General features: G+C 41.3%; 3 protein-coding genes across 10 annotated transcripts in view; 1 reads left to right on the top strand and 2 right to left on the bottom strand.

Annotated features, from left to right (window-relative positions):
- The first annotated feature begins 32,364 nt into the window (after positions 1 to 32,364).
- HMGCS1 (3-hydroxy-3-methylglutaryl-CoA synthase 1) lies at positions 32,365 to 48,708 on the top strand. Of its 3 annotated transcripts, XM_063454014.1 has the most exons (11): positions 32,369 to 32,468; positions 34,650 to 34,765; positions 39,352 to 39,809; positions 40,911 to 41,036; positions 41,628 to 41,792; positions 42,842 to 43,010; positions 43,147 to 43,317; positions 44,188 to 44,294; positions 46,028 to 46,153; positions 46,515 to 46,678; positions 47,449 to 48,708. In XM_063454014.1, the coding sequence occupies exons 2-11, from the start codon at positions 34,707 to 34,709 to the stop codon at positions 47,533 to 47,535; spliced, it is 1,632 nt and encodes a 543-aa protein (XP_063310084.1). In that variant the 5' UTR covers positions 32,369 to 32,468; positions 34,650 to 34,706; the 3' UTR covers positions 47,536 to 48,708. The 3 variants fall into 3 exon arrangements, with proteins under 3 accessions (XP_063310085.1, XP_063310084.1, XP_063310086.1); XM_063454015.1 differs by lacking the exon at positions 34,650 to 34,765 and having other exon boundaries at positions 32,365 to 32,468; XM_063454016.1 differs by lacking the exons at positions 32,369 to 32,468; positions 34,650 to 34,765 and adding an exon at positions 37,746 to 37,849.
- A 1,918-nt stretch (positions 48,709 to 50,626) lies between these two features.
- Positions 50,627 to 113,311, bottom strand: NIM1K (NIM1 serine/threonine protein kinase). Of its 2 annotated transcripts, XM_063454018.1 has the most exons (5): positions 113,097 to 113,311; positions 59,569 to 60,441; positions 57,887 to 58,155; positions 56,870 to 57,588; positions 50,627 to 50,850 (listed from the first exon to the last, which is right to left on the bottom strand). In XM_063454018.1, the coding sequence occupies exons 2-5, from the start codon at positions 59,867 to 59,869 to the stop codon at positions 50,835 to 50,837; spliced, it is 1,305 nt and encodes a 434-aa protein (XP_063310088.1). In that variant the 5' UTR covers positions 59,870 to 60,441; positions 113,097 to 113,311; the 3' UTR covers positions 50,627 to 50,834. The 2 variants fall into 2 exon arrangements, with proteins under 2 accessions (XP_063310088.1, XP_063310087.1); XM_063454017.1 differs by lacking the exon at positions 50,627 to 50,850 and having other exon boundaries at positions 55,932 to 57,588.
- A 27,664-nt stretch (positions 113,312 to 140,975) lies between these two features.
- ZNF131 (zinc finger protein 131) overlaps positions 140,976 to 144,179 on the bottom strand; it is a 14,755-nt gene continuing 11,551 nt past the window's right edge. For all 5 annotated transcript variants that reach the window (XM_063456866.1, XM_063456865.1, XM_063456869.1 and 2 more), the window contains 2 exons: positions 143,262 to 143,392; positions 140,976 to 141,893 (listed from right to left, as the gene is read on the bottom strand). In XM_063456866.1, coding sequence (XP_063312936.1) covers positions 141,252 to 141,893; positions 143,262 to 143,392 — 773 coding nt within the window. In that variant the 3' untranslated portion in view covers positions 140,976 to 141,251. The remainder of the gene's footprint in view (positions 141,894 to 143,261; positions 143,393 to 144,179) is intronic.

Below are 144,179 nucleotides of genomic sequence, written 5' to 3'. Positions count from 1 at the left end.
CTAAACAGAGTGAAAGCGAAAAGATGGGATTTTTTTTTTTTTTTTTAAATTCTTTATTTTTGTAGTGCATATAGATAAAACATACTCGCGTGAGGTACCCCAACGGCAATCCTCAGGTTCATTGTCAGCTTTTGTTACATGAAAGGCTTCAAGGATACTTACACAGGTTAACAATGAGGGAAGGGGTAATGAACACATGCACATTTTTATGTTTTGAAACAGGCTAATAACAGGTATGATCTTGTATCTATAGTTTAGTGGCAGCAGTGAGTGAATAGTGAGTCGATTAATATGCAAAGGTAGATTAAACTTTCCAGCCTAAAGCGAGATAGGTAGATGCTGTATGGTGCTTATAATAAGCTGGGTGGTTGCTTTAAATGGGGATAGGATTCACCCCTTAGGCCCCTTATAGCCACACTTAGGTGGGTTTAGTTTAGTAATGGTAAGGTTGGCTCATCATGACAGACTAACTTACGGTTGCGCCATATACTTATTATGCAGGTTAGTCAGTGGAGCACATTAGCAGAGTGTCCTTGTGAGCCCCTGTGTAGCTGATGCCCCCTGTGGGCTGTGTGTGTTCTCTCTGCATCTCGGCTCTCTGTACGTGTCGCGGTTCCTTCTGCTTTGGTCCGGAGATGCTGTTTGGAAATCCAGGAGTGGTTTGTGTGGAGAGTAGGGTGTCGCAGGCTGACTTTTGATGGTGTTCGCCGCTTGGCTGTGTCTCCGTCTCTTCCGCCCGGCTCCAGTGTCCTGTGGTGAATTCCATAGGATGATTGTCGTGCTGGGGCACCGAGACACGTGGCTGCTGCACCTCCGGTAGCTGGGTCGGTTGGGGTCTGTGAGCTGCGCTGGTTACGAGTGGTGCAGGGAGATAGTTTTCAGTCTCTCCTGCACCGAACTGGCGCACGTGTCCTCCGCCATCTTTGATGCAGGCAGCAGGTCGAGGTGGTAGTGTTGTTTGGTCCTGGGTGCTTTGTAGCGGTCAGGGCCCCAGGGTGAGGACCGGGATCACCCCCACCGGTCCAGAGGGGGGGGGACAGGGCCAGTTCCTCGCTGGCCTGGGTCCCTGGTTGGGCACTGTTAGGCAGGGCAGCGGAGCAGCGGCCGTCTGCTCCACTCACCACCAGAGTAGGCCTCCACCGGGATCATGAAGGTCTCTCCTCCAAGGGACTGAAGCTCAGGGAGCCAGCCTCTCCTCGGATCCAGTGCCCCCTGTGCACTGAGGGCCGCCGTTGCTGGTCGGTATAGCCTTTAAAAATCTTAGTTTCAGGGCTTAAATGCAGATAGATTGCCAGAGCTGATCTTTCTTGCTGCCATCCAGCTCGGCGGTCCGGCCCCGCCCCCCCGAAAAGATGGGATTGACACTTTTCTTGCCTCCTGGAGAATCCTCCATACCAAACCCCCCTGTAGCACATCCTCATGCTGCTGGAGTCTCTGATGTTTCAGATGCTGTATTTCGTGAAGTTGTTAATAATGTAAATGTCCGCTATAAAAAAAAAAAAATGCTGAATTGTTGTTGAGTAGAATGTCTCAATTTAAGCACATTACCGCTTGGAATGATAAGGGTGAATTTGTTTATAAAAACACTGTTGTACCGGGAACAAATATACAAATATACTTTGGCACATAGTGTTACCCAGAGTCACAATGCTATGGTACGTAAATTACCTCTGGGCTGGGATACTTTTCTTCAGGCTATGGCTGACCTGAACATACCGTCTACAGTTGTGGGCAACACATCAAATAGAGACTATTTGGAACAATTGAAATTGCAGAGCCTTCCAAGTGAGACTCGGGACATAACACCCCATTTTCAAAAGAGACAATCGTTACCAAATATTTATTTTAGCACCCTGGGATTAACTACATCTCACGGCTATTTGCTACCTAAGAAGCGCCCACGTATACTAAAGCATCCTGCTGATTGGTTGAATTTGTGATGTTTATTCATTGCTTTTCTGACTAAAACATTTGATGATTATTGCTTTTCCTACATATATTGTATTATAGCTTTTCCTGCGGATATTGTATTATTGTTTTTCCTGTGAATATTGCATTGACTTTTTTTTTTGTCTAATAAACATTGCTATATGAGTTAATTTGGCATTTATTTATTTCACCAATTTATATAAATCTGTCCTCTGTGTTTGTTCTATGCTTTCAAAAAAGGTCCCAGACACATCTTTCAAAAACATGCCCAGACACAATCCCTTTACTCAGTAATATCCCTCCTGTAAATAAAATGAATAATAAATGTAAAAAATCCAATCAAAGAATGTAATACCTCATACAGCCATATGTGGCACACTCTATGAACATTGTATCGTGTCTATAACACACCATGATGTGGTTTCATTAAAATGTTCGCTTATATGTAATAAAGATCATGGGTGTGGTCATAACACGCCGTGTGTGTGGATAAAAATGGCCGTTACTACGTCAAATATAGCACTGGGGCCGTAATGTGCTATGGTTGTGGTTTAGTGCCATGGTTTAGTAAAGAAGGGGTGGTACACACATCGTCGCGCAATGGGGTGGGGTCATATTGCGCAACAGGCGTGGTTTAATAAATAGGGCTGGGGCACCTGACAAAATAAAAATGTGTCCTTTGTGTCCTTTGAAATAAACTCAAAAAAACAAAAGCACATGGGGTATACTAAAACATATAATTTTAAAAAGGCCAATTTCAATAAGATAAGGGAAGCTTTACAATATATTGACTGGCATAAACTCTTTAGTGAAAAGAACACTGAGGATAAATGGATCATCTTCCAACAAATATTAGAAAGGTACATTTCTCAGTATGTACCATTGGGAAATAAGTATAAAAGAAACAAATTAAAACCAATGTGGCTTAGTAGAGAAGTAAAACAAGAGATTAAAAATAAGAAAAGGGCATTTAAAGCATTTAAATCAGACAAATCAGATGCATCTTATAAAAGATATAAGAAAGCAAATAATGCGTGCAAAAAGGCAATTAAACTTGCTAAACTTCAAAATGAAAAAATGATAGCTAAAGAGAGCAAAACCAACCCCAAAGCATTTTTTAAGTACATAAATTCCAAAAAACCCAAAAATGAAAGTATAGGTACACTTAAAACTGAAACGGGGGTGTTGGTTAATGAAGACCAAGAAAAGGCAGGAATTCTAAATAACTATTTCTCCTCCGTATATATTAAAGAAGAACCCATGGCAATAGATGTGCAAATGATTGCTACTAAAAACTTGCAGAATAATTGTAATTGGTTAACTCAAGACAATGTGCTGCAGCAACTAAAGAAAGTTAATATAAACAAAGCTCCAGGGCCTGACGGTATCCATCCACGTGTACTTAAGGAACTAAGTGTAGAAATAAGTGAACCTCTGTTTTTAATCTTTCAAGATTCTTTTCTTTCAGGAAGTGTTCCGGAGGATTGGAGGAAGGCAGATGTGGTTCCTATATTCAAAAAGGGTTCAAAATCCTTGCCTGGAAATTATAGACCTGTGAGCTTAACTTCTGTGGCTGGTAAAATATTTGAAAGGTTATTAAGGGATAATATTCAAGAATTCCTTGAGAAGAATATGGTTATCAGCAAAAATCAGCACGGTTTTATGAAGCACAGGTCATGTCAAACTAACTTGATTGCTTTCTACGAAGAAGTAAGTAGAAGTATAGATCAGGGTGTTGCAGTGGATGTGATCTATTTGGATTTTGCCAAGGCATTTGATACAGTTCCACACAAAAGATTAGTGTTCAAACTCAAGGAAATCGGTCTCGATGAAAATGCTTGTTCTTGGGTAGAACATTGGCTTAAAAACAGAATACAAAGAGTTGTCGTTAATGGTAAATTTTCAAGCTGGACAGAGGTGGCAAGTGGTGTCCCTCAGGGGTCTGTTCTGGGACCCCTTCTATTTAACATTTTTATAAATGATCTTGAAGACAGCATTGAAAGTCATGTTTCAGTGTTTGCAGATGACACAAAACTTTGTAAAATAATACAATGTGAGCAAGATATTACTTTGCTGCAGAAGGATTTAGATAGACTGGGGGACTGGGCACGCAAATGGCAGATGAAATTTAATGTTGAAAAATGCAAAGTTATGCACTTCGGCGTAAAGAATACACAAGCAACGTATACCCTTAATGGAAGCGAATTAGGGATAACAACACACGAAAAGGACTTGGGAATTGTTATAGACAACAAACTATGCAACAATGTGCAATGTCAATCAGCAGTGGCCAAGGCCAGTAAGGTATTGTCATGCATGAAAAAGGGCATTCATTCTCGGGACGAGAATATCATTTTGCCTCTCTATAAATCACTGGTAAGACCACATATTGAATATGCTGTGCAATTTTGGGCACCTGTTCTAAAGAAGGATATCATGGCACTAGAAAAAGTGCAGAGGCGGGCTACAAAATTAATAAAAGGAATGGAACATATTGTTATGGTACTTTTTGAAAGTAAACCAAAATGTTCAAATGTCTATCTGTTCCTGTCCAAATCAATAAAATTAAATTGCGTATATACGCTGAAGTAATTAAGTCTGACACACGAGGTTCAGGTTAAAATAACTTCGAGAAAGTTTATTGGCAAGTGAAGAAAAAGCGGGCGCGCAGGCCCTTTTAAGAGGCATTTTGCGTCATCATTGATTATTAGAATATCAGCAAATAAACATCATCAATTGGATTAATTGTTAAGTGACGGGGTTAGTGTCTTACCTATTGGTTCGTAAAATTAAGAGGTTAGTCCCGTGCCCACCCATCAGAGGTGGGATTGTTCTGGACACGGGTGGGGGACAAGGGGGTCCTAAGCGTCATTTTACACGGTCAATGATATCAGGCTTTATGTCCAGGTGCAAGGTCTCTTATGAATAGAACATTTCATTACTACTGTGTTCTGTGGCCTTCAAACTATACTATCTTACAAGTTCTTAAGGAGTAGCCAGCAAGTCTTAAGGAGTACCCAGCACCTCCTGGCATTTGTCCTTGTAGGAAAACACAGTCTTTGTCTACTATATTAATTGGGTTGAGAAGTTCAGTCACGTAATGTAGTTTTAAAATGAACAAGTTAAGTCATGAGGACAAAATGGAGGATTTGAAGAAGTCAGGTTAGGAGGACAAAATGGAGGATTGTCACAATATAAGGTTAAAATGGAGTTAGTACAATAATTCCATACAAGTACAATAATAATTTTTAATAATTCCACATCAGTCCCCCCTATGAAATGTTAGATTCTAAGAGATAAAACTTTATTATGTTAGTATCAGAAGACGTGTTAACCCAAAGGCACAGAAACCCCGTGGCCGCTAGCTAGGTGTTAATGCAAAGTGCAAGTCTGTCCCTAGAACTGACCCTAATAGGCTAACTCATCCATCAGTATGGCTCTCGAACACTTCACACCCATGGGTATCCCATGGCAGCTAACCCACCACTTCTCCGCACGGGGCCTTTACCATTCACTGACAGATGCTGTCCCTGAGCTAGTCCCTTCCTAGAATTCCTGCACTTTATCAACAAAAGGGAATGTTTGCAGCGGCAGACAGGGTGAGTTGATGTCTTGGAATTCTTGGTCATCAACTTCGAGATGGGTCAAAGTGGGTGCTGCTTGGTCAACAGTCTTCATGAGGGATTTTCTCAGACATGGGAGGACACAACAAAAGAGAAGAGCAAAAATAAAAAGAAAAATTAGTATAGCCATACCAATCTGCATTAAAGCCTTTTGCCATCCTGTCATCCAACCAAACCATCTTTCCCAGGGATCTTTTATCCCAGAATTCCTTTTTAACTCTTCAGACAGGTCATTTAATTTTTCTATAGCTAGTGTGACTTTACCATTAGGGCCTGTGTTTTCTGGGATGTAGGTACAACATGTCATAGTGTCGGGCAAAATCTTACAAACCCCTCCTTTTTCGGCTAAGATCATATCTAGGGCCATTCTATTCTGGAAAGTCATTTGGGATGTGGCCTGCAACTGTTCGGCCAACCCCTGGAGGGCGTCTCTGGTGTAATTGACAAAACGCTGTTGATTATAATAAATGTAATTTATCCAATTTAGATTCTTGTTTGCGGTAACTATGGTAAAAATTGATTCAAATCCTGCAGCAACTTCATCCCTAGCTTTAAACTCATTGGGCACCCCCCTGGGCACTCCAATGGCATCAATATATACATGAGGATCAAAACTTCCTTTCACTGGGGCGTCACGTTTAACCTTAGTGTGGCTGAACTCATGGGTGTTGAGGTGTGTGTCAGAAATAATATGTATAGGCATAATGGCCTTAGTCAAAGTACACTCTCCCCACCATTCTGTGTCCATTCTGGATCTTAGCTGTAAATCCCCACACAACCAATAAATGTCTCCTAGTGACCTAGTGTGATGTTGCAGCAAGCGTACAGGGACAGTTCTGTATGTAGCACAATAGCCTTTGGAAAAGTTACCTACAAATTTACCAATACCATCGTACATGGCATAGCAAGTGTAATTACCTTTATATACGGTAATACCATCAGGGGGTTTGACGTCTTTGGCTAGAAGAGGATACTCCTTTGTCCATGCAATACATATGGACCTGTTAAAATTATAGTGATAGGCAAAAAGGCTTAAAACACATTCTTCTATATCTACGGGTAGGATTAAAGGTACGGTACCCAGGTGAGGCCGGGCACCGCCACACACATAACATGCGGTTCTATTATGCTTATTAGCATTATATTTCATCCATTCTAACCATAAATTTACATCATTAAAACCTGTTTCAGCGGCCATGGTATCTTCAAAAGTGGGGTTAGCAATGGCCATCATGTCCTGAAAGGTCTGGATATGGGGTTTTAATGGGTTAGGGACCATATGGGTGGCCCCTTGCCACTCAGAAGAGTTGCACATATCTTTGAGGTAGAAATGCCCTAATTTCTGGTAGGAACCCCTTTTCCAGTACATTCCCATCACATACTGGTCTGCATCTGTTGGGCTTGGGTGCTCAATGTTAAGGATTAATTTCATTGGTGTGCTCCCCCCAGGCTTTCTTAAAGTCATTCTCTGGAGAAGCGATCTACCACGATCATCTACTTTAGCTACGGCACTTTTTGGTTTGTAACCCCAGGCAGGCCCGGCATTCCACCCCGCCGCCCCCCAATGGTCACAATTGTGCCCCCATTGCTTGTCAACTACACAAACATATGGGTCTTTCGAATGAGGGATATCTCTATAGATGCTCTGGATTTGTGGTGTGGGAAATGGGCATTCTACAATATCACAGTAGTCAAAGGTATAAGTAGCCACCTGGGTGCATGATGAATTATACCAGAAGGTGTACCCACTAATGTCTTTGGTAATGGCTACTTGCTGGGCCTTCATAAGGCTAATTAAGGATAAGATGTACCAGAGATACATGTTTGTGCGATATTCGCCTCCTCTGGGGCAGGAGATTTCTTGCAGTGGGAAGCGTGGATCCAATTTGGCCTACCGGCCAATTTGACGGAGGTTGCGGTAATCAGGAGAACTTGGAATGGACCGTCAAATCTCGGTTCTAGGGTATTTTTCCGCACAAACTTCTTAACCAGGACCCAATCTCCGGGGAGTAGGTTATGGGAACCTGTATCCAATTCGGGATCTGGAATTGAAGAGAAAACTTGGGCATGTATTTTGTTTAGGACATTTGCAAGTTCAGTTACATAGTCTACTAAAACATCTGATTGGAGTTGCAACTGCTGCGGATAATAACAACCTAGTCTGGGTGCTGTCCCAAATAGAACCTCATATGGGGACAGTGAATGCTTCCCTCTAGGTGTGTGCCTAACACTAAATAGAGCTATTGGTAGGCTTTCTGGCCAGGGCATCTTTGTTTCTTGTGACATTTTTAACATTCTGGTTTTTAGAGTGCCATTCATGCGCTCCACTTTACCACTACTTTGTGGGTGGTAAGGGGTATGGAAGGCTAGAGTCACCCCTAGAGCAGTCCAAATTTCTTTAGTCACAGTTGCTGTAAAGGCTGGGCCTTGATCACTCTCAATGACTTCTGGGAGTCCGAATCTGCATACAATATCTGTAATTAGGCGCTTTGCGGTTGTCTTTGCAGTGATATTGGCCACTGGGTAGGCTTCTGGCCAGCCTGAGAACATGTCCACTATTACTAGTGCATATTCATGGGGCCCACTCTTGGGCATTTGGATGTGGTCAATTTGAATTCGTTGGAAGGGGTACATGGGCTTTGCCAGGTTCTTTGCAGGCACCTTGACTGGTCTTCCCGGATTGCATTTTGCACAAATAACACAGGCTTTGCAGAAGTTGCTTATCAATGTTGTGATTCCGGGTGCTTCATAATACTTCTGTATGAGGGCGGCCATCAGTTCTTTTGACAGGTGTGCAGGCCCATGTGCCCATTGGACCACTGCTGGGTATAAATTTCTGGGAAGACAAAATTTGAAGTTGTTGTAATATATTCCGTCCTTTTGGACAGCTCCTTTCTTTTTCCATTTCTGGATTTCCTCAGGAGTGACTGCAGCTTGTTGTTCTTGTAAAATTCGCAAATCAGTAGGAAGAGTTTGCAAAGCAAAAATAGGGACTTCTTCTTCTTCTTGTTCTTGTCCGGACACTTCTTCATCCACTTCCTGCAGATCCCTGGCCGCTAACTTAGCAGCTTGATCAGCCAAATGGTTGCCCCTTGCTTCATCTGTATCCAATTTCCCGTGGGCCTTAATTTTCAAAACGGCCACTTCTTTGGGGAGTAGGAGGGCATCCATTAGCTCCTTGATTGCAGTGCTGTGTTTGACTGGTGTACCGGCGGTGGTAAGAAATCCTCTAGTCTTCCAAATTAGGCCGAAGTCATGTGCCACACCCAGAGCATATCTTGAATCTGTATAGATGTTGGCACGTTTTCCTTCGGAAATTTTGCATGCTGAAGTCAGAGCCTGTAATTCAGCTTCTTGCGCAGACATTGCTGGCGGTAAGGATGATGATTTAATGACTTCATCTGTTGTGGTTACGGCATATCCTGTGTGATATGTTCCTCCTTCATCGGCATATCTCGATCCGTCCACAAACAGGGTAAAATCCGGATCTGGTAATGGGTTCTCATGCACAGTTGGTAAGTGCACTGTTTCCATTTTCATCTGTTCAACACAGTCATGAGGTGTTTCTGGGTCATAATCATTCTTTATGACCAGATCTTGAAATTCCTTTTCCAGGAAATGGCGTGGCCATGCTTCTAGAAGGTCAGTTGTTGGGTATTTGACAATACCATTTTCCTGTAGCTGTTCTTCATTCATGGTGGCCCATAGTTTTGCCATGGGCCCAAGATCATTCCATGACCTTGTCTTCAACTTGGTAACAGGAATATGTGGGATAGCAGTATCCCAATGACGGTAAAGGTAGTTAAGTTGTTGAGGTAGCTGGATCAAGACCATGCTATTGCCTTCAGAGTCACAATAGAAGTCTTGTGCAGTAAGCTTTACATCGGTCCGGTGGTAAAGCTCATCTTCATAGCAAGGTTCAGGAGTAATGTTCGGTTTGTACCACGTGGTGCAGAAGGCGTGATCTGGGCCTTCACAGAGAGGTTTTTCGCCTTCATAAAATGTCAAATGTGGATGCATGACTTTCTTGATACATCCACAGAGCAGGTGAATGTAGGTTTCATCCGTGATAAATCCATAATAGATACCCCCCTCAGGGAGTGGAAGAAGAGTGGACGGATTAAGCACTTGACATCTTTGGATGGAAATGTTGTCAGGCAAAAGAAGATGACACTGTAAGCGCAGATGTCTGGCTGGAGACACGTGCTTAAGCTGGACTTGGTTGATGATGGCAGAAATGTCATGAGGGGCCAAAACAACCAGAGGGTGGCCAAGGACCAGGTCTGAGGTTCTTTCTATGAGTTCTCTCGCAGCAAAAACAGCCCTGAGACAGGAAGGAGTCCCTCTGGCCACAATGTCCAGTTGACATGAGAAATATCCAATAGGCCTCTGGCGGCCTCTTGAGTCATTAGTTTGGGTGAGGACTCCTGTTGCATGGCCTTGTCTTTCAGAGACGAATAATTTGAAAGGTTTGGAGTAGTCAGGTAGGCCCAAGGCAGGAGCTGAAGCAATGGCACGTTTTAAAACAACGAAATTGTCCAGGACGTCATTGGTCAGACAAAACGGGTCAGACTTAAGAGCGTCATAGAGAGGTTGCATAAGCAGAGAGGCTTCTGGGATCCATGCTCTGCAGTAGGAAATGAGGCCTAGGAAGGCATGAAGAGACTTTGAAGTCCTTGGAGGTGGAATGTCCAGAACAGCTCTTACCCGGTCCCGAGTAAGATGTCTGGTACCTTGAGATAGGCAATGTCCAAGGAAGATCACTGAAGATTGACAGAATTGTAGCTTGACGAGTGAAGCTTTGCATCCCTGTTCTGCCAAATAGGAAAGAAGACTGATTGAACACCTTTCAGTAGTGGGAATATCATCTCCACACAGCAGTAGATCATCCACATACTGAAGCAGGACAACTTCTGGGTGCTCAGCTTGCCATGGGTCAAGGATGGTGCCCATGGCCTTAGCAAATTGACTTGGAGAATTTTGTGCCCCTTGGGGCATGACAGTCCAGGTATACTGTTGCATTTCATGAGTGAAAGCAAACAGGTATTGACAGGATGGGTCCAGTGGGACACTGAAAAAGGCATTGGCCAGGTCAATAACTGTGAAGAATTTTGCAGATGGTGGGACTCCAGAGAGCAGAGTATGAGGATTTGGTACAAGAGGGGTGTCCAGGACGGTAGCTTCATTAACAGCACGGAGATCCTGAACCATCCTGTACTTCTCTGGCTCACCCTTTGGAGTTTTCTTTTTCACAGGAAATAACGGGGTGTTGCATTCAGATTTACATTTGACAAGGGCACCCTTCTCCAAGAGTGCCTTGATGTGGACAGAAATTGCAGCAGACTGTGCTGGTTTTAATGGATATTGTGGTTTTCTTGGTAACTTAGCTCCTGAAATAAGCTTTACCACCACAGGGGGAACATTTAGGTGACCTATGTCCTCTGGGCCTGAGGACCATAACTTAGCGGGCACCTGTGTTTTTAATTCCTCTGGGAAATTGGACCTTAATTCTGCTGCCTCCTCACGGGGCTTTTCTAAATGCAGCATCAGAGGCAAAGAGCATCGGGCTGAAGTGTCTGATACAGACAGAGGTGTAAACATTTCTACCTGCCCATCCGGGGTAAAGGTGATGGATGCTTGCAGGCGTGAGAGAACATCAGCACCTAACAGGTTAATGGGGCATGTGGAGGATACTACAAAGCGAGCAAGCAGGCTAGAGCCAACTCGTAGTGGAGTTGTTAAAGGGCTACGTCTTGGCTGGCCATCCACTCCAACACAAGAGACATCAATACTGGACAGGAAGGATGGGTCTGGCAGGTCTTGTTCTCGTAGAACACTACGGGCTGCACCTGTGTCAACTAGAAATGTAGTAGGATGGTCTTCAATGGGCAAAGTCACTGTGGCAAGTGGCCCTCCCTTATCCCCTGTAGACGCTGCCATTACAGGGGTTACAGACACAGGCTTGCCAGTTTCCTAATCATCTGGTTCTTCAATAATTGGAATCTTTTTCTCGGTCTTGGGGCCTGGGGCAGGCTTAGAGAACTTTCTGGGTGCCCCAGGTTCCTTTTTAGGTTCCGGACAATCACTTCTGTAGTGTCCCTGAGCCCCACAATTAAAACAAGTTACATCCTCTAACTTGACACCCTTGGTGCCAGAGGTGATGGGGGTAGCGCGGGCCACCATGAGTGGAGCTGGATTGGGTCTTCTTGGGGTCTGAACAGATTCCAGACCTCTAGCAACTAAAAGCAGGGTATCCAAGGGAACAACCTTGCATTCAGGACGTGCAGCAATGATTCCCTTGCGTATAGAGTCTTTAACACCTTGGACAAACGCACCTGACAGCATTTGTGAATGAATCTTATCTGTAAGATCAAACCCCAAATCTGTGAACATTTGATACAGTCTTGCATGAAACCTTTCCACTGATTCTCCTTTATCTTGAATAACATCAGTAAGGCCAGCAGCCTGATCCGCAAGTTTGTCCTTAGCCCATTCTCTTAATTGGGTGCAAAAAGTTACTCCAGAGGGGTAATCAACATCACTGCTGAGCAGATCTGTACTGAGGTGTCGGGCCATACTTGGCCAATATGCATCCCCTGCTTTGATAGCACAAATGCTCAGCAAATCACGCCACGCGGCGGAATAAGTCTTTTGAATTTGAACTATCCCTCGGTAGAAGGGCATAGGCTGTTTTTCTGGGTCAGGGAGTGATTTCATTAGAGCACTAGCTTGAGTGGGATTGAAAGCAACATATTTAGGAGGGGCCTGTTCTCCCCGACCCTTGTGGCCAAAGGGGTCATCGATAGAACGATGAGTTGGGGCTCCCGCGGCAAGCTCCGATGAGACATGGGACACCCTGTCCATCTCGTCATCATCGAATTCTATGATGTTGGCTCTTTTGCGCGGTGCAGGGCCCGCATGAGGTGAAAGGATCGGTGGTTGGGAGCGGGCCCCAGATGCAGGGGTGGCTAGCGAGTCATAACCTGGGGATAGGTAGTCGCCGGGAATTACCGGCATCAGGGCCGAACTGGGGGCCGCCATATTGGTGGCCGGAAAAGGTACTACATTAGGGTTAAGGGAAGGAGTGGCGGCCATGTTAGATGTGGGCACACCCGGAGTAACCTGTGCCGGACTGGGCATGACCGGAACCTGGGGAGTGGCTTGGGGAAGGGGTAGTGGATATCCGGGATAGGGCAGGGCCATGGGATATGGGAAGGGGCAGGGCCAGGCTGGGGAAGGAAAGGAGGTGGGGTATTGGACTGGGGCGGAGATGGGAGGGGACGGAGGGGGATTGGTAGGGGTGGGTGTAGAGGGAGGAGCCGGGGTGAGGGTGGAAGAGGTGGTTAGCTGGGCGGATGAAGAGGGGAGGGGATCATTAATGGAGAGGGAGTGTAGGGAAGGAATGGCAGATGAGATGTTAGGGGGAGGTATAGCAGGTAGCGTAGGGATGGATGAGGATGATGGGAATGTTAAAGATGGGGCAGGGGAAAAGAAAGATCCATCAGAATTCAGGACCGGGCAGACAGGGGAGGTAATGGGATGGGTATTGGGAGTGGGGAACATAGTCAGCTGGCTATCACTTGTTGCTGACTGAATCTTGGGGATAGACATTCCCTGGGCGCCGGTTTTGGGCGCTGGCTGAGGGTAGACCCCAGCAACACAATTATTATGATACACAAACAATTTCACACCTTTGTGATTTATCTCTTCCTCAACCCAACCTTCTAGCTGAATAGCCTTCGCTACTCTATACCATGCTTCAGCAGTCTTTAATAAACCATTATCTGTAAGCTTGCCTTTCTTTTCTGTCAGTAACCTACGCCAACTTTCTGGTTGCAATCTTCCACATGTCGGTACAGCAATTTTACATACTTTTGCAATCTTTTCAACACCTTTAACCATTTCCTCACCCTCTCTGTCTTCGACTAAATCACATGCTAACCAGCCCTTACTGGGCTTGCTTAAATCCTGTCCCATAATCCCTTTACCCCTATACCAGCGTCCTAGATATAGGGAGAGAGAAGGAAAACTGAACAAGAACGTCTACAATGCTCGACTGCCACCCGAGAATCGTGGGATTTTCTCAGGTGCGTCTTCCCAAAACGTAGACTAGTCACTGAATCCGCCTACCCGGGGTGGTAGACACGGATTGGAGCGAGGTGAGAAGTGTGTGACCAATCACTTCTCTTTCAAGAGAAATGGGAGTGGATAGTATAATAATATAGGAAGTTTAGAAAAGATGAAAGGCAAGGAAAAAATCCTTAGAGACAGACACAGGAGTTCATGAGACTCCTAATAAAACAGACAAGACAACAATACAATTGAAATACAGTGCATGCATTATAGTTCAAATAAAATCAACAATAATCCCTTTCCTTCTACATGTGCTTACTCCAAAGTCACCTTTCTCAACCTCGTAGTGTCCCCGCTCGGAGAACGACTTTCATAAGTCTCACTACCAGCGGCCAAGGATAACAGCTAACACCGGTCCGAAATCCTTTCCAGCCTCCCTCTACTCTGCAGTCCACAAGAATGTGGCCACGTCTATCCTCACTCCCGTAGTGCCCCTATAAAACCCACTTATAAGTCTCACTACCACGTGATGCGAAAAACAAGCAATACCTGCCTGAATTCCCCCAGGAAACAAAGTCCCCTGCCACAAGGCTAAGTCTCCTACCACGATTAAATAATCAGTGGACCTTCAGCTCAACTAGAGCCGAAGGGTCCGGGTCAGGACGTCCCCAACTCAACTAGAGCTGGATGGTCCGGGTCAGGACGTCCCCAACTCAACTAGAGCTGGATAGTCCGAACGCGCACAGTGAAGCTAGCTAGGCTATCAAAGTGACACAAACTTGGATCACAGGAAACTATGATTCTACACAGATCCCACAGTTCCACAAACTTCTTTTTCCTTACAGCCACAGCCACGAGGCTCCTAAAAGAAGTAAACAGGCAAAGAAGACCCCCCAGGAACACATCCACGGGTCAACCCCTCTTTTTCCTTACAACCACAGCACCGTGGTTCCTAAAAGAGGTAAAACAGGCAACAGAAGACCCCCCAGGAACACATCCACGGGTCAACCCCCCTTTATCCCAAAAGGGGTAAAATACAAACAGATAGACAGACACACTGAAGACCCAGGCAAGTCCCCTCAGGTCCACCCCCCTTTATCCCAAAAAGGGGAAAACAAGCAAGACAGAACCCCAGGCAAATCCCCTGCAGGTCCACCCCCCCTTTATCTCAAAATGGGGAAACAGGCAAACAATTCAAACACAATTCAAACACACCCAGGCAACAGATAGACTAAAATGCAGGTAAACAAGTGAGTAACGAGACACCGGGCAAGATATTACCTGTCTTTGATGTCCTCCCGGGAAGCAGTCACAGACACGTGGACGGGTCAATCAAAGGGGCCGGAACGTACCGGTGGCTCTGCAGAAGTCTCTACCGTGTATCTGGAGGTGATCAATCTCCCTTCCTTCCCCCTGGATTCCTCCGTCCACCCTTGTCTTCCTTAGGACGGCTCACCGGCCGGACATAGCCCGATGCCCCACGTTGGGCGCCAAGTTGTTATGGTACTTTTTGAAAGTAAACCAAAATGTTCAAATGTCTATCTGTTCCTGTCCAAATCAATAAAATTAAATTGCGTATATACGCTGAAGTAATTAAGTCTGACACACGAGGTTCAGGTTAAAATAACTTCGAGAAAGTTTATTGGCAAGTGAAGAAAAAGCAGGCGCGCAGGCCCTTTTAAGAGGCATTTTGCGTCATCATTGATTATTAGAATATCAGCAAATAAACATCATCAATTGGATTAATTGTTAAGTGACGGGGTTAGTGTCTTACCTATTGGTTCGTAAAATTAAGAGGTTAGTCCCGTGCCCACCCATCAGAGGTGGGATTGTTCTGGACACGGGTGGGGGACAAGGGGGTCCTAAGCGTCATTTTACACGGTCAATGATATCAGGCTTTATGTCCAGGTGCAAGGTCTCTTATGAATAGAACATTTCATTACTACTGTGTTCTGTGGCCTTCAAACTATACTATCTTACAAGTTCTTAAGGAGTAGCCAGCAAGTCTTAAGGAGTACCCAGCACCTCCTGGCATTTGTCCTTGTAGGAAAACACAGTCTTTGTCTACTATATTAATTGGGTTGAGAAGTTCAGTCACGTAATGTAGTTTTAAAATGAACAAGTTAAGTCATGAGGACAAAATGGAGGATTTGAAGAAGTCAGGTTAGGAGGACAAAATGGAGGATTGTCACAATATAAGGTTAAAATGGAGTTAGTACAATAATTCCATACAAGTACAATAATAATTTTTAATAATTCCACATCAATATCAGCTATGAAGAAAGGTTAACAAATTTAAACCTATTTAGTTTAGAAAAACGTCGCCTGAGAGGGGATATGATAACATTATACAAATATATTCGGGGCCAATACAAACCATTGTGTGGAAATCTATTCACAAACCGGACTTTACATAGGACACGAGGCCATGCGTTTAGACTGGAAGAAAGAAGATTTCGTCTAAGGCAAAGGAAAGGTTTTTTTACTGTAAGAACAATCAGGATGTGGAATTCTCTGCCTGAAGAAGTGGTTTTATCAGAGTCCATACAGATGTTCAAACAGCTACTAGATGCATACTTGCAAAGACAGAATATTCAAGGATATAATCTTTCAATGTAGGGTAATAACTGCTTGATTCAAGGATAAATCTGACTGCCATTCTGGGGTCAAGAAGGAATTTTTTGTCCTAGCTTGTTGCAAAATTGTGCTTCAAACTGGGTTTTTTTCTTTTTTTTTTTTTTTTTTTTTTTTTCTTTTCTTTTGGATCAACAGCAAAAAACAGGTGTGAGGAAGGCTGAACTTGATGGACGCAAGTCTCTTTTCAGCTATCTAACTATGTAACTATGTAACTATGTATTAGGGGCGGGTCCCATAAGGTGTCATGGGCGTTCTTTAGTAAAAAAAAGGGCAGGGCACACGTCACTGCGCAATGGGTGGAGTCATTGTGCGCTGTGGACGTGGCTTAATAAGAAGGGTGGGGTCATAAGGTGCCATGGGCATGGTTTAGTCAAAATAGGGGGCGGATCACACAACACTGTGCAATGGGAGGGGATATATTGTGCAGTGGGCGTGGTTTACTAAAAAGGGGCGGTGCACCTTTTAAAAGTTAGTTTGATGACTTGTGTAGCTGTATACTACTTCTGGGAGCTTGGGGTGGCATTTTTTGGCGCCCCCCGCCCTGAAAGTGCCGCCCTAGGCAAATGCCTAGGGGCCTTTAACTGGGCTCTAAGTATGCAGACTTTTATGTCAAATTAGGGTGACATAGCCCTTCTTTCCAGCAGCATTAATGGTCAACCAGACTTGAAATTAAGTAAAATTTAACATTTATTCTTACAAAAATAAAAACAATATAAATTTATAATTAAGTGCATCAGGAAAAGACATACCTTACCATCAAGACCTGCAATATCACTAATAAAAATATTAAAGAGAATGGGTCCAAGTACAGATCCCTGAGGTACATCACTGGTAACTAGACCTTGCTTCGAAAATACTCCATTGACTATCATCTTCTGTTGCCTGTCACTCAGCCACTGCCTAACCTATTCAACAATATTGGAATCCAAACTTAAAGATTGCGGTTTATTGATTAGCCCTCTATGTGGAACAGTGTAGAAAAAGCCTTACTGAAATCTAGGTAAGCAATGTCTACTGCACCACCATGATCTATTATTTTAGTTACCCAATTAAGAAAAAAACAAGATTAGTTTGGCATGATCTCCCTGAAGTAAACCCATGTTTTTTCTGATCTTGAAATCCATGTGATTTTAGATGTTCAACAATCCTATCCTTTAACATGGTTTCCATCACTTTCCCCAGTACTGAAGTAAGGATTACTGGCCTATAGTTGTCCGACTCCTCCCTACTACCTTTCTTGTGAATGGGCACAACATTTGCTAATTTAAAATCTTCTGGAACTACTCCTGTTAACAATGATTGGTTAAATAAATCCGGTAATGGTTTTGCTAGTACACCACTATGGTTCTTCAATAACGCTTGGTGAACAAAGGACTACCCCTGTACCCCATTAGAACGTTAACACCAACCACCTAAATGTGAAACCGCAAGGGAAACAATTAATGAATGCACCATTCGTATAACCGAACACGTGGTGGGAGAATGGCGGCCATCTTGTCTCCCGAACGAGGGCAGCGGTACTTAGTCGTCGATTGTCTGGAACTATTTTCGACTTGGCACTAGCGTGAACACCGGTAAACTGTCGACCGCTGCCCGTTCCTGTTCCCGACCACCTACACGAACGGCGTTCGGGAGATATAAAGTACCAAACAGGGGGGAGCATTTGTATCATGAAAGCAAGAAATTACCTTTTAAGGAACCTCACGAACAGAGACCGGCCAGGGCGCCTATTCTCCTGGAACTATTTTCAGCTACCAAATGGTATCTGGCTGGTCAAAACTTCCACACGATGCCATTCCCGTTCTAACAAACCAATCTGAGTGATTTTTGGATATTTTGGTCACTCGGGTGCATTGATTCAAACACGCTTTGTGTGATTACGAAATTCTAACGTAACCCAAACAGACTCTATGTTCGCCTCACTATCTTTTATTACGTTGGATTTGCTATCCTTCACATACAGGGCCACCCTCTCCTTTTTTGCCTTCTCTGTATTGCTATATCCCAGTAATTGTTCTCATTATTGCACAATGTATCAGTAACAGCCACTAAATCTACATTCTCAGTTGCCATTATTGCCACAAGTTCATGGATCTTATTCTCTAAACTGCGAGCATTTGTATACATGACTCTAAGCTTATCATTTTTTAACACACTTGCTACAGTTATTTTCTGTACTTGTTTTTGGGGGCAATTGGATTTATGTTTTATGACTCTTTTGTCCCCCCTCCCCCTCCTTATTTTAATACTTATTAGCAAAATCTCTGAACTGCTCGCTGAGAACATTTGCTCCCTTTTGAGAAAAATGTAAACCATATTTTTTGAACAGTTGCAGTTGCAAGAAAAAGTATGTGAACCCTTTGGAATGATATGGATTTCTGCACAAATTGGTCATAAAATGTGATCTGATCATCATCTAAGTCACAACAATAGACAATCACAGTCTGCTTAAACTAATAACACACAAAGAATTAAATGTTGCCATGTTTTTATTGAACACACCATGTAAACATTCACAGTGCAGGTTGAAAAAGTATGTGAACCCTTGGATTTAATAACTGGTTGAACCTCCTTTGGCAGCAATAACTTCAACCAAAGGTTTCCTGTAGTTGCAGATCAGACGTGCACAACGGTCAGGAGTAATTCTTGACCATTCCTCTTTACAGAACTGTTTCAGTTCAGCAATATTCTTGGGATGTCTGGTGTGAATCGCTTTCTTGAGGTCATGCCACAGCATCTCAATCGGGTTGAGGTCAGGACTCTGACAGGGCCACTTCAGAAGGCGTATTTTCTTCTGTTTATTTGTTTCTGTTTAAACATTCACAGTGCAGGTGGAAAAAAGTATGTGAACCCATAGACTAATGGCATCTCCAAGAGCTAATTGGAGTGAGATGTCAGCCAACTGGAGTGCAATCAATGAGATGAGATTGGAGGTGTTGGTTACAGCTGCCCTGCCCCATAAAAAACACACACCAGTTCTGGGTTTGCTTTTCACAAGAAGCATTGCCTGATGTGAATGATGCCTCGCACACAAGAGCTCTCAGAAGACCTACAATTAAGAATTGTTGACTTGCATAAAGCTGGAAAGGGTTATAAAAGTATCTCCAAAAGCCTTGCTGTTCATCAGTCCACGGTAAGACAAATTGTATATAAATGGAGAAAGTTCAGCACTGCTGCTACTCTCCCTAGGAGTGGCCGTCCTGTAAAGATGACTGCAAGAGCACCGCGCAGACTGCTCAATGAGGTGAAGAAGAACCCTAGAGGGGGGCGGGGCCTGACAGCCAAGATGGCCGGTCGTGCTTTCTGAGAGCTCCTGCAATAGAAGGCACAAAAACACCAATCTTGCACGAACTACTGGTGCCAACACCAAACGGAGCCCAGAGAACGACACAGGACCACAAGGGGCACACAATGATCCCTGACCCACGTCGAAATCACCTGAACTTGCCCGAACCGTCCACGAGGCCTACTTCAGAGCGGAGCCTGCAACTTGGGGGAGACGGACGATCCCCTGACACAGGCCACGCTCGCAAGCAAACACTCAGCCCGGCCCTGCAACCACCCCCCCCCTGGACCAGTGGGGGACATCCCGGTCCTCGCTGGGGGGCGACTACCCCCGCACTACAGCCTGACACACAACGGCTTCGGAAAGCACCTGGGATTGAGGCGAGGATGACGCCCAAGCAACCCGGAGAGAGCACAAGAGAGCCAAACACGATCCTCACTGATCAAGCTGACTACACAGCAAGGCTAAATAAAATCTTTGCGGCATTCTGGCGCAGGCTGGCACGGCGCCTACACATCCCAGCCGAAATCAAGCGTGACAATCACTCCTCACCGCACAAAATGGCCGGCGCAAAGCGAGCACAACAGAGCATACGTTCCTGTCCACCCCTACAAGCCCGACCGCAATCTCGCTTAACCACTCGGAGTAACAAGTCTCCTTCTGGGCAGGGGAGCATACCGGAACGAAATCCGACCCACCGTCCACATACCCACAGGAGCATCGAGAGAGCGAGGCTCTGGAGGGCCCACGGTCCCCCCACGTATGGGAAAGGGGACCCGAGGACACAGGGAAGTGCTCTCCGCCACAACCAGGGCTGGAGGATCCGAGCAGGTACAGCCCCTTCATGACAGCCGGTCGGGACGGAACCGACCGAGGAGTCCCCGCAATACACCCACAGCACCCTGGAGAACACTCACCAAGAGACTGTACTACTCTGCAAGCAGTCGACCATAACAGCTCCCAGCCAGACACCTGCATCACCTGCAACACCCACGCACAAGCGGGGCATCGGCTGAACGGGCCACACTGGTGAGGCTCCAACCCTCCAACGCGAGGAGAGGGCAGGTCGGAGGACTGACTCGCGAGCCATACAGACACCGCTGACCAGGTCTTGCCTAGTATGCACCCCTCAGAAGCACCTGAACTAATGCTACCTTACGTTAGTTTATATTTTAGGTTTGCATACATTACATGTTTAGTTGATGACAATATGTCGATGATTTAATGCCATGCCTACAAGGAACCGTGTTCACACTTTCAGCCAGCTAGGCAGGGTAATGACCGACCTAATTGCACATTAGAATTAAAGCTTGTTGATAGACCGAAGCAGGGTGACTATAGCGTAACCCGACTCAGTGGATGGGCGGTGCTAGCCTGCACTCAGAATGTTTATGTACCTATAGTATGTTGTTAGCCTATGTTTTCCATGCCTAATAGCCTAAACACCTACAGTAAAAAGCGTCTAGACATAGCTATGTAATCTTAAGGATATAACTGTTCAAACCTGTTTATAGCTTAAATACACTACTGATAATAATGCTTAAAGAACATATCTCCTAAGGCTGATACTTGTATGTCGAATCACTAGACTGACTTACCACGTTTTAAAAAATGCTAAAAAATGTGCTTACACTCCATTGCCACATATGTAGAAACCTGTGATATTGCTGTGATTATGCTTGCTGTTGTGGCAACGTATATCATCTTGTCAAACCATGCACAACAAAAATAAAAAATAAAAAATAAATAAAAAAGAAGAACCCTAGAGTGTCAGCTAAAGACTTACAAAAGTCACTGGCAAATGCTAACATCCCTGTTAGCGAATCTACAATACGTAAAACACTAAACAAGAATGGATTTCATGGGAGGATACCACAGAGGAAGCCACTGCTGTCCAAACAAAACATTGCGGCACGTTTACAGTTTGCACAAGAGCACCTGGATGTTCCACAGCAGTACTGGCAAAATATTCTGTGGACAAATGAAACCAAAGTTGAGTTGTTTGGAAGAAACACACAACACTATGTGTGGCGAAAAAGAGGCACAGCACACCAACATCGAAACCTCATCCCAACTGTGAAGTGTGGTGAGGGCATCATGGTTTGGGGCTGCTTTGCTGCGTCAGGGCCAGGACGGATTGCTATCATCGAAGGAAAAATTAATTCCCAAATTTATCAAGACATTTTGCAGGAGAACTTAAGGCCATCTGTCTACCAGCTGAAGCTCAACAGAAGATGGGTGTTGCAACAGGACAATGACCCAAAGCATAGAAGTAAATCAACAACAGAATGGCTTAAACAGAAGAAAATACGCCTTCTGAAGTGGCCCAGTGAGAGTTCTGACCTCAACCCGATTGAAATGCTGTGGCATGACCTCAAGAAAGCGATTCACACCAGACATCCCAAGAATATTGCTGAACTGAAACAGTTCTGTAAAGAGGAATGTTCAAGAATTACTCCTGACCGTTGTGCACGTCTGATCTGCAACTACAGGAAACATTTGGTTGAAGTTATTGCTGCCAAAGGAGGTTCAACCAGTTATTAAATACAAGGGTTCACATACTTTTTCCACCTGCACTGTGAATGTTTACATGGTGTGTTCAGTAAAAACATGGCAACATTTCATTCTTTGTATGTTATTAGTTTAAGCAGACTGTGATTGTCTATTGTTGTGACTTAGATGATGATCAGATCACATTTTATGACCAATTTGTGCAGAAATCCATATCATTCCAAAGGGTTCACATACTTTTTCTTGCAACTGTACATTGCAGCCTAGTTAAAATCTAGTGGCACTCAGATGGTCTCTAGAGGTGCATTCTGGGTCTGTGCTGTACAGTATGCAGCACCTCTATTCAGCGTCTCCAAGTTCTGCACCGAAACGATTAATGCTCACCAAGCGTGGTTTTCTGCGCAATAGTCTCTACATGCTTTCCTATGGGAAAGCATTGGATTGGCTGAGATCATCAAGTGAGATTACACGGCGTTGGGAAAAAAAGTCAGTAAAAGCACCATTCCCATGTGATCAGAGGGCCAGTAACCTAAACAGACGCACTCACTGACAGACACACCGACTCACAGACAGAAACACACACACATTCACAAACACACACAGACAGCAGAAACACACACTCACAGACAGACCAGACAGCAGACACACACACTCACAGACTGGCACACACACTGACACACTGACAAACACACACAATTACTGACAGTCAGACACACTTACTGACAGACATACACACACTTTTTCACATAGACTCACAAATTATTAGTTATATTTAAATTTGCCCGCCCAGGCTCCCTACCTTTCCCAGGGGTCCAGCTCATCTTCCTGCTCCCTCACGCACTGTTTAGTGAGCCGGGGCTGGAGTTATATCATTCATATTCCGGCTCCCGGCATCACTGGACGGCTTTCAGAATGATCACAGCTCCCTCTACGATAGTCAGCCACCTGCCTCAACTAATCTTGCGTCATAAGCCGCCTGCCTGTCGGCCGCCCAGATCCACTCACTATGAGTCACCTGCCCAGCTCAGCTCACTATGAGCCGCCTGCCTGTCTGCCCGCCTCCGCACTCTATGAGCCGACTGCCACCTCGGGGGCAGAAGGGGCTCATTCATCCCAGGATTTGTCGAGCCCTGGCCTAGGTAATAACATTTCCATCATCATGGCATACCATTTTCAAAATAGGCAACCCAGAGTATAACAAATTGCGTGTTTTGAGAAGTTTGGTCATGCCCCACTTAGTGATTATACTTTTATTGGTGTTTTTTCACACACATAAATTTAATTTTGACAGGATATTTCAGAATCCTGATATGAGTTAGTTTAACCCCTTAGTGACCAGACCACTTTTCACTTTTCTTACCGTTTGGGACCAGCGCTGTTTTTACAATTCTGCTGTGTTTGTATTTAGCTGTAATTTTCCTCTTACTCATTTACTGTACCCACACATATTATATACCGTTTTTCTCGCCATTAAATGGTCTTTCTAAAGATAACTTTATTTTCATCATATCATATATTTTACTATAAAAATGTTTATTAAAAAACACTTTTTTGAACTTTGACCCCCCAAAATCTATTATGCATCTACAACCGCCAAAGAACACTCGTGCTAAATAGTTTCTAAATTTTGTCCTGAGTTTAAAAATACCCAATGTTAACATGTTCTTAGCTTTTTTTTTGGAAAGTTATAGGGTAATAAGTACAAGTAGTACTTTGCTATTTCTAAACCATTTTTTTTTTTTTAAATGAACGCAGGTCACATTGTAACACTGATATCTGTCAGGAATCCCTGAATAACCCTTCACATGTATATAATTTTTAAAGAAGACAACCTAAGGTATTAACCCCTTAAGGACACATGACATGTGTGACATGTCATGATTCCCTTTTATTCCAGAAGTTTGGTCCTTAAGGTATTAAACGTGGGGTATTTTGACTCTTTCATGTAACCATTTTACCACCAATCTATGCCAAATTAAAAAAATAATAATAATTTGTGATTTTTTTGACACACATAGCAATTTAAGAATACATGTACAGAGAACTTTAAGGGTTACTGCCAAAGAACACTCCAATATGTGTTCAGCAACATGTCCTGAATACAGTGATACCCCTTATGTATAGGTGTGTCAGGTTCTCTGGGGGCTAAAAGACATTATTTAGAGCGTGTGCATTCCAGTTTTTCAACTTGGAATTTTCACAGCTGGTCATCATGCACCCATGTCCTATTTGGAACATTTTTTAAGCCGGCCAATATAATTTATCCCCATCAAACCATATATTTTTGAAAAGTAGACACCCTAGGGTATTTCAAATGGTGGTATTTTAACACTTTCCATGCACTAATTCTACCACCAGTCTTTGCCAACCTTTTGGGTAGTCATTTTTTTGAGTTATTTTTCACACACATTGTACTTTAGGCATGGATTCTCAGCTCCTGTTATGTATTACTGCCAAAGAAAACCCCAATATGTCTTCAGCAACATCTCCTGAGTACATAAGTGCCCCCAATGTACAGGTTTTATGGGTTTTTGCAAACTTACAGGAGTCAAATGTAGGGCTTTCCCATTTTCCATGTTTGCACATTGAAATTTGCCAGATTAGTTTGCTATGTTGCCTTTGAGATGATCGTTTCCAGCACTTATTTTGGCCGCGGACGTACAGGGTACGTCAGCAGTCGTTCACTATAGTTTTTTGGCTGACGTACCCTGTACGTCCGCAGTCACTAAGGGGTTAATAAAGCATCAATATTTTAATTTAACATTGTCTCATGACTATAACCGTACCCCCGTGTGTCAGTTTCCAGGTGTTTTGGGGAAGTCAAGGGCCAAATATCTTAGATGCCCATTTCAAAGTTGGAAATTTAACAAAGTGATTTCCTGAGTCTATGTCACCTTTGAGAGAGTATGGTAGATTGGGTAATATTACCACCATTATGATATACCATTTTGAAAAGCAGGCAACACAGAGTATTCCAAATGGCATATTTTGAGATGTTTGGTCTAGCGACTTTATCCCACTTTATATTTTCTTTTGTGTTTTTTCACACACATATATATTCAATTTTCACAGGCAATGTCAAAATCCTGATATGAGTTAGCGCAATAAAGCCACAGCATTTCTATTTCACATTGTCTCACAAATATAACAGTACTTCAACGTACCGTTTTTTCAGGTTTTCTGGTAAGCCACAGGGCAAAATATATTGGATGCCCTTTTCAAAGTGTAAATTGGACAAAGTGATTTTCTAGGCCTTTTTCACCTTTGAGGCAGTATGGCAGTCCAGGAAAGGAAACTAACCCCATGATGACATGCAGGGCCGGCCTTAGGGGTGTGCGAGCTGTGCGGCCGCACAGGGCGCCGTGGAGCAGGGGGCGCCCTGTGGCCGACACAGCTCACACATTGCCGGCTACCCAGGTGGAGGATTTCATTATTCTCCACCCGGGAGTAGAAACAAAACCTCCCAGCATTGCGGCTGGGGCGGGGCTTACCTTGCAGCAGGGTAAAATGACGGCTGCATGGGAAGCAGGAATGAGTACCTGCTTCAGCAACAACCAGAACCCAGGAGCTGCCTGCTGCCTTCACTCCTCCGAGACCATAAAGGACAGAGGTAACCATGTATGACTGCCTGTTTGTGAGTGTGTGAGTATGTGCAACTGTCTGCCTCTGTGTGTGTGAGTATCTGTGTGTGTGGCTGTATGCCTGTGTGTGTGTGTGTTTAACTATGTGTGTGTGTGTTTGACTGTCTGCCTGTGTGTGTGTGTGTGTGTTTAACTGTCTACCTGTGTGTGTTTGCCTGTGTGTGTGCTTGACTGTCTGCCTGTGTGTGTGTGTGTGGCTGTCTGCCTGTGTTTGTGTGTGTGACTGTCTGCCTGTGTGTGTGTAACAGTCTACGTGTGTGTGTGTGTGTGTGTGTGTGTGTGTTTGACTGTCTGCCTGTGTGTGTGTGTGTGTGTGGCTGTCTGCCTGGGTTTGTGTGTGTGACTGTCTGCCTGTGTGTGTGTAATAGTCTACCTGTGTGTGTGTGTGTGTGTGTGTGTCTGTCTGCCTGTGTGTGTGCTTGACTGTCTGCCTGTGTGTGTGTCTGTGTGGCTGTCTGCCTCTGTGTGTGTGAGTACCTCTGTGTGTGGCTGTCTGCCTGTGTGTGTGTGTTTAACTGTCTGCCTGTGTGTGTGTGTGTGTGTGTGTGGCTGTCTGCCTGTGTGTGTGTGTTTGACTGTCTGCCTGTGTGTGTGTGTGTGTGTGTGTTTAACTGTCTGCCTATGTGTTTGCTTGACTGTCTGCCTGTGTGTGTGTGTGTGTGTGACTGTCTGCCTGTGTGTGTGTGACTGTCTGTCTGTGTGTGTGTGTAACAGTCTACCTGTGTGTGTGTGGCTGTCTGCCTGTGTGTGTGTGTGTGTGTGTGTCTGTCTGCCTGTGTGTGACTGTCTGCCTCTTTGTGTGTGGCTGACTGTGTGTGTGAGTGACTGTCTGCCTCTGTGTGTGTTTGACTATGTGCCTGTGTGACTGTCTGCCTCTGTGTGTGTGTGTGTGTGTGTATGTGTGTGTGGCTGTCTGCCTCTGTGTGTGTGTGTGTGTGTTTGACTATGTGCCTGTGTGACTGTCTGCCTCTGTGTGTGTGACTGTCTGCATGTAACTGTGTGTGTGAGAGAGACTGTATGTTTGGCTGTATGTATGTGACGGTCTGTCTGTACCTGTGTATGTGGGAGGGCGAGGGGGGGGGGCACTGCAAAGATTTTTCGCACAGGGCACCTGAAATATTTTTAATTTCACGGCTTGACAAATCTCAGGCGCCAGGTCGCCATGACGACTAGGGAGTTTGTCCTGGCATGTGGGTGCTTGTCAGCATGTTCAGCGGCTGCGGAATCAGCCCCCCAGCTTGCAGGCTCAGGCAGAATGGAGGCAGGCAGCCTCTGTTCGCTTGCACACCCCAGCCAGTATAAGACATCACTTCAGCCTTGGTGTCACTGGTGCACAGGGGAGCAGAGCAAGAAAAGCAGAAAGATTTTAGCAGCCACATTGGAAAGTATTCACTCCAGCTCTCCCAAAGGTAGGGAGGCTGGATGAACTTAAATTAAAAAACAAATAATAATATTTTGTGAGTGAATGTGTGTGTGTTTGTCAGTGAGTGTGTGTCTGTATGTCAAATCAGTGAGTGTGTCACTGTGTATGTCTCTGTTTAGGTTACCGCCCCCCCCCCCCCCCTCCGATCACATGGGACAGGTGTTTTTACTCACCCTTTTCCCCAAGCCATGACAGTCTTGCTGTGGCTGGAGCGCCATTTTTGGCTGAGATAATCAATGCATTGGGAGGTGATTGGGCATCGCCCTGCTGCGCCAATCAGCATCTTCTTATAAAGATGCATTCAATTAATGCATTTCTACAGAGAACCTTCAGTGACCATGCAGTGCATGGAGATGTTGAACACAGGTGTAGCACAACTAGACTAAGAAGCACCTTTAGTGGCCATCTGAGTGACTGTCACTAGCGGTGTTACTAGGCAGCAATATAAACACTGTATTTTCTCTGAAATTGCAGTGTTGCATTACAAAGCCTGCTTAGACAGGCTATAGACACCAGAACCACTACATTAAGCTGTAGTGGTTCTGGTGACTATAGTATCCCGTTAAGAATTGTATTTTTGCCATTAAAAATAAACCTTTGTTTTAGCTGGCTCCTAGATTCCAAGCAAATTTGTCAAGACATCTTTTATTTAACATTGTCTCACGAGTAGAACAGTGCCCCCATGTACTGTTTTTTTCAGGGGAATTTCATTATGTCACATGGCGAAATATATCAAGTGGCCTTTACAACTTGCAAAATTAACAACGTTTTTCTAACACTTGTGCTGGCTGGGGCCTCGCAACCACTTAAAACCTTCCCTTGATAAATCTAAAACTCCCATGTATAGTAGGGATCGACCGATTATCGGTTTTACCAATATAATCGGACGATATTCGGTATTTTCGGCAATATCGGTGCCGGCCAATTCACATACGGATATTGCCGATAATATATAACAGTACCGCCAGGCTCATTACAAGCCCGGCGGTCCTGGGGGGGCGGGCAGCAAGCGTATACTCACCTCCCAGCAGCTCCTCCAGCTCCCCTGTGTAAGTCTCGCGAGACCCGCGGCCGTCAGAGCGGCACGTGGGACTTACACAGGGGAGATGGAGTAGCTGCTGGGAGGTGAGTAAACGCTTGCTGCCCGCCCCCCCCCCCCCACCACAGCTCAGCCAATGCCACTGGACCACCAGGGATTGCTGTATCCCCTCTCCCTAGCCAGATAACAAGCAGGGAGGGGGGACAACAAAAATAAATAATGATAATTAAATATAAAAAAATAATAATAATAATTTAATAAAAAATGCCCCCTCACACACACACTCCATTATATACACATACACTACACAAACACACTGTGTATATAATGCAGTGTGTTTGTGTAGTGTGTTTATATAATGCAGTGTGTGTATATAATGCAGTGTTTATATAATGCAGACTACACAAACACACTGCCTTATATACACACACTATACAAACACACACACTCTGCATTATATAAACACACTACATTCACTATACACACACTACACAAACACACGCACTTTGCATTTAGTATATACAGCATTCACTTTACGCACACTACCCACACACTACACAAACACTCTGCTTTCACTATATACACACTACACACTGCATCCACTACACACACTAGACAAATACACACTGCATCCACAACACACACACTACACACACACTGCATCCACAACACACACACTACACACACTGCATCCACAACACACACACACTGCATAAACACACACTGCATCCACTACACACACACACACTACACAAACACACACAGCTCCCGTCTAAACACACTGCATCCACTACACGTTGCATGTTTATTTTGTGCATTTACCTTTAGAAATAGTTTTTATTTTTCAAAATGGTAAATGTACAGAATATCGGCAAATTGGGGGGCGGAGCCTGACCGGGGAGCTGAACAGACACGATATCTGTGAGCTCCCGAGCCTGGACCCGATTTTCGGCAAAAAACGAGGGAACCCCGCTCAATCCTGAACCCTTACTTACCTCACCTTGCAACCCAAATGCTGAGGAACGGGTGGATACCTCACACACTCGGAAAGCCCGCTGGGCTACCGGTTCAGAGACTCGGGGCCTACACCACGCAGGGTAGAGGAGAGACGGCCGCTCTCCCATCCCACCAAAGCATGCAGCACCCGAAGTATTGGGCTTACCCTCCCCCCTTTGGACCGGTGGGGGTTATCCCGGTCCCACTAATCGACACCAGCGAGCCTACACGGAAAGCAACAGATAGCTACAGCCTAAACCGCACACTGATCCAGCAGACTGATAGCTGCACTAAAATGGCGAACGCACAGCCTGATGAGAGCCACGCGGCACCAGAGTCCCAGCTCTCCACCTGCGCACCACTAGATACTCGCCTGAACAAACTTCTGGGCAAAGGTGGAAGAGCGCCAAGCTGCTGTAAGGACACGAATGCAGGCAAGTGACAGCACACAGGGACATCAAGGGAGCGACAGCGGGAGAGGTACAGGGAAGCCTCTGGGCAAGAACCCGAAAACACAGACCACTACTCCTTTCACAACCCCGTCCGGGCCGCGGGCCCTGAAGGGCGAAGTCCCAACGCAACTCCCAAACAGGCGGAGGCCAGGGTGCCGCAACGCAGCCTTCAAATCTACCCCACCAGGGAGAGACCCGGCCAATACCTGCCCTCGGGTCAGTGGTAATATGATGCTGACCCCACAAAAAGCCCGGAGCGAGAGGGTCGGCCCAGTATACCCCTGGCCGTCTGCCGGCACCCAGCGAAGAGGCTCTACTGAGCACCATACTGCTATGCCGCCAGCTGCCCCTCCGGTTCCTGCTAAATCTACAAAGGGACACACACCGCTGCAACGGCCGCGACACAAGCGAACAGCACGGCACCGGAGACGCAGTCCCAACCAGACACCCAAACCCGCTTGCTCTCTCCCGAACAGGAAGATTGAAGCGCCTAGAGCTCTGCCAACAAGCGGCAACATGAGACCTACAGTCCCCCAGCAACGCTCCGATGTCCGCTGCCTTTCTACTCCTGGAGACTTGCCACGAACCGGCATGGGTTAAAAGGGACTGGTCTGTGGACTCATAACTGACTTTCTTTTTTATTTTTCCCACTGTACTATTATTTGAATCTGTCTTCATTGTTGGAACGTATGCTTTTACTTATCTCTAAGCAGCTCACACTAGCAACTGTCGATCACTATTGCCCCCACTGTATGTGAGACTTAAAGTTTGACTAGTTTCTATACCCATACCACTGCTACAAGCTTACACGCACAAGCCAGAACTCTTGCCTAACATTATATACCTATATAACTCATGTTGACACTAGACTATCATAAGCACTGTTCCCTTGTAACCAGAATCGAGGTCTGCATGTTGAATTAGGACACTAGTGTAGCCAGGTGATTTTTAAAATCAGTTCTTTTACTTTAAGGTTCACACAGTTACTAGCCAGAACTGTATTTACTTAGCGTGCACACCTATCTTAAAAAGCGCAGATTACGCTATTAAATCTTACCGTAACATTTGCCAAGCGCAGCCGAGCCAGGAAAATACAGCACACTGCTACCAAACGTATGGTTTTCGCTTTTAAAGCTCTAGCATGTTGTTATAACTACTGATACGTAGGAGTTAAGCGCAATTTTTGCCTAGCATTTTATACACTAATGCGACACTTATCAGCTTGTTATCTATGTAACATCTATGTCATATAAAAAAAAAAAAGTGCTCTGTCCATCTACTACCCACTGTAACTTATGTTTCGAATTCAACGTATGGAATGCCGTTGGGGTACCATATGTATGCCTGTAACCATCAAAAGCACTGCAAAAATAAAGAATTAAAAAAAAAAAAAAAAGAATATCGGCAAATTATATCGGCTATCGGCCTGAAAGTTCACAGAATATCGGTATCGGCTCTAAAAAATCAATATTAGCCAGTAGCGCATTCACATAATTTATAGAATTTGATGTCATATCGTGACCGCTTTGATGGGATATATTGTTTGAAAAACCTTTAAATTTCATAAGGGATTCATTAATACAAATACATGATTTTAGAAAAATTTGGTCAGGCTGGAATTGGATAAGGGGATGAATTTTGTACAGCCTGTTAAACAATGGGCCATTTTGAGGGGGACAAAGTGCGTTATCGTTAAAATGGAGGAATCGCAGCATTTGCTCATAGCGATCCCTCTTCACAAAAACTTGGAAAAGAGGGATAGACCGGATGGGGTGCTAGTGTCAGTAGGAATATCAGGCCTTCACAATATCCATTAATAGATTTAGTGCCCAAAATGTTTTCATTTCGGTGACATCAGTGCCACGTTTTTTTCGACTGTAGTGTGTCCCTGGATTCGCAGACAGATACTGGCTGGCGTATAGATTGCATTGCTCTGCCACCAGCTCGGATATGTTGTCCGACATAAAAAGCCTAAAATAGCTCACTGTCTCACAAAAATCTACCACTGTTGTGATGCCAGATGTAGCAGTGAATTTCTATGGCTGTAAAGTTTGGGGTTCTCAGCTTTGGTCTGGCACAGCGAGGCGTCCTAAGTGCCTTCTTGGAGATGGTGTCAGAGGCTGTCATAGTGTCACTGTCTGAGCCTGCCAGACTGGTGCAAGCCTGCTGTGCTGTATAATAGCCTATGGTTGACATGCTGATCAGGCAGCCATTCCACCTATGATAATGAGCTAGCATAATGAGAAATCCAGTCCACGCCACCTGAAGGCTATTTGACTCCCCTGCTTTACTCCCTGGAACGTTCCCTTCCCTCCATGCCATTTATTCTTCCATGACTGTTCTATATAATGGCAATTCGAATCCTCGTTCAGCATTGCATAATTCCCACGCATAGCACTTAGCCAGCATTACACTCAGGACTCATCTCACCGTTGCCAGGCAACCTCCTCCTTGCTTTTCCATTTGATAGGCCGCCGCTCTCGCACAGACCTCGCCAGGAATCGGACGCGGGCTCCTATTGGCTGCATGGTCTCCGGTTCTGCTACCCATTGGCTGTCACTCTCTGGCCATCCCACGTCACGTTCTCACACCATTCCGAAGTATGCAGCCTTCAGGTGAGAACCAGAGATTGGACGCGTGAGGGCTCTGGTGGGCGTGGCTTGAGGGCCGTTCGGTTCCCTTGGCGCTGTTTGATTGGATATCGGAGTTGTCAGTCAGGGCGGCAGGCAGTAGTGGCGCGGCAGGGCAGTGCCGGGGATGTTGTAGTTATAAACCTATGCCATCCCTCCTTCATCCTACTCAGCCAGCCAGGAGCTTATAGCAGCACGGAGACAGGAGCAGCACCAGCACACACACAGGTCAGTGTCTAATATAATAATAATAATAATATACAAAACAGGTCAGTGTCTAATATAATAATAATATACAAAACAGGTCAGTGTCTAATATAATAATATACAAAACAGGTCAGTGTCTAATATAATAATATACAAAACAGGTCAGTGTCTAATATAATAATATACAAAACAGGTCAGTGTCTAATATAATAATATACAAAACAGGTCAGTGTCTAATATAATAATAATATACAAAACAGGTCAGTGTATAATATAATATACAAAACAGGTCAGTGTATAATAATAATATACAAAACAGGTCAGTGTATAATAATATACAAAACAGGTCAGTGTATAATAATAATATACAAAACAGGTCAGTGTATAATATAATAATAATAATAATAATAATATATACAAAACCGGTTAGTGTCTAATATTATATTAATAATATCCACACAGGTCAGTGTCTAATATAATAATAATAATAATATATACACACTGGTCAATGTCTAATATTATAATAATAATATATACAGGTCAGTGTCTAATATTATAATAATATATATACAAAACATGTTAGTGTTTAATATTCTAATAATATATACACAGGTCAGTGTCTAATATAATATATACAGAGGTTAGTGTCTAATATTATAATATATACAGAGGTTAGTGTCTAATATTATAATATATACAGAGGTCAGTGTCTAATATTATAATATACACAGAGGTCAGTGTCTAATATTATAATAATCTATACACAGGTCCGTGTCTTCTATTATCATAATATACACACACAGGTCAGTGTCTAATATTATAATAATATACACACACAGGCCAGTGTCTTCTGTTATAATATACACACAGGTCAGTGTCTTTTGTTAGAATAATAATAATACACACGGGTCAGTGTCTTCTGTTATAAAATACACAGGTCAGTGTCTTCTATTATTATTATTTATATAGCACCAGCAAATTCTGTAGCACTGTACAATAATAATAATATACACACAGGTCAGTGTCTTCTTCTGTTCTACTATACACACAGGTCAGTGTCTGCTATATACAGAGCATCACACTATAACTACCATGTGTCACAGTGTCTGTGATATACTTTAATTACCATGTGACCCAGTGTCTCCTATATACAGAGCATGGGGCTACTGTAATTACCATGTGGCAGTGCACAGCTACTGCCTGTCAGCCACAGAATAGGATGTGGAGAAATGTATAGAGCGACCTACCAAAGAACCTTGTAAATACCTACCCAGGGGCACCTCCATGACATTGAGCACAGAACACATCCCATGGTTATCAATATTTACATATTTTATCCATATCATACAAACTCAGAGATACCAATAAATGCATATCATTCCCACCCAGGTATCAATCAATAAATACCATACTCTCCCACACCCAGGGCTATCAATAAATACATATCCTACCCATCCAGGGATATCCATGAATACATACCATATACATACAGGGATATCAAAATATACATATCATACCCATGCAAAGGTATCAGTAAGGTCCATATTATATGCATCCAGTGGTATCAATAAGATGAATAGCATGCCTGCTAAGGGGTAACACTAAGGTACACATATTGTTTAATATGATGTACGTTGTACGTACCAATGGGGATCACTTGATAAGGTGTGAATTATACCTATTCAGAGATAGCTTTTAGTAATGTGCTCAGTATACTTAGCTGTATCAATAACGTGTATGTCATATGCATCTAAGGGAATTATGCCTTTCAGGAATTATACTCTAATCAAGATATCGCTTACTAAGATGTACAGTTTACCAACCCAAGGGTATCGCTAAATAACATCACAACTACCTGGATGTATAACTTATTTCATTGCATCACATTCCTTCCTAACACTAGTTCTTGTACAATTCACAATATACCCGCCTAGTTTTATCTACTTTTAACTTGGAAAGTGGGTTATTGTACTGCATCTCCTAGCAATGTACATGTTTTAACCCTCCTAAACAGTTGCATCACTAAATAAACATTTTTTCAAATTACTGGGATCCGTGACTCCTAATCATTTTATTGTATTTTTATTATTTGAATATTAAGTATAAAATTGTAATAATGCACATAATCTCTGGTTCCTTAAAATTTTGTTTACAAAAATCAGATCGGCTTTTAAAACTATCTAACTGGCTTCTAAATCCTAGACATGTGTGTCAAGTCTTACTAAATGAGGGTAACCAGCTTCTGCCTAAGTACTTGTTATGAACATTGACATGGACATTGGACATGAAGTGGCACTCCAGCCCTCCAAAAACACAGAGTAAGCCATGATTCTATAGGATTGGCATGCTCATTATTAAAATAGTTTTTGTAAAAATAAAAAAAGTTTAAAAAAAAAAAAAACAGCTGAATTTTAATCTTTGCATGCGTTCTAATTATTCTGTATTCTTACTTAAGGTGCTGTTAGTAAATATGTAGAAAGTTACGTAGATTGTGACCCCATCTTAGATAGGTGCCTTCTGTGTATTTTTGTTTTGATACAGAAAGATATCCTAAAATCTCACTCCTGTTTCTATAGTAAATATCCATGTACGTTATGGCATATACACTTGATTCCATTGTCTATTGAGTTTTTTTCTCTAAACAGTGAATTGAAACCTCAAATTGTAAAATTCATGTTAATATGGCTTAGTTGCAGAAGTTGCCCATTTCCACTAAATTTACAGTTTGGTTACTTTAGTTTGAATTGTGCAATTCACTTTCCATTTCATCAGAATTCGTTGTTTAGTAGAATAAACCTTAGATCAAAGCTAACCTCCGAAATTTTCTTATGAATTTAAAATGTGGTCGTCAGCCAGTATTTGGTTAGAAATATGTATATTGCTTAGAACAGGGGTTCTCAACCCAGTCCTCAGGACCCCCTACCAGTCCAGAATTTGGGGATTACCTGGGTGTGTCTGAGGTGTTTAGAAAAAAACACCTTAGACTCTAAGGTGGTTTTATTTTATTTTTTCTAAACACCTTAGACACACCCAGGTAATCCCTAAACCCTGGACTGGTAGGGGATCCTTGAGGACAAGGTTGAGAACCCCTGGCTTAGAATGATATGAGTTGAACTTGAGAAAAAAACTATGGGGAAACTGCAGCTCAGCAAGCTATACTGGAGCAGAATAAACAATACCTTATGCCCAGATCTTTGTCTTGATCCTATAGATTTGTCTTGTACTCCTATAGTGTACATTTTGGTTATTCGGGCAGAATAAATACTTTTCTAATTGAATTTGGGATAAAGTGATTTCTGGCACAACAGATGTGACTGCTTTTTCCAGTTTACTGAATCTGCTGTTTCCAAAATTGTTAGATTTGAATTTGACCTGACCTCTTGCTATGGTTTTTATATATTGCATTCGTCAATACGTATTGTCAGACTTTGCCAGTTCCTTATTAGGGAGAATAAATGTCACGATAGTGATCAAGTGCTTTTGAGTAGGCCAATACAAAAATACATTGGGGACAAAATGTAAACCAGTAGCCAAGAATACATAAGCCACTTAGAATTCCTTTTTTATATATATATATTGCATGGTACCATAAAGCTACAAGTTGTCTGATAAGGAGACCTAAATAGGCTTGAAAGCTTGCACTTTGTGTGTATCCAGTTAACTTTTCAGCTAGACTCTACTTTCATATTACAGGTACAGAGATGGTATGTACTAGGGTAGTGGTGGCTGACTGTTGTCTCTTTTGCTGCATGCTATGTTTCTAATTATTACTCAGTAAGCCATTAATATGATTGAATTCAGCCAATCAAGTCTTGACAAATGCACTATTGGTGTGAAAATGTTGTCATGATATGTTAGTCCATTAATGTAGATGCTAATTAATAAAGTATTGTATTTTCTTGTAATGCCTTTTTTATTGCACCAACGTAACTTTGTAGTGATCAGCTTCCAGGGTTTCTCCCTTTATCAAGTCGAAAGCTTTTTGACCACAGTGAAACAAACTAAGAAAGCTGCAATGCAGAGGTTAAAGCACCAATACGAAATCATCTCATAATGTTGTGTTCGGAGTAATTTAATTAACTAAATAAGTGTTGCTAAGCTTTTTATTTTAGTACAAAAACCTTTTTGTGCATATTCACAAAATAATTTTCAAAAACCTAGTAAGCAACAGGTGGCACACTAATGCCCCATTTCCACTGAGCGGTTCGGTACGGTCTGGTACGAATATTTTGAGTGTTTCCATTATGAAAGTGGCCCATACAACCGAACCAAACCGCACCATTCCTGGGCCCCCTTCAGATGTAGGTCCATAGGAAATGGTACGGTATGGTTTGGGCGGAGCTACTGACGTCACACTATACAATCCATTGATTGGCGGACAGGAAAACTTCAATGCTCACGACAAATGACACTCTAGGCATTTGGTGTAAACCCCGCATGCTCCCTGGCAGTCCGACTTGCAGTGGAAACGCTGGACCATTCTAACCCTTCCAAACCGTACCGACCCGAACCATACCACTCAGTGGAAACAAGGCATATGTAGTCCTCCATTGTAATATGATATGGAGAAACGTGTCGTGTGGTGGTGGGTGTTGGGATTGCAGTCTAACAAAACCTTTGCATGGTGTTTTTTAGATATTTTTTTTTTCTGCATGTATCCTGCATCCCTAGGTTGCTGCAAACATAATTTGGGCTAATGCATTGAAAACTGATTTGTAGTGACTTGATAACTGATATACAAAATTAAAGCTAAATAAACTATCTGTAAAAAAATACCAGAGTTTGGTTAAAAAAATAATTCCAGATCTTCCATTTTTACTTATTCTTTATACTACAAATCACTTTTAGTGGGAAAAAAAAAGTTGTGCAATTCACTGTTTAGTAAACAGGTTAGAGATGGATTGCTGAGAACATGAATATAGCACATATTAGACCTAAATAGCTCTGCTGTAAACTGTATGTATCTTAGCATAACTATCCCTTTCTACCAGGTCTGCATTCGTGGTTCACTTGTACATGAAGGTCCCTTAGTGATTTGCGCATGCGTGTGTTTGCCATTCACAATATGGCCGCTCGAAAAGCCCCTTGTGTCAATCACGTCATTCGGATTTGTGCGTTGGTTGGCCTATTACAGGAAACACCCCACTTGGTTGAGCGCAGTAAATGGAACCTTGCTGGTGCAGTGTAGAGTACGCATCTGTTTGCCCTAATCAAACATGGCTGCCGTGGATGCTTGCCTATCCCAGCGTGGTTTTGCTGCAGGAACTCACAGTGCGCATGCGCAGCAGTGTGGGCGTAGTTGTTGTGGGACACCGGTGTTCTGTATGTGATCCATGTGTGGGGTGACCTCTTAGCAAAGTGGACATCTGGGACACGAGAGAGCTGGCTGAGCATCAGCTGCGGTAGGAGGCTCCATGTATTATGCGTTTTTGACTGATGTTAAAATAGTTTTTCATAAATATTCTGTTACAGGGAAATCAAGTCTGGCTACAGTAATTAAGCAATGTTAGTACCCATGGAGGGCAGAGACTGGGTTTATATGCCAGGCCTCACAGGACATTCATTTCATTACTCATTTGTATTTCTTTCTGTAGTTTAAATATTTCTATGCTAGCTTTATCTGTCATTCTGTCCTAAGGTGAACCCACTTCTTGTAGGTCAAGGCATCTTCTTGACTTCACATTAGTAGGAAGTGTTGCAATATAAAACCAAATTATTATTTTGCTTAGTAACAGTATAAATCTCTCTATACAGTATGTGTAATACTGTCCATACATACAGTCTGTGTATGGCAACATACATATTTACATACAGTATGTGTAATGGCATCATCCATTGAATGTGGTTGTGTATTGAAGTATACTAACCAGTAGCCACCACAACAATATCTTTGAATTCATAAAGGTAAATTTGTGTGTCATAAAGATATTTGTCTAATGCTGGTTTGGGTTAAATAGTTAATTTCCATTTTCATTAAATATGCATGGGAAAGAGGTCATTTTAGCTGTGTGTATCTTGCTTGAGCACTGCTAAGAGTGATGCTGCGAAGTATTGAAAACTGCATTTTCAACATATGTTGTAATATTGTCAATATTTTATGCTTTTAAAATACAGATTGTATCAATACAGTGGCCTGGTAGTCTGATTTGCAGGTATATTACTTTAATCCTACTAATGGTTATGCTTTGACTCATAACCTAAAATGTCACACCTAGTTGCCTGTTTACTATTGTATGTTCCAGGGCAAGATAATACTAGTAATTATTCAAAATAACAAATGTGATAATAGACTTGGTAGTTATTATTTTAACATGTTTATATTAAAATGATCCTGTGTGTATTACGGCACTTCTATTTATTTTTAGCTCTACAGTTTAAATTGTTATGAGCAAGTCAGAAACTTTTTTTTTGGGGGGGGGGGGGGGGGGGTGGAGTGAAGGGGGGTTTCTGCTCGGTGTGTAAATAAATACAATTATTTACCCTAACACAAAGTTATAGGAGTCTCCTGGAATAGTCCACAGAGTATCCTTCATGGCATTGTCCTCAGTTTGGAAGAGGATTTATGGGATTATGGTTGCTTTGGTAATTGTGTGGCTCTATACGCTTTTGATGTTTGTTTTTGTTTTGACTCTGTGTTCCTAGAGCATTGACGTTTATTTTACATATATCCTATATGCAAACACCTTTTTTGTCGTGTAGACTCTAATTTGGACGTTTGGAATCTACAAGAAAATATTCTGAATATAGAGTGCATGTTTCACCACTCGTGCTTAGAGATTAGTTTGAAAGCTATTACAACTGTATCAGCAAATGTATCATCATTAGTTGTTGCTGCCTTTTGCTAACCTGTCTTGTATAATAGTTACGTGTATAGTGACATTCTTCCCCTTTTCCATTTATTTAGGATAGTCACCATGCCTGGATCCCTACCTGCCGCGGGTGAAGCCTCATGGCCTAAAGATGTTGGAATTGTTGCCTTAGAGATCTACTTCCCAGCACAGTATGTCAACCAGGAGGAGCTTGAGAAATTTGATGGCGCCAGTGCAGGAAAATACACCATTGGTCTTGGCCAATCTAAAATGGGCTTCTGTTCAGATAGAGAGGATATCAACTCTCTGTGTCTAACTGTTGTCCAGAGGCTAATGGAGAGGAACAATCTGTCATATGACAGCATTGGCAGGTTAGAAGTGGGAACAGAAACAATCATTGACAAGTCCAAGTCGGTAAAGACTGTTCTGATGCAACTTTTTGAAGACTCTGGAAACACAGACGTTGAAGGCATTGACACAACAAATGCATGCTATGGAGGCACTGCCGCTCTCTTTAATGCTGTTAATTGGGTGGAATCAAGCTCCTGGGATGGTATGTGATACATATATTGATATAAAAACATGGTTATTCACTAAAGTGAGAATTCAGGGTGAATTAAAAATTAGTTTTAAGTCAAAACAGCTGAAATGTTACATTTCTCCCGTTCAGCTACTTTAAAAACTCACTTTGAATTCCCACTTTAGTAAACGACCCTAAAAAATGTATCCATTTTTTTTTTCACAGCCTGCTCATTTGTAAATCATGTCAAGTGATTCTGTGAGAGATGTTCTTTGCTTTGTAAATAGGAAAAAAAAAATAACATGTTTTAACCCCTTAAGGACACATGACCTGTATGACATGTCATGATTCCCTTTTATTCCAGAAGTTTGGTCCTTAGGGGGTTAATCAGGGCTAGCCAAAGGCTACAAAATCTAAAACTAAGGATCTGCAATTCTCAGTATCTGTCAAACTATATTTCTACAGAGAGGGCCTTAAAACAGTAAAATGGGTATGACTATGCAAATCCTTTCCTGTCTAGCATGTGATTTATAATTCAGCACTTCAATCATCTGATGCTGTGCCAGTAGAGAGAGTGTATACATCCTGAAAGAACAACGTGTACCAGTTCTAGAAGGTGAATAGGATTTTTTAATTTATTTTTTTGGTTCATTTTCCAGTTGCTTGTACATATTTCTTAACCAGAATATGGCATATGCAGAAACCAGCGTTTATTTTTTTTAACAGCATTGGTGTTTTTAAATCATTGACTCAGTGTATGCCTCCCTCAAGGAGGAAACCCCAATGCTGACCTTTCTTTTCTGCTGTTTTCATAATTGTTGTGTTGTCGTGTGAAGAGATATATGTATTGCTTTTACCACAGACTATTAAAACAAATATGCTTGAGTCTGTCCATTCTATTCATTTCAATACACGCAAACGTTGTCATACATTTCCTCTCTGCGTTTGATGTGACTGGATGATTAATTTGAATGTCATGTGACATTGTAGTATTTATTTCCAACATGTGTCAAAATATTACGCAACATTAAACTTGTCTGGGTAATTCCGATACATTTATTCCTCACTTACAGATCACTGTGAAATTGAAGGAATGAGTGGTTTGTGTAATACAAATATTTTTGTTTTCTGCAGGACGCTATGCCTTGGTCGTTGCTGGAGACATCGCTGTGTATGCCACTGGTAGTGCCAGGCCAACTGGAGGTGCAGGAGCTGTTGCCATGCTTGTGGGACCAAATGCATGTCTTGTTTTAGAAAGAGGTATGTTGCCCTTTCTTCTTTTTAAAGGAATTTGTTCAAGATAACCCCCGTAATTGTGAAAATTTCTCTTTAGAGTTTCCTGTGGTTAGCTGAGACCAAAAACCTTATCGGTTTGTTTTACTGAGTAACCCTGTAAGTAAAAATGATCAATAAGAAGTATTGACAAGGGAAGTACAAATCCAGGCTAAAATGGCCTAACTGATGAAAACAAATTTGTCAGTCCGCCACAGTTCCAAGCTAGTTATAGCCCCACTGGTGGCGTTCGGATGGTTTACCATCTCAGAAAGTGAGATGTTAAATTGTCTTGTGGTTTTTATGTCATACTGAATACATGTTAGAATGTTGTCACTTTTTTATGGAGTGTCCATATATTTTGTGACTATGTAAGGTGGAGATTTGAACCATTGTAAACCAATGTTAATTGTGCATTTTAGTATGGTAATAGTTAGAATCTGAACCTGTGACTGTTGCGAATTACATTTCCGTTGACACGCAACTAGTCGTGTGTCTGGTTTAGCTTCATGGACAGTGTAGTCTATATAAAACCTTTTTATTAACCCTTCATAACTATAGATGTACGTTATTTTTCAGGGCTACGTGGGACACACATGCAACATGCATATGATTTCTACAAACCTGACATGGTGTCTGAATACCCTGTTGTGGATGGGAAGCTATCTATTGAGTGCTATCTCAGTGCACTGGATCGCTGCTACACTACCTATCGCAAGAAAATCCATGCTCAATGGCAGAAAGGTTGGCCTTCTACTTTGTTTGGATCACTCAATACTTTACTTTTACACAGATGTTAAATGTGAAGATTAGAGCATTCAACAGCTGTCCTTCACTGGTGTCCTGCTATGCTATCAATATACAGTCCCAAATTAGTCACTACTACACCCTGTTTACAGGAAACAAACTCGTCCTCTTGCATGAAATTTGCATCTTTCATGAAACCACTGCAAATAGCTACTATTGCCTGTCTGCTGATATCTTTATTTTAAGATTCTGACCATTTGATGTATCATAGGACACCTGCTGGTGAATGATGCAAAATTTCAATATATGGTGGCTGGCTATAACTTATAGAGCAGTCCTGTTGTGCTTTGTTATTGCTGGTCTTTTTCTTTCTAGTAGCACATTCTCAATTTAGACTAATTGAGACAGGTACATTCAAATGTGATGGACCTATATGTCTGTCTCTTTGCATTTAAAAAATTATCATGGCTTGCAGCAGACGATGCAAAATACAAAAATCAAGAATAACTAACAAATACAGGAGACCATATTTAATTTATTTTAATTGGTGAGTTCCACCCAAACATGGGTGGAATTGATCTCACTAGTGCAAAAGAGTAACTTCCACTAAAGCGATCTCTCTGAGAGTCCAGACTGCAGATGCCAGGGGTCCTACGGTTGGTGTCAAACCAGTTAAAAACAGTTTGACAGACGAATGTAGGAAGGTGCTTGTAGTTTCTTTAACTACATGGATACCCACATTAAAATATTATCGAGGCATTTTCCATGGTAGATAAACGCAGGCTATAAAAAGTAACTTGGCTAACTACAAAACTCTGGTTAATGATAATGGACGTATACGTTTGTCAAATAATCGAGAGATGCAGTTCAGGTAAAACAAGTTTATTATTCTCTCCATTATAGTTATTTGGATTTGAGGATAATTGTAACCAATTGTAAATTTGAAATGTATTTGCTAATTTTATAAAAGTTGTTCTTAGCATGCAAATATAAGAAGGAATAGTATAATGTATTGTGTGTAGTTTACTGTGAATTTTTATTTTTAGAGGGAAATGACAGACCCTTCACTCTGAATGACTTTGGTTACATGGTTTTCCACTCTCCATACTGCAAGCTTGTCCAGAAATCATTTGCACGCTTATTATTAAATGACTTTATTAGCGACCCGAATCCAAACACAGAGAGTGGGGTGTACGTCGGCCTGGATTCCTTCCGGTAAGAATTATGAGATATATATATATAATACTAGTTGTATGATAAAAGCAATTAAGGAATAAAAAGTCATTGACTGTAACCTCTGGAATACTATAATTACATGTCGGTGAATATTGACATTTTTTTTGTTCTGCAGGGGTGTAAAGCTGGAAGACACGTACTTTGACAGAGATGTTGAAAAGGGCTTCTTAAAGGCAAGCACAGAACTATTCAATGACAAAACAAAAGCATCTCTTCTTGTGTCCAGGGAAAACGGCAATATGTACACCCCTTCTGTGTATGGATGCCTTGCCTCTGTGCTCGCACAGTAAGTTTGGCTTTGCACTTTAACAATGTGTGATCATACAGGTCTAGTATGGTCCATTAGTGTTTTCTACTCCATTATAAATTATGTTAATTCATAGAGCATCTTTGCTCTGCTAACACTTTCTATAAATATCCATCTGTTTTTGCTATTCTCAGAGGTGAGAAAGGGGGAATTGGTGGGATAGACTAAGGTGTTCCCTTGAGTTACATATCTGGACTTCATAAGAGAAGTTCTCAAAAGGCCAATGATGTGCTGTGTGCTGAAGTCAGCTGAAAAATGCTGATTATAATTGGAGAAGTTAGGAGCTGCCCCCATGCAAGTATTTCCACAGGATAGCATGCCTCAGAAAGCATGTTATGGACTAACAAACTTGTGTGCTCAAAGCTTTCCTCTCCTTAACCACAGCTTAGAAAGTGAGGGATCACTCAGTCTCTCCCTCCTATGCCCCCCTGTTTCTTTAAGGCTTGCTTCACTCACTGATATGAAAAAGGCTTGGGTTATACTGACTGAAAACATAGAATCTCCTGATGATTATATTTGAAGAACAGCCGATGTATATAATATGAAAGTCATGTCTTCAAAAATAGCTTGTAGTATGTGCATTAATGAAGTAGAGCTTATTCTGCTCTTAGCAGTATAGAGATCCATTTTGCATAAACAACCGCAAAAATCATCCTGCATTAAAATAAAATAAAATTGAACATTGGTCCCTTATGGGTTAAGTGCCATTTGTTTAAAAGGCACATAGACTATAGTGCAGCACCGATATGAGCAGGGAATCTATTTTGCTAAGACTGAATCATGAGCGGTGTAATGATCTCAACAATGGGTAAGTGTTTCTCTTTTTAATACTAATGTGTTTGACCTCAGGTACTCTTCCCAGCAATTGGCAGGACAGAGGATTGGAGTATTTTCCTATGGATCTGGCTTTGCTGCTACATTGTACTCCATTAAAGTTAGCCAAGATGCTATGCCTGGTAAGTTTTGACTCCTTAACAAGTCTGTTATAACCAGCTGGGCTGCATGTTTTTATTTGGGGAGTTTCATGATGCATGCAAATACAATTGATGTTTAAGGGACACTGTAGGCACCCAGACCCCTTCAGCCCATTGAAGTGGTCTGGGTGCCAACTCCCATCACCCTTAACTCTGAGCATGTAATTATTGCAGTTTGTATAAACTGCAATAATTACCTTGCAGGGTTAAGTCCTCTAGTTGCTGTGTACCAGAAAGCCACTAGAGGGACTTCTGGGGCTCTTAGACGATTTTTCTAAACGACACTGGACGTCCTCACGCTATGTATGAGGACTTCCGGTGTCGCCGGAATCTCCATAGGAAAGCATTGAATAGTGCTTTTTCTATGGGGAGATGCAAGTTCGGCCATTGCTGCACATGCGCATTAGGTCTACGGAGGGGCGGAGCTAAGCCAGCGCAGAGGAGGACATTGAGTGGTTTGTGTAAAACAAGGACATTGGCGATGGACCTAGGTAAGTGACTGAAGAGGTTATTCACCCCCTTCAGCTCCGCAGGAGGGGGGCTTGACAGAAGGGGAAGCTACAGTGCCAGGAAAACGAGTTTGTATATATATCATATATTGTGTATATATATATTTTATTCTAGAAATTGTGTAAAATCAAGCAGAATAGGGTACAATAGGGGCTCATTTCCAGTAATGTGTCACAATAGGTGCATGTAGATAATCCCAAATTATTCACAGAAAAATTATGTATACAAAAAGAGTGCTCATTTATTAAAGTATGCATATCGAAAAATCACGGTGTCCTACAGTCACAGCAGCCTTTATAGATGCTAAAGGTAGTACAGGCATATCATGCCAAACTCATTTCTGGTGTTATTTGCACGTTTTGCTCTGTTTTTTTTGTGTTTTTTTTTTGTTTTTTTGTTGTTTTGTTTTTACACACAGCTCTTTCCTTATTTATTTTATTTTTTTGTAATTGTCCGTTTATACTGAAATAATCCACTTGATTCCCTTTGAAATACACACCTGTTTAGTCTTCTGCAAATTCAACTTCCTACATTGAGACTGCAGCAACAACCATGCATGTTAAATACGTGCAAGCCAACAGAAAAATCCATATGTGTCATAATAGAACATATGTTTCAAAGCAATTCTGCTCTTACAATAAGAAACATTCACTTTATGTATACCCTTTAATTGTTCAATGTTTCAGAATGTTATTTATTCTACCAGTGGAGTGTTTTAAATATGTAGAGTACTATTTTGAAGTTTTTGTTTTTTTAATCTTTTCTTTTCTAGTAACACTATATAACTATTGCTCAGACATTTTAAACGCACTTTGTCATGCAGACCATGAGTGCTGTTTTCTTCTTTTAATAATTTGCTCTATGTTGAATGACTAATGTATAGTTTAGCATGTCTTGTGAAAACTACGACAGATACTAGGTGAGATACAAGTGATGTAACTACGCTGCATCCACTGTCTGAATTAGATAGTGGTGCTAATAACTATTCATGGGGCTAGTTCAGTTCCATCAATGGTAATTGTAATGCTGCAACAGTACTCTGTTACTTTATGCGTATAATTTTACCAAAATTGGTCCACACACCTTAATAATACACTAGTAGGCATGGCTGTCCCAACAGTTCATACATCGCAATCTCCTGTGTATGTGTTGCCATGTGAAGTGCTGACAAGTATGTCATTTTTGTTTTTTCAATCTGTTACTAGGTTCATCTCTGGATAAGCTAACTGCAAGTCTGGCGGACCTAAAGGCACGGCTTGACTCCAGAAAAAGTGTTACACCCAGTATTTTTGCAGAAAACATGAAGCTAAGGGAAGACACACATCATTTAGGTATTACGGGGTTTTCTAAAAATTAGAAGGGTGAAAGGGTTCATAGATCATGCTATCTGCTCAAAGTCACATCTTATCGATGGAGTCAACTTTATTAATGATTACTGTCTAAATTAAAAGGACAATGTCTGCTGGCACTGGTCTGCTTGGGATGAAGAAAGCTTTACAAACATGTAAAAATATAGTTTGAAAAGCACTCGGGTATATTCTTGCTAGGGTAGCCTTTGTATGCTCCAGAAGAGTCAAAACTATGCAGTAACATGCCAGCAATTAAAACCTGCCTGACTATTAAAGTAATGGGTTTGGTTTTGCAATACATGACAAATCCGTGTTAACGTCTTGTTTGGCTTTTCTCTTGCAGCCAGTTATATTCCTCAGGGATCAGTGGATGACCTGTTTGCAGGCACATGGTACCTGATCCGTGTGGATGAGAAGCACAGAAGGTACTATGCTCGGACTTCCTTGATGAATGATGGGCCTATGGCTGCAGTCCTGGAATCCGTCCATTCAACCAATACTAATGAGGTATACATCTAATACCTTAACATACATCACACAGATTTGTCCTACTGTATTAAACTTTTTAATATCTGCTTCAGATTTCTTTTTATTTTTTTTGGTGTAAATTCCTCTATTTCATCACAATACAAATCTACTTATGGCTGAAGAAATGTTTTTTGTTTTTTTTTTGTGTGTGTTTTTTTTAAAGCTAAGCCCCATAACTACTACAACGCATTATAGTAGCTATGGTGCTGTAAGTCCATGGGCTCTATCTCCCAGTTTTCAGTTTTGGAGTTTCTGTAGCCTTCTGTCTTGGCTGCACTGATTACGTGACAATTACACTTCCATATTGTCAAGTGGAAGTCCATCCAGTATGGAAGGCATGGTTACGATACTTAGAGCTCCACTTTAATCACGTGGGATTTTTCTAATGATGCAGTGATGTCAGTACGACACAAACTCCTATTTAAGCCATTCTTTGGCAACCATACCTTAAAATAATTATGGAAATTTGTTAAACAACATCAGGGTGAAGGGGTGGGCTGTGACTTTAACTCCCCTCACTCCCATAAAGTAAAGTCTATCCATGTACTTCCCTAAATTAGAACAAAATAGATTCTTCTATTTATACTACTAAAGTCAAACCCTCTATCTAAATGTACAGGTATATTTTGATCAACAGTTTGTAACCGTTTTTATGCATCTTCATAGCTATGTGTGTTGTAGTCTGTTACTTGTCTATTCCAAATGTATATTGCAGCTAAATTAATTGATAATTTTTTTTGTCCCCTCAGCACTTTCCAAGTCCGGCCAAGAAAGTTCCAAGAATCCCGACATCTTCAGAAGCTGAACCTATCTCTATAAGCAATGGAGAACACTGACCTACCTCTAGAAGTGCGAAACACTGCTCATTGACATCCACTCGTTCAGTACAGCATTTCAACTATAAGAATTTTTATTTAAATAAGTGCAGCACTAAGTAATCTGTAACTGTTATAGAACAGGATTGACATGTAAATATAAATGGCTATAGGGTCCCAGTTGCATCTGTCTGCATTTGTTCTGAAAAGGGACAGTGAGGTATATTAGCTTGTTTTAATTGCAAGGACTCACTGTTTACATTATTTTCTTGTGTCAGTAAAGATGTTTGGTAGTCCGTTACCAACATTTACTTTGCTGTGCTTAAATAACTCTGTAAGTTGGATTGTATCTTGTCAGCATTCCACCGCAGAGGCGGCCGCATGAATGCCTCTGACTTGTACTTGTGAAAGCACCTTATGGTCTGAGGTGAGGGGGGCTGGAGATCTGTTTGTTTTTTTACAAACCAGAAAGTGTACAGGATTTTGTAGATCATCAACCGGATACAAACCTTGTAACTCGCACTGTATTTATTTCTTTTTGACATGGTTGCCTTGATCCGTGTGCAAATCTGATGGATTGGTGTGTACAGAGTTATTGGAATTCACCATCCTAAAGCTTTTAAGATCACATTGGTGCTATGTTTATGGGCATAGGCCCAAATTGCTTGTAAAAATGTAGAGTCCTGTAGATTTTCTATATAATTTTGTTTTTGTAATCTGATCTGTGTAAAATGCATATTATAAATATTAAAAAAATGTAATTAAGTGAATTTTAGACAACCGTTTAATTTGCTATGGGCTGATAACTTAAAACAACCCATATTGCATACATAAGTCTGTCATTAGAAGTACCTGTATAATTGGGTACAACATTGTTACTTTAACCTCTTAAGGAAACGAGTTAGAATGCTTTTATGTCATGACATGCCTGGCATATCAGTGGTCATTAAGGGGTTAACTTGCAATTTAATTGTACTTCAGTTGTGTACTTTACCTGTTTTTGTATAATATATGAGCTGTCTTCTTCCCGTATTGAAAAAAATTTAATGTGCAGTACACAAGTGTAATGTTATAAAGGCAATTGATGGTCACATGAGAGGTGAATGAACATAGAACAAAACTGTCATGTTATGTGACTTCTTCTCATGTGACGAAATAAAGATCGTTGCAAATGATATAACAACTTTAAAAATGTTTGGCTTTTTTTTTTTAACAGAATTAAAAAAATTGTTTCCTTGAGGAACGTTGAGGAAATTTTTCTTCAAGGTTTTGTTTCGAGGGAATTTTGTATTTACTTTTTTTTTTTTTTTTTTTTTACTAGACTTCAAATGCAGCAAATTGAAATCTGACATGCAAATCATAGACTAAAGCATAGTTGGGGAATTTCAAGAATTGCATTCGTTTGTGAAACAGTAACATCCGCTGAACACAAAACACATTACATTTCATGTGACCAAATAATCAGACTATTATTTAGCCTGAGATTGCCCCATGCAGCTACTGTTAACCATGTGTGATTGAGAAAATAATGCAATAGTCACAGGCTGTATAATAAAATAATTTATGCAACATTACCATTCGAGAAAAAACTTATCACAAGGCGTTCAATACAAATCCCATAGAAATACGGCACACCTCATTACTGTGGGCATTTTCCAAGCAGTGCAGAAAACTTTGTGAATATAGGTGAAATGCAAAAATAACACAATACACCATTTTAAATATTAAACATTGTATAATAACCACAAGCGATCATGATCATGCAAAAACATTAAAAACAACAGTACTAAAATTGGAAGTTTAAATTCATGTGTTAATAGATATATGCACACTTTATATACATTAGTGTCCATAAAAGTATGAATCTGATCCACAGTGCAAAACATACATTTATTAACCTTCGAAATCCAGACTGTGATGATCATCAATGAGAGAACTTGTATATTATTATTATTTTTTAGATATCCTTAAATTCCTTTGCACTTTCAACCTACCCTCCCTGCTGTTGAGGTCATAATGAAGAGGTTTCACTTCCTCGTCATCTCTCCATATTTTCTAAAGTGAGGAAACTGTGAGCACTGGAGAATAGGTTTCACAACAGTGAATCTCTGCTGTCCTCTATGTACACCGAATTGGCACAGCAAATGCATGCTTGTCTAATATAATTTATCTGGACAGGTAGTGAAGTGAAACTCCAGCAGAGTTTGATGAAGAATTATCCAGGTTTTGTCAACCCACTTGAAAAATGTTCGATCGTAAAACCAAGGGACTGCAGTGATTCCACGGCCATCTAGCACCATAGCCAGTACAATATACTGTAGTGGTATATGTTAATATACCTACACAGTATGTTTATTTGGCCTTCCTCCTTTAGAAATCAACAATGTGTTCTGGGTACAAAATTAAAGATGGTAATAAAGGTAAATTAATACACAACTGTTATTTCCATCTGCACACGTTTAAATTATTGATTACTGCCAGATGTAACTGTCCTAAAAGGGGGGTGAGTGTAACTGCTGTATTCCACAAGGTATATAAATTCATTCTCAAACTTTGGACTTGTTTGACCCCTTCATTGCACAAGATTATCAAACAGCCTTACCCTTGGCATTATATATATAATATACAAGAAAAATCACATTGTGAAAGTAAAGTTACAGTTGTGCTTTTTATGTGTATAAAGCCTATTTAAAACTCTTTATAAACACACTTTTTACAAATAGAACCAAAATAAGATTCTCTCTGTTTGTAATAGCATCCCCGGTTAAAGTGTACTGTGTACCTAAAATAATTTCCCCATGCAAAAGTTTAATGATTAATAAAAAAAATTGAAAACTAAAAATGTTTACAATTATTTTTAACAGTATTTTAACCTTCAAAGTGATCTTCCCATCTCAGTCTCCTTCAGTCTATTATTGAATAGGCATGTAAAACTTTTTGCACAAGATGTCCAATCTGCCATAAGCCTATTATAAGAATGTCCATTCGAGGCAAAGGACTCTGTATGACCTCCCAAGCCTTCATTGCGTTGCTCTGTTTTTAAATAGACTACAGCCTGCCAGTTACAGATTTAGAGCCAAAACAAAAACCTACAGCAACCAGTGTCCTTGGGCCATTTCACGGAGCATATAGATATAGTGTGTGTGTGTGTGTGTGTGTGTGTGTATATAAATTTCAATCAAACAGTACTTTTCACTGCTGAAAAACAAAATCTGTATTGCTAAACAAAAGGGCAGTGTCTAAAATTCTTGCATCACAGGACAGATGGACTTCAGGTTTCCCCTATCACGCTCAGCTTCTCCACTTGAGCTTTAACCTCTTCAGTACCGAAAGTGCCTGCAATGCATTGCAAAGCATAGTCATTAATATTATGCAATGTTAGCACAAATCAATTCTAATGCAGCCAGCTAGCTACTACTCTAGCATATGAATGCTTATACGTAGCCCAGCTTCTACACTACAATGTTAACAGGTTTCACCAAGTCATACAAATCCATGTTACTGAGACAGTTTATGTTAAAGGAAAATTAAAAGTTCAAACCCAGCTTGTACTTGCAACATATACATGCTAAAAAAACATAAATTTGGTTCCTTAACTGCACATCACGCAAATCGCTACTGAACTCATCAATGTCACATTTGTCACATCTGCGGGAAAAATCAATTCTCTAAATTATCTCGCCTTCACTTTAACTGATTCAGTAACTGAACTCAGACGAACACATGGGCAGCTTGGGTCCTGTGCAAATCCATGCCAAGTATATTTAGAATGCTGCAGGTTTAAATTTAAAACAATAGCAGTAAATTATAGGTAGATTTACAGAGAGATATATAATTAGAAATACAAAAAAATCACTCTGTGGGTTTTCAATCATTATTTTTAAACAATTTAAAATTCAGCCCTGGAGAGTATAAATTCTCTGTATGTGTCATGGACCCTCCAGGCTTGCACCGGTGAGTTACTTTTAAGGCCTGGCTAGTGGTGTTTTGAAATTACAAGCCCTGCTATAAAGCATACACAACTATTTATTGGGAAAAATAATGGCATCCTTGGTTTCTGGCAACATTTGTAAAACACTAGACTAGATCTTTGGTTTTGTGGTTTATCATGATGTGCAGAATCCCTCAAATTAATTTATTTCCCATGATACATGCATCACCATTATTTATCCTCTGTATTATAAAACACCATTTGCAAGGTACTCAGTGATGTCAAATATGGTAATCACCACCATTGTGAAGGCAAAGTAAAATCCTAAAAGAGTACCGATCCAATATTTTCAGGACATTTGAAAATAAGAGATCTCAATGTATCCTTCCTGGTAAAACTATTTTATAAATAAATTCACTGTTTTGTTTTCCTAAAAGGCAATGCGTTGCAGGCAACTTTCACAAACTAAGAGGTTATCAGGGATGGCAATTATATTTCATCATTATTGCTACTATACACTTAAATGAATAACTGGACGTTACACTAGCTTTAATTACATGGTCTCTGCTATATTGTGTAGTGAAAATGTCACGTTATATTTTTTTACCCGTACACGTGTGCTAATATTTGCAGTGCATTGACAAGCTCAGCAACTTTCTTTTTAAAGGTTAGCGAGGTTTGATTTGTTTTTAATTATAACATACAGGAGGTGAGTCAAAAGTCAGGTGATTTAAACCAAGCAACCAATCAAAAACCAGCACGCTGTTTAATGTTTGATTAATTTCATCATTATATGACACAAAGTACCTTAGGGTATTTGGATAGTTACTGACTATTTACTCCCCCTGTATATTACTTAAATATTTCATCGTTCTGTCAATCCACACATTGACACATTGATAGACAACATAATATACACTCCACAATTCTGTCAGGGCTAGTAACAAATGTCCCTGGGGTTTTTTTTGGGGGGGGAGGGGGAGGGGGGTTAGTGTTGTAGCTGGTTGCTGGGGTTGTGGGTAAAACCCCTATTATTAGGGCAGAAGCAGTAACAGGTAAATCTGCTTACTGCAAAACAAAAATATATTTTAGAAACAAGACTGATATTTTTTGGAACATTTAACCCCATTAAGGATGGCCCACCTATTTTCTAGGGTGCTTTTTCATACCCATAAGAGTTTTACACGAACGTGGATGTAAAAAGTTGCGAAGTATAGTAAAAAAGTCAGGGGTATGTCAAAAGGACACATTGTGCTTCATAATATAGGTCATTAATCCCATAAGGGGTGTGTGCTCTAACAGAGATGACATATGGTCACTTTAACCAACTATGACTGTTTCTATAAATCTTCAAGTGGCAAGATGTTCCAATTTTTGCCTTTACTCTGATTAATACTAGGGGGAAATAATCAGACAATTTAATACAAAAAAGGTTTGGCCAGGATACTATAGCTTCACGACTTCTCCAGGGCTGCACCTTTAACCCCTTAAGGACCAAACTTCTGGAATAAAAGGGAAAAATGTCACACATGTCATGTGTCCTTAAGGGGTTAATGTGGAACTCCCTTCCCTTCTCCGTTACACTTTCACCCAGTCTCCATTCCTTAAAAAAAATAATTGAAAACTCACTTTTTCAGGAAAGCATATAATTTAAATTGTTTTCATCCCCGCCCTCCATGACTCTTCTCCTGCAACTTTCAAAAATAACCTACTTAGACCTCAGTGAATACTTTTCTAGCAATCTACTTCGTTACCCCTACTTATACCATTTGAGTCACTATACCCCACTCCCTCTAGCATGTAAGCTCATTGATCTGGGCCCTCAACCCCTCTGTTCCTGTGCGTCCACCTGCATGGTTACAAGTACGTGTCTGTTTGTCCACTCATTGTACAGCGCCACAGAATTTGCTGGCGCTATATTAATAATCTAATAATCTAATAATAATATTTATTATTATTAATACTGAGCATTATACTAATAATACTAATTTAAAAGAAAAAATAAACACTTTGAGTTTGTGGAGAATTGACAAGGTATTTGCAGATAGCAATTGGCCAGTTCCTTTTATATTTGAGTTACTTTGGCCTATAATTTTCAGTACAATTCTTAGTTTGGGGAAAAAACATCAGTGTTGTAATTTATGGTGGGGAAAAAAAGAAGCTATTGCCACACAATCCCATTTCCTAGAAAAATTGTGAAAATGTAGAAGTAATACAGTTTCTATTGTTGCTGCTAGCACAGACACGGCTACAGCTTTTAGCAACCAGCATTATAAGAAACAGCGTGAGCTCTCTCTTGATTTGCATTTTCTTTGTGATTTATGACACCATTTACTGGCACAAGGAACATAAATCTCTGGGTTTGTTTAAGTTTTAACAAGGGAACTAGTACACAGCACGGTACATCCAGGGAACTAGCAGGCCACTGCAATTCACTGAGCTCTTATCAACCCAATGTCTACTTTACAAAAAGACATTGTCCAACTATTTATATATGCCAGGCCAGGAATAGTAGCAATTATATTTTTCCAGGGAAGCAATTAACAACAAATACACCTCTTTTACTCTATGTTACATTCTCAGCCTCTTTGCAAGACAGTATTGAGAGCTAGAAAATAAGACTTAGGACACAGGAAGCCACATGCAAGAAAAATGTATAGCATAATCTGTGTAGTTTGTTCTTCCACTTGAAAATGGGACTCCATGGAGAACCTAAAATATTCACTTTCCGAACATACCTCACAAGTGCTATATTTTCATGCATTGCTGTAACACACATACACGGTGCTGGTCTAATGTAGGCTCTGCACTTGCAAGTATGGACAGCGTTAGAAATACTTAGGCCAGGGCACATACTGGGGTCTTAACAGTGGCACAAAATGTTGGTGGAGTATCACTGTACCTGATTAACTTAGAGTTGCTACCTTGACCATGTTTTTCCAAACATCTATCAGGATTATTTACTATAATGGAAACTGGAAGTGGTGGGAATTCAAAGAGATCTCAAAGTAAATATCAAATTTTACACCAAAACAGCTGACCCCGATTTTTTCTAACTAGTTTAGATTTAAATTTGAAATTGACCCATTCACTTCGAATTTATGACAATTCTCACTTTAGTAAATAACCCTGTATGCGTTTCACATTCTGTTGGCAAGTACATAAATATCGCTATGTAGCTGCAAGTGGAATTCAGATGTGGCCAAATTAATAGAATGAATGCATCATGTCGGAGACCTAAAGACACCACTACAATAAGTTAATGGATGCAGGAGCTGGGCCCCACTGTTCCAGGTTACCTCTAAGGAGTCCTGCTTCTTCAGAATACAAGAAAATATTTCCATATGTGGCAAATCTGAATATACCATTGCTTCTGTGTCAATTGGCAAGGGTGTACACAGCGGTCTAAGAACCACCCCAATTAGACGGTGACCTTGAACAACCATCCTGTAAATTTGCAAGCATAAGAATAGCCTACAGTTTCTGTAATCCCTGTACATCTCTAATATTTTTATGTTATCTTTTGTGGAGTATGTTTTGCCAGTCATCAATTTAAATAATTATTTTAAATGTTGTCGTATTATTATTAATATGAGCAAGCAAAGAAACATGGAAGTAGTTGTATACACGTGCTATAAAAAGGCACTCTGACTACTTAATTGAGGTTTACTTCCAACTGTTACTTTATGGCAAACCCAGTAAAATATAGACTGGAAGCCAATAACAATAATGTACACACTGTGAGATGATTTGGTACATAATGTATTCCTTAACCTGGAATAAAATTATATGAACGGAACATCCACTTTGGAATGTGTCCTTTCCATCTGAAATTCTAAATGCTTCATTAAAGCATCAATTGCAGCAATTTGGCCATTGTATTAATAATAATAATAATAATAATAATAAAATGAAAAAAAAGCATAATTGCTAAATTGTTGAAGTGTCAGTAGTGTTTGTCTAAGCCTCCAGGAGGTTCTGAAAAGGCCACCCTAGTATAGGGTATTTTACCTATGCATCATATATTTCAATATTATAATAATAATAATAACAAAATATATATAGTACAATAACTTTAGATTTAAATGAACTGAAATGGTATTATATACACACAACAGACTGGCGGCTGGATTCTCTGATTGGAAATAAGGTTATGAATGTGAAGAAATGTTCCCCGAGACTTCAGAGGGAAATTGCTATTTATTTGTCACTAGTAATCATAAAGAATCTAGCTCTAGAACAGGCATAGGCAACCTTCGGCACTCCAGATGTTTTGGACAACACCTCCCATGATGCTTTGCTAGCATTATGTGTGTAAATGCATTATGGGGGATGTAGTCACAACATTTGGAATGCCGAAGGGTGCCTATCCATGCTCTAAAACAGGGATAGGCAACCTTCGGAACTCCAGTTGTTGTGGACTACATCTCCCATAATGCTCTTACACCCATAGTGCTGGCAAAGCATTATGGGAGGTATAGTCCAAAACATCTGGAGTGCCAAAGGTTGCCTATGCCTGCTCTAGAACCTTGTAATATCCACTTAATTGCAAGGGAGGATGCCAGATTCCCAAATATATTTTTTCATGTCTTATCCCTTTAAGCATTTCGTTTAAGAGGAGACCAAAGAGTTTGATCAATTTGTGATTTCTTTACTATAAGTCTTGACAGAGTAGATGGTTTTTAATGCTGTTGGAGTTGTATATTGGAACCATATTTACTTATTAAGTATTTTGGCACTGAAAACAGCTGAGCACAGCTGGAAGTTCTCATTAAAATTAGAGAAGATGGTGAATTTGGTGTAATTGGAAGCACTGTCATTACAATTGTACTTCTTTGTTTCGAGTAATTATCTTAAAGGAGAACTGTCACTTATATTGAAAATCACTGATGTGTCAACTTTTTTTCCTTGTGACACTCCTTGTGACACTTTTTTCCTTGTGACACTGTTGTCTTTTGCATGTATATTAAAAATGTAGCAAATTACACAACAATCCAGTTCAAGTGAGGCACACCCGGGACTTCCTCAATGCTTACTGTTCCAAAGAGTGGAAGATAATAACGATGACTGACATGGACTCAAAATGGAGGCTTCCAGTTGCCAGATAAAAAGTTGTATATATCTAAAATTAATTTTATTTTTGCACCTTCCAGATGCATATCTATTAAATCGATGCAATAAGAAAATATAATGGTAAAAATACTGGCAAATGACAGTTCCCTTTTAAGCAACAATTACCATGCTACTAGCAATAAAAAATATCAGTATCAGAAATGTATTCTGAAAGGCAACATGTTAGTATTAAAAAAAACAGAATCAAGCTGCTCCAAGATGCCACAATTCTAGCATCCAAGAAGAGCTTAATTTACAAGGTGAAGAACTGAAAACACAGTTTATAAAATGGAACAAAATTTAGATGTATGCCTTATTTCTCGGCGTGTTCGATGAGGCCTCTTTGTGTATTTATCCTTTGGTTCTGGGTTTGTTACTATGGGAACACTTTCGATTGCCTTCTTTTTCTGCATTTTGTGAAGAACAATCCTGTAAATTCCAGTTATGGAACTCCGTGAGTCTTTTCCCCGGTTGTTAAGAATATGTTCCTCTGCAATGCCTAAAGTTTCCAAGGTAATCTTCACTTCTAATTCATCCTCATTGAGAGCACTTGCCTCCAGTAAGTGTTTTGGGTCTAATTTGAATGGTTCCAGGGGCTTTGGGTATTGTACCCCACGCATCCACTCACTGTTTACGATGTGATCCACACTGCATCTGTCAGATGGTATTGGCTGAAGCATCCCCTTGATCAGTTTCTGACATGGTTCAGACACATAAGGTGGGATGGTGTATGTTCCATCGAGAATGCACTTCTTTAATTTGGCCACTGTATCAGCTCGGAATGGCATGCTTCCAGTCACCATGAAGTATAAAAGTATACCCAAAGCCCAAATATCCACAAAGACACCAATGTAATTTTCATCTCGGAAAAGCTCAGGTGCTGCATATGGAGGAGAACCACAGAAGGTGTTCAGTGTTTCATCTTTTTTACTGATTGTACTAAATCCAAAATCTCCAACCTTCACACACGTGTTGCTTGTGTAGAACACATTTTCGGCTTTCAGATCTCTATGTATTATTTGGTTATCATGCTAAGGGGAAGAGGAATACAACATTAGTTTATCAGCTGAAACTTTTTAGCTACTGATTAAGCAAAACAGAACAATGATTTCCGAAACATTGATAGCAAGGGTGGACTGTCTAATTCCTCTATTGGTCATCAAAATATTACGAATAATGCCCGCAATATAGTATTGTCTATTCTACGCTCCTACAACAAGATCTTTTCAATGGCCTCTATTGAATTTTGGTATTTTCATATTGAAACCACTTCTGGTCTGTATATTCATTATCTTTATTGTTTAAACTGTGATGGAGATAAGATCTTACCATGTGCTTCACAGCAGAGACTATCTGCGAGAAGATAATTTTACTTTCGGATTCTGATAACTTTCCTTCAGTGTTAATTTTTGCAAAAAGCTCTCCACCTCCTGCATATTCCATCACCAGGTGCAGTTTGGACAGGGTTTCCACCACTTCATACAGTCGGATCACATTGGGATGATGTAACTTCTCCATGCTTGAGATTTCACGAGACAACAGGCGCTGGGTCTTCTGGTCCAGTTTGGTTTTATCCAAGATCTTTATTGCAACTTTTTCTTGGAAAAGAAAAAAGTGATATAATATTATAGCAAAACATTAATCAAAACCAGAAATATACAGGATGTAGAAAATGGCTGTGTAAATATATAGCTTTTAGAAAGTTCGTCATGGCATTTAGAGTCTAGTTTTTTCATGCAACGTTTTGTCATGTTATTCTTGGTCACTGACCCTCCAGGGTACCCAAGTTTATAACTGGATTTTGTAGTAAAAGAAAACACAGAAGGGGAATTGCAAGATTCCAGAAACACCTGTGGCTTGAGCCAAAGCAAAACATGATATCCCTTACTCTAGCAGGTAGGTGGGGATGTTGTTACATATTCCTACTCTCTATTTTATGACTTCTCCTCACTACCCATGAACAGCCCAGCATACCGCTTATGCTCTCCAGGATCTCAATGACAGCACAGCTGGAAACAAGCACAATGCTGCACAACCTGTATTTAATGCACTGCTGCTACCTAACTAATACAGGTGTATGCACCCTTTTTCAACAGTTTCCTTGCACAGCACTATACTGGTGACTATAGCATACACTATACTATATAGGTGGCTGCTTTGATTAAAATGAATTATAATAAATTAATAAAAATAAAAAATAAGTAAATTTAAAAAAACTTATCCTCCAGCCCCATCCACTACCTGTAGAGATTTGGAGCTGAAGAGTCAGCCCCAAAAGCTTCCCCCTAACAACGCAGTGCACGCAGATGACAGACATTTTTATGCACAGAATTAACACTGGTTGCAGGCGGTGCACATTCTGACTCCTACAACTTCAAATCACTGGAGTGGTCATGGTTGTCGCAGTAACCCTTTAATAAATAAGGACAATATCACCAGAGTTCTTGGTTATTCTTTCTGAATTTTAGTGGGTTAAATCTAAATTGAAAAACTGAAGCGAAAATAGCCAAACTGTGAGTTGGAGAAACCTTCAAATCAGCTACTTCAACTTCAATTCTGCCATTCAGATATAATTCTCTTAAATGTGGAGTTTACTGAATGTATAATGATGAGTACCTTTAGATATATTTATATGGATCAAATAGTACAGCGCTACGGAATTTGCTGGCATTATATAAATAATAATAATAATAATAATAATAATAGGGCAAAATTCACTTAAGCATATATTATTCCACATCGGTGCATAAATTAATAAAATTCCGTATATGAAATGCATGTTGTATAATGTTCCTATTAATAATCAAATTAGGTACGGATGTCTAATGGGTTAAAAGAACAAATGGTAGTTTGCTATTTTGTATCATGAGCTAAAATGACTGCCACTTGTGGGTTCCAGCAAAGGTTTTAAGATCATATTGTGCTGCAGAGTTCCAAAAACCTCCACTAATTATAGAATTCTATATTTCAGTTATTCAGTTTTTTCCCCATCGATTTAGAGAAGACTTTACCTTTATTAAGTACATGAATTCCAAGTTTTACTTGTGAGAAGTTTCCACTTCCGATTTCTCCACGAAGTCGATAAAAGCCGATCCGTTTGCCCAGAGTCAGCTCTTTCACTGTCTTCTCATCACGTGACATGTCCTGAATAAGTTTCTCAAAGGGTGTTAGCTTGCGTGTCTTCCCATCTCCATCCTGTTCATAGCACTCAGACTGTGCATAGTCCTCCAAACCATCCTTCCGGTTCCACCGAGCATATCGCTGGTTCCCTGCGGTACTTCCATTCATGTACATTGCTGTCATTGTCAACATATCTGGACGTCTTTAGTGAACTGTGCTATAAGAAAGAAATCTATATCTATATATATTATAGATATATAGATAGCGCAAATCAACGCAACATAGTGTCAGGAATAGTATCCATAGCTGATTTGAAAGACAAGTCAAATATGTCGTAAAAAGTTGATTGTATTCACCACCATGTGTGATGTAGCAGAAACTGAGAATTCCGTAACTGTCTCTGTCAGTCTTTACACAAACAATAAAATAAACTGTTGACAAGTAGAGATTGTCTTTGAAATGTAGACACTGATAAATATGCTTTCACAAAGCTTTTCTTAAGTTGGAGTGGGAGCTGCTTCTTTTGGCTTCTGTGCTAACCCAAGAAGTGATTTGTCCTCGCTCAGATTCATCCTAGTCACAGCTTAGTTGAAGTATCCAGTAAGAGTGAAGATGCTGAGTTGGTCTCCGCAGAGATATCTCACTGTCTGGGTCACATTACATGACAGAGCAGGATTAAACAGTTGTAATGTCACTTTAGCCTCCTTAGCAAAAACAAGTGTGCATTAATCCTTCTCAAAAGGTAGCAGGACGTCTGGTATCTCCTGAAGAGAGATGTGAAAACTGTAATTAGTATTTATACAGACATATCAAATGAAGATACATTTAAGCGATACAGTTAAAGTCACATATACATACAAATGGAATGTGTAAACTTAATCTTAAAAATCCAAAGATATTATGGTTGCCGCTTACATCTGGCAATGTTCCAAAAAACATACCTTGTCGAAACTGGATTATGAGGTAATTTGCTACACTTTTAATACATTTTATTCAATGTTGTAAGTTGCAGAGTAGTGTCAGTGCCACTTTAACTGAATTCTGAACAATATCACAGATTTAAAAAGTTAAAAATACTGTACTAAACCTGCCAATGTAATATAACAGAATTTGTTGAACTAATTTGCATATGCCCACCCAGAATCCTTTGCAGTAGTACCATCCCTGCAAATGTGTGATTTATCTGGGGAAAGTATGTCTTATGGCTTGACTGGTGTGCAGATCTGTGTTTAACAATGTACTTACTATCCACTAACTTCAAGTGGAAGAGGTTTTCAATCACAATTTTTCCCCACCATAACTTTTTTCGTTTGTGCTTCGCAAGTAACACCAAGCCTCAAGCCTAACCAAGCCTCAATAGCATGCCAGTAGCTAGCCTCATGCTGATGAATTGGAAACAGCTCAATAACAAGGAAACAGCTCTCCATGAGTGATTTACTGGCTCTGCATCTCTTCCTGAGTTTTGTTTCAAAGCTGTTGTATACAGCAAACACAAACTCCAAGAGATCCATGTTTAAAATGGAATAATAAGGTAAAAATGTGATTGTTGAAGCATATGCCCAGTTGCCCACCCAGAATCCTTTGTAAGTAGTAACATCTCTGCAAATGTGTGATTTCTGTGGGAAAAACAAGTCTTATGGCTTGACTGATATACAGATCTCTGATTAACAACGTATTGACTATAAATATATGCACAAATACATAGCATGCATTCTTAGTAGCCCTGTAGCAACATTTTCTGGACCACTTCAAGACAAGGCGTTAAATCCTGGACTGGTAGTGTTGCCTTGAGGACTGGTTTGGGAGCCGCTGAGTTAGAGAAAATATGTGATATCATGGCAATTTCTGCATATCATCGGAATGTTAGAAACAATCATTATGTTCATGGCTAAAGGCGTGTTTGTAAATAAAGAACAAATGGTCCAAAACCATTTTTGCTTAAAAAATTATTAAACAGAGGAAAAAGTGAAATACTGGAAACACACAGCTTATCACTGTGAACAAATTGGTTTAAACAAAATCTCTGGTAGATGCCCTGTGCATTTTTCTTCATCCACAATATAAACATCATGTGGTATTATAAGGAAAAATACTGTACTAATGATATATTTAGTAACTCACCAATTGGCGATAAAAATGCTTCTTGTACTTGTTGGAGGAGTCAGACATCTTTAGGCACTATGCTCGTCATGTGGGAGACTTGCCCTACTATACAGATTTTTTTGGTGTCAAATGAACAACCTTATTCAAGAGCTCTGTGAATTCACTTCCTAATTCTATCCTGAACATTTTTACTGCTAATAGTCTCAAAGGAAATATGGAAAGACACCCAAGCCTTACTAATCCATATGTTAATTGAAGCATGAACATGTATAGCCAGATGGAGGACATTGACTGATGGTCCCATGGTGATTGATACTATTCCCTGTAATGAGATTCAGATCAAGATGTCTACGCAAGAGCCCTCCCTCAGGAATGACACTTAATAGTTGCTGAACCAAATGGGATGAGTATATCGAGACACTGTTACCCAGTTACAACCAAATTAGATTTTCCAATTAATACAATATTTTTGACATTATGCTACTTTTCATCTAAATTATACATTCCTGTTTTGTTTTTTTGATACCCACTATTTTACTAATTCCCATCCCTAACACACATCTCTAATAATTTATTTTACCGCATCTATCCATCACATTCCAGAGGAGCCACAGTTGAGTACATTATTTGTATTTGCATTTTTATTGCTACTATGTTACATAGTTACATAGTTACAAAGCTGAAAAGAGACTTGCGTCCATCAAGTTCAGCCTTCCTCACATATGCTTTTGCTAACTGCTCTGTATGAAACTTATTGTAGGAGAACTTTTGTACTATTTGATGTGTGTTACCAATTGTTATAATATATATATACTTCAGGGAGCCACTCGCAGCTGTGACCCCTGCGACCATGGGCTGCGACCCACCACTTCAGGGTAGGTGTGCTGCCGCACCAGCCTGGGACCTGCGTTTGCCAGGTTACCGGCAAGAGGGTAGCGCTGTGCTGCTCCCTTCCTGCCATGGTTTCTAGCATGGCCAATCGGGCCGTGTCTGACCGGTAGTGTTCACTGAAAGAGCACTTCCTGTCAGTCCTGGTACCATAGTACGGGTGAACTGGTACAGTAGGGGAGGAAGGAGAGACACATGGAAGGGCTGGGGGGAAGGGAATGAGACACATGGAGTGCTGGGGGAAATGAGACACATGAGTTGTAAGGGAAGGAAAAAAGTAGCAAAGTTAAAAAGTTAGCTTGTATTCATGATTCTCACACTCAAAGGCAAAAGGTTTTTCCCATGACCAAATTAACTATAAAATCTGAATTTTTCCTTTCCTGTATTGTTTCCATTGATTTACCAGTGTATTTGATAACATACTGTGTACAAAGTATCTTGAAAAATAAATTAATAAAAGGTAAATCAATTAATCTTATCTGTCCCAGAGATTGCATCATATACCACAAACAGCTGACTTGGTCATCATCCTGACATCAGCAAATAATGAGCCTAATTTTCCTTTCTACTTCCTTATTTAATTATATCAGGATCTATACATTTATGATACCTATTAGTTAAAAGGGAACAGTCTCTATTAAATGAAACTCTGAAAATCAACTATAATTTGTGTTAAACTGTTTTGTGTAATGCTTTATTTTATTATCCAGTTCGTTACAAATTATGAGAAGACACAGATGACAATATTCTCCTTGTATGTTTTCTGTATGCTGGTTGCCAGGTACGTAAGACAGGGCTTATCACAATACATTTTATTTTCACAGTTCACAAATGCTTTTTTTGTTGTTAAATATTGGAATAAGATGAAGATAATATTAGACACCTGGGAAGGGACAGACTCTGTTAATGTGTTATGTATGTAGTGTTTGGAAAGTCAGTCCAGAGAGATCCTCTAAAACACACACTGTGACATGATGCCAGTAAATGTGACATTACACAACTGCTGGATACAGTTACCATGGCAGACATAGGATACCGAAATAAAAACAGGGGCATGGAAACATAGAAACGGGGGAAAAGACTCTGGAGGGTATAGGGGCGATTAACAGACAGTGCTGCCACATGCATACTAATGAATCTGCCATAGAGAGACTCTGCAAAAACTGATAGAATGCAAAGGGCCCCCATAATCTCAAGCATTGGCTTCTAATGATACAAGAAAGTGTGCAGCGCTTGTGATAAATACACAGAAATATGTATTAGTGTGTATCCACCTTAAATGAATGTATCAAATAAGGAAAAATACCTCAATAAAATAAGTATCAATGGGAATGAATCCTATACATAAAAAAACTGAAAAAATCATAGCATAATACTGTAATAGTAAGTGGATATAATATAGCAATCTATATGGTCCCACTCACATGAGTTGGAGCCTGTTAATGGATAAACTGGCTCAGGTAGAATCATCTAGGGAATAAAATAAATGATACTCTTGTTACATTTCTAAATTGGTGTTTTGCCTATCCTATCCCTCTCATATTTTGAGGATCAAGCTCCAGTCTTTTGGACTTCATTGGAAATTCTTCCCTAGTTGATTCTACCTGAGCCAGTTTATCCATTAACAGGCTCCAACTCATGTGAGTGGGACCATATAGATTGCTATATTATATCCACTTACTATTACAGTATTATGCTATGATTGTTTCTGTTTTTTATGTATAGGATTCATTCCCATTGATACTTATTTTATTGAGGTATTTTTCCTTATTCTATACATTCATTTAAGGTGGATACACCACTAATACATATTTCTGTGTATTTATCACAAGCGCTGCACACTTTCTTGTATTGTTGTGTTATGTTATTTGTGGGACTTTGGTGATTAAATCCCACTAGTGTGTTTCAGCAGCTGTTTTCTTAGCGCCACAAACTACACCTTCTGTTTTTTTTTTTTTTTGTATTGACTTATAATGGCCTATTCTTATTTACGGTTGAATTAATTCAACGGGTTTTAACACTTTGTGTGACTTGATACGTTTCGGTTAAAAGATGACAGGATTTTTCATTCCAGTGCAGTTTGTCATGAACTTAAAATTTTAGGTCATATAGCCGAATGGTAAAATTTAGCCAAATCAGCTATATTTTCTCCTCAGCTAATTCGATTTTTTCTAATTCTCTTTGAATTCCTGACAATTTGCACTTTACTGAATAATCCTGTTTGTTAGGTGCCTCTATACTAACTGTTGTCCCACTGAACAGAAGAAAACAAGTAGTAGCATTATCTTTATATTTAAACTCACTAATCTCACTTCTGTATCTCATGAGAAAACAATAGGGTACTCAAACTTCAGGAAAAGAAGTCAAAGCCTCCACTGTTCATATATCTCTCTTCTGGTAATCGATGTACATGACGAACCTTGAACTGTGTACTTGTCTGTAACGTACCTAAATTTGCAAAAAGAATAATAATTTAAAAAACAAACACCTGTCTAATATCGTGTAGATACCCCTTGTGCTGCCAAAACAGCTCTGATGCGGCAAGGCATGGGCCCCACAAGATCTCTGTCTTATCCTGTGGTATCTGGCACCACAACATTAGCAGCAGATTCTTTAATTCCTGCAAGTTGTGAGATGGTGACTCCATGGATCGGATTTGAAGTTCCAGCACATTCTACAGATGTTCAATTGGATTAAGATCTGGGGAATCTGGAGGCCAATGCAACACCTTGAACTCTTAGTCATGTTCCTAAAATCATTTCTGAACAATTGTTGAGTGTGTCAGGGTGCATTATCCTGCTTAAAGAGGCTACTGTCATCAGGGAACACCATTGCCATGACAGGGTGTATGTGGTCTGAATCAATCTCTAGGTAGGTGGTACGTGTCAAAGTAACAACCACATGAATGCTAGGGCCCAAAGTTTCCCAGCAAAACATTGCCCAGAGCATAAAACTGCCTCCTCCATCCTGTCTTCACCCATAATGCTTCCTACTGCCATGCCTTCTCCAGGTAAATTATGCACATGCATCCAGTCATCTTCCTGATCTAGAAGAAAATGTGATTCATCACACCAGTCAATCTTCCGCTATGTTCCTTGTTCCCGTTCTAACACTCACGTCCCTATTGAAGGTGCTTTAGGCAGTGGACAGAGGTCATGATGGGCACACTCACCTGTCTGAGGCTACGCAACAAACTGTGATGCACTATGTCTTCTCCTATAATGCTTCCTACTGCCATCTCTTCCCCAGGTAAATTATGCACATGCATCCAGTCATCCACCTGATCTAGAAGAAAAAGTGATTCATCATACCAGTCAATCTTCCGCTATGTTCCTTGTTCCCGTTCTAACACTCACGACCCCATTGAAGGTGCTTTAAGCAGTGGACAGGGGTCATGATGAGCACGCTGACCCGTCTGAGGCTACACAGCAAACTGTGATGCACAATGTGCTCTGACACATTTCTATCATGGCCAGAATTACATTTTTCAGCAATTTGAGCTACAGTAGCTCTTTTGTGATACGACCAAGCGCGCTTACCTTCACTTTGCCCATGCATTTTAATGTGCCTTGGGCGCCCATGACACTGATGCCGGTTCACCGGTTGTCCTTCCTTGCACCACTTTTGGTAGGTAATAACCACTGCATACCAGGAACAACCCACAAGACTGGTTGTTTGAGATGCACTGAGTTGTCTAGCCATCACTATTTCGCCCCTTGTCAAAGTCACTCAGATCTTTTCAATTGCCCATTTTTCCTGCTTTGAACACATGAAGTTCAAAAACTGACTGTTCACTAGCTGCCTAATATATCCAACCCATTGACAGATGCTACTGTAACAATATAATCAATGTTATTCACTTCACCTGTCAATGGTTTTAATACTGTGGTTGATCAGTGTAAATACCTCTGCTTGGACAGTAGTTTTGCCCATGTTATCTAATGAACAACAATGAGTGTAGAACTGCATATGTTCTGATATACTTATTTGTAATGTGTAGACAGCCTGACTGGTATTTTACATCTCTAAAATTTCATACAATTCTTTGCAGTTTTATAATCTAGTAATACAGATGGTGTTTGTTTAGTGCTTAATTATCCCTTGGATACAATATTACAAAGAACAGAAATGTGCACACTAAATATAAAAAATAAAATAAAAAGTTAAAAATCATACTTCTATAGCGGGTATCTTCTGCATTTGTTTGATTACTTAATAATAATAATACAAATAATGTACTAAAGCATATTTTTGGTGGGTGCATTCCCATGGATTGGAGGTGTGTTGGTCCATAGGGGTTCTGTGCTAATCAAGGTCTCCTGGCACGATAATGGATGCAATGCTGAGTAAAAGGTACTTTCACATTGATGAAAAAATTTAAAATATGTAGTCTTCATATATATTATACAGCAACAAAAATGGTCTGCCAGTCAGCCTATCTATCTATCTATCTATCTATCTATCTATCTATCTATCTATCTATCTGTCTATCTATCTATCTATCTACTTTTATCTATGTTATCAAAGGCAGCTTGTAGTATGTGCTGTAATATCAGTCATTACATAAAAACAGTAAACTGTTTTGACCATCAGATTGTGTGTGCTAGACAGGATTAGATATAAAACCCTTAATGATGAGCAGGTGAGAACCTTTAAGGCTTATGTAAATCCTATCGGTGAACTAGTTTGACATAAGGAAGTACTGCCAGGAGTATAAGCCAGCACACATTGTCCCAGACAATGGGACAAAGCCTAATGCTGACATAGGAACACAAGGCTGTTATGTGAGCCATAAACCAGCACTCAGAAGTTGCATGGGAAGGTTACAGTGGAAAAATGAATACGCTGGAAACACCTGTTACACAAAACATAAGAAACAGGCAATAGCTCTGACACCAGATAACTGTATACAGTAACATCAGATAACAGTGTCCAGTAATAACTGATAACAGTAATACCAGATAGCTGTATACACCAGGGAACTGGATAAAACACCATTCTCTGATTCAATACATCTGCAATGCCAATATCACAGATACCCACTCATTCCTCTCTTTAGTCAAAGGGGTCCAAGATGGCCAGAAAGGGGGCTGCATATCCACAAAGGTGGTTTTACTGATGACTGAGAAGCTGATTGTTGACAAAGCTAAAAGCCACCACCTAGTCAAGGAAGAAAGATATGACCACAAGGACTGAAGCTTGCACATGTCATCTGCCCAGCTCAGAGCACTGAGATTGATTTGTTGTTGCTTTGAATAGAACTGGGGTTCACAAAAGCTTTCAGATCAACGAGCAACAAGAAATCCATTGCACTCCTTTTCCCTTCGTCAGAGTCTTATAAATGGCACATGTACTTGAAGCCTTACTAACGAGACATTATATATACACTTTACCATCTAGGCCAATTATATTTTATTTTTAATGATTGCCAGATGGTAATCCCACTTTTAATGCTGGTACATATTAAAATATACATATTTAAATCCATTATAACCGTGGAGTCAATGTATGTGTGCAGCATTAGAGGTACATTGATGAAAACAACTGGAATGGACAATATTTTTTAATATATGCAAAATCAAAATAATATTAGATGATTCAGGGCCGGCAGAGCAACCCAGACTATAATAACAGACAAAAAGCCCAGAAAACGGCCAACAATAGAAGCCAAATTGTGCCTAATACCTTCATAAGCGAGATGGGACGCAAAAATCGAAAGCCTGCCTGCTCGGAAGGTCTTTACCAGCCTGACATTTGACGATCCTTCGACGGACCGCGGCCTCAGGCCCAATCCAAGATGGCCCCCAGCAGAACACGAGACTCCAGCCTCTCAGAGGACTCCGAGGGGGAAGATGGATCTGAGATCCCACAAGCGAATAGCGGAGTGCACCAAAGGGGGGATTCGGACGCCGACACATCCGCAGCTACAAAAGGGGACATTAAGAAGCTGCTACTGGAACTCCGAGCGGTGTGGAAAGCAGACCTTACCGGAGTACAGACGGAGGTCGGAGCACTGAGTCACCGCATAGCCGAAGTGGAAAACCGGGACAAGGAAAGGGACAACTGGCAACTTGGGACCCAAGCTCAGATAGAAACCATGGCCCAGATCCGGAGCCTGTCCAGAACGGTCACCACACTCGAGGCCAGGCACCGCAAGAAAAACGTGCGGATGCGAGGGGTGCCGGAGACTGTGACCCCAGAGGCCCTTATGGACTTCACTAACAAGGTGGCCAGGGCACTGGGCGTGAAGGGAGACGGCAAAACACCACTACTGATCACGGCATTCAGGGTCAGGAAAGCCCCCACTGCCCCTGCTGACGCACCAAGAGACACAATAGTGGTGACACGAGACATCGCGGTCAAGACAGCCATCCTAACCCGCTCCAGAGCCCAAGCATCGATTAACGTGGACAATTGCCAGATAACAATATTCGAAGACTTGCCCTTTGCAGTATTGGCAGAGCGGCGCCGGTTCCAACCGGTCACCAGAATATTACGTGACCATAGTATCAGATACAGGTGGGGGGCGTCTGGAACCCTGGTAGTACCCCACGGAGAGGCGGTGTTGATTCTGTCTGCGGGAGAGGATCCAGTGAAGCTCCTCGAAACGCTGCAGCTACCTCCTGCAGCGCCGCTAACTCAAGAAGCAGACAAAGCTACTAACGTTATGACCCGGGCACCGAGAGGGGAGACCCGGGACAGAGCTTGGAACCCACCATAGCCTGATCTGACCGGAGGTGAACAACCCCCGTGGATATAAGATCGGCCCCGTATCCCGATCAGTTACTGCATGGACAACATGAGAACTAAAACACCTACTCTATGGCCCACTAGGACTCTTTTTGCTCCAACCCTTGTCCCCGCTGACTCACCCCCCAAGCAGCCATCTATAGGCACAGCACACCTATCAAAGAGACAGACCAGCTACAAGGGCAACCCACCTATGCCCTCTCCCGGACTAGCATATTGACTCATACTTATAAGACTACTCCTGATGGTGGTGGCTATTTATACCTGGATCCTCTTTATGATTTATTTTTAAATGTATATATGTTAATATGTTATTATTTACAATATTGGCCATGTAGACGCAGGGGTGGGGAGGAACACATAATGATGCCACATTGAGACACATAATAGCATACCATGGCACACATAACTTAACCCGTGGCCCAAAACCGGGCTCAAGACGGCGATCACGCCACGGCCCAGACAGACTCCTTACCCCAGTAGAGAACAATACCCATTCATCATCTAAACTAAAGGAAAATGGCCGCACGTCACAAACCACGTAATTGGCGCTGACCACGCCAAGTTAGATGACCCTACCAGTAGGCACACTATGAGTCTTCCCCCAGTCGACAGAGTGGACCCGAAGGGAATCAAACAGCAGCGACACTAAATTTCAACACACAGAACCCAACAGCGACCTCTAGACACACTCTCCTAGTTGGCATATATCACCTTAATTGCTCTAAGTATACTTTTATGCCTGTCTACATGTATATAGACATGAATCATATTATAATGAGGTTACCACGGGGACCAGCGCAGCACGAGAGTAAGAGCCCACTTGGCGTGACCCCATACACTTACGAGGGAAATCGCTTTAGTTTTTGTACGCGAGCCAAACGGGCTTGACCCAATCAGCTCATGGCACTGCCCCTGGTACATGCAGAGAGACCTTCATGCAGAAACTGAGGCGCGATGCACAGGCAAAGTATACCGACCCATTAGTTTAACTTAGACTCAATGTTTGGTCTCTCCCATACACAGAACCCTCGAAATCACTCCATGAAAAACCTAAATCATTGTAATTGTGCAGACAGCTAAATACACGGGATTAATCATAATTCTAGGGCCTCAAGCAACAATGTTATAGTAGACGTATGAAAACTACGTGTTCCTTATATTTCGTTTATGCTTATCCATGTTTACCTTTGTATCTTTATTCAACGTACAAAAAACAAAGTGCACTGTATCTCGCAATACTGAAACCTGTATATATATATATGCACTTTCAAAAATAAAGAATTAAAAAAAAAATAATAATATTAGATAATAGATAATGACATATTTATTGCTGCATTTGCAATACATGTCCATGCTTTATATACATTGCAACTCAGTACTGCCCAGAAGTGGAAAGTAACTAATCAAAATAACCAAAAATAATGTGCTAAGGGCTAAAAGAAGAAAAATATAAAATATTCACAATTAAGTGATACATTATTACTGAGAGCTGCCACCACACTGATATGTGTTATCCCCCAAAACACACTGTAACGGATCGCCTGGCACCCCGACTGGGTACCTCCGTTAAAGGATGCTCCTAGCGTTTCCTGAGGACTCCAAGCACTCTGGCAGACACCACAATCACCGTATTGGAGAAGCATATGAATCCTCTCAAGCCTCTGAATGCTGTAGACAGTTGAATAGGAACCATATGAATAGGTTTGCACTCCTAGCAGTCAAACTGGAACAGCATGCAATAAATCCTCCCCCAATAATGAGACGACACTTCACTTTGAGGGTTAAACAGGAACTCTGGACTGGCTCATCCAGCCTGGCTTTTATTTCCATCTCACACATACAGGCCACACCCAGGGGGAGGCATAAAATGACCAATAGTATCACGGGTGCAACCCACACATCCCCTCCCCTTAGTGTGACACATAATCCCATTATGCATACAGTTTAAAATATACTTTTTACACAACTTTCATAACTCTAAAACCATACATCACATTCACATAAAAATACATATCCACAATCAATCCATTCAGGGGAACAACATATTAAAAAATGACCAGGGGTTCAAAAGTTAGTAAAGTATCTTTTAAAACCCCTAGCTTTCCAGCTCAGACCGGTTTTTACAGAGCCTTCTCTGTGCTGGAGAAGTAATCCAATTATCTCCAGCACAGAGACAGACTCCATTAACCACATGGTTACAGAAAGACATAAAACACTTTAAAATACAGAAAGTTACTTTTTATCCATAACACACAGACATTTCACATATCCCCAGATAGCTGGGATCTGAGCGCACAAAACTACCGAATAGCGCGCAGATCCTATTCACACAGTACAATTGCCATGGAGCTAAAGTCTTTCCCATAGTCTTTCATTATATGAATAGGCTCCATGGTATAGCTATCTGGGTTAACACATTCACATAAAGTCTGGTCCATAGTCCAAAGGCAAGAGGCGGGCAAGCAGCCCCCTCCAAGGACACGTGGCGAGGTCGGTTTCGCCACACACACACAACCAATATCCAACAAAACAATACACAATGGAACGCTATATTCCTTTACAACCAATTTGTGCAATAAAGTATGCACTATATAAAAACATTTATCTGGATATTAAATATTCCATAAAATTCCAATGTGTGTTTCTTTAAATTCTAAAATAAAAATAATACAAACAAACTATAGCTTCCTTAACCCCTTCAGGACCGCTGACGGTTCAGGACCGTCAGCGGTAAAACGTGCGTTTGGACCGCTGACGGTCCTGAACCGTCATAACGGTCTGGGGCTACTTACCTGATCGCCGTCGGTCCCACGGCGGCGATCAGTGCTCCACCCGGTCCAGGGGGGTTGCCTGTCTGCCCGGGCAGTCCCCCCTCGGCAGATCAGGACCCCACGGCCATGTGATCACTCGATCACATGACCGCAATAGGTGTCTGTGTATCTGCCTGCAGGGGGACTGTCTGTGCTGACAGGCAGTCTCCCTGCAAGTGAAAAATCAAAAAAATAAAGTAAAAAAAAAAACAGTGTAAAAAAAATAATAATAATATGTGTATATATATATATATGATATATATACATGTATTATATCTATATATAATATATGTATATGTATCATATATATAATGTCATATTAAGTGAATTTTTATATATACGTATATTAATATAAAAATACACTTATATTTAAATTACACACGAATATATACAATATATATAATTGCTATATATATGGTATATATATATATATATTATTATAAAATACAAATAATATGTTAATAAAAATAAATAACAAAAAATAAAAATAATTTTTAATAATTATAAAAAAAATATTTATATATGCAATTTTATTCTAACAGTATTTTGATATATATATATATATTTATATCAAAATACACTTAGAATGTAATGATATATATATCTATGTATAAATAAATAAATAAAAACAATACGAAATATACATATGTCCATATACATAATTACATAAATAATTTCATAAATATACACGTAGACGTCAAATATATAAATATGTATATATATTAAAATTCTACATGTGTATTTATGTAATATTTTTACCTAATTAAGTAATTTTAATGATTGCAATTTGAGGGACCTGCCTGCCAACCCAGGCCGAAAGTCCAGATAATTTAATTTGCTAGCACTGTTTTTAACCCTGTAACTTTCTATGACACCCTAAAACCTGTACATGGGAGTACTGTTTTACTCGGGAGACTTCGCTGAACACAAATATTAGTGTTTCAAAACAGTAAAACATATCACAGCGATGATATTGTCAGTGAAACTGAAGTTTTTTTTGCATTTTTCACACACAAACAGCACTTTCACTGAGGATATTATTGCTGTGATACATTTTACTGTTCTGATACACTAATATTTGTGTTCAGCGAAGTCTCCTGAGTATAACAGTACCCCACATGTAGAGGTTTTATAGTGTTTGTGAAAGTTACAGGGTCAAATATAAGGCTTGATTTTACTTTTTTTTTTTTTATTGAAATTTGTCGGATTGGTTAGGTTGCCTTTGAGAGCGTATGGTAGCCAAGGAATGAGAATTAGCCCCATGATGGCATACCATTTGCAAAAGAAGACAACCCAAGGTATTGCAAATGGGGTATGTTCAGCCTTTTTTAGTAGCCACTTAGTCACAAACACCGGCCAAAGTTAGCGTTTCTTGCATTTTTAACACACAAACAAATATAAATGCTAACTTTGGCCAGTGTTTGTGACTAGGTGGCTACTAAAAAAAACTGGACATACCCAATTTTGAATACCCTGGGTTGTCTACTTTAAAAAAATATGTACATGTAGGTGTGTTTCGGGGATTTATGACAGATAACGGTGTTACAAGGTCACTATTGATACATTTAAAATATTTATATATTGAAACAGCAATTTCCTACTTGTATTTATAGGCCTATAACTTGCAAAAAAAAGCAATAAAGCATGTAAACACTGGGTGTTTTTAAACTCGGGACAAAATTTTGAATCTATTTAGCATTTTTTTTCATTAGCTTTTGTAGATAAGTAAAAGATTTTTCAAGTAAAAGTCCAAAAACATGTTTTTTTGTTACATTTTTCACCATATTTTATTTTATTTTTTAAATACAATATATGACATAATACAAATAATGGTATGTAAAGAAAGCCCCTTTTGTCCTGAAAAAAACAATATATAACTTGTATGGGAACCGTAAATGAGAGAGCGGAAAATTTCAGCTAAACACAAACACCACAAAAGTGATAAAACTGCTCTGGTCCTTAACGTACGTACAAACATCGCAAAAACAGGCCGGTCCTTAAGGGGTTAAACAATCTTAGCAAAAAAGCCAAACTGAAAAATTGATGAGTTGTAGATTTTTTATCCTAGTTAATAATTTTGTCATTAAAGTTTAAATGCAATAGCCAATTCCTTGCATATTGAGTGACTCTGTTAAAACTAAAATGCTAAATAGTTGTTTGATATGTTTCTATTACAAAGCCATTTTAATATTAATGTACACACGGTCTATTCAGGCTATATTGTACGTCTAATTACTTAGTGTAATTATTTTCCTTTGTGATCATCCTCACCTCCAGGACTTTGATCCTTTTTTTTTTTATTGTAGGGAAAAGTATCTTCATCTGAAAATTGGCATCAAAAGTGTCAGCTGCAATGGGCGGCCAGCCTCTGATCTATGCTCGGGGCTGTCAGCAGTCAGAAACACATGTTTATTCATTGTGATGTTAATAAAAGAGAAATAAGCACTTGGAGCTGAGAAAGGTTAGGAAAGATCTAGCATGATAATATATTTTTGTATTTCTACATGTGTTTATAAATACATAATAAGTTACGTGTTGTTATATCAAATCGAAGTGGTGTGATCATCTAATCCTCCCTCCCTTGTTGCTGCCGTTACCTTAGCATTCTTAATGTTCCCATATGAACGCTGCTGTGTTCGTTTACTCTTAGGACACCACAAAATCTAATGAAAAATTCAGATTGAGAATTGCAACAAAAAATTTACAGCAGAAGACATTTTACTCTCCGACACAATTTCCCAGGTGGCTCTTGGGTTGCCAGGTCCACCATTTTGTCTTTGAGTAGTGTACTGATGAGGTATGCATACTGCCCGCAGGTTTTTTTATTGGCTGCATTCAGTATGTGTAAGTAATATGTGTCCAGGAAAACATTGTAGATTGGTCAACTCTTGGCAGCTCGGATGAGAATGTCAGAGAAACCGCGGAGGAGAACTTTTGTTGCAACCTCAGCTAACTAGTACATAACTCCCAACATTTCAAATGGACAAAGAGGGACACTTAATTTTTAGGGAGTGAGTGTTGGTGTGGACAGGGTTGGGGCTGTCCAAGAGATTTTAGGTGCTTTACTAATAAGAATTTATGCAACTAAAAGGCAATTTAAAACAAGAACAATGCATCTTATTTACACACATTGGTTTCCAAACAAATGTGTTGCTGTTTAAAGACACATTAGTGTGAGTGTTATTGCTGTGGAGCTCTATTATACATGCAAACACACACAACAATATGGAGCTCCTAGACAAGAGGGACAAAGGGATTTGGACCAACTAGGGAATGTCCCTCCTACATAAGGACACTTGGGAGGTATGCCAGTGTGACTCGAAATGTATGCAAAGTCTAACTGAGAGAAGCTTAGGGTTGGGCATCAACATTTAACCCTGGCAACTCCTTCCTTCCATTACAGGTCTGGCATGTAAAGACAAGGACAATCCTCCCAACCTATAACTCCATCTTGGAACACAATTACCAGGAGCCCTTGGGAAAACTGTAATGTGCTCTGTGCCTGACGCCATTACTAACTCCCACAGCAACATGTGCTGTGTGCAAGACAATCCACTGTGATATGTTGTGAGTTTAAAGCTATCATTAAATTGCACAGTAATATGCAGTGTGTATGTTGCTATCATTACATTATATTAATGTGCAGTGTGTGCGGCTATAATTGCATTGAATTAATGTGTAGTGTGTGTCTATAATTGCATTAGAATATTGTGCAGTGTGTGACTATGATTAATGTGCACCAAGTATGAATTAAACCAAGTTGAGTATTTTGGTTTGAGTAAGGTGTTAAAGATATACTGTAAGGCTAAGCACTACAACCATCACCACCACTTAATATAGGAGTGGTCTTGGTGTTCCTGCACGCTCTCATTTGTAAAGTACTCTGCTATGAAAAAGCAGTGTTTGCATTGCATGTTAGAGCATCTTTAATGGATGTCATTCAGACAGCCACTAGAGGCGCCATCTCCTTATAGCTCTGCAATCTTTGCTGGACTGATGTTTGGTGTGTTAGATTTTCCTGTTAACTCTACCTATAGTGAGTAAACTACATACAATATACCAATCACATACAATATACCAATCACATACAATATACCAATCACATACAATATACCAATCACATACAATATAATAACTACACAGATGAATATTTAAATAGCCAGGCTGAATGTTTCAAGTATACTGGAAAAGTAATATTACTCTAATTAATATAACTATGAATAAACATTATCTTATTACCATGTAACTTTATAAGTAAACACATTAACATAAATTAAAACAGCTTTGTCAAACATCAAACCAAGTGTCATCCTGACATTTGTTTTAAACATGGAAGAAATAACATAAAGATTTTGAGATGTTTGGGCTTATTTCCCACCATATTTTAGATTTTATATAATGTGTCTGTGAATTTTTTTTTTTCTAGAAAATAGCTTTTCCCACTTTTATTACATCAGTATCCAAGAGATCCCTGGAAATCCATTATTATAGCAATGCAGAGGGAGTAAGTGCTAACATTCTACCAATATACACAATGACACGTATTTTCATCACTAATCGGGTTCAGTCACTGAACATGTGACACTATGAGTTAAGTTGGATAATAATTAAATATATACAACAGGAAAAAATTGAAAAGAAAGTCAAATATCAATTGATTCCCTCCTGATAAAAACCATTTTACTTACAGTAAGATGGATAACAGGCAACAGTCCCTTATATGAGGACCTGCTCAGGTTTTATGCAAGGGACTCAAATTAATAAGACATAACAGATTTGGGGTGAAATCTGTCAATTGCCATTGAGATCAACATAATTCTCTCAACAGTTAGCACTTTGCATCCAAATAGCACCTAGTTTTCCCTTAATAAATCTCCCTACCCATCTCTAATCAAAAATAAACCGATTTTCCCATGCATTACATTGTATACACAGGGTGAGTCAAAAGTCTGAATGTATACAAAGCTCTGTAGAAATAACACAGTTTTATTCATTAAACAGGGACTTGCACAGCACTGACTATGGGTTTCAAATTTACCTTAAAAAGATGAATTGGTCAAATTCAACAACTGGTCAATTCTATGATTATTTCCAGGGGAAAACCCTATCAACGTTAGACTAATCTCACCATTTTCTTATACTGTATTCTTACTTACAGGTTTGATTTCTGGTTTCTGATCCTTTGATTCATTCTGTATATGAAAAGAAATGAAAGATCCTTTTCTTACCTTAACCGGCGTGGCGTTAAAGTATTAAATTAGCCTCTTCTGTTCTTTGTTAAATAAAGCAGACCATTACATTAGCATGCCAACAATGAACGTAAACAAAACTGGCATCTGCCTGTAAATCTGTAGAGACCCAGTACACAGCTGAGCCCTAATGATAATCTGCAACGTCTTTTTTTATCTATCTTTTCTTCCGCATGTTTTTGGCTACGTGCACAAAGACTCCAAGGATTTAAGTGCCCTTACCAATACACTCTGTTGGCTCTGAATCTTCCTGTCCTGTTCTTGTTAAATTTACACAATAAGCCACTGTGCTATAAATGAGGCCGAATTTAGAGAATATGAAAAAAAACCACTGGGAAACGCACTGGAACAGAACATAATAAAAACAGACGTGCAGAAAGCCTTTGTAGTGCCAAAAGGACATTTCAACATAACTAAATAAAATGCTTGCGGTTTTGTATTCTCAGAGAAACGCTCCCCATTAGAGAAAGTTGGCACATGCCTATAGGCACCTTGGATTTAGTGGATGCTCCGATGCCATCAGGCAAATTCAGTAGTTCAAATATAAATTGCTCAGCGACCCGTTCCTATTCATTCTGTTTTCGTACATACACATCACTAAATGTTATTCTTTTTTTGACAAGGAATTGTGTTACTGACCCATCTAAGAAATACACGCTTTATCATCTGTCCTAGAATAGAGAAAACCACTCTCTGCCTGACTGGTTAAATGATTCCACATTGTAAGTATCTATTCATAGGATTCTATTAATGACAAATGGAATGTGTAATGCCACAAGCCATTGGTATCCTTAAATACTGGGGGAAACTGTTATGAATTGATGAAGGCTATACAAAATAGAGACAGCCATGAATGCATACATAGTTACAGAATGGCAGGAACTTTCCAAATAAAGAAGAACTTGCTCCGGGAATGCAATGAGGTCAATTCTGTAATGACCAAATGCCACCTAGGGGACAACAAGATAATAGAAAGTCAAGCACTATGTGGAGTAGCCAGAGGCCATGGAAGTTAGAATTTGGATAGAGAGAACCGGAGTGAATTCATAAAGTGAGCCATGAGGTCAGGACCTAGCTATCAATAAATGCATACCTTCGAATAGTCCCTATTTAGGGGGAACAGTCCCTATTTTGGACCCAAATCTGTGTGTATAAGAATGTATAACAGAGTTCCACAGCAATAATACTCATAGTACTGTATGAGTTGGCAGAATTTGTTGGCGCATTATAAATGCCATAAATAAAAAAAAAAATTGTAATGTGTCCGTAAACAATAAATATGTTTAGAAACCAGTCTATATAAATATGATGCATTGTTCCTATTATAAATTACACCTTAGTTCTATAAATTGTTAACAGCAGGTCATCTAAAATGTCACCTTCACTCACACCCATAAAAGCAAAGTCTCCATAGTTGTCCATTTGAAATGTTGGAAGGTATGTAAACATATTCCAAAGGTTAGATCTGAATAGATAAATAGGTAATAGGTAAAAAACGAACACCCAAAAATCAGAACCCAATAATTTAGAAATAGTGTCCCTCCTTCTGTTACTTTCACATCTACAAAGGGGTATATCGAAGAACATCATTATCTCAAATGTCATAGGTACCTCTTACCTCCCGGTCTGTGCTGTCACTCAGAAGTTGCCAGGGTACAGAGACATATGTTAACATGTTATTATATCATTTTTATTGTGCATAAACTCTACTTCTTTAATAAAAGGTTGGTATTAAGAAAAAAAAGTGTTGTGCTGACTTTTTAGACAGTTTTTTTCTGGTGATTTCCCTTTTTGCAACTATTTTATCCCTTAACTGCACCAAAATATTCCTTACTGCGTATCTTCCATCATTTCGATTTCCAATTCCATTTTTTTGGCTTCCAATGTATTAAAAAAAATAAAGTACAAAAGTGCACCTTTTATTTCAGATACATTTTTCTGGCACTGTCAGAGTGGGGGGGTTCTCTGACAGATAAGCAGATTTCACAATCCTTTTTTGTTTAAGGAATAAAAACCCCTTCAAATTATGCCATTTCCCCCCTATAGTAATACTATTTGTCTTATTCTGTGAATGCAATCAATGTTAAAATCTTATGAAAAAAAAGTAAAAAATGCAAAAAGAATGTAAAAATTTATTATTTTGGCACATTACAGAAAAGTGGGAACAAAATATATAAAGTTATTAGTTATATTAATAAAAATGGCACATTTGCACAACATTTGTGCAAATTTGAAAGTGAATATGATAATATGCATACATGATTCAATATATATATTGTTCAATTTGACTGTTTTGATGTTTGTGTTTTTTTACATTTGCTGAACTAATAAATTTTAAGTAACAAAAATGAAAAATAAAAAGATAATAGTGTAATCTTTGATACTGGAGACATTTATTTACCCGCTTCCTTCACCAAAGTGCATCGAGAGGCTCATATATGCAATGGGATCTAACATTCACAAAAAATAGGGCCCTCATGTCATTGCACTTCATAGAACCTATGTGCTTGTCCGAGTCAGTAGTGGTCTTGGCGGTGTTATGCCTTTAAAGGGAAACTATAGTGTCGGGAAAACAAAGCTGTTTCCCTGGCACTATAGCTCCCTATAGTGCCCCCTCCCCCCACCCATAGTGCAGGAAGGGTTAAAAATCCCTTCTGTTACTTACCTGGGTCCAGCGGCGTCAGCCAGTGGGGGCAGACCTGATATGCATGCGTGCGCCTTGTCAAGACCCCTGATGTCACTAATGACAGCTGAGGGGAAAAAAAGCTCTGACTGTGCAGGATCTCATGGGATCCCCTATAGACCTCAGTGTTGTACTCTTGTGCATGCGCGGGAGTACACTGCTGATGTAGGCTTCTGGCTGCTGAAGCTACTGGACCACGAGAGAGCATGGCCACGAGAGACAGGTTCAGGTAAGTAAAACTCACTTTCCCCTGCATCCCTCTGCCACTGCACAGCCAGCGGCAAAGTCATCGTCGGGTGTCTTTGCAAACTATGCCACAACACTAGATGGTGATGGAGCTGTTGTTATCCAGGCCTAACAGGTTTCCAATCATGCTGCTTGTGTGTTGATGTTAAACATGGACAGAATCACGTTCAGGGGGTTAATTTTACTTCTGGGTTGGGAAATCTTTCCTGAAAACCATCACTAAAAACCAAAACTAAATCTCTTTCTCTTCATGTAAAATGAAAAACATCTGTTTAGTAACTTTGAATTGTCTCCTGTTTAGTCACAGATACACATAGCTGCCAACACAGGTTCTCTAAAATGTTACAGTTTAGTCGTTGGAAACACTCTGCACAGCACAATGCAACATAAACAAAAAGACTCAGGTTATTATTTGCCTTGTAGCTGTGAAAGGCGCTTAGATTGGATCTCCCTGAGTTATAGAGAAATCCTTCTGGCCTTTGGCTTAGCGAGTATTCCAATCAGGATTCCTCTGTTCTATACCTCCTCTCAGAGATCCGCCAACGCATATAATCACAGTTGTTTGTGAAAGATCATGAGCCTGGTGACTGCAGGGGAAAAAAAGACTGTATGCAAAGTGTACTGCAAACTAAGCAACACAGGAGCCTTTAGTGTAGCAACAAAGAATATTGTCCAGAACACAATCTGCTCGAAAATAAAAAAATCCCACCAAGTAGCCGATGACATAATATTTTTAAAGAAAATAAACACTGAGATCAGAACATTATGTTGTTGATATGTTCAGAAAGACGTTGCACAGGAAAAACAAGCCAGAAACAAGTTGCAAAATACAAAGAAAATAAGTACAGGACCAAAAGAATATGTTCACTATTTAATGTTCACCTGCTTTTAACAAACAAGCAAGAAGAACAGATTATGGTGAGTTCACTGAGCTACTAAGTTGCTCCTGAACTGGTTAGAACTTGGGCGAAGCTATGTGGCAGACAATCACTAACTGGTCACAATTAAAAATTAGGGAGAGCCTAGGCCACCGTGAGAAAAAACAAATCTTAATGGGAGACAGATATGACTGTATGACGGACGTGCATCGTTAGAGTTTGCAGGATGCATCAATCCCCTCATTAACTCACCTCACACATAGAAAATGTCTTTATATGCTCATGATGGACTGCTTTTTTGATTTTATATTTTTTTGTAATTCTCAGAAAATGATTTACTAATTAGTGAAATTTACCCGCAATACCAAAATTAAAAAAAGATACCTAACTGAAGTGAAATTGTTCCATAGGAAACCATGGAAACATGGGATTGTCCCTATTAGTAAATTTGGCCACAGCATGTGACTCAAAATGCTTTATTGTAGAAATAAGTGCTTACACGGGAACAAATCACACAACACCTTAGTTCCTTCCTAACGCTTTTTGTGTATGCAAACTGCACACGCTCGTAGGACACAATAAGTATGTGCAGTTTGCCCACACAAAAAGTAATAATGGATGCTATTCAGAAAAATGATTTAAGTGTTCCAGTGACCGCGGTATTTGAAGAGGTGGATGAGTGGACCCAGCAGGATACGCTGAAATAGTGTTGACTACAAAAAAGTGGGTCAAGCACTATATGTTCACGTATAAAAAAGTAATTTAGAAAAGTCTCAATTTCTATTGAAATCTGCACTTTTTGTAAAATGAAAAAAAAGAGGACAGACTTTAGCAAGCAAAAGTCCTATAAGGGCCTGGAGTGTCCCTTTAATAAAAGATATAAAAATAACATCATTTTCCTACATGCTGTCAATAGCACAAGCTTGTCCAGAGAAAATGATATCCTTTGTCTCATGGGTGAAACCAGTTACCATGTAGGACTTTAATTAATATAGTGTAATGCCTCTGGTGCCTTGTTAGTTGCGGATTAGATTAGATTTGTCAATTATTTCTCACAGCCTCCTTTGCTAAATACGCATGGTTAGGTAAGGTTTTAAATCTGACTTTAAAAACCTATGGTTGATTGATGGAACTAAGAAATCAGCTTCTTCTATCACAAAGAAAAAAAAAACAGTCATACAGCATAATGGACAAGGTGCATTTTAATAATAGGACTCATATCTGTTAATATTTCCAGATCTAGTGGGACAGTCCTGATTTGGAACCCCAGTCTTAGTATCCCGATGAATTGAGTTTGTGGCTGTTCCAGTATGTTTCTGCCCATACAAGACTTGTTCAGCAATGCTCAGCACACAGCCGGCCCCGAGGTGGCTGGTTGGCACAATTGCCAAAAGTTCTGTAGTGTGGCACTCAGATACTGATCTTCCTTTTCTGAATTGTACTTTCAATTTTTGAGAGATATAAGAACCCTACCCTTTCAGATATCCAGTTAGTCAGTCAAAGGAACACTACAGTGTTAGGAATACAAACTTGTATTTCCTACACTATAAGTCCTAGTCACTGTTAAGGTGACCCGACCAGTGCTGCCAGTGTTAAAATAGAAACCTTTTCTCCCTCGCAGTGCTGGCCAATTTTCTGTTTTCTATTTCTAAAAAATTGTTTTATGTATATATTTTTCGGATTTCACTTAACCAACTTAGACTATTGTGTTCTGATCCATTACATAAAATTCAGATTAATAAAACATTGAACTTAAGGCTGTAATGTAACAAAATAGGTAAAAAGTCAAGGGGGTGAATACTTTTGCAAGGCACTGTATATGAGAAAGCAGGGGGCTGACTGCACCTGAATATGCATAAGTAGGGTGCTGCTGGGAGCCAGTTTATACATTAAAAACCAATATCTACAAATTAAAAGCATTGTAAACACGAAGGTGTCACCGAGACCCCAGATCTCATCACACGTTATGGCTAACGCCTTTACTATTTTCTCCAGATGCCTCTCTTCACCGCTTAAACCCAAAGCAATATCGCTATGCTATAAACTGTTAGTAGACAGACAAACCCCCCACTCTTTCAAATATGTGACTCAGTGGGAAAAAGAAGGGTTGCCCATACTTGCTGATGAACAATGGCTCCAAGCTTTGAACGCCCTTAAAGGCCTCACATCTTGCTTTTCTCATATAGAGGCTCATAAAAAAATGATATACCGATGGTATCTCACCCCGCAAAGACTCCACCAAATTTGCCCTACGGTAAATTCTGTTTGCTGGAGATGCAACTTGAAAGAAGGAAATATGACGCATATCTGGTGGGAATGCGAACAGATAAGACCTCTATGGTCAAATGTCCAACGACTTTTGCACAAGATAACAAAAAACCCAGACCCTATCACACCGTCTCTGTCACTCTTACTTCTGTTCCCATCTCACTGGGGTAAGGAAACTAAACAAATAGCTTCCATCATTCTCCTAGCAGCGAGGCTCCTATTGGCCCAATATTGGAAAAAGCCATTGTGCCCCTCCCGAATGGAGCTAAGGTCAAAAATTTACCAATTCTATAGGTATGAAGTTCTCGCCTCAGACTCCCATGTCAAAACTGACAAAATAGTTCAAATGTGGAAGCCTTGGCTCCCACTGCTGGGTCAGTGAATCCGATAGGTCAATCAAGAGTTTACATGACGAAACAAAGGAATAACAATGGGCTGGTCATGGGACAGGGTGTCTATTTGCCGGAATGTTTATTGCTTAAACCTTTATTGTATTTGTATTATATCACATATTGCCTGTTATCAAAGAAAATGCTATATCGGTCTTGTCGACCTCTTACCTCCCCCTTCCCTACCCCCTTTTTTTATTCTGTACCCCCCTCCCCCTTTTTCTTATTTGTATGAAAATAAAAACTTTAAATGTGAAAAAAACAGAAAATCCAGCGCACTCCATTATCCCCTAAACAGCAACTTCAGTGCTGACAGATTTAGTTACCGTATATACTCGAGTATAAGCCGAGTTTTTCAGCACATTTTTTTGTGCTGAAAAACCCCAACTCGGCTTATACTCGAGTCAATTGTCTGTATTATGGCAATTTACATTACCATAATACAGACTGGGGTCTGTGGGGGCTGGCAGCGAGCGCTTACCTCTCTTGCAGCTCCTGTCAGCTCCCTCCTCCTCCGCGCTGGTCCGTTCAGCACCTCTGTCAGCTCCCAGTGTAAGTCTCGCGAGAGCCGCAGGGTCATAGTGCGGCTCTCGCGAGACTTACAGTGTGAGCTGGCAGAGGTGCTGAACGGACCGGCGCAGAGGAGAAGGGAGCTGACAGGAGCTGCAAGAGAGGTAAGTGCTCTCTGCCAGCCCCTCCCACTGAACTGCCAATGCCACTGGACCACCAGGGAGTGAGAGCTCCCCTCCCTGCCATGTATCAAGCAGGGAGGGGGGACTAAAAAAAATAAAATAAAATATTAAAAATAATATAATAATAATAATAAAAAAATTAATATAACAAAAAAATATTATAATAATTAAAAAAATAATAATAAAATGCCCACCCCCCACCAATGCTCTGCATCACACACACTGCACTCATATACACGCACTCACACACACACACACACTGCACTCCAACACACACACACTGCATTCATTATATACACACACTGTAAATAAATAGTCAATTACCAATTTTTTTAGGACCTAATTTTATTTAGAAATTTACCAGTAGCTGCTGCATTTCCCACCCTAGTCTTATACTCGAGTCAATACGTTTTCCCAGTTTTTGGGGGTAAAATTAGGGGCCTCGGCTTATATTCGGGTCGGCTTATACTCGAGTATATACGGTAGTTTTTTTTTAGTTTTGTAAAAACACCTAATCCAGGCAAAACATTTATGGGGGTTTAGTTACATTATATTGACTATTTAATGGAATGTTCAGGCATGTGCAACACCAGACTGCCAGCATAATAGTGATCGTAGCAGCAGCACTAAAGGCTAACAGGAGACAGATCGAGATACTCCTCTTAGCAAGTTTGAGAGGAGGTGTATACCCTTTCAGTGGACTATTTAATGGAATGTTCAGGCATGTGCAACACCAGACTGCCTGCATGATAGTGATCGTAGCAGCAGCACTAAAGGCTAACAGGAGACAGATCGAGATACTCCTCTTAGCAAGTTTGAGAGGAGGTGTATACCCTTTCAGTGCTGGACGTAGCAGCAGCACTAAAGGCCAATAGGAGACAGATTGAGATACTCCTCTTAGCCAGTTTGACAGTAGGTGTATACCCTTTCAGTGCTGGACGTTTCTGAAGCAGCTACCCTCCCTAGTCAGTCAGACAGTTTTTCTTGTCAGCGTTAGGCTGCCTTGAAGCAGCAGTGTGTAGGGAATTTACCCATGAGCTAGACCTTATTTTTACTTTAATATCAACCTATATGGGTGGTATATATACTTAAGCGGTCTTTGTATCTGGGAAAGATTTGTGTGGTTGGCAAGTACCAGTTTGTGTATGGGACTTATATTTTTAACCATTTATTTTGAGATACTCATAAACTTATCCTCAGGTACATCTTGCTATACCAATTCTTTCATCCTCAATCTATATCTATGTATTTCATACTTCTATTGATATATTGAGATATTTTCCTCCACTGCTGTTTCGATTTAGTGAATTACTATCTATCCACTATCAAATGTATCTCCAGGTTATTGTACACGACTACAAGGAGACTTCTGGATATCAGATAGTATTCACTAGCTAATACTGTGTATACGTATATACACTGTAGCGGAGAGCAGGTATTAAAGACCACAATCTCCGCTGGTTCCACGAGTACATCCACAGTCAGCGCTGAAAAGTAAGACAAATCCCCAAATCCTCCCAATAACCGGACGAAACACAGTTTGGGAGTCAACTAACTCGTTTTATTCACAGCTGGCATATTTATACAGTTCCCCATGCAAGGGGTTTCCAGACAGTAAATCCAGGGGATTTCTCCCATCATACATTGTAACTTTCCCAACAGGCTGTGCTGCACGAGAAGGATACTCCCACTAAAATGGACGATTAAGTGGATTATCCCCTCGTGCAGCAGAACTGACAATCTATATTAAAATACGGTTTTCACATTTTATTCGGTAGATTTAAATGACCGAACATTCGGCAGGTAGCTGGGGTCTGAGCGCATCTTTCGTGAGAATACCGCTCAGATCCCGGCGGAATTGACCGAACGCCGCACAAATATAACTTTACATAGAAGTTCCCCTCAATCTGTCGAACATATCCAGGGGAACGATTCTACCGAAAACCGGGCTCCCGAATGGCTTGGAAGTGCAGCGGTGCTCGCATCATCGAGTAGCCGTTTTTGGTTCCAGGCACTCGACGACCAAGCACCGCTGCCAAATAGACGAATCCAAGATGGCCGACCGCCGCATGGTCGGTAGTCGAACGACGGCCACCCAGAATAGTCTATAATTACCGATTGCAACATTGTTGCAATCGGTTAACAATTGCCACACGACCCTAAGTGTGTGGTCTATCAGGGGAGCCCTTATTCGTTCGGCGAACGGCTTAAGTCACCGCTGTCCGTCGAACAAAGTACTTGTATGCTGGTAGCTTACGGCTGCCAGCATGCGAATCACCATAACATAACACATACACAGCAAATATACATGGCACATAATACAGCCTCCAGACAACCTTCCCAGATTATAGTTCCACAGTGGCTAGGTTTGCCACAATGCTCCCCCAAAATCAAGCCGGCATACACAGTCTGATCCCAACGGATCGGCTTGGGGAGGTCCGGGAAAATACTCACAGATCACTTTTCAAGTTCAGTTTGTCTAGATAACCCGTCGGCGTTACCGTTTTGCTTCCCTGGGCGATAGTGTATCGTAAAGTCAAAGGGCTGCAGCGCCAAACTCCAGCGCAGCAGCCGGCCGTTGTCTCCTGCTACACGGTTAAGCCACACCAACGGGTTGTGATCTGTGAGTAGGGAGAAAGGTTGTCCGTACAAATAGGGCTGTAATTTCTTAAGGGCCCACACCACGGCCAGGCACTCCTTCTCAATGGCGGCGTAGCTTACTTCGCGTGGTAATAGCTTTCGGCTCAAGTATGCTACGGGGTGTTCGCCGCCATCAGTTCCAACTTGGCTCAGCACTGCCCCCAATCCAAACATTGAAGCGTCTGTGTGGACAAGAAATCGTTTAGTTGGATCAGGAGCATTCAGTACTGGAGCATTGATTAGTGCCGTTTTTAGTTGTTGGAAGGCCTGGTCACACTCTGGGGCCCAGATAACCTGTCGAGGAAGATTTTTACGGGTCAAGTCAGTCAGGGGTTTGGCCAGGGCGCTATAATTGGGTACAAACTTCCTATAGTACCCGGCGGTACCTAGAAATGCTAACACCTGGGTTTTCGTTCTAGGGGTTGGCCATTTAGCTACCGCTTCTACTTTAGCGGGTTCGGGTTTCTGTCGCCCGCTTCCCACCCTGTGGCCCAAGTACTGCACCTCTGCCATCCCTATATGGCATTTACTGGGTTTCAGCGTCAATCCTGCCTCTCCAATGCGATCGAGTATGGCCCCTATGTGTTGTAGATGTTCGGCCCAGGTCTGACTGAATATAGCTATATCGTCTAAATAGGCACAGGCGTATTCCTGGAACCCATCCAGTAGCCGATCTACCATCCGCTGGAAGGTTGCCGGAGCGTTTTTCATCCCGAATGGCATGACCCTAAATTGGTACAAGCCAAACGGGGTGACAAACGCCGACTTAGGGATGGCATCCTCGGCTAGTGGAATCTGCCAGTATCCTTTGCATAGATCTATGGTAGTGAGATACTGACCCCGTGCCATCTTATCCAGCAGCTCGTCTATCCGGGGCATCGGGTAGGCATCAGACACCGTTTTGTCATTTAGCCTCCGGTAGTCGACACAGAAACGTGTCGTGCCGTCCTTTTTGGGTACCAACACTACCGGCGATGCCCAGGGGCTATCTGAATGCTCGATCACCCCTAGCTGTAACATTTCCGCTATTTCCTTTTCCATGTGAGCCCTGACGGCTTCAGGAACGCGGTGCGGAGTCTGCCGCATGGGTAGCTGTCCTGGGGTTTCAACTCGGTGGGTGGCCAGCTGAGTGTACCCTGGTAAATTGGAGAAGGTAGCCCCTTTCGCTACGATCAACTCTTGTACCTGGGCACGCTCCTGTGGGCTTAGCCGCTCCCCCAGCTGAACCCCCTTGGAGGGCTCGGTCTGCTCCTCCGGTTCCAATAGGTCGGGTAGGGGTAAATTCTCCTGATCCTCCGAGGCTGAGGCGCATATCGCCGCCACGTCCTCTATCCTCTCATGGTAGGGTTTGAGCATGTTCACATGGAGCATGCGTCTCTTCCCTACCCCTGAGCAGGGGCCAATCACGTAGGTGGTGTCACACTTCTGTTCCACCACCTGGTATGGGCCTTGCCAGATGGCCTGCAGCTTGTCTGTGCGGACAGGTTTTAAAATCAAAACCTTCTGTCCCACCTGAAAGCTGCGGTCCCTGGCTCCCTTATCGTACCAACGGCGCTGGCGTTGCTGGGCCGCCTGAAGGTTGGTGCGCACCTCCTGAGTCAGGGCCTCCAGACGGTCCCTGAATTCCAGCACGTAGGATACGATAGGGGTTCCATCTGGGCTACTCTCTCCCTCCCAATGCTCTCTAATGAGATCTAATGGTCCCCGCACCCTCCTCCCAAACAACAATTCAAACGGGGAAAATCCGGTGGACTCTTGGGGTACCTCTCTATAGGCGAAAAGTAAATGGGGTAGAAAACGTTCCCAGTCTCGGTGTGCCTCCCCAAACGTACGGAGCATTTGCTTTAACGTACCATTAAATCTTTCGCATAAACCATTGGACTGGGGATGGTATGCGGAATTTATTATGGGCTTAATGCCACATATTTTCCATAGTTGCTGAGTGACCTCGGCGGTGAATTGGGTGCCCCTATCAGATATTATTTCTTGGGGAAACCCTACCCGGGAGAATATTTTCATCAATGCCTCGGCTACTGTCTCGGCATGGATATTTGAGATAGCTACGGCCTCGGGGTATCGGGTGGCATAGTCCACTACCGTCAAGATATACTTTTTACCGGAGGGACTGGGTTTGGATAGTGGCCCCACTATGTCTACGGCCACTCTACTGAACGGTTCGGAAATGATCGGGAGGGGACATAATTTCGCTTTGTGGCGGTCACCTCTTTTGCCTACTCGCTGACATATGTCACAGGACGTGCAGTAGTGTCTCACATCTTTAGAAATCCCTGGCCAGAAAAATGCATGTGTCAATCTATATCGGGTGCGAGTCACCCCTAGATGTCCGGATAAGGGAATATCGTGCGCAATCTTAAGTAGCTCGGGCCGGTACTTTTGGGGAACCACTAACTGTTTGGTAGACACTGTGGCGGACCCCCCCACTCCTCGTTCTGCAATGCGATATAGTAGCCCTTTTTCCCACGTATACCGCTCCCCCTCTGTCCCCGCTTGGTCATTGCGTACCCTGTCCCTATACACCTGTAATGTGGGATCTGCTTTTACCTCGGCTTCAAACTTAGCTGGGGTATCCCAGGACATACGTATCGGGTGAGGGTCTTGGTCTCTTACCTGAGCCTCAGAGTGTGTAGGTGGAGCCGTGGTGCGGGCTTGTTGCCGGGTGGTGACTGGTTGTGCCTCTTGGTAGGGAGCTTGGGGAACAAAAGCAGAGGTCATCTGTCCTAGGTCATTCCCCAGTACCACATCCGCAGGTAGGTTTTGCATGAGACCTACTTCTACAACTCCCTCCCCCACACCCCAATTCAAATGTACTTTAGCAGTGGGCAAACGGTACACTGCTCCCCCTGCTACCCTCACGGCCACTGATCCCCCAGTGTGAGCGGTCCCGGAAACTAGGTGGGGTGCAATCAAAGTGAGGGTGGCTCCGGAATCGCGAAGCCCCTGTAACTCTTTCCCCTCCAGCGTTACCAGCTGCCGATGATGTTGTCTGTTGTCAGTAGCTCTGACCGACATCACCTCATGTAATACTCCTAGTGGTTCCTCCGGTTGTACACTCCACAGTTCTTGGGCCGCTGGTTCCCGCTGATAATAGTGGGCTGCAGCCCTTGGGGCCGGGTTTGGTCGGGCTTGGTTCCAGGTGGGTCTGCCCCGGTTTTGGGTGCATTCCCGGGCTATATGCCCCCACTGTTTGCAAGAGTGGCACTGGATATTGGCACGGCCGTTGTACCGGGAAGCCGGTGGTACATTCCCTGGGGCCGTGCGAAAAGGGGTTGTAGTGGGACTTGGGGTAATGGGAGTGCTGGGTGACCCCGTGGGTCGTGGGTAGCCCTTGGAGAGGGTTACCTGATGTCTCCTTGCGTCAAAATGCTGGTCGGCCAATTGTGCTGCCTCGGTTAGGGTGAGAGGTTTCCTGTCTCTTACCCATTCTTGGGTCATTGGAGCTAGTCCATCAAAAAATTGCTCCAGCAGTAGTAACTGCCGCAATCCTTCCATGGTCGTGGCTTGGCTCGCTTGTATCCACCCTTTGGATGCTTGGTCTAACTTGTGTGCCCACTCGGCATGTGAGTCTTTCTCTGGTTTCTTTAGGTCTCTAAATTTTCGCCGGTAGGCTTCTGGGGTGATGGCATACCGGTCTAGTATCGCTCGTTTTACTTTCTCATAGTCCTTGCTGTCCTCGCTGGGTACAGCGCGGTATGCATCGGCTGCCCGCCCTGCTAGTCTGCTTGCCAGCAGGGGGACCCATGTGGGTCGTGCCAAGTCATGTAAATCACACAGCCTCTCAAAATCTTGTAAAAACCCATCGATTTCCTCCTTCTCCTCGCAAAATACTTTAAATGCTTGATAAGGAACTTTGGGTGGTACCTGGCTGTGTGATGACTCGGTCGTGGTCCCGGTCCGAGGGGTTGCATACTGTGGGCTGTGTGCCATCACGTACTCCTGCACATTCGCCATTACTAGGTTCATCATGTCCGCTGATATAGGCTGTGGTAAAAATGCCAGCCTGGTCCTCATTTCTCTCTCATAGAGCGTTTCTTCCATGACTACTGGGGGTGTAGCGCTGCGGGCTTGGTCTCCCTCCATTAGCTCGGCAATTAGTACAGCCTTAGGTTTGCTGCTGGCTACTTTACCCCTGGCTTCCAGTAGATCTTTTAGTGTCTGTTTCTTTAATTTAGAATAATCCGTCTCCATTCACTTCGGTAGTCGGTTCTTTCGTTGGGTTCTGCTTGCCATTCCCTTTTCCTCCTTCGGCAGTTACGATTTGCACGAATTGCGCTCTTTCGGCTGTAAGGTCGGATCCCGTCGCTTGCCACCAATTGTAGCGGAGAGCAGGTATTAAAGACCACAATCTCCGCTGGTTCCACGAGTACATCCACAGTCAGCGCTGAAAAGTAAGACAAATCCCCAAATCCTCCCAATAACCGGACGAAACACAGTTTGGGAGTCAACTAACTCGTTTTATTCACAGCTGGCATATTTATACAGTTCCCCATGCAAGGGGTTTCCAGACAGTAAATCCAGGGGATTTCTCCCATCATACATTGTAACTTTCCCAACAGGCTGTGCTGCACGAGAAGGATACTCCCACTAAAATGGACGATTAAGTGGATTATCCCCTCGTGCAGCAGAACTGACAATCTATATTAAAATACGGTTTTCACATTTTATTCGGTAGATTTAAATGACCGAACGTTCGGCAGGTAGCTGGGGTCTGAGCGCATCTTTCGTGAGAATACCGCTCAGATCCCGGCGGAATTGACCGAACGCCGCACAAATATAACTTTACATAGAAGTTCCCCTCAATCTGTCGAACATATCCAGGGGAACGATTCTACCGAAAACCGGGCTCCCGAATGGCTTGGAAGTGCAGCGGTGCTCGCATCATCGAGTAGCCGTTTTTGGTTCCAGGCACTCGACGACCAAGCACCGCTGCCAAATAGACGAATCCAAGATGGCCGACCGCCGCATGGTCGGTAGTCGAACGACGGCCACCCAGAATAGTCTATAATTACCGATTGCAACATTGTTGCAATCGGTTAACAATTGCCACACGACCCTAAGTGTGTGGTCTATCAGGGGAGCCCTTATTCGTTCGGCGAACGGCTTAAGTCACCGCTGTCCGTCGAACGAAGTACTTGTATGCTGGTAGCTTACGGCTGCCAGCATGCGAATCACCATAACATAACACATACACAGCAAATATACATGGCACATAATACAGCCTCCAGACAACCTTCCCAGATTATAGTTCCACAGTGGCTAGGTTTGCCACATACACATAGGTGCTGTTATTACGTTCTTCATTGACTAAACAGTTCCCTATGCACTACTACTCAATTTAACATATAGAGTGATAGTACCGATATATACTTTCCTTCAGCCTTACGGTGTTGTCCCACCTCTATAGCCGAGCTACCTATAAAGTCTTACAGACTGTGGATATTTAGTTCTATAGGAACGTGGCGTATGTGATATCTGATTTTAGTTTATACTGTACTATATACTGTACTTTGTACCTCAACTTTATTTCAGATATCACTGCCATTCCCATTACCTGTGGACAATATCCATACTGCATCTACTCAGTTTTTAATCCACTTGTATTTTTCACGAGTGTGTCACTATTACTTCACTTGTTTTTGTTTTGTCCGTAAGCGGCTTAATAAAGGTTATACCGTATATTTATTCTAATTTTTTAGAGATATCTTTTGGTGAAATGGGGGTCCATTTTTTTCCAGCTCTAATGGAATAACCAATTTCACTTTAGTCTTTTTCTTTTAGTTACACTATATGATCATACATTGCATAAGCCTGCCACAAACGTCAATGTACCCCATCTTACCCCATAATATGTGCAGGTAATGTCACTCTAATAATCAAAGAAAAAGCAGATTTATGAGGGAAGAAGACACTTGTTCCTCTTGCCCTATGCTGCGGATGCTCATGATCAGTAGAGATTTAATCATGTAATATTGCATCTCTGTTTAATCAGCACCCAATATGTGATGTTTTATTGTATATTCTTTTATGCTCCCTTTATGCTGATGCCCGCTTTGTATTTGATGACGTATCAGTGCAAGAAATAAATAAAAAGTTTAAATAAAATAGAAAATGTATAGAGCACAAACAAACTAACATAAAAAGTAATATTGCAGAGGACAGACTTCTTTTTCCTGTTGCTATTATCCTTTGCTTTTTATATTGAACAGCACTGAATCTATCAACTGAATCAGAGACTGGCCAATCAGAGCACATCTCCTTGGAGCTCTTCAATTAACTTGTGTTCAAGAGCTGCCTGGCATGATGAGATAGATTTGATGACTTTTCAGATCTGCAACTACAGATGATAGCACAGCAGCTTAATCATACGTGTATTCAAGACAGCGTGGCCGTGGTTATGGTGTCTGGAGAGCTTTGTTGGATAGAAAACTGATCCATGATCCTTTTAACCCCTTAAGACCGCAGGGCGTTCTATGCCGTCCCCATTTCGGTGGCTCTAAACGCCGCAGGGTGGCATAGAACGCCCTGCGATCTTATGTACTTACCCGGTCGCCGGCGATGCCACGCCGGCGATCGTGGTATGGGGGACTTACCTGGGAGCCCAGGGAGTCCCACTCCGTCCTCTTCGGCCCCCCTGGGCCATGTGATCGCGGGGTCCTTGCGAGGACCCCGCGATCACATGGACGGCATAGCCGTCCAAGGCAATGCCAGCAGGGGGAGTGCCTGTAATGACAGGTACTCCCCCTGCTGTCTGAAAAAAATAATAATGTTAAAACAGTGTAAAATAACATTATTATACTTAGATCATATATATACTTATTATATATATGATCTAAGTATATAGATACACATATACACACATACACATAAATATACATACACTGTCTACATGTATTTTAATATTAATATATACATAATTATATATATATATATTAATAGCAAAATATACGTACAATGATATTGATTAAATATATATATATTTTTCATTATATATATATTTATATATAATAAAAAATAAATAAATATATAAATACGTAAAAAAAATAGATAAAAAATATATATACATGCGTAATTTCGTTCTAACTGTATTTTAAAATTAAAATATATATATTGATATCAAAATACATGTAGAACAAAATAATATATATATATCTATATACATAAGTATATACGTATACATCACTATATATATACCTATATATAAATAAAAATAATTAAAAAATATATATATAATAATTCTACGTATATATTTATGTAATAATTTTACATAATTAGGTCATTTTATTAATTACAATTTGCAGGACCTGCCTGACAACCCTGGCCGAAAGTTCAGGGAATTTAATTTTCTAGCACTATATTTAACCCTGTAACTTTTCAAGACACCATAAAACCTGTACATGGGGGGTACTGTTTTACTCAGAAGACTTCAATGAACACAAATATTAGTGTTACAAAGCAGTAAAATATATTACAACTACGATATCGTCAGTGACAGTGAAATTTTTTGCATTTTTCACACACAAATGGCACTTACACAAACGATATAATTGTTGTGATACGTTTTACTGTTTTGAAACACTAATATTTGTGTTCAGCGAAGTCTCCTGAGTATAACAGTACCCCTCATGTACAGGTTTTATGGTGTTTTCAAAAGTTACAGAGTCAAATATAAGGCTTGCGTTTCAGTTTTTTCACATAAAAATTCGCCAGGTTGCCTTTGAGACCGTATGGTAGCCCAGGAATGAAAATTACCCCCATGATGGCATACCATTTGCAATAGTAGACAACCCGGGGTATTGTAAATAGGGTATGTTCAGTTTTTTTAGTAGCCACTTAGTCACAAACACTGGCCAAAATTTGCGTTCAAATTAGTTTTTTGCATTTTCAAATATTAACACAAAATTTGGCCAGTGTTTGTGACCAAGTGGCTACTAAAAAAGACTGGACATACTCCATTTGCAATACCTTGAGTTGTCTACTTTTGTAAATGGTATGCCATCATGGGGGTAATTCTTATTCCTGGGCTACCATATGGTCTCAAAGGCAACGTAACCAATCTGGCGAATTTCAATGTGAAAAAACTGAAATATGTAACACGTTATATTTGACCCTGTAACTTCCCAAAACACCATAAAACCTGTAAATAGGGGGTACTGTTTTACACATGAGACATTGCTGAATACAAATTTGTGTATTGTGTTGCAGTAAAAGCAAACAGTATTTTGACATTCACAGTTAAAATGTCACGTAGAACTAAATTTTTTTTTAAAATTCTTATTTTCTCCCATTTTTTATATTTTTTTCATATTACATTATGTTCCATACCTAAATATTTGATGTTAAACGAAAGTCCTGTTTCCCCTGAATAAAATGATATATAATAAGTGTGGGTGCATTTAATATGAAAGAGGTGAATTACGGTTGGACAGACATATAGCGCAAATGCCAGGTTTTGTTTACGTTTTGTTTTGATCACAACTTGTACATTTGGCTGCAGTCTTAAAGGGTTAAGAGTTAAAGGAATACTGTAGCATTAGGAATACGTATCTGTATTTTTAACGCCACAGTCCTGATGCCCGTTATCATTTAGGTCCCCCCCATGTGTCACAAAACAATAACAAATAACTCTTCTTTTCTTCAGCGCTGAAAATCCCTCGATGCTGCTGTGACCACCTGCTTGAGGTATATCATCCTGGAGGCATGACTCCAGGATGGGGCCAATCCAATAGAGGAGTAATGGGGAATGTAGGTTACATGGTCAAAGGGGTTTCCCAACAATGAACTGACAAGGCTGTGTAAATTAGGACCACCTCTGCTCAGATTAAATGATCAGGATACTTAGACTTAAAGGAACACTATAGGGTCAGGAACACGAACATGTATCCCTGACCCTATAGTGTTAAAAACACCAACTAGCCCCCCCGCCCCTCCTCCTTTTCCCCCCTAAATATAATCAAATCTTACCTTTATTCCAGTCTGCTGGTGCTGGCTCTGCCCCTGATTTGTCTCCTTGGCTGGCATCAACAGAAGTGGTAATCTCAGCCAATCACAATCCCATAGGAAAGCATTGAATTGGCTAAGATTGTCAAGGAGGCAGATCAAAGGTAGAACCACCACAAGCCAAACACAGCTCCGATCAATCAGCATCTGCTCATTGAAATGCATTGGATCAATGCATCCCTATGAGGAAAGTTCAGTATCTCCATGCAGAGGTTGGAGAAACTAAATGTGAGAAACTACCCCAGGAAGCACCTCTGGTAGCCATCTGAGGAGTAGCCACTGGAGCTATCCCTAGGCTGTAATGTAAATGTAGCGGGCTCTGTGTAACCCGACTTGTTTCCCCCACTATTAATGTATTAAGAGACCCATTTCTCCCAGTATCCGGATGACACACAGTTCCAGGGGTACAAAGTTTGACAATCTTTATTAGGACACACAGCTTTTTATGCACAGACTCCAACAGGTGGTCTCCATCCAACACAACACAATCCCAAGCAGGAGGGGGCAGGGTTGCAGATAAACATCTCCCGCTCTGCGATATACCAATAGTACGCAGATACACACATGAAAACACATTACATACAGGGGGGTTAACTTTGGGACTCGGTGCCCCGGGAAGGGAAGGGGTTACAGGGTTGGAACTCAAATTGCTAAATAGTTCCGGGTCCCATCTGGGATCCCTGCAAAAAGCGGGGTGATAGGATGTACGGAGCCCAAGATATCAGCATCCAAAGTCTGGAGCTCTAGGCTCTGTACATCCCCGGAATTAGTTCCATTGTGTTGCTTGGTTTAGTCCAGCGAATTCAAACTTCGTGCCTAAACCAAGCAAAAACCAATCAGCTGAAAGTGCGTGAACCAAATCTCGCAAATCAGCGTTCGGGGAGGAAGGAGTTTCGCCACCCAATCGGAAGAACGGGCGCGAAATTCGGTTGCACCAATCGGTGTTCGGGGATGAGATAGGTTTTGCGGCCCAATCAGAAGAAAGGGCGCAAAACCCTATTTGAACTCCTGCTCTGATTGGTTGCGGTTTAATCCACTGGTCACATTTAGAAACAATGGACAGATAAAGCATGTTTTTCATGGCGTTTAAACCAAAAACAAAAAAAATAAGCGATTACAAAATCGATAATATGCAACAACATTTAGCATCATTTATATTTTGTTATTATAATATACACATACGTCTCAATTTCAAATTGTTGTATTAGTTTTCCGAAATGATTTAATATTTTTGGATAACCCTTTAAACTATTTTTTTTAAAAAATATTAAAATATAAAACAATATGTCACATGTAAAAATGCATTTCAATAAGTAAACAAAAAATATTAAAATACTACAAAATTAAAATAGTTTTCATAATATTAAATAATTTGAAAAGTGTATCAAAAATATTAAATCATTTGGAAAGCTTATCAATATTAATTTGAAGCCATTGGTTGGAAACCATCGCTTTGATGATTGAGGCACAAATAGACAAAAATATAAAAAATTTAGAAAAAAAAAAAATATTTTTCTTACGTACCATAAAGGCATATGGATTCTGATAAATCAATCAGAAGCCGAATGCTTCTTAGGAGAGTTGATGAACTAATTTCCTTAAAATGTAATTAAGTTGCAAAGATTAACATGCTGCTTTACACATCAGAAAGACACAGCCGTCACATCGGAAAATCAGAAATTAATCCGTTTACAAGCTCCGTCTCAAGCATGAGGAACAAGCTCTACACCAGGCATATGGATGTGCTAGTCTGTGTTATGTAAGCTGCTGAAAACCTTTGCTGCGTGACTTTAGAATCCTCACTCTGCCAATCTAATACTGAGTAAAAAAAAAAAAAAAAAGGCTTACACGATGCATTCAGAGATTAAGCAAATAATCGTGATTTGCAGCTTCCAAATTATAAAAGGTTCTAAAACAAAGGTATGTGCCATGTTTGCCCATGCACACTTTAATGCAGGGTTAATTTGCCCTCCTGGGCTCCCCCCACCCCCTGTCCAATTCAGATTCCTAATACATTCTTTCATCAGTTTGAGTTGAGTAGCTATCAGACAGGATAGGTTATGACACTTTCTATCTAGTTATTACTAGAGCCAAAATTAGAATTATATAATTATAATCAGACAAACTAGACTGGAAGAAACATCACATTTAATGCATTATTAAGATAAACAAACATGCAAACGGAAAACATTAAAAACATTAAAAAAGAAGAGGACATTGCAACTGCCCCCTTGTACAAGCAATTTGGTGCAGTAGGTAGCCCCTTCTAGACATGAACAAGGCTCCAATGGGAAAAATACCTAGCAATCAAATCTGCTAGAACAATGTATAGATGTAATTCCATCCTCTTTTAAAACGGCATAGATTGTAGGTAAGTGACAGGCACCCTTTTAGTCCACCATGAAAGGGCTGTCTCTACAGCACTATAGGCCCCCAGGCAAAGCAGGGCACTGGGGCCCTCCCTACACAACTACTCACATGAATAAAAATGCAAATTGTCGATAAAATTAAGCTTATATTTATTGGTACCCCCAACAAAATCAGTGTTTAAACATTACAAAACAGATTTACCCACACAATATAACCATGAGCCTTGAAGTTGGAAAACAAGAAATTCAACATAAAAATGGTACACTGTTGGAAAATTACGCAGACAGATAGGGTACAATATGAAATTACTATGAATTATTTATTATTAGTCAAGTGTTCAACACAAACATTTGTGAAATGCATTTGCAGAGAATTGCTTTATAATTGGGTTGAAGTCAATCCAAGATTGTAATTTTCCAAACACAATAGTGAAAGCCAGTTCAAACGCTGTTGCCAACTGTTTGTTGATCTTGTCTTTCTTATGTATAATTAGTATGTACGTTGTTTTCGTCAAGGTCAAGATATGTATTTGCAACAGCCAGATCACATGTACAGGTAACAGCTGATACTGAGGTGATTAGTCTACCTAAATGTTTTAAGATAAAGGGCTTGACGTTTCTGTATAACACTCCTGAATTAATATACTGAACAGTTGGCAGACCTATTGGGCCCCTATGCTCGTGAGGCCCCCAGTTCACTACCCAGTGTGTCCTTGTGTTCAGACGACTCTGCACAAGTGTCTGCACACTTACACAAGACTCTGCACACTTACATCACATACTCAGTGTCAGTCAGTCTTTAGGGTGGTCCACATGATTTATTAAGGAGGGAGAGATAAAAGGGCATGAGAGACGTGCAAAAGAAGCAGCTGCTTTTGCCCCAGGGGAACATGTATGCTCTGGGCAGTTTCCCCTTTTGCCCTTTTTTAAGATGGCTTTCATTCCAATTGCAGGCACGAGCTGAATAACAAATGATCTTATCTAATGCTATTTATTTTTTAAATATTGCTGGAGAGATTACTAAGGCACAATATCCTGTATTTATATGCAATATTATTATTAGTGGGAATCAGCATGAAACAGAAGCAAAATCTTTTGTCAAATTGAAATTTTGCTTTACAGACACTCCTCACTTACTGACCGGGTTCCGTTCCTACGACCCAGTTCTAGAATGAATTGGTCGGTAAGTGAGGAGTTAAGGGATTCCCAGCTCTGGTGCGCTTGTCTATATATTTGGGGAAATTTCCCCGATCATAGACGAACGCACAAGAGCAGGGAATCCCTCTAATCTATGCTCGGGGAAATTTCCCCAAACATAGATTAGTGGGATTCCCTGCTCTGTTGCTTCCGTCTATGTTTGGGGAAATTTCCCCGAACATAGGAGAATGCAGCAAAGCATGGAATCCCTATAATTCCCACGACGGTTCACACTTACTACCCCACGAGTGAGCTGGTCGTAAGTGCGAGCCGTCGTAAAACAGTTAGGTTGCAAAAAGAGGTCCACCTGTATTTAATACAATGAATCCAATCCGCTTAGCCTCTAAAAAGATTTTCAATATGATATCTATTGTATTTTATTTTACAATGATCAGCTTGTAAGCTTTTAATCAGAATATTCAGAATTTTCAATGAAACTCTGAAGACAACAGGGAGGGTTTCATTCCTCACGTTCAACTGTAGTTCAGAGTAGAGATGGATCAGGCTGTTGTGAGGAGACTCTCATTGTAAAGGTGAGTTTAAACAATGTTTTAATAGTTTATAATGCCTTAACAAGAGTGGGGATCAGTAATCTAATTCCAAAGTAGAGTATATTTTGTAAATACTGGGTCTGTATCCATAGTGTTCTGCATTATTGCTTGGTTTTGGGCATCATTATGAACACTGGAACACTGTTGCCAATTTTAAAACTGTTTAAATTTCATGTACGCATGAACCTTGTGTTATATGGTATCAACTCATACAAAAGGTGTTTTTTTTTTTTTTATTAAATCCTTTGTCTAGCTAATCCGTACAGCTTAATCATGTTTAATAATTCTGGAGAATCTCAGTCCCTTGGATATATTTGCCTAGCCCAATGTTATTTTTACTAAATTGTGCTATTGCTATGCCATGCCAATATCCTACTATATTTGTTTTTCTGTGCTTGACAATGTTGTCGTAGCATCGTCGGCCTGTTTGTTATCTTATGGACATCAAAAATAAAGAATGACAAAAGAATAAATTAATCTTTTGCAACATCGAATTCACACACAATTTAAATGAAATTAAGTATAATAACAACACAAAATGCCATACACGGAAATATGGAGAGTTGGGGGAATTTGAAATCCTAGGAAATTTTGTGATATCAGAATTCGCTTTAAAAACCTCCCACTAGATGGCTATAATTAATAAACTTCCAAACTGAAGCCCACGTTTACACATATTATAACTCATTTAATAGGCATTTTAAATACAATTGTGGTGGATTTCCTTCATGAAAGAACCACTAAAATCACCCAGACCATTTTATTTCATTGAATTGGTCTGTAATTTTAACCCTGCAATTTAAAGAATAGTCATTTTGTCTCCCAGACGGCTTCTAAAGGTGCTTCCTGTGTAGCAACTGAGTGAACCTTGGTCATGTGATGTTCGACCTCCATGAAGACGTCAAACATAATAATGTACTATTTATAGGAAAGCAGTGAATTCAATACTTTCCTGTAAGAATTATTTAATTGGATGCGTGCGCAGCACTTGCCCCGAGTGTGCATCCTCTATGTGGAGAATTGGAATGGACCTGAACCCTGGATGATGTTGTGGGAGGAGAAGCAGACAGCAGCGTAAGGGAGTCTCAGTGCTGGAGACAAAGTAAAAGTTAAGTAATTAAAAGTCTTTATTTTCAGGTTCACTGCAAACAGGGGGCGGGGGCAGGGGGGGTGTAAAACTTTTAAGACACTAGAACACAAGCGTTATTAATACAAATAGGAATACAGGTTTGTACTACAGTGTTTCTTTAAAATCAGTGATCTTTTTTTTTACAATCTTTATTTGCGTTTTCATAACACATTTTTGCAGTTCTGTGTACAATTTCAGACATTCAAGTAACACTTTGACATATTGCAAGACATGGTATCAGTCATACTCAATAGTATATCGTATGTGATAGACAAACAATGGTTGTCGCCGTAGATTGGCATAACCATCTGTTGGGAGGCGCTCATACATCTCCCGACTCCAATCCTGTTTCCTTAACAATTATTTTGTCTCCATAATAGTCATGGAATTATAACTGCTTACAGTGGTGTTGTATAGGGCAGTACCAAAGTGTGTATTAATACATAAGGCAGACTGGGTCGTTAGATTAACAATTTACGCTATCAGTGTACATTGTTTTCCTTTCAGTACAAGACATCATCATAGTGGGAGTATATTCATATTGGAATAAGCGTTTGGGCCTCGGGAAGCATAGGCACATTATTATTATGTTATTTATTATTATGTTATTATTATTATGTTATTGACATAACTGTGTGCTTATTGTTCGTAACAATGCAGATCTTCTGTTTGTCTAAAGGGCGTTTGTGGACTTTGCTCGCTGTTGTGCGTCTGGCGTATGTTTTGTGTGCGTGTTAGTCTGTGTTTGTCTACAGATGCCAGTGGTTGAATTAGTTGCGTGCGGTCTTGCCATTGGAAACGTTGAGTATAGCATGGACTGTGTGTTGGGTCATCTCCACTTAGTTGCAGGTGTGTTTGTAGCCACAGGTTTAGTCGTGGACTGGTGAACCTGTCCTAACGGTCTTTGTGTCAGTGTTGTGTGTCACGGCTGTGGAGGTATACGAGTCAGGGGATTGCTCCACTGCGAATAATGCGGGAAGGGGTCAGGATCTGGGGGAGGCTAATGGTACAGGGGAAACAGCTGGAGAGAAGAAGGAAGGAAGAAAGAAGGAGCTGAGTATGAGGAGCGTGTATGCTAGTGACTGCCTTCCCTCCATCCTCACCCCTCGCCACACCCCGGCACCTCCCGCAGCGCCTCGCCCATCATTAGAGGATCCTATTTAGCCTGCCCTCCTGTACGGGCCCCTGAGATGTACATGAGCCATGGAGTCCAGGTTTGCACACACATCTCGTGCGTCCCCATAGGGCAGCTGTCAAGGACTCCATATTGTGTATTTCATCGACCTTGGCTACCCATTGTTGGATGGTGGGGACATCTGTTCGTTTCCAATGTAGTGGGATCAGGGATTTAGCTGCAGTTAGCAGCGGGAGGGTCAGTGATTTTTTGTAGTGTTTCAATGTTGTCGTGGTGTGATGCAGCAACATGGTCAGAGGTTGAAACACTATGGTTGTGCCTCTGATTTCCTGTATCTTAGTATGTATCATCTGCCAATAAGGGGCAATGGCAGGGCATGACCACCATATGTCGAGGTTGGTCCCCTCGTCCTCTCCACATCGCCAGCATTCCCGCGAGTAACCTGCGTTCATTCGGTGTAGGACGTCTGGCGTCCGGTACCAGAATGTTAGCACTTTGTAGCTCATTTCCTGGAACTTAGAGCTAATGGAGCATTTGTCGGTGATGGTTAAGATTTTGTCCCATTCCTGGTCTAAGAGGGTGACTCCTGTGTTTCTCTCCCATCTACTTGTGTACCCGAGTGCTATGTCACCTCTACTGGACATAGGCAGTGTGTACATGGTTGAGATGCCTTTGTGACTTGATCCCTCCTGGCACAGAGCGTCTCAAACTGTGTCAGAGATCTGTGTATCTGTCCCCGGCCGGATAGAGACCCATAGTATGTCTTAGTGGTATCGGAACTGTTCCAGTGGGGTCGGTGGTCTGTCCTGGATTAACACAGTGATGGGATGTAGTTGGTTGGGTGTGCACCAATGGTGCATGTGCATCCAGTCTGCTACCTGGAGTCCTGCCAAGTTGCGTGCGCTGAACCCACCTGCCAGGTCTGGGTTATTCGTGATTGGGATGAGTGGCCTGGGTGATGTCGTCAGTTGTCTTGAAAGCGGAGCGCACACCAGACGCCCAGTATGGCATCTATCAAAGGGTTATATGCACGTAGTAAGCTTAGCGTCCCTTTACCCAGCCAAAGCGCAGATGGGATTTTGCCCTCTGCTTGTTTGGTCTCTAAAGACACCCATAGCTTCTTTGCAGGGTATGTGTGCCAATCTAGGCATCTATGCAAGTGGGCAGCGTGGTAGTATGTTATAATTGATGGGAGACCCACCCCTCCAGCCGACTTGGGTAGCTCCAGGAGGACCCGCCGAAGTCTGGTCTGGCAATGGTTCCACACAAACTTCCATATCGCCGTGGTGAGGGTATTAAAGAATGTCCTAGGGATGGTAATCGGGATAGTTTGGAATAGGTACAGTATACGCAGCAAGACATTCATCTTAACCGCGTTGACCCGACCGAACCATGAGAAGTATTGAGGGGTCCAGCATTGCATGTCTTTTTGGAGTGTGTCTAGCTGGGGAAGATAGTTAAGCCGGTACAGTTGGGTGAGATCCCGTGTCAGCCAGATGCTCAAGTATCTCAGTTTACCACGCACCACTTGAAGGGGAACTCTGCCTGGAGGAGTGCGGTGAAAGTTGGGTCTTGTGGCAGGTGGAGCGCCTCTGATTTGTCCATGTTCAATTTCAGGTTGGAGACCTAGCCGAACTGCCTAAAAGACTCCAGCAGGTTTGGCAGGGTGACCCAGGGTTATTCCAGGAAGAAGAGCATATCATCTGCATATGCTTCGACTCGATGCTCTCCCCCACCCAAGGTGAACCCCGTAATACCCCTGTCCCGCCTGACCGCCTCCAGAAATGTTTTGAGAGAGAGGGAAAACAGAAGGGGTGACCGGGGTCACTCCTGGCGGGTCCCATTTCGTATAGGGAATGGTGCAGTTAATGCTCCGTTGACGCGGATTCGGGCCGTGGGGGTTGTGTATAGGGACTGCACCCAACCACGCATAAGCGGTCCGACTCCCATACGTTGCAGTGCGGCTGTTAGGTAATGCCAGTCTACCCGGTCGAACACCTTCTCCGCGTCTGTGGAGAGAAGCATCAGTTCTTTGTTGGTTGACCTGGCAGCATGGTTAATGTTGAGGGCTCTGATGGTGTTGTCGCGCCCCTCTCGACCTGGGATAAAACCCACCTGGTCAGGGTGGATCAGACCTGTCAGGGCTCTTGATAGTCGGAGGGCCATCGCTTTTGCGAACAGTTTGAGGTTCGCATTCAAGAGCGAGATGGGTCAATAGCTTGAGCAACTTACTGTGTCCTTACCCTCTTTTGGTATGTTACCACCGCAGCCAGGAGTGATAATTTTTTATGGCACATTAAGTGTTAAAAGATTTTTGAGAAATTTGGAAAGCAGATTTTTATAGTTTAAGTACAGTACGATGGACATATGAATTGAAGGCTTTCTAATGCCTCTTTTACAACATATATCCGTTCTGTAGTTAATGGGAGTACATGGGTTGTCATTAGTATGCAGATTACTTATATTCAGTTTTAATGATTTCAGGTATGAAAACCATGATGCCCACTTCACAACATAAACCCTATAATGTTAAAAACAAACAAAAAAAATTTATATAATACACTCACGCGGTTATTCCATCGTGTGACGCACCAGCTGAATGCGTCCTCTGTTACTTCTTTGCAGTTGTATGAATCACCTTCATGTAAAACAGAAATGGGTTTGTGAAAGAAAAAAATATGTGGCTCAAATTATGGATTTGTGGTAAAAATTGTTTTTTTTTTTATAAATATCCCTAGTGGAATCTTTGTCTGCTTTTAAAAATGATGCACTGTGTGATGAAGTTCTATGTTCTAATATTAAATTTATTGAGCATAGGTCTTAAAGCTGAACTGTCACAAGTTACATTTTTGCCAAACCAGGTAGTCAACTAAAAGTTAACAATGAGTTCTGCTGTTTGCATTCTTTATTTTCAAACTGTTTTATGTTTTAATGTACATGGTATGGCTTGCTGCCATTGTTTATCAAGAGTATTTCAAATAAATGCAACTATCCTTCTATGGTTCCATATCATAAATGCCAACATATCAAAGGGACAATGAGATTGCACTTTAATTTTAGGGCTGTGAGTGGTGGTGTGTCCAGGAAGTGGGCTGTTCTGAGAAATTTTAGGTGACTTACTAATAATTATTATTATCGGTATTTATATTGCGCCAACTAATTCCGCAGCGCTTTACAATATTATGAAGGGGGAGGGGGACTTACAGTAAATGAGACAATTACAGAGGAACAATAGGTAGATGAGGACCCTGCTCACACAAGTTTACAGTCTAGAGCAGCGTTTCCCAATTGGGGTTCGGCGAGAACACAAATGGGGTTCCCCCAAAATGTTGTGAAACAAAATGGCTGCGGTAGGCGAGGGAGCACTCTCCCCGGCTCAGCTCCCTCACGCGCACAGCAAGGATGCCAGAGCCTGAATATGATGTCACTCCAGCTCTAAGAGGCTCACAAGGGAGCTGAGCAGGAAGATCACTGCTCCCTCACCTCCCACACACCAGACGCACAGCAGCCCCACTGGACCACAGGGACGGCATGTCAGCCGCTCAACAGCCCCACTGGACCCCAGGAACTTCATGCCAGCCGCTGAGCAGCCCCACTGGACCCCGGGTATCATATGCCCAGACACTCAGCCCAGAAGCCCCACTGGACCACAGGGACATAAAGACTCCATGCCAGCACTCCCAAAGGTAGGGAGGCTGGGTGGAGTAAAATTTAAAAAAATAAAAATAAATTGTATGTGTGCCTGTTAGGGAGTTTGTACGTGCTTGTGTGTCTGTCAAAGAGTGTATGTGTGTTTGCTAGTGAGTGTGTGAGTGTGTATGTGCTTGTTAGTGAGAGTGTATATGTGTTTGTATGTGTGTCTGTCAAAGAGTATGTGTGTTTGTCAGTGAGAGTGCATGTATGTCTGTCAAAGAGTATCTGTGTCTGAGTGTGTGTCAGTGTGTGTATCTGTGTGTCAAGGTTTGTGTATGTGTCACGGTGTGTATCTGAGTGTGTGTGTATGTCAGTATGTGTGTATTGGTGTGTGTGTGCCAGTGTATATCAGTGTGTTTGTATGTGTGTGTATGTCAGTGTGTGTATATGACACTGTGTGTATGTGTCAATGTGTGTATCTGAGTGTATGTGTGTGCCAGTGTGTGTATCTGTGGGTGCAAATGGGTGTGTGTATGTGTCAATGTGTGTATTTGAGTGTATGTATGTGCCAGGGTGTGTATCTGAGTGTGTACTTGTGAGTCAAGATGTGTGTATGTGTCACTGTGTGCATCTGAGTGTGTGTATGTGTATTTGAGTGTGTGTATCTGTGTGTCAAGGTGTGTGTGTCTGTGTGTCAGTATGTATCTGTGTGCCACTATGTGCAAGTGTGTGTATCTGTGTGTCAGATACATACACACACACTGATACACACTAACACACATATACACACACTGGCACATACAAACACAGATACACACACACACACATTGACACAACCTGGTACATACAAACACAGACACACACTTTGACACATAGATACACACACACACACACACAGATACACACTGTGTGTCAAGGTGGGTGTATCTGTGTGTCAGTGTGTGTATCTGTGTGCCACTATGTGCCAGTGTGTGTGTATCTGTGTGTCAGATTCATACACACTGACACACAGATACACACACTGGCACATCCAAACACAGATACACACACCTTGATATACAGATACACACACTTTGACACACAGATACACACACCTTGACACACAAATGCATACATACACACACACAGATACACACTGTGTGTCAAGTGTGTGTATCTGTGTGTCAGTATGTGTATCTGTGTGCCATTATGTGCCAGTGTGTGTGTATCTGTGTGTCAGATACACACACACACACACACACACATACATACACATTGACACACAGATACAGACTCTGGCACATACAAACACAAATACACACAACTTGACACACTGGCACATACAAAAAACGGCACAATTTTTTTAAAAAACATTTCTTTACCGGGGGTGCAATTTAGAACAACAACAATGTATTGTATTTACACAGACTGAATTCTAAACACATTTATTGTAGTTTAAAGACACATTATTGTTGGTATTATTGCTGTGGAGCCCCTAGAAATGAGGGACATCATGATAGTAAAAAGGGACACAGGGACTTGGACCAAAAATAGGGACTATCCCTACTAAATACTGACAGTTGAGTGTATGTATACTTTTCAGTGAATAGAGACCCTGTGTGTAGATGCATGCAATTTCTCTAAATATTTCCAGGAACGCATGACTGAGCCAGAGCACAGAACACAGATGTACTGTGGTGTGTAGGTAAGGGGTTCTATATTTAGCCTTGCTACAGTATTCATCCAAGTAAGCACTTCAGTAGAAGAAATAGTAAGGAAACGAACAACTGTTACCTCCAAAGTAATGACATCTCTGTTTTAAAGTCTGTGACTTGGAATAATTTCTATGCACAAGAATCACTGTTAACTATGAGAAAATATGATATTATAAAAAAACATTTGTGTGTGTTTTTAAACCCTGTAAACCTTAACATGTTACAGAATGACGTTCATTTAAATTGGATCTATTGTTATTAAATATTTTAACAAAGCAATTAAAAACTAGCATGTTTTATATTTAAATATAAATTACCATAGCAAGCACTATGGGAAATGTAGTTCACAAACATCCACAGTGTCAATCCCTGTTATATATGTTTTGTATCACACAACTGTATATTTATGTTAACATACTTAACCACTGTGTAATTTTAGTTATATATAAATATATATATAGTGATTTTGGTTAGTGTTTTTTAAATTTTTTTTGGAAATCTTATTTCACAAGAGTTTAACAGAAAGTGTTAAATTAGCGTTTTTCTACTCGAAACCTGGAATTAATTAGTTGAGAAGATTAATCTGATAATTACGAAATTACGAAAAAAATAATAATCCCTAAATCTTGCAGATATTCCTCAGTACATCCTATTTCATAATCTGTTAGATGTGGGCACTTGCAAAGACAGGTGGAATCATGGGTAAAGTGAAAATCTATCTACAGGAGATTTGACGCAAGTCATTACGTACTAGGCATCATGATCCTTCACTTAGCATTCAGTAGTGACAGCTTGTCAAAGTCAACTAAAACTTTGTGGCTGTGAGAGCACAACATGAGAATCGGCCCACACATTGTTTAGTTGGTGTATAACGGAATTCTCAATTAAGTCGGGGAATCAAAAACAAATTTGACTCTTTTTCACTATGCTAGCAGTTGCAACATTTTGCCTACGTTTTTTTTTTAGCTCTGTCGTCACTTACTCCCTTTGTGGTTAATTCACTAAACACCAAACTGTATTGAGCTGAAAACAGAATAGTAAAGACTACACAAGTCCGCCATAGTAATATATCTGCTATTCTAGCATCATTTTTTCAATTTGGTTTTAAATCTCCTTAAATTTAGAGTCTAGTGATTAACCTCCCATGAGTTTTGTCCGTAGGCAACGAGTCCCATGGGTATGATTTACCTTCTTCATGAAATGGGTTTAGGCAATGTTCCTAGCCCGGACATGTCCTTTGCCACAATACTATTCAAAGAAAAGATGCCTGCTTTTTAGTTATTGTTATAAATATAATTTCCTTTCCTGCTGAATTTTTTTTTTACTTTTTATTTTAATATTGACAAATAATATTTCTGAGAGAACCAGGTGAACGTGAAACTCTTCCAGATTCATCGGTCATCGAAAGTGTTAGGAAACCTTGGTCAAATGCGAAAAGCACCACTGTTTATACACATTCTGCTGTCTCACCATTAGCTGAACGTCAGATGTTTGTAAACCATTGGTGTCAGTTCCAAATCCGCAGTACAAAACATTCTGGAACGTGCCACATCTATTACAATGTGTCCCAATAATATTTGCCAACTATAAAAACCCTTAGCTGATTTTAGCTTCTCATAAATCGATTCCAATTTCTACACCTCTGGTGAGAATTCATTGGAAAAGCAAACACATAATCAAGTACCCAACTGTGCCGAGCCTTACGTATCAATAAGTGATGGGATAATAATACAGGTTATTTGTAAAAGAGTGATGCAACATTATACAAAGGATCAGATTCTGCAAAGAATGACAAATGTTATCTGCGTTCATTGTTTGTCAGAAGAATTCACAGTCTCCAGAGAGATGCAAGCCCATTGAAGACACTATATTGCAGTACTTAAGGAAATGTGATCCACAGCAGAAGTGCTAATAGTCTATGCACATAAGGTTAATGAGAACATAATTGGTTTATGTATACGTTTACTAGTTATATCCACTTTAACCATTTGATTGACGGTAGTGTCTGTAACAGTGAATTAAAATTGTGTTAATGCCCAGCTTGCAATTTAAACAGGTACTATGTTGTACACAATGCACTTATAGGCAAATAAGTATTTTACTGTACACAATAAGGGCCATAAGCGCTACATCTTATTTTAGTGGTTAGGTGCTAGGCTGCAGTGGATTGAGTCCCTTGGTTTTATGCCAAGCTATTATCTCTATAATCTATTTATAATTTATACTTATTTAACCACGTTCTATTTTTTTTCCATATGAATGCAAGGATAACATTATCTTATAGGCACTGCTTTCTGTTTGATAATGATTATGCTTTTTCAGCAGTGTATGTATGCTGATCGATCGCTGAGCTTAGCCTCACATTTTTAACTCTCATGTTGCAAATGTTGACCCGAGAGAAAAGATGGAGGGCGTAAGCATTGGAAGCATATTAAAATACTGATAATATATAGGTTCACCATAAGAAAGAAAGGCCCATAAGTTTAAAAAAACGTGGATGTGTTTAAACAAAAAATAATTTAAAAAAGTTTAAAAATATACAAACGGATAAAATATTTCCTGTAATTTTTAGGATTTAAAGGCTTCAGCACTGCAGAAAGAAAATCAGTTCATTAGCCAAGAAGTAATTATGAATTTAGTTTAGTGATTTCCCTCCTGATTCATATGAATTCTGAATTTTTCATCTGCTGGCCTGTCTTAAAACAGGTACAAAACAAAAAGTAACCCCTAACTTTACAGAACAATAGCTTGCAAACAAGATACAAAAAGGAGACAGAACGATTTTAGAGAGAGACAAAATTAAGAGAAGATTTTAATCATGGAATAAATACACAGCAAATCCATTTTAATGAATTTATTTATTACTGGTATTTATACCACGTAACTTAGATCCACTCTACATTGAAACTTCTATGTTTTGACTTTAGCTCTTTTAACCGAGCTTAAGCTGCCATTTATAGAATGTGCTAACGGTTTTGCTAGCGAATGTATAGATTTGGAGTAAAGCCTATTTAAAAAATAGTTTTTTTTCTACTATCTGTTTCTCAATTTCTCAGCAGGCACTCAATGCCCAGGAATTAAAAGTCAGGGAGGGCAGAGTAGACCTCTCTACCCATAGCAACCATGGTGCATGCACTGTGTCCATATGGTAACTCCTTAGCTGTCACTGATAGGTGTTTGTGTTTAGCTTAAGGATAGTAGTTTGTGTTTAGTTTAAGAATAGCTGATCGGGTTTAATTTAAGGATACGTGTTTGTGTTTAGTTTAAGGATAGGTGATCGGGTTTAGTTTAAGGATACGTGTTCGGGTTTAGTTTAAGAATAGGTGTTTGTGTTTAGTTTAAGGATAGGTAATCGGGTTTAGTTTAAGGATAGGTGATCGGGTTTAGTTTAAGAATACGTGTTTGTGTTTAGTTTAAGGATACGTGTTCGGGTCTAGTTTAAGGATAGGTGATCGGGTTTAGTTTAAGGATACGTGTTCGGGTTAAGTTTAAGGATACGTGTTCGGGTTTAGTTTAAGGGTAGGTGTTTGTGTTTAGTTTAAGGATACGTGTTCGGGTTAAGTTTAAGGATAGGCGTTTGTGTTTAGTTTAAGGATAGGTGATTGGGTTTAGTTTAAGGATACGTGTTCGGGTTAAGTTTAAGGATAGGTGTTCGGGTTTAGTTTAAGGATAAGTGTTCGGGTTAAGTTTAAGGATAGGTGTTCGGGTAAAGTTTAAGGATAGGTGTTCGGGTTTAGTTTAAGGATACGTGTTTGTGTTTAATTTAAAAATAGGTGTTTGGGTTAAGTTTAAGGATAGAAGTTTGTGAGTTTAGTTTAGGGCAGTGCTCCTATTTGAGGTGACAATGGATAATCAGAATTGATTTATCTTTGTTTAGGGTTCGGAGTTTTGGATTTTAGGATTAAGATTAAAGGTTATGTTTAAGGCTGAAGCCTTAAATCTTGGTCACAGCAAAATGTCAAGCTAAATTGCAAAAATGTCACAGTGAACCACAAAAGAGAAGAGAGTTGCCCATTGGACTGATACACTGCTGCCTAGTTCCCTTGCTGGTCCCATTTCAGAGCAGGATGGATTGAGGGAAAGCACCAACATGAAACTATGACATTTCAATAACAGCAAATTTGACCTGTGAAATTTATAGAGACTATGTTAGAAGCAGGATATTTAGCAAATGAAACCAGGAGGTGGATGGTCCAGAAATATACATTGTTCCTTGACTTGTACTTGGTTAGTAGTGTTAATAGTGTGAATGCCTCATCGAATTATGGCTGTTATTACTGTCAGTTACTATTACATAGCACCAGAGAGCTAAATACAGTATTATATGACACAGCTGTGGATTGATAGATATGATACACTCTCAGTTCCACATAGTAACAACAAATCAAAAGCAAAAGCTCAATCTCATGTAGTTTATAGAAGTGCAAACATGAAACACCAACTCAGTGATACCCCACTATATCAACACTTGGAACAATCCACTAAGTCTTACCTATTCCCTACTGGACAAGGTGCGTCAGTTTTAGGGTTGATGAATAAATGTATACTTCTTCACAATCTGTACTATACAAAGAATTAATTGTCCACCAAACCACGCATGCATTGCTCAGAAAGGGATGCATTTTTTGTTTGCGGTTAAATCATTAACATCTTAAAACAGAGCAAATTATAAACCAAGAATCCCCAATGGGAATCTCTAATTCTCACCGGTCCTTTACGTGTCTATTAATTTCCATTGTCTAGGGTAACACTAAAGTGCCTATCTGCCCACAAGAGAATTTATTTAATAACAACAACCGATGACCAATATATATATATAAAGTCAAGGATATTCATGCCTGTAAGAGTCCAAAAACACAGACATCACAGTTTGATTACATAGTAACTTTTGTGTGTGTCTGTTCATCAATCTATCCACACATCCACCCACCCACCCAGGCACCCACCAATCCATTAACCCATCCATCCATCTATCCATCTGCTTCTATACATCCCGAGGCAGGTGTCAGACTCTAATAAGAGGCTGAATAAGAATATAGATACGTGGTTGCATAACACAGAATTCTATGGATCCAAATTGTTTGCAATGAGCTTTACCTGATGCGGCACCATGGAAGGGTGATGCTCTGGTGGTCTCTGCAGCCACTCTGGAATAATCAGTTCTGTCATCAGCTGTGATTCTGCTGCTATCGGCTCTGCTGTCATGAGCTGCTGCTGGTCCTGATTATTTGTACTAAGGCAGCTGTTTTTTCAATTTGCAAAGCCATCCATTCTAGAAAATAAAAGGAGGATCTCTCTGAATGGGAATGTTGTGTTTGGCAGAAGGCGGGCGGTTGACAGCAGCAGACCCCTTCCTCCCGAGGCTGAGCTTGTGGATGGAAGGGAGGGTGTGTGTGTGGCTTGGTTACCATAGCAACCTGGGGGAATTAGAGGATGTAATTCACAGTTGCTATTTCAGGTAGAAAGTAAGGTGGATTTATATTCCAGAGCAGTTTTATCCTCCTGCCTTAATCCAAACCCCATTTTACTGTCAGCTCAGCTTTGTTTAATACAAAATCCATCCTATTTATGACTTTCACCATCTTTTTTTTTTTTTTTTTTATTCAGTCTTGAAGGTTATGTAATAACAACAGCAATAAAATAACAAAACATTTTATGATAGTTAGGAATTAAGCTTTATTATAAGGAAGCTTTTGCACGGTGAATATTAGGAGTGTAATTCACTTAACACCAGATTTTATCTGGATGGACAAAATCCAGCAAAAAATGGACGACTTCCGACTGGAATAGCAATTCCCATATTTACTCAAATGAAATCCGGTCGCATTTCAGCCAGTCTGACCGAATCTGTACCCGTCGACCAGATGCATTTGGTGTCCGGATTAAAATCAGTACTTTTGCATCTGTTACCTGTACAAAGTATAGGATTAGGAATATTTATAAACCACAGATTGAAAATAAAAATCGTATCTGAATGTACCTGGGAGAATTCTTATTTGCATTCATTGGGTGGGGGCAATATTGATATTTCCCCTTGCACGCCAGTGGCGGGAAGTTACTTAATAAACATGGGGAATCTAGTGTCCTTCTCAAGGGGGAACCTTGCCCTCTCACTAAAATTTGTGCCATTGTCCAACCCCTTGGGTGCCTAAGGTTCCCCCTTGGGTGCCCCCAAGTTTCTACACCCTTTTTAAAATCATTTACCCTCCCTACTTCCTTCACCCTAAAAAATGTAAAGGGGCAATAAAACTAATACCTGTAAAATAAAAAAATATACTTACCATCAAACGTATTATTTCCTCTAATTCTTTTTTTCTTCAGGCCTACAAAAGGCCAAACTATAATTCACAATAACGTGATGCAACTATTTCATTATTTAGAATTGAATTATGCATTGAATTATGAAGCATTAATTCTCGGGGGGAAATATAATGATAGAAATTACACATTGAATATACTGTGCAATGTTGGGAACCTGTGCTAAATTAGGATATTATGACACTAGAAAACATGCAGAGGTGGGCTGTAAAATTAATAAAAGGAATGGAGCATTTTAGTTATGAAGAAACATTAACAAATTAAAATCTCTTTAGTTTGAAAAACACAGCACCTGAGAGGTGATATAATAGCATTATGCAAATATATGCGTGGCTAATACAAACCATTTTCTGGAAATCTATTCATAAACAGGACTATACATATGACACAAGTTCACACATTTAGACTGGAAGAAAGAAGATTTAGTCTAAGGCAAAGTAAAGCATTTTTTTTACAGTAAGAAGAATATTGATGTGGATTTCTCTGCCTGTAGAGATAATGTTATCAGAGTCTATGCAGATGTTTGATCAGCAATTGAATAAATACTTTCAAAAGCATAATATTAAGGAATATCCTTTTTAATTAGTGGGGTAATAGCTTATTGACCCAATGAGACATCTGACTGCCATTCTGACTGTCAAGAAGGAATTTGTTCCTAGTTTGTTTCAAAATTGTAAGTGCTTCAAACTGGGTTTTTAGCCTTTTCTGGAACTACAGCAAAAACAAATGTGAGAAGGCTGAACTTGATGAACACATGTCTCTTTTCAGCCTATGTAACTATATTCCCCCATCCATTGCATGGCATGTGAGGGCATAAAGGGGCCATATTAATATAATATTATAATATTTTTAAAAAATTACTTTAATGTCGTGGCTAGATAGCAAGTGCTGGCCTGCTTCCTCATGATTAACATGCTAAAAAACCTGATGGTTTTGCCCCATTTGTTATGGGGTATGTGGACTTTAGTGAATAACCCTGAAAGTCTCTTATTGTGAAGAAGGCCAATTGGGCTTACTATACAGGTATTTAGTAATGTATCCAATGATTCTTTATCCTTCTCTGCATAGGACATATGTGAACATCATGGAATTCTCAAAGGGTTAATTTATTTTTTTGAGTAAATCCATCAGTGACTGATATCAGGCATACGGTTCCATTGGTCACTACTATCTGAATATCTTACTTTAGAAGAGGGGTGTAGAGTTTGGTTATTGAAATGCTAGAAGAATACTTTGTGAGTTTTTTCTTTTTCCTATAGGTTGTGGAAGCACCATGTCTCCCCTTATGGTTTATTACTACTTTTATGCTTGGTAAGATAAATGCTTTAATTTGTAGCACCTCAGAGAGGTGTTATTCAGCGCACCACGCAACCACTGAAAAAAAAAAGATAATCAGGATTTGTTCTTACACTTTCACAGATGGATCCAGTAATGTTTTGATGGAGATGGTTTTTGCTATACCTTGACGATCACCACATGGTCGAAACGTTGCCAGGTTACATTGATTTTGATTATTGTTGCTGGCAGTGACCCTTGTGAGAAATTCTATACTGAGTTCTACTGAAAAATAAATGAATACATTTAGTTTTCCTTCTTTTTTTCTTATTTTACACGTAGCCTCATGTGTTCAGTTCATTTCACACATTCACGGTTGAGAAAAAAATGTCTCTTTTTCCAATCTGGCTTGAGTTGAAAACACACATTATGTTTGCAGAATTTATCAATGTTTCCAGAATCTGTATATATAAACCAAATAGAGGGCAATTAAAGCTGATCATAAAATATGTATATTAATGGTTCATTTTTAAAGTGACACTTTAGTGACCAAAACAACATTAGCTTAATGAAGCAGTTTTGGTGTATATATCATGCCTCTGTAGAGTCACTTTCCAATTCTCTGCCATTTAGGAGTAAAATCACTTTGTTTATTCAGTCCTAGTCACACTTACCTGCATGTGACTAACACAGCCTTCTTAAACACTTCCTGAAAAGAGTAATCTAATGTTTACATTTCCTATATCGCACATTCTGTTTAAGTTAGAATTTCTTGTCTCCTTCTCTGTTAATAGCCTTGCAGGAGCCTCCTGCTTGTGACTAAAGTTCAATTTACAGAGCAGTAGATAAAAACATCTAGAGGAAGTTAACATCTGATTGGAATTGAAACAATTTTTTCATGCAGGCCGTGTGAGTCAGGGGAGGTGTGGCTGGGGCTGCATGGACAGAAACAAAGCTATTTAACTCCTAAATGGCAGAGAATTGAGCAGTGAGACTTCAGAAGCATGATCTATACACCAAAACTGCTTCATTAAGCTAAAGTTGCTTTGGTGACAGTAGTGTCTCTTTAGCAAAAAAGTACATCAATAATACAGTAAAATCACCAGATTTATTTGAAGGTTGTGTATCCCTGTTATAAATGAACAAGAGCGCTCTGTAACGATAAAATAATAAAGTGTAATCAAATAGTCAATGCCAATCTGCTATAGCAGCAGGGCCGGCGGATCCATAAGGCGGCACAAGTGGCCGCTTTAGGATGCACCGGCACAGGGGATGCTAGGGTGGAGTGACCGGCAGGAGGTGGGCGCACAGTGCTCCCTCCTGCCAGGCACTGTGTGTAGCGTGGCCGAGCGGAGCAGTGCGCACCGCGGTACAGGAACTTCTGAATCCTGTACCCGGCCGGACTGAAAGGAAGAACACTATGGGACAGGGAAGGAGGGGTAAAGAACGCTATGGGACAGGGGAGGGGGGAGAATGCTATGGGACAGGGGAGGAGGGGGAAAATGCTATGGGGCGGGTGGGAGAACGCTATGGGACAGGGGAGGGGGGGGGAAAGAATGCTCTGGGACAGGGGAGGAGGGGGGAAAAATGCTATGGGGCGGGGGGAGAACGCTATGGGACAGGGGAGGGTGGAAAGAACACTATGGCAGAGGTGGGAAAGAATGCTATGGGGCAGGGGAGGGGGGGAGAACTCTATGGGACAGGGGAGGGTGGAAAGAACACTATGGCGGAGGGGGAAAGAACACTTTGGGGGAGGGAGTGGAAGAACACTATGGGACAGGGGAGGGGGGAAGAAAACTAGGGGGGAGAGAGGAACATTAAGGGGGGCACTAAGGTACAGAGGAGGGAAGGGAAAATGAACACTGGGGTAGTGGGGGGACCACTAAAAGAGAAGGGAGAGGAACACTAAGATTGGGGGTGGGGGGTACTAAGAAACAGGTGAGGGAATAGGAACACTAAGGGACAGGGGAGAGGAACACTAATGCCTCATTTCCACTGAGCAGATCGGTTCGGGTCGGTTCGGTACGGTACGCTATTTTGAGTGTTTCCATTATGAAAGTGGCCCATACAACCGAACCAAACCGCACCATTCATGGTCCCCCTTCAGATGTAGGGCCATAGGAAATGGTACGGTACGGTTAGGCCGGAGCTACTGGCGTCACACAATACATTCCACTGATTGGCGGACAGAAAAACGTCAATGTTCACATCAAAGGCAAGTGCAAAACAAACACCACGTCGCCGTTTAGTCCAGATAATAGGAGAAGGATGCCTGCAAACAACAGCAAGGTCTGGTCGGCTCAGGAACTATCCACTTTCCTAACTATAATTGGTGATAGCGTTATTCAGAGTGAACTTGATGGATCAGTGAGAAATGAAAAGGTGTATAAAGATATTTCTCAGCGGATGGCAGCTGAGGGATTTGAACGGACATCGGGTCAGTGTAGGGCCAATATAAAAAAATTAAGGATGCCAACAGCCGTAGTGGAAACAGTCGAAGTACTTGGAAGTGGTACGACGCCATGGATGCCATTTACGGTTATAGGCCGGCAAACCAAGGCAGGGAGGGTGGTCTGGACTCTGCATCTACACTTCTCGAATCCATGATAGAACCCGTTGGTAAGATTTTTTGTTTCTTAATTTGCATTGGCTTTCACTCTGCTAACCATTTATAAATTCACTGCACCAAACCATTAACTATTTGCACCAAAAAACACATTTTATTTGTACAGTGTACTGAACTATTGATCTGTGCATTTTCAGATACAGTTGAAGGACTCTCCAATGATACCTCAAGCTTTTCATATGTTTCTGACGATGGTCCATCAACGTCGTTCAGCAGCACCAGTACGATGACGTCAACACCGACCCAACCACAGACCCAACCACAGAGTATGCCCAATGCACCCCGGCACACTGGTAAGACATGATGTTCAGAGTGAACATTGTAATTGTGCATTTTCCTAACTTTTAATTTATAACAAACTGTGAACTCACTCAAAATGCTTCTATGTAGTATGTAGTATGTTTGCATAATTAAATTCATAATCATAATTGTACATTGTCTGTATATACTGCTATTTAAATTTCATTGTATTTTGAGCGTATCTTAAGTATATTGTGTTTAGTGTGTTTATTTTACTTTATGCTTATACTGTTCTTATGTGTTACATCTTTTCCTTATTTACATTATGTTAAATAATATATATCCACCTGTTTTTTTTGTACCAATTGGTAAAAAAAACAAAACGCTATTATGGTCTTTTGTATATTCCAGGTGATAGGAGACGGTTTCAGCTGGATTTGTGCACAGTCAAGGAGGATATGCGGGCAGCAGAGGAAAGGCAGCAGGAAAGGATGGAGAACCTTTCTGAGCGGCGCTTTCAGGCACTGCGTCAGGATGCCCAGGAAGCGAGGCGCCTGGAGGCAGAAATTGCCCGGCAGCAGATGGAGCAGTTGGCTACCTTCAACCAGGCCTTCCTTGGTGTCCTTGGGCAGCTTGTTCAAGTGCTGGGAGGCAGTCGTGATCCCAGCTAGCACAGGACCTGTACACTTCTTTCTTTCTTTTTTTTTTTGAGAATTAAATTTATTTTTGCTTTTTGTAAAAAAAAATTATTTGTAAATATATATTTTTTTACTCTGTACTTGTGACTATATTTTGAAAGATCACTTTTTTATTAGAATAAAAAACAGGAGAGACTTTTTGTGTGTGTCTGATTAAATGTAAAACTTTATTAAAACTTTCTTAAAACTTTAATAAAACCGTATTAAAACGTTTATAAAACCAGGGTAAGAAATTAAATGTTGAGGTGCCGCATGAGAGCCTGACGTATTTCACTGCACTCTTCTTCGCTATCCTGTGTAATTACCCGTCCTGGCTCTTCTGCAGACGTATTCCAATGCTGGTGGAAGTCTTCTCCATGTCTTTCACAAAGATTGTGAAGAGCACAGCAAGTAAGCACCATGGATTTGACAAGTGCAATGTCACTATCATTCCTCTTCATAAGACAATGCCACCTACCCTTAAGTCTTCCGAATGCATTTTCAACTACGACCCGTGCCCTGGATGTTTTCTTGTTGTAGGTTTGTTGTTCTAGTGTCAGGCGGCCATTGTCAGGAAATGGTTTCAGGAGCCAATTTTGTAAAGGGTAGGCAGAGTCCCCGAGCAAATAATAGCCAACATTCACCCCCCAATGTTCTTAGTGCAAACAGGATACAGGCCTCCCTGGCCAACCCAATCCCAAAATGTGGACAGTCGTAGAACCCGAGCATCATTCAAGCTCCCAGGCTTTCCTATGTTCACACTCCAGAATAGTCCTTTTCCATCCACTACTCCTTGGAGGATGATGGAATGCCACCCTTTTCTGTTGAAGTAGTCAGTGTGGTATTCTTGTGGTGCTATTATTGGTATGTGTGACCCATCAATAGCACCAACACACTGTGGAAGGCCCCACCTGTTCTCAAAGTAGTCAGCCATGTCTTTAAGCTTTTGCCAGTCCGGAAAATGAATAATTTCAGGAGCTAGCAATGTGCATACAGCCTTACAGAAGTCCTGCACACACCGGCACACTGATGATTTACTGACACCAAAAAGATGACCTATACTTCTGTATTCACTGTTGGTAGCCAGCTTCCACAGTGCAATGGCAACTCTTTTCCTCACAGGCAAACAGGCTCGGAAGTTGGTGGTTTGCTTCTCCATCGCAGGACGTAGCTTTGCACAAAGGTATAAAAATGTTTCCTCCGACATTCTGAAATTATGCACCCACTGTGTGTGTGTGAATCCAGGGACGGTCACATCCCACCACTCATTGGCGCGGAGGAGAGCCCAAATGACTGGTCGGCGCCGCTGTATTGACAAAAGGAGAAGCATCTAAAAAAAAAAAAAAAAGGACAGATGCTACCATATCACTATTAATACAACATAAAATACTTTACACGGACAGATAGCATCATGTATAAAAGCGAGCAAATAACATAAGGAGTATTTATGTATAAGGTGTAATTCTTGATTTTTACATATGTGTGCAACATCTATGTTGTTAAATACATAATGTATATCCTTCCCATCTTATATTCGATTTTTTACATATTTTGTATTATTTTTATTTTTTAATACGTGTAGAACTACATGACAAATGGCATAAAGTTGCTTACCCTATAGCGCTGCCGTCTTTGTCTTTGCCGCACAAAGGTGTACTTCTCCTCCCAGCTCAAGACCCAAGCCATACCTTTTCTTCTCTTTTCTGCTGTGTTTCTCTTCGCCGCCCGCAACCTTCTCTCATAAAGTGCGGCATGTACTTTGATTTCAAAGAACCAAAAGCCAAATAGAGCAAAGACGAGCTGCTGGATGACCTCCATTATTGTTATTTGTAGCGTCACGTATGTTGTCGCCCTAGTGTGACGCCACACTAGACATTTGGCGTAAACCACGCAAGCCTCCAGGCGTTCCAACTTGCAGTGGAAACGCTCACTGGAATAGTCCGGACCATTCAAAACCTTCCAAACTGTACCGACCCGAACCGATCCGCTCAGTGGAAACGAGGCATAAGGGACAGGGAGGCGAGAGGACCATTAAGGGACGGGGAGGGGAGAGGACCACTAATGGGCATGGAGGGGGGGAGAGAGGTACACTAAGGGACATGGAGGGGAGAGTGGCACACAGGGGGCCTGAGTGGGGAGAAAGACACACAGATGGGCCTGGGAGTGAGAAAGTCCACAGAGGGGCTGTGGATGAAAGCACCACACAGAAGGGCATATGAGTGGAAATACAAAGGGGCTGGGGGTGAAATAGACACAGAGGGGTTGGAGAATAGGAAAAAGAGACACAGAGGGGCTGGGGGAGATAGAGGGTTGGTGGTGAAAGAGAAATACGCAAAGGATCTGGTAAGAGTAAAAGACACAAAGGGACTGGGAGAAAAGGTGACACACAAAGGGAGTAAGAAACACAAAGGGGGTGTAAGACACACATTGGGGAACAAATAGGGGATAAGACACTAAAGGGGGTAAGACAGTTACAAAAGGGGTTAAGAGGGTAAAGAGGCACACTGTATGTGTCAGCGCCAGATCTTCTCGCCCTGTGCAGTGCTCTGTGCCCTCTGTGAGGAGAGAGAGGCTGGGCCAGGGATTGGAAAGTGATGTCACTTCCTGCCATCTCCTGCAGAACACCTGGAAGATAAGGCGATGCAGCAGCCTGGTAGACAGTACAGGTAAGCTACTTATAGATTTTTTGTACTGCCTCTATCTCCTACCTGAACCGACCTCAGCCCCTTGTCTCCCTGCACCCACCTTAGAGCCCCATGTCTCCCTGCAACGACCTCAGCCCCCCTATCTCCTATTACCCACCTCAGCTATCATGTCTCCTTTTACCCACCTCAGCACCCCATCTCCCTGCACCCACCACAGCTCCCCGTCTCCCTGCACCCACCAAACCCCTCCATATCTCCCTGTGCCATCCTACAAAATCTCATGGTTCTTATAAATCCCGGTTTACCATGGTTTGCTTGCAAAATAGTGCTCATTTCTATTATTCATTCTGTGCTGGATTAGAAGTTGGTCAAAATCAGATAGGGGCTCAACACCTTCCTCAGGGCTCTGGTATTTGAGGTAGAAGGCATTACACTGATCAGGCACAATGTTAAATCCACTGACGCATGGCATGAAGAACATTAATTACGGTATATTGTTACAATGGCACCTGTCAAGAGGTGGGATATATTAGGCAGAAAGTGAAAAGGCAGTTCTTGAATTTCATGTTTTGGAAGCAGGAAGAATGGGTAAGTGAAAAATAGAAATGGCTAGATGACTGTGTCAGAGCATCTTTAAAAGGTCAAGACTTTTGGGGCTTCCAAAGTATGCAGTGATTAGTACCTACCAAAAGTGGTTCAAGGAAGGACAACCGGTGAACCAGCGTCAGGGTCATCATGTGCATCCAAAGCTCATTGATGCACCTGGGAAGCGAAGGTTAGCCTGTCTCCAATCACACAGAAGATCTACTGTAACTCAAATTAATGTGCATCCGAAGCTCATTGATGCACCTGGGGAGCGAAGGTTAGCCTGTCTCCAATCACACAGAAGATCTACTGTAACTCAAATTACTGAAAAACTTAATGCTGGCCATGATAGGAAGGTGTTAGAAAACGCAGTGCATTGCAGCTTGCTGTGTATGGGGCTGCTTAGCAGCAGACCAGTCAGAGTGCCCATGATAATCCGTGTTAACCATTGTACCATCTACCTAGAGATTGTTGCAGACCATGTACACCCCTTCATTGCAATGGTGCTCCCTGATGGCAGAGACCTATTCTAGAAGGAAAATGTTCCCTGCCACATTGAAAAAAAATTGTTCAGGAAAGGTTTTAAGGAACATGACAAAGATTTCAAGGTATTGCCTTGGCCACCAAATTCCCCAGATCTCAATCTGATTGAGCTTCTGTGGGATGTGCTGGAACAACAAATCCGACACATGGAAGTCCCAGCTAGCAGCTTGCAGGAGTTAAATGATCTGCTGCTAATGCCTTGGTGCCAGATGCCACAGGACACGTTCAGAAATCTTGTGAAGTCCATGCCTTGACACATCAGAACAGATTCGGCAGAGTGAGGGGGGCCTACAATATATTAGGCAGGTGGTTTTAATATTGTGGCTGATCAGAGTATGCATCATGGAATAGAAGACAAGCATCCCAACTGAACAACCCACTATCCAATAATCATCCAGTTCTTCCACTAATAAGGAGAGAAAACAGAGCTTAATCATTGGTGGTGATGTAAAATGTGTTCATTTTTTACTGAAGCCATCTTGCTTCCCAGTTCTGGAAAGACAGATTAATGCAGGATCGACACCAGCCATTTATCTGTCCAATCATAATATGTGTCCCATTGAGCTAGTCGGCAATATAATTATTACATATTTTTATAAAGCATAACAAAACATCTGTTACCCAGAAAATGCTTGCTCCTAAAATAGTGATATTTTATGTAAATTAACATTTACAAAGGTATCTGTTTTATTTAGTTTTAGAGAATCACATTTAAAAAAAACATTTGCGGGGGCGGGGCCTGACTGTCATGGAGGAGAAAAGTGTCTTGCAGGAGCTCCTCTCCTAGGCAAGCTTGAGCCACAGTTCTCACCCACATTCAGCCTCAGAGGAAACGGCTTTAAAGAAGTATACAACTTCTGACCCTCCTGGGACCCACTGTGGTGTTTAAAAATCTACAAAGAGCTCATCTGCTGCACTGCTCCAACCATGCGGCCTAAGGCACACCGGACGGAGGAGGCGGCCGATCCTCCGGTCTGGAGCTGTCTGATGGTACACAACAGCGCACGAGAACCCTGTTACCACTCCCCCCGTTATCCCGGTCCACCCCTGGGAGGCCTCGCAGACCTAGCGGGAGATAGAGACAAGGCCAAAGCGGCTACTACAACCTGCAGCAACACAGCCAACATGGCGGACACAGAGCAGGCTCCCGACAACACGGAGGACAACCCTGATATCCTGGCAAGGCTGGACAGGATTTTCGACAACTTCTGGCGCAAACTGGAAAGTAAGCAGCACCAGCATGTCCGGAGCCAGCCAGGTGACTACTCGCAGCACAAACCAACCCCAGTCACACAGCAGAAGGCCGCAGTTACGAAACGCGCCGTGCCGAGAGGCGCATACACCCACCCGGGTAAACTACAAAGGGGTAAAAGCTCACCTCGGAGACACACTCCAAAACCAGCCACGGCATCAGAGGGAGCAGTCTCCTCATGGGGGCGCAACCTACATAATGCCTCCCACAAGCCCAGGAAAGCGCAGCAGCATGCACCCACAGTGCCCGACTAAACACAAGCCCGACTAAACTATCCGCAAGACAGAGACAGGAACTGACTAAAAGCAAACCACAGTCCTGCACCAAACCTGACAAGCCATGGAGAACCCTGTTCCAGACCACCGAAAAGCATGGCCTTTCACCTGGGACTCAAGTCCCGGCTGCACCATCGGGTATCCAGCTAGAATCTGCCTCGCAGAGGGGCATTGGCTGACTCACATAGGGCAGCACAAAACCAGGATACACCACTGCCTCATGACATACACTATCTTAGATAAACGTGCAGTTAACACTAATGTCATGCATATGATAAACCATGTCTTTCTAAGCTTACTATTGTCACCATAACACTGCGAGCTTGTCTGTTTGAAAATGCATAGGAAATCCTCTGTCAGCCAATCTCTGAGATATCCCTTATAGTAACTAAGCACATCTTCTTAACCAAAACAGGATGATTGTCAAATCGTACAAATACTCATGTCATATAACTTCTTGGTCCAAGCTTGTATAATCTGACGATTCTTATAACTACTCAATATACTGTCAGTCGGCTAAGCATAATGTATCTCCCATTTTTGTTTCTGTACCTCATGACGTATACTAGCCAGCCATGTCTATTATAAAAAAGAAAAAATGTGCAACTTACCTGTGCCATGATAATGTCTATGATGTAAAGCGTATGTGTGCTGTTGTGGCACGTTAAACATGTTTGTCAATCACTTGCACAGAAAAATAAAGAATTACAAAAAAATATTTGCTTCCCTCTGAAGGCACATGAATGATTAGTATCCACTTCGGAACTGAGATGTGTTTAAATCCTAGATTGATGATGCACCTTGATGACTACTATGTTGGGAGACACTGCTCTATATTAAAAGTTCAAATTTAATTTTTCCTTCTGTAGTGACAGTGCTCCCTAGTGGGGGAACAAAAAACCTGTATGTGCAAATGTACTGTACAGCTTTTCTTTAGTTTAGCGTAAGTTTAAGGATCTGAGAATATACAATGCTTTGCAAAAGTATTCTAACCATTTACCAAATCTCATAATTTACTGAAAAAGTCTATATAGTGCACTTTTGTACTGTGTGCTATTTTATTTGTATATGTTTAAATTCAAAAGTAATTATTTGAAGGTAACATTTGTTAATGTTTAACAGCACATTTAAATACCACTCTGACTAAGGATCATTGGTCATGCTGCAGATCTGAATGAAAACTGTGGCAGTGAAGAAGAAACAGAATTCGTAGGACTCAAACTACAGCAGTTAGAAAATGGGTACAAAGTAATAAAGGGGTTTGGAAATTTGAGTAGACACTCTTTGATCACACATCCAGTGGCTACATAACACCAACCACACCCTGCCTAGAACAAAAACTCAGCAACCAAGAGAGGAGAGGTTAATGAAGCAGCCATGCGGTTTTGGCATCAGGTCGAGGTGAGAACGTTCTGAGTATTCCAAATGGATTATTGGGGTGGCCCCTGTTCGGGAGGCAAATGGATTCCCTTCGTGGATGCACTCCTGAACGGGGAGCCGGCGTTTTGCACAAACCCACAGGGTAGTATACATAATAAAGACAGGGGGATACACGAACAACCGGGGTTCCATCACAGCATGTAAGGTAATGTTTTTGTGTACAGTTTGGGTTTGAACACAGGGATGTGTTTGTTTTATGTTGGTGTTTGAATGCAGGATTGCATTTGTGAGTAAAGTCAGTGTATGAATGCAGGGGTGTGTTTGTATGTGATGTTGGTGTTCGCGTTCAGGTGCATGTCCACGCATACACAGCCACACACAAACAGATGCACATTGCCACACAGATTGACACATGCACATCCACACTCACCCAGCCATAAGCACACAAATATACACTTGACTCATCCTCATTTGGTGTCCAGCTTTCCTCCTGCTGTGCGCACTGTCTCCCCCGGGCTCTTTTATGTACATGAGTTTGCAATTAAAATATTGTTTGGGCATTTGTAAGTATGTGTCGTTTGAAAAGCAGAAGAAAAACAATCATCCTTAACGAGTCTAAATACTTTTGCAAGACACTGCATATCCATTAAATGTTATATTGTTATACAAAAACATATGTTGGGCACTAAAGCTGTGCAAATTGCATTTTAATACATTATCTCATCTTTCTTCAAAAAAAATTATATATATATCTGCTGGATCCTCCCCTTTGTATGAAAGGCATAGATGGCTGAAATATATTCTCTACATTTCAGCAACCAGTGAGAAGTGAGGGTCAAGGGTAAAATACAGAAATTCTATGGAGGCTAGAATAGTCTTAACCTATTTGCTTAGCTGCCACCCTGAAATAAAACTTTGTGTTAAACTTGCATTTTCTATTTCTGTGCCCCACCTAATTGAAAAAAACATACATCTCCTTTCTTTAGACCTCCCTCTACACCCAATCCCTTAACAGTCCAATACATTTTCACTACTTTTTTTTAGCGGGTAATTAAAAGAAAAAAACAACAACATATTTTTTAAATTTTATATAACATTTATATTTACTTATAACAACAAAGCAATTAATAATTTTTAAAACAAGACATGGAGGCTCATATTGCATATCCCTTTCTTTACTGTCCACCAATAGCAGCAAAGAATGCAAAAAAACAGTAATAAAAATATGGTATACATAGTGATATAGGACACTCCCATACCAAGTCCCAGTATTATAGTCTGCACCTCCCTTAACTCTTCCTCTTTCTTTGTTGCTTCACAGTTAGTTAAGTACCAACTTTTTGGTCTCTAGAGATTCTAGTTGTACAGCTTATGTTTGACTGTTATTTTCTGTCTCTTATGACTTTGGTTGAGCTTGTACTGATATATTACAGGGTTTTTGTACCTTTTTGCTGTATATGTGTTTTATCCTGTGCTCAGGGTCCCAGACCAGCTAAATGTTTTCTTCCTTTCCCTTGTTATCTATGGTCCCCCCACTGGCTTATTTCACCTTGCTTTGGTTCTTGTATTTTCCCTTCTGCAGAGCTTTTATATTCCCCCTTTTTTCTCTGTCTTTTACTGCCTGGGTATCTGTCTCTTGTTCCTTACCATGTCTCGGGTCCATTTTTGGTGTCTTTTTTTGGCCCAATTCGTACCATTTCAGGACCCACGTTCGGCAGTTTGCATGCAAATGCCGGGTAATCTTATATGTATTCATTTTTGGCTCTGTTCAGGTCGCGGACGCTGTTCGTTTGTGGATTCTTACCAGATCGTTTGGCGTTTTTTGGTGCTGCGTTCATGGGTTTGCCTTACTAGGTGAATTCGCGAAACAAATTCACCTGTTTGGTAATTTTTTCATGCAGATTCGCATTTTTTCCCCGCGATCTTGTGATTTACACTATGCTTTCTTCCAGTTTCTGCCTGTCCCTCCCTTGTGTCTCTAGCTGCTTGTCTGGGCCCTGGTTAGCTCCCTTCTTCTGAGTTGCTAGTTTGGGTGATTAACCCTCACTACTTGCACTGCTTTTTTCCTGACAGCATTCACATTAGCCTATTGCAGTTTTAGTTTTTTAGTTTTTTTTTAACTATTTGCCTGCCATGTTTAAGCCTAAAATGCCTGGATTCTCCTCTACTTTTGGGAGATGTCCCCTCTACTGCTGGCTCCCCTCCCTCGGTGGGGGACCCTGCTCCTCGCAGGGAGGATGCACAGTCCTTGGCACTCCAACGGTCCGTGACTGATGCCGTTATGGGTTCAATGTCTTCGGTCCCCTTGAAAAGCCGCTCACTGGCGAAACGCGCGTCGGGGCTTTTTTCCGCGTGTAGCCTCTCGCTCTGACAAGTTTGCAAGTTTAACCTGCATCTTAGCTAGTTTAGAAATCTGGGATATTAGCAGAGTTAGAAGGATATTGGTGGGTCTGTTACTAGTACGCTTAGGTCCGGCATTTAGCTTATTGCAGCTCCAGACAAGCGTTTAGTGATATTAAGATACCACTACACAGCTAACTCAGTATTTCTTAGTTTAATTCTGTTCTTGGCACACTAGCTTAGCCACTTGCTCTCTCAAGGAATTTTGGCCATAGCAGGGATTGTTCGCTAAGCCAGCTACACGTTTTATTTTATTTATTTTCTATCCAGGCTGATTCAGTATTATCAGTCCTGGGCTATTTCCTTTCACTGTATCTGTCTCTGGATTTCAATTTGTATCTGATCTCTGTTAATATAACCAACTTCTGTCACTTTGTAGAAGTGTCTGCATTATTTGTTACCTTTCTACAAGGGCTTCCCTTCTCTCATTACATAGATACAGTGTATTATTGATTCAGGGTTTTCTATTATGTTAATCCCTATCTAGGATATAGTCAGTTTATACTTTATGGTGATTACCATCACTAGATCTATCTGTTTTTCTTTCCACCAGATCTATATGTTTTTGTTCGTTTTTTGAGCTAGACATGCCTCCAGCTCCTTTTACATTTAGTAGTTAATAAAAGTTATTTTTTAATATATACCTAGTGGTCACTGGACTGTCCAGTTTCTACTTTCCAGTTTTCTATGGGTTAACCCCAAATAATTCTGTCCAGTTTACTATTGCTTCATTCTTTCTCTTTTTAGTCCCAGACTATATCCCAAGCATTGCTTGCTCGCCCTCAGGTTTCCACTGAAAGCGTGTCCAATCCACAAAAAAGAGCCTTTCCGCGCCAGGCAGAACAGACACTGCAGTGGAAATGTCTGAGAGCGACTCCGACTCAGAAATCGGGTCTAGTGAGCAGCCTGGTGTTGAGTCCGGTAGTGACTCAGAGAATGGTACCGAAGACATGGGGCTTGACCTCTTTACCTCTGCCCCGATGGGAGGCAACCGTAGGACTGATCTGCCCATGGCTTGGTGAGCCCTTGTTCGACCCAGATGACCTACATCATCCAAGGTCAGCCAAGTGGACCATGTGGCCTGCTTCCTGGAAACCTGGGTGCGGCTCCCCGGAAGTTGACCCCAAGATGACACAGTTCTTGACCAAGCTGCGTTGGAACCCATGTAAGGGCCTTGATTTGGCACTCAGATCATGCCAAGACAAACATTTAGAAATGTTTTGCCCATTGGCCAAACTTTTTGATCTGGTAAAGGACGCCAGGGCTGATAACAGGCTGGTCGACCTGGTGAAACTCTGTGGTTGGGTTAGAAGGGTCATTTTTGTATTGCAGGCAGCGTGAATGCCTCACTCTTTATGGAGCAGCGTAAAGCCATTTAAAAAAAATCTATCCTAAATTGGCCAATCTCGCCCTCACTAAGGCTGGTAAAGATGCCCAGGGTCTACTGTTTGCTGATTCCTTCATTAAAGTTTTAGGGCATTTTGTTGGGGCCTTTACTGCCCAAGATAGGGCCCAGTCCTCCATGAGGACTCTCTACCAGCACCGGCAGATCCAGGGGTGGCCAGCCACAGCTATTTTAATTCCCGTGCCTCGGGACGAGGCTCCTTCAACCAACGCCCCAACTACTAGGAGGCTAGGACCCGATCCCTCTTCTTCCCCTCTTGTGGACGACCATGGCGGTTGTAACGGATCGCCTGGCACCCCGACTGAGTACCTCCGTTAATGGATGCTCCTAGTGCTTCCTGAGGACTCCAAGCACTCTGGCAGACACCACAATCACCGAATCCGAGAAACCTTTAAATTCTCCCAAGCGTATGAATGCTGTAGACCATTGAATAGGAACCATACGAATAGGCTTGTACTCCTAGCAGTCAACTGGAACAGCATGCAATAAATCCTTCCCCCCAATAATGAGACGACACATCACTTTGAGGGTAAAACAGGAACTCTGGACTGGCTCATCCAGCCTGGCTTTTATTTCCAACTCACACATACAGGCCACACCCAGGGGGAGGCATAAAAGAACCAATGACATAGATGTTACCTCCCACACATCCCCTCCCCTTAGTGTGACACATAATCCCATTATGCATACAGTGTAAAATATACTTTTACACAACTTTCATAACTTTAAAACCATACATCACATTCACATAAAAATACATATCCACAATCAATCCATTCAGGGGAACAACATATTAAAAAATGGCATGAATCCGACCAGGGGTTCAAAAGTTACTAAAAGTATCTTTTGTTCCTTTCTAGCTGGCAGAAAAACATCCCCACAATGCACCCTGGTTTCCTCCCTTCTGCCCTGGAGTTAATTGGAGAAGTAATCCAATTACCCAGGACTAAAGGCAGACTCCATTAACCACATGGTTGCAAAACAACATAAAACACTTTAAAATACATAAAGTCACATTTACGCATAACACACAGACATTTCACCTATCCCCAGATAGCTGGGATCTGCACGCACAAAACTACCGAATAGCGCGCAGATCCTACTCACACAGTACAATTGCCATGGAGCTAAAGTCTTTCCCATAGTCTTTCATTATATGAATAGGCTCCATGGTATGGCTATCTGGGGTATCACATTCCCATAAAGTCTGGTCCATAGTCCAAAGGCAAAAGGCGGGCAATCAGCCCCCTCCAAGGACACGTGGCGAGGTCGGTTTCGCCACACTTCTCCCCTTTACCCCCCAGACTAACAGGGTATCTGACCTCCTGCCGGTCAGTGCCCTGGTTAGTCCAGCAACCCACCCATGAAGCACAAACAGCAGTACCTCCCACCCACAATAACTGGTTACTACACCTGGGTAGAGGAGAACTTTGTCCAGGTCCAGGTGCCTCACCACGGCTGTGTGGGGGACTGGTAGTCTGCCTTGGTGGGTTGCTGAGTGGGCAGAGACCAGCGGTACTCTGCCCTGGTGCCAGCGCTACCACTGAAGTAGCCTGATTGGAGCCTGGTTGTGGGAGGGGGAGACCGACCGTCTCCCCTCTGGGTACACAGCTCTGCTGCTGGAGACAGACTGTCTCCCCTTTGGCTAAACAGCCCTGTCGTGGGGGGGCAGGACCGACCGTCCCTACCCCCTGTGCTGGAAGTGCAGAGACCACTGTCCCATCTGCACAGGTGTGGGGCTTACAGTCTCCCCCTGGTACATTAAGCTGCCGCTGGGGAGAGGTGGTAACCAGCTCCTCTCCCCTTAGAACACTCTGCCGCTGGGGAATGGAGACTGGGCTCTCTATTCCCTGTACATTAATGATCCGCCGCTGGGGAGAGGTGGTAACAATATCCTCTCCCATACATACTTCCCGTCTCTGTGGAGGGAGACCGACTGTCTCTCCTCCCAGCACAGAGTCCTGCTGAGGGGGAAAGGGGGCTGGGCTCTCCATTCCCTGCTGGATACTCTGCCGCTGGGGAATGGAGACTGGGCTCCCAATTCCCAACAAATCACACTGCCGCTGGGGAGGGAGGACGGCCCCTTCAGCTCCCTGTAACTTGGGTGCAGAGACCACGGTCCCATCTGCGCTGGTGTGGGGCTTACTGTCTCCCCTTGGTGTGCTAAGCTGCCGCTGGGGAGAGGGGGTAACAAACTCCTCTCCCTTACACACTTTCAGCCGCTGGGGAGCAGGGCTGACCCTCTGTACTCCCTGTAGGCAGGGCGCAGAGACCACGGTCCCATCTGCGCTGGTGAGGGGCTTACTTTCTCCCCTTGGTGAGCTGTGCTGCCGCTGGGGAGAGGGAATAACAAACTCCTCTCCCTTACACACCTTCAACCGCTGGGGAGAGGGGATAACAGGCTCCTCTCCCTGCACCGTAGACTGCCGCTGAGGAGCAAGAACGGCACCTTCAGCTCCCTGTAACGCACACTGCCGCTGGGGATCTGGGCCGACTGCCCAGCATCCCTGTAGGGCCGGTAGAGAGATAGTCTTTCATTATATGAATAGGCTCCATGGTATGGCTATCTGGGGTATCACATTCCCATAAAGTCTGGTCCATAGTCCAAAGGCAAGAGGCGGGCAATCAGCCCCCTCCAAGGACACGTGGCGAGGTCGGTTTCGCCACAGCGGTCAAGGGGCTTCAAAGGAATTCCGGTGGAAGACGCCCATACGGTAAGCTTAATTCTACCTCATGTTTTTTCTCATGTTTGTCTAGGGGGCAGACTCCGTCAGTTTTTCCCAGCCTGGACGTCCATCACGTCCTATGCATGTGTTCTCGATGCGGTGAGGGGTTTCCACATGGAGCCGGTTGGGGCACCTCAATATATCCATACCCATTGACCGATCTGTTTTTCCCTTTGGGATCGCAGATTGATCGACCAAGGAGTTGTCGTCCCTACATACCAAGGACGCTATAGAGTTGGTCCCACTGCACCTCTCGGGGGTCATCAGCAATATTTTCCTGGTAGAAAAAAAAGTCGGCCAGATGCGCCCTGTCATCAGTTTGCGGCCACTCAATTCCAGGGTACGCTACCAACATTTCAAGATGGAAGGCATTTAATCTCCTCAGAGATTTGCTCCTGCACAGAGATTGTCTGGCGAAGCTGGATTTGAAGGACGCGTACCTAACGGTGCCAGTAACTGAAGTTTCCATGGATCTCCTTCGGTTCCGTTGGAGGAATAGCTTGTGGCACTTTACCTGTGTTCTGTTTGGTCTTTCTGTGGCGCCTTGGTTCATCACCAAGCTGCTACGTCCTCATAGTGTATCTGGACGATATTCTGCTCATGGCTCAAAACCACTTCATTCTCCTACGATACCTGAGATGGACGGTGGATCTCCTGACCCAGCTGGGCTTCCTCATAAATTGTGAGATATATTGGGCTACCTCGTGGACTCAAAAGAGGACTCCCTGAGCCTACTCTCATCCAAGATTTAGACAGTCCACAAGGAACTTCGCCGGGCACTACTCTGACCACATATCACCCTGCGACACTTGGGAAGGCTTGTTGGACTGTTGGTATCTTCGATACAAGCGGTGTTTCTGGCCCCTCTCCACTACCGAGCTCTCTAACGGTTGAAGATCGAACATCTTCGCAAGGGAGCATCATATGTGGACCTGATCTCCTTAGACATGGAAACGAAGGACGAGTTACGTTGGTGGATTCACAACTCATGTGCATGGGACGGCAGCGCCATAGTCCGATCTCAGCTGGAGTTCACCATAGACTCGGATGAGAGTCTCCATGGATGGGGCGCTCAATGCACATCAAGGCTCTTCCTTCAGCACCAGCGTTGTGTCCGGTGGCATGTTTACGCAAGTACTAAGTCCACATCGGTTGTCAACAACGCCTCATCTCTTTCTTTCCATTCGTCCTCCATTCTCCCTGGTGATGAGTACTACCCTAGCTCGTTGGTTGAAATTAGTGTTACAACAGGCGTGTGAAGTCACTTCGGTGTTTGGAGCCCATTCTGTTCGGCTTTGTAGATTATTACCTCGGGGGCACAGTTGAAGGATCTGATGAGGACGGCGGACTGGACACGGGAATCTACTTTCCATGAATTTTATTTTCGACCAGTGACTCATGCTTTTTCTGCAGTTGATAGTCAGCTTTGAACTTGCAATATGAGCCTCCGTGTCTTGTTATTACATAACGAAAAGTCATTATTTTATTAAAGACATGGAGACGAGTATTGTCCCAACCTATGTATATTTCTGAATTTGTTTACATCTTCCCTCCCTGTTATGCTAGCTGTTTGATAAGGTTAGTGTGACGAAAGCACCTTCGTCACTGGGATTTGGAGAGATCTGCTTGACCCTTTCTTGAAGCCTACTAGTTGCTACTTGGTAACCCGTTTCATTATCACTTGAGCAATAAACTTGAAAGGCCCCATTTGGTAGGCTTCTGTGGATTGTAACATCTCTACTGTACTCTGCCCTCGAATCCAACAGTGATTTCATCATTGCTATAGTCACCCCAGGTATAAATAGTTGACTGCACTTTTTGTTTATGTAATCTGCCACATTTTTTTTTATTTTTCTGCCCCTAATTCTAACCATCATTGGTAGCTCGAGGGCACAAATGGAGCATACAGAAAATCTGTAAAAATCTAATTTCTACAAAACACATCAGTAAAGAAGGGCATGCAATTGAGCCAAATATGGGAGCAGAGGCGGCTCTAAACTTTATTAGGCCTTAGGCGAAACTCAAACATAAGGCCCCAGTAACAGCCAAAGTGAAATGATAATAGGCTTGCATTTCATGTGACAAGGTTAAAGGCATTAATGTGACAGGATAAGTGTGACAGGGTTGGGGGGAGAGTGTGTCAGAGCGAGAGAAGGCGAGTATGACAGAATTAGGGGGGATAATTTGACAGGGTGAGTGTGGCAGAGCGAGGGCAGGTGAGTTTGGAGGGGTGAGATTGTTCTAGATTATTTTAAGTAAACAAATATGTTTAAATGTCTATCTGTTCCTGTCCAAATCTGAGATGAATAAATTGCGTATACGCAGAAGTTAGTTCACACTGACACACGGAGTTCAGGTTAAAATAACTTCGAGGAAATTTATTGGCATCTGATTAAAAAGCGGGCTCGCAGACCCTTTTAAGAGCGAAATTGCATCATCATTGAATATCAAGATAACAACAAATAAACATCATTAATTGGATTAAGTGTTAAGTGGTTATGTCAATGTCCACCCATCAATATTATTAATTGGCTCCAACACTAAGTGGTTAGCTAAGTGTCCACCCACCGGGAGGTGGCGTTATTCTGGACACGGGTGTGGACAGATGGCTCAAGCGCCATCTTTCCCAACACGAGGCTTACTCGGTGGGAAGGGGGGCTTGGGCGTCATTTTGGGTAGTTAGTGACGTCAGACTCTAGGTCAGGTTCAGGGTCTTTTTTATGAAAGAACATTTCATACAGGCAGTTTCTCATGGCCTAGCTATAATATACTTTGTTGCATGTTACAGGAACTTGATAATTCCGGTGTTAGTCATGTCCTTTTAGAAACTACAGTCTCTGTTCATTATTCTAAATGCTGTTAGGAAAATCTGTCATGTAATGTAGACAAAATGGAGTTAGTACAAAAATTCAATACATGATCAATAAAAGGCATCAATAATTCTACATCAAGATTAGCAGGATTAAGAGTGGTTAATGTGAGTGTGGATGAGGGCCTGAAAGTGTGTGTGTGTGTGTGGGGGGGGGGGGGGGGGGGTGACAGGGTAAAGGGGAGGCTGACAGTGTGTGTGGGGATGCTGTGTGAAAGTATGGTGACACTACATTGTGGGGGGCATGACAGTGTGTGTGACGTATTCACAGTGTGTATGAGGGAAGGTGACAGGTTTGTGTGAGGGGGTGATACTGTGAGAGAAGAGGGTTGATACTGTGTGAGAAGGCGGGGTGAAAGTCTTTGGGACATGGGGGTGATACTGTGTGGGATAGTGGGGTGATACTGTGCGGGAGAGGGATGATACTCTGTGGGACAGGGGTGATCGTGTGAGAGAGGGGGTGGTAGTGTGAAGGAGGGGGTAATACTGTGAGAGGGAGTTGATGGTGTGTGGGAAGGAGTGGTACTGTGAGGGAGGGGAGTGATACTGTGAGGGGGAGAATATTGTATGAGAGGGAGTAATACTGTGGGGGGATACTTGGAGGGAGGGGGTGATGGTGTGAGTGGGGAATATTGTGAGGGAGGGGAGTAATACTGGGAGGGAGGGAGGGGAGTAATACTGGGAGGGAGGGATTGGGTTAATGCTGTGGGGGAGGGATACAGCATGAGGGGGAGGGTTAATGCTCTGGGACAGAGAGGATTAAATCTGTGGAAGGGAGAGGGTTAAAGCCATGAGAGGGATAATGGGAAGGAGAGGGTTAATGCTGTGGGAGGGAGAGAGTTAATGCTGTGGGAAGGATACTGTCAGGGGAGAGGGTTAATGTTAGGGGAGGGATACTGGGAGGGAGGGGGTTTTACTGTGGGGGAGGAAGTTAATGCTGTTGGGGGATACTGGAAGGGATAGGGTTAATGCTGTGGGATGGAGGGGGTTAATGCTGTTGGGGGATACTAGGAGGGAAGGGGTTAATGCTGTTCGGGGGGGTATACTGGGAGGGAGGGATCAGAGTGATTAAATACCTATTTATGTTCCCTGGTGGTCCGGTGGGCTCCCTAGTGGCCATGGTCGCCGGTTTGCAGTTCCGCCAGGTGCAGAGCTGCAGACCATGTATCTCGCGAGATTTAGTCAGAGAATTGCCGTGGGCTCTAATTGGTCAGAATTTGCAAGACACATGGTCTGCAGCTTTGCACACTGCGAAGCTGCAGACCGGTGTCTGGAATGGGTGCTCTCCATCCAGGCAGACAGCACGGATGGGCCTCGCAGCCAGCGGCATACATATCAAGCTGCCGGGCCCCCTCCTGGTGTCGGGTCCTCGTGACACAGTCGATTTAGGCGGACGCAAGTCCCCCAGAGAGTGCAAGGCCTTAGCCAGCTGCTTAAACCACCTAATTAGAGATCTGCTTCTGTATGGGAGAAAAACGCTTTCAACTCTGATTTTGAATTAAGAGCCATATTTATTAGAACACCCCGAAAGGCTTTTATTTAATTCAAGTTCCACCTCCTTCCAAGTATTCCAAATGGAATATTGAGGCAGAGGAGTATGTTTGTATTTTCTCTATCGCATATCTGTTTATTTCTGTGAAAAATTTAATTCAGTAGCTGGTCAGTAAAAAATGGACAAAAAAAAAAAAAAAAAAGAAATGATTTTCATTTTCACATGTAGCATTTGGGATTGGAATTCCTGGTTTTGGGAACTTTAAAAGGTGTCTTAAAAAGTTAGGACTATTACTAAGATACCTTTCTCAATTATTTTTTATCAGGAGGTCTTTATCCTTAACATTTTCATCACTGAAATCTTCTGTGTCACTTGAATCTAAATTACTGGGGTTATAATCATCTTCATCGCTAAAATCAAACTCAGAATCACACTGTTCTAATATTCTGTCTAATTCTTCCTCAGTATAAAAAACTATGGCGCAACATATTTTAAAATTTCGCACCAGAATTTAAGTTCACATTGTGCATGCGATCCGCCGCAGCCTGTTCTCTTTGCTCACATTCGGCACCCAGCACGGAGGATAAGTGGCACTCTTTAAGGAAAAACAGACATTGGACCGCAAGAGGAAGTATGTTGTCGGATATATTCCGACACAGGACCGGGAAGCGTTAAACCCCTCCACCCCCTGGAACACCTTCTATAACTTGCAGCAGATGCTCTCAGAAGATATTTGCTGTTTAGTAATTAGAATTTAGGACTTAATTTCCACAAATTTCTGAAAAACAGGCTAATGGACAAAGTGTACTTTCAAGCCAATGGGGAACACGACTAACAAATTTATAAAGCACTGATACAATTTTATTGGAAATGGGTAAAAGAATATAACTGCATTTTCAGAAAGCAGCTGATATATCAAAGCATACTTTTATTAAATGTAATGTACAAAAATATAACATGCAAAATAACTAATCACTTAAATACGCTAGATTGAAATGTGACAGTTCGTTTGAAAGTACTTTTTGGGCACTGGTATTACAGATTTCACAGGCAGAAGCAGCTTTGGTTTGCAAAAATAACAGATAAACAATACATAGGTTCTATCTTTTTATTATCCAGTTTCATGGATTAAAATATTTACAGTTCTATTTTTTAAACCCACATTTAGTTGTTTTTTTTAAGCACTGGTATATGTTATGGCTTGAAGTCTCCATAAAGCAACAAATATACTTTTAAAGGGCTGTAAAAAACATATCTCCACAAAATAGGAGACTTTTTTTTACAAGTTATCCACAGGAATGTTAAACAAGTTACTTTGTAAATAAAGATTTAAAAAAACAAACAAACAAAAAAAAAAAAACAGACAACACTTAATCTGTAATGAAAAGCCAACACTTGAATATACAACATTCGAGCATGTCCCATATACACTACTGCAATCATGGTTTTTACTTTTAGTAAAAAAAAAAAAAAATTGATATATATATATATATATATATATATATATATATATATATATATATCAAAAGGACCAGGTGTTGGGTGTAAACTATTGGGTACGTGCCCTTTGCAACCATATCACTGCTTTACACTATGCACCAAAACATATCACATCACATTTTTTAAATAGATGGGTAGCGTTTTAGGAGGAAAAAGGGAATATACATTTTATTTATTCTGGTGAGTCTCATTTCAGAGCAATGGCAATGAGGGAAAACATTTGCGGTTCTGTTATGGGTATAACCTAGGTGCACAAGCATTTCGCTTGTGCTTTCGACAATGTTTTCGGATGCTTTTTGCTTAATTCTAAAACAAGTGGCGGACCATTCTAACCTGCACAATGGAAAGCAGTGGCAGCAGTTTAAAAGATAAGCACATATATTTTTCTTCATACATTTAAAGAAATCAATTTTTAGCACACCAATATCTCCACTGTAAGTGAATTACTTGCTATTCAATATTATAAGCACGATTGGACAAATTAGCATTTTATTCAGAATAATGTAGGGAAGTTTCTAAATAAAATTAATTTTTTACTTGGTCTATCTAGATCTATTCTATACAGCAAAGTTGCAATGGCTACAGCCATTTAGTTTCATTTTAAAAACCATGTGGGTTTTTCGGTGCTGGGAAGCTAGAGCTGCTATGTTTCCTAAGTGTTTTACACCCAGCAGCCTGTAATTACTTGGAATACAGACAACAGCCTGTTTTAATTTTTTATTTTTTTTATTTCCAGGGATGTTGTCAATAGATGGTGAAGGGGGATGTCACAAACTGTAATACATGAGAAACTGGCTAGTACAATTTTGTTTAGAAACATACATGTAATGTTGCAACATTTCAAAAGAGATTTCTTCATGATAGTTTCACTTAAACTTTTCCCAAGAGACAGCAATACATACCTTTGTAGAGATTTGCATTTAATAATACATAATATTAGACCTCTGATGGAAAATTAATCACTGCCTTCTAAACATTCTTAAGTGAGTAGGTGATTGTTATTCTTACACATTTCCTATACTTGAATTTGTCTAAAAATACAGATTCTTACAAAGATAAGTAATACTTTTCCTTATTTGCAGCATAATATCTGTAGGTGTATGTGTGCTTTAATCTGGAAACCTGTGTAGGTATTAGGACCAAAAGGAAAGCTCTTTCCAGAACATGGAAATTCAATACGAATTACAACAGTGCACTTAAAGGGACACTCCACTGCCCAAATACAACATACATCTATACAAAATCTGTTTAGTAGATAGTCCCCCCAAATGAAAACGTGCATGCATTTTTCAATTGGAAATATACCATAAAAACAGCTTGCAAAAACTGCAGATCTCTTGCCTGCTGCCTTTGCAAGTCCTCCTCTTCTAACCCTGCTTAAACTTCAATCACAGACTTCCCAATGCAGCTTAACCCCTTAAGGACCAAACTTCTGGAATAAAAGGGAATCATGATGTGTCACACATGTCGTGTGTCCTTAAGGGGTTAATGAGAAGGCTTTGCAAGGCAGGTGCTCTGGGACATTGCTGCCTTTTGAGTTCAGTGCAATAACTGACCCAGGAAGTAACAGGACCTGTTTGCTAAAAAAACAAAACAAAAAAAAAAAACAGGGGGATGCTACCAGTATAATTTATAGAAGAGTCAAGTTCTGATGAAATCTGCACTTTTTCCAAAATGAAAAAGTTAGGACACACTCTTCACACATAAAGCTTTTCAGCAAGCTAAAGTGCTTTTGGGGTCCGGAGTGTCCCTTTAAAAAGTTTGGTTTCAATGCAGAAACACAATGAGGTTATTTTCTTGCAGTAATGATGCTCTGAAGCCAATCTTTATATATTTTCCAAAAACAAAAATATCTATAAAAATGAATTCTGTAATTTGAATTTTACAGATTACATGCATGCAGCTGAACATGACAGTCACACAGGAAGAAATTAGACAGGCTTTTATTGTTAAAACAAACTGCATACTGAAAATTGCCTGACAAAAGTCAACTGCACAATCAAATGGATACGTTTTATGTATCCACAGTATATTTTGTTTACAAATCTCAATGGTGCCAAGCATAGGCACTGCATGCATTTGTGAACACACTCCCAGAAAGGATGTCTGAACACAACAATGGGATGTTTCAGTGTTGCCATTTTAGCGCTGTCCAAATAACGCAAGCAGAAGGGATATTTTTGCATCCTTTTTCTGTGTTTTTGGGATGTAGTTAGCAATTTGTATTTAATTTAGGGTCTGTTTTACAGGTAATGTAAGGGAGAGTGCCATTATAAAGGACAATGGACTATGTGTAGGGTTCACCACTCTGGTGGATGACCACTGTCAAATAAAGTAATGCCAAAATGTGGCAGTTCTTGAAAATGGGACACACCAAATTCACAGAAATCTGAAGTGCCGAGATTAAATCACCATTGGCCTTGTCATAACTTTTCTGGGACAAGTAACACATAAAAAAATAATATTTAGATGTACACTGTAAGAGTTGTCCGTACAAGAGCTTAATAATTTGCCGCCCCCCCATTTTTGAGGCTGGAAAAAAAAAATGGATCATGTACAATGGTTGCAGAACCAAGTTATTTTTGTTCATAAGCTGACCGTTCAGTTTGTATGTAAGCAAATGAGCCTCACTTTCGGGGATAGCATTGTCCCGGGCAAACTCAGAACTGTAATGGAATAAGCGACTGCTCAGACACTTTTAAGTTAAGCATCTTAAGACTACAGTTTAAAAAATAAATGTAAAACCAGGGGGGGGGGGGGGGGGGGGGAGAGAATTGGTCATGTTTAGTGCTATGTACCGGATATAATGTGAGCAAAAAAAAAAAAAAACTAACCAAAAAAACACCCATATGTTTCACAAGTGCAGCTTTACTCCTCTTTCAGTCAATAAGTACCCACAAAAAGAACTGGAGGCGTTTCACCATACAAGTAATCTCCTTTTAAGTAAAACAATAACCTGGTAGAATATTTAACTTTGTTGAATCAAGACCTTGTTCCTATTTTTGCAGCAGCATGCAAGTTCAATGCTCGAATTTGTTGTTGCATCAGTGCGTCATTTCTATTTGTTTAATCTGTATACTTTCCCCACCTGTGTGGACAATTTGAAGTTCTGCTTCCTCTGGTTGGCAAGACTCATTCTGTTCTACAATGGTATGCTCCATATGCTGTATACTGGATTCATCAATAAGTTCTGCCTCCACCTCCTCCATGTGTATCTGATTTACGTGTTCAACTTGCACTTCCTCAACGTGAACTTCCGTGCCTGGATCTATTTGAAGATGCTCCACTTCAATGTGGCCCATGTGCACCTGTCCCTGTAGATCCAAAATGTGTGTTCCTTTCACTTGATTCACTTCCAACAGATCTTGATGCAGGTGACCCACTGTTAAATGTGGAGGGTCTACTTGCACCTGTATAACTTGGTCTACGGGAAGCACATGCACTTGTTCTACTTGTTCAACAAATGTCATTGATGTTACAGGTTCAGACTCCCCACCATCAGATGGAAGCACCACCTCTGTCACAATCCTCTCTGCTATGTTGTGCGCCTCGTGTAGATGTTTTCTAAGTTCAGTGCCTTGCATGAACCACAAATCACACAATGTGCAATGGTTTGGTTTATCCCCAGTGTGAAGCACCAAGTGGTCTTTAAACTGTTCCCAACTGTTAAAAACACTGCTGCAAACCTGAAAACCAAAGAACGGAAAATGTTGAGACAGTCCTCAGGATTCTTCCTATATTGGTTACATATAATTTTATAATGCAGTTTTATTTTGGACAAAATATGCCGTAACATAAAGTTTGGAACTCCTAAACAAAATATATACAGGAACACTACAGCGTTCGGAATACAAACCTGTACATCTAACCCTATAGTACCCTATTTGCAGGTTTGTTTTGGAACCCATCCCACCATCCTCAGTTCCAATGACTGGGTCTGCTGGAGGACACTTCCTGAGACACGGCAATCTTCCTCTGTAATGCGGACGATCTGGCTTTACTGCCAGCACATTGGATCTGATCAGAGTGACATCATTCACTCTGTTCCTATACCCCTTTAGCTGCCAGCACTGACTGACGCAACCCCAGAGCATGGAAAACAAATTATACAATTTGGGAATTGTATGTGTCATTGACTACTAACAAATCTGAGTGGAGGAGTGAGTGAATACACTCTGTAAGCCCTGGCTGTCAGCAAAACCTTGGAGCTCAGCAGCTAACTGTGCAAGAAGCGTTATCTGCACAATAGTAATATAAAGAAACCGGACAGATGTACACAATCAGTATGCACACGCACTACATATAGAACTTGGACAATTTAAAACAGGAAGGAACACTACAGTGTCAGTAACACAAACATGTATTCCTGACACTATTGTGGTAAAATAACTTTTTAGGACCCTGGTCCCTCTTGCCACCCTTTGAAGAAGTGATTTTACTCACCTTTTTCCCATGCCATGTCAATCTCGCCACGGCTGACCCTGCCACACTCTGCCTCTGTTAAATCAATGCATCTCTATGGGAAATGTTAAGCGTCTTCATGCAGCACTGACACAAGAAGTACCTCTAGTGGCTGTCTGAGTGACTGCCACTAGAGGTTTTGCTAGGCAATAATGTAAGCACTGCCTTTTCATAGACACCAGAACAACTACATTAAGCTGTAGTTACTCAGGTACCCTTTAACATGTAGTATTCCGACTGCCTGATAAAAAGCTCTTGGGGCTGGCTTATTGCTGCAAATATATATATATATATATATATATATATATATATATATATATATATATATTTTTTTTTTTTTTTATTATTATTATTATTATTATTATCTTTTTTTTTTTCAAACAAATCTCTTCATTTGTAAGCAATTGGATTAAGTGAGCAATTAAGGGCCTAAATAGGTTTTAGTATTACCTTGTACATGAACTATGATAAAGTTTCACGCCCATATATTTTGTTTCCTTTATTATTAATATCCAATCATATAAATAAGTAATAACACCAGCAAAACGTAATATTACATAGTTCTATAGGATGAAAAATATATATATATTTACCTGACATTCATACAACTTCTTTCTTCCCTTTTTGGCACCAACGCCATACTGACAAGCTGATAAGTGGCATTTCAGTGTACTATTCCTTGCAAAACGTTCATGACAATTAGGACATTCAAATGGTTTTTCACCTGTTTCCAAAGAAAAACACATTAAATAGGAGTTTACATTAATTGTGTTTTGTCCCACTTAATCTATTTTCTGAATTTTTCCAAAGTTTGCCTCTTCCTCCCTCTCAAACAGGGTAAAAGTTTTCAGAAAATGAGAATAAATGACTATGGACCATTATACCTCAATAAATGTCTCTCTCATACATTCTTGTGCCTTTTCTTTCAAATACAGCATAATCATTCAATCACCTGCTCTGAGCTCACCTTCTCTCTCATCACACGACCTTCTGAAATTGTAGATACATGTCTCCTTCCACAAGAGGAATATAATAAGTTAACAATGAGGATTAAAAAGTGTAAAAAGGGAGTGGAGGGTTGCCTCCAGTAAGCTAAGCATTTAGAAAAGTGATAGCCTCCCTTTTAAGGTTGTCCTATCACTTCTCTGGAAATCACACCATTGAATAAAACATTGAAAATTACTTAGAATTTGTTTAACCTTTTTTATGCGATGCTCAACTCACATATTCCACTGGAAGAGGAGAAAAATAAACAATGTTCTCCATCACCACATATTATGTTCAAGGCCAGAAAACGGTAAAGCATAGAGTAATGATTGAGAGGGAGCCAAGATGAAGACGCCCAGTTACAGTATAAAGAGGCGTAGATTTTGAAATGTAATTCTATTTTTAAGATATACATATTTGTAAAGTATAGGGCCTGGCTTAAGATTTGTAGTTCGATGCTACTAGTCAGGTCTTCAAAATTACTCTTAACTGCAAACCATAGTATATGCTCCAGGGATGAATTT

This window comes from Pelobates fuscus, chromosome 5 (genome assembly GCF_036172605.1).
Source record: "Pelobates fuscus isolate aPelFus1 chromosome 5, aPelFus1.pri, whole genome shotgun sequence".
Lineage (NCBI taxonomy): Eukaryota > Metazoa > Chordata > Amphibia > Anura > Pelobatidae > Pelobates > Pelobates fuscus.
The sequence above is the reverse complement of the archived record's forward strand: the minus strand, read 5'-3'. Positions and strand labels throughout refer to the sequence as shown.

Excerpts from the sequence above, each read along its gene's own strand:
- NIM1K (XM_063454017.1), bottom strand. The coding sequence starts at position 59,869 with ATGTTGACAATGACAGCAATGTACATGAATGGAAGTACCGCAGGGAAC. Across the intron at positions 58,156-59,568 it reads AATTCATGTACTTAATAAAG|AAAAAGTTGCAATAAAGATC; the intron begins GTAAAGTCTTCT and ends TTCTTTTCCAAG. Across the intron at positions 57,589-57,886 it reads TCTCTGCTGTGAAGCACATG|CATGATAACCAAATAATACA; the intron begins GTAAGATCTTAT and ends TCTTCCCCTTAG.
- HMGCS1 (XM_063454014.1), top strand. The coding sequence starts at position 34,707 with ATGAACATTGACATGGACATTGGACATGAAGTGGCACTCCAGCCCTCC. Across the intron at positions 34,766-39,351 it reads CAGCCCTCCAAAAACACAGA|GATAGTCACCATGCCTGGAT; the intron begins GTAAGCCATGAT and ends CCATTTATTTAG. Across the intron at positions 43,318-44,187 it reads CTTGCCTCTGTGCTCGCACA|GTACTCTTCCCAGCAATTGG; the intron begins GTAAGTTTGGCT and ends GTTTGACCTCAG.